At 41.0% G+C, this 144,179-nt stretch overlaps 4 protein-coding genes and 2 long non-coding RNA genes across 8 annotated transcripts; 4 read left to right on the top strand and 2 right to left on the bottom strand.

Moving 5' to 3' along the window:
• Positions 1-5,011: 5,011 nt before the first annotated feature.
• On the top strand, positions 5,012-12,272 carry sptssb (serine palmitoyltransferase, small subunit B). Of its 3 annotated transcripts, none has more exons than XR_010906847.1 (3): positions 5,012-5,122; positions 9,997-11,079; positions 11,640-12,272. XR_010906847.1 is itself a non-coding variant. In XM_067451517.1 (2 exons), exon 2 carries the CDS (start codon positions 10,024-10,026, stop codon positions 10,264-10,266), a length of 243 nt encoding a protein of 80 aa, XP_067307618.1. In that variant the 5' UTR covers positions 5,012-5,122; positions 9,997-10,023; the 3' UTR covers positions 10,267-11,271. The 3 variants fall into 3 exon arrangements, 1 of the variants encoding a protein (XP_067307618.1); XR_010906848.1 differs by lacking the exon at positions 11,640-12,272 and adding an exon at positions 11,080-11,271 and having other exon boundaries at positions 9,997-11,020; XM_067451517.1 differs by lacking the exon at positions 11,640-12,272 and having other exon boundaries at positions 9,997-11,271.
• A 14,525-nt stretch (positions 12,273-26,797) lies between these two features.
• nmd3 (NMD3 ribosome export adaptor) lies at positions 26,798-43,169 on the bottom strand. Its single transcript, XM_067451518.1, has 16 exons — positions 43,013-43,169; positions 42,824-42,869; positions 37,926-38,060; positions 36,121-36,217; positions 35,957-36,037; positions 35,707-35,835; positions 34,307-34,397; positions 34,109-34,187; positions 33,939-34,035; positions 33,704-33,821; positions 33,484-33,629; positions 33,226-33,338; positions 33,070-33,142; positions 32,890-32,996; positions 27,086-27,156; positions 26,798-26,983 (listed from the first exon to the last, which is right to left on the bottom strand). Exons 2-16 carry the CDS (start codon positions 42,865-42,867, stop codon positions 26,847-26,849), a joined length of 1,518 nt encoding a protein of 505 aa, XP_067307619.1. The 5' UTR covers positions 42,868-42,869; positions 43,013-43,169; the 3' UTR covers positions 26,798-26,846.
• Positions 43,170-45,505: 2,336 nt separating this feature from the next.
• ppm1lb (protein phosphatase, Mg2+/Mn2+ dependent, 1Lb) lies at positions 45,506-57,745 on the top strand. Its single transcript, XM_067451519.1, has 4 exons — positions 45,506-45,954; positions 48,785-48,944; positions 52,950-53,111; positions 56,586-57,745. The coding sequence occupies exons 1-4, from the start codon at positions 45,619-45,621 to the stop codon at positions 56,930-56,932; spliced, it is 1,005 nt and encodes a 334-aa protein (XP_067307620.1). The 5' UTR covers positions 45,506-45,618; the 3' UTR covers positions 56,933-57,745.
• A 39,827-nt stretch (positions 57,746-97,572) lies between these two features.
• Positions 97,573-105,699, bottom strand: LOC137085308 (uncharacterized). Its single transcript, XM_067451862.1, has 6 exons — positions 105,515-105,699; positions 105,380-105,427; positions 105,056-105,295; positions 104,516-104,943; positions 97,708-97,785; positions 97,573-97,662 (listed from the first exon to the last, which is right to left on the bottom strand). Exons 1-6 carry the CDS (start codon positions 105,624-105,626, stop codon positions 97,573-97,575), a joined length of 996 nt encoding a protein of 331 aa, XP_067307963.1. The 5' UTR covers positions 105,627-105,699.
• Positions 105,700-125,296: 19,597 nt separating this feature from the next.
• Positions 125,297-132,343, top strand: LOC137084952 (uncharacterized). The gene is made up of 4 exons (XR_010906849.1): positions 125,297-125,433; positions 131,558-131,642; positions 131,782-131,953; positions 132,156-132,343. It is a non-coding gene; the product is annotated as an uncharacterized lncRNA (long non-coding RNA).
• A 291-nt stretch (positions 132,344-132,634) lies between these two features.
• On the top strand, positions 132,635-133,512 carry LOC137084953 (uncharacterized). The gene is made up of 3 exons (XR_010906850.1): positions 132,635-132,749; positions 132,856-132,983; positions 133,068-133,512. It is a non-coding gene; the product is annotated as an uncharacterized lncRNA (long non-coding RNA).
• The last annotated feature ends 10,667 nt before the right edge of the window (positions 133,513-144,179 follow it).

Here is a 144,179-nt window from a genome sequence, read left to right on the forward strand (position 1 = left end):
CAGTTCAGTTCTGTCCAGTCCAGTTCTGTCCAGTTCAGTTCTGTCCAGTTCAGTTCTATCCAGTTCTGTACAGTTCAGTTTTACCCAGTTCAGTTCTGTCCAGTCCAGTCCAGTTCAGTTCAGTTCAGTTCTATCCAGTTCTGTACAGTTCAGTTCTATCCAGTTCAGTTCAGTTCTGACCAGCTCAGTTCTGTCCAGTTCAGTTCAGTCCAGTTCTGTCCAGTTCAGTTCTATCCAGTTCAGTTCAGTTCAGTTCTGTCCAGTCCAGTTCTGTTCAGTCCAGTTCAGTTCTGTCCAGTCCAGTTCAGTTCAGTTCAGTTCAGTTCTGTCCAGTTCAGTTCAGTTCTGTCCAGTCCAGTTCTGTCCAGTTCAGTTCTGTCCAGTTCAGTCCAGTTCTGTCCAGTCCAGTTCTGTCCCGTCCACTTCTGTCCAGTTCAGTTCTATCCAGTTCAGTTCTGTCCAGTTCAGTCCAGTTCTGTCCAGTTCAGTTCAGTTCTGTCAAGTCCAGTTCAGTTCTGTCCCGTCCACTTCTGTCCAGTTCAGTCCAGTTCAGTTCTATCCAGTTCAGTTCTGTCCAGTTCAGTCCAGTTCTGTCCAGTTCAGTTCAGTTCTGTCAAGTCCAGTTCAGTTCTGTCCAGTGCAGTCCACTTCTGTCCTGTTCAGTCCAGTTCAGTTCAGTTCAGTTCAGTTCAGTTCTGTCCAGTCCAGTTCAGTTCAGTTCAGTTCAGTTCAGTTCAGTTCAGTTCAGTTCAGTTCAGTTCAGTTCAGTTCTGTCCTGTCCTGTCCTGTCCTGTCCTGTCCTGTCCTGTCCAGTCCAGTTCTGTCCAGTTCAGTTCTGTCCAGTTCAGTCCAGTCCAGTTCTGTCCAGTTCAGTCCAGTCCAGTTCTGTCCAGTCCAGTTCTGTCCAGTTCAGTCCAGTTCAGTTCAGTTCTGTTCTGTCCAGTTCAGTTCTATCCAGTTCAGTTCTATCCAGTTCAGTTCAGTTCTGTCCAGTCCAGTTCTGTCCAGTTCAGTTCTACCCAGTTCAGTTCTGTCCAGTCCAGTTCTGTCCAGTTCAGTTCAGTTCTGACCAGCTCAGTTCTGTCCAGTTCAGTCCAGTTCAGTTCTGACCAGTCCAGTTCTGTACAGTTCAGTTCTACCCAGTTCAGTCCAGTTCAGTTCTGACCAGTCCAGTTCTGTACAGTTCAGTTCTACCCAGTTCAGTTCTGTCCAGTCCAGTTCTGTCCAGTTCAGTTCTATCCAGTTAAGTTCTGTCCAGTCCAGTTCTGTCCAGTTCAGTTCAGTTCTGACCAGTTCAGTTCTACCCAGTTCAGTTCAGTCCAATTAAGTTCAGTTCAGTCCAGTTCAGTCCAGTTCTATACAGTTCAGTTAAGTCCAGTCCAGTTCAGTTCTGTCTAGTTCAGTCCAGTCCAGTCCAGTCCAGTTCTGTCCAGTTCAGTTCTGACCAGCTCAGTTCTGTCCAGTTCAGTCCAGTTCTGTCCAGTTCAGTTCTGTCCAGTCCAGTTCTGTCCAGTTCAGTCCAGTTCAGTTCAGTTCAGTTCTGTCCAGTTCAGTTCTATCCAGTTCAGTTCAGTTCAGTTCTGTCCAGTCCAGTTCTGTCCAGTTCAGTTCTACCCAGTTCAGTTCTGTCCAGTCCAGTTCTGTCCAGTTCAGTTCAGTTCTGACCAGCTCAGTTCTGTCCAGTTCAGTCCAGTTCAGTTCTGACCAGTCCAGTTCTGTACAGTTCAGTTCTACCCAGTTCAGTCCAGTTCAGTTCTGACCAGTCCAGTTCTGTACAGTTCAGTTCTACCCAGTTCAGTTCTGTCCAGTCCAGTTCTGTCCAGTTCAGTTCTATCCAGTTAAGTTCTGTCCAGTCCAGTTCTGTCCAGTTCAGTTCAGTTCTGACCAGTTCAGTTCTACCCAGTTCAGTTCAGTCCAATTAAGTTCAGTTCAGTCCAGTTCAGTCCAGTTCTATACAGTTCAGTTAAGTCCAGTCCAGTTCAGTTCTGTCTAGTTCAGTCCAGTCCAGTCCAGTTCTTTCCAGTTCAGTTCTGACCAGCTCAGTTCTGTCTAGTTCAGTCCAGTTCTGTCCAGTTCAGTTCTGACCAGTCCAGTTCTGTACAGTTCAGTTCTACCCAGTTCAGTTCTGTCCAGTCCAGTTCTGTCCAGTTCAGTTCTGTCCAGTTCAGTTCTATCCAGTTCTGTACAGTTCAGTTTTACCCAGTTCAGTTCTGTCCAGTCCAGTCCAGTTCAGTTCCATTCTGACCAGTCCAGTTCTGTCCAGTTCAGTTCTATCCAGTTCAGTTCAGTTCTGACCAGCTCAGTTCTGTCCAGTTCAGTTCAGTCCAGTTCTGTCAGTTCTGTCTAGTTCAGTCCAGTCCAGTCCAGTTCTGTCCAGTTCAGTTCTGACCAGTCCAGTTCTGTCCAGTTCAGTTCAGTTTTGTCCAGTTCTGTCCAGTTCAGTTCAGTTTTGTCCAGTTCTGTCCAGTTCTGTCCAGTTCAGTTCAGTTCTGTCCAGTTCTGTCCAGTTCAGTTCTATCCAGTCCAGTTCAGTTCTGACCAGCTCAGTTCAGTTCAATTTTATCCAGTTCAGTTCTGTCCAGTCCAGTCCAGTTCAGTTCCATTCTGACCAGTCCAGTTCTGTCCAGTTCAGTTCTATCCAGTTAAGTTCAGTTCTGTCCAGTTCAGTTCTGTCCAGTCCAGTTCTGTCCAGTCCATTTCTGTCCAGTTCAGTTCTGTCCTGTCCAGTTCAGTTCTCTCCAGTCCAGTTCTGTCCAGTCCAGTTCTGTCCAGTCCAGTTCTGTCCAGTTCAGTTCTATCCAGTTCAGTTCAGTTCAGTTCAGTTCAGTTAAGTTCAGTTCTGTCCAGTTCAGTTCTATCCAGTTCAGTTCTGTCCAGTTCAGTTCTGACCAATCAAGTTCTGTCCAGTTCAGTTCTGACCAGTTCTGTCCAGTTCAGTTCTGTCCAGTTTAGTTCAGTTCTGTCCAGTTCTGTCCAGTTCAGTTCTATCCAGTCCAGTTCAGTTCTGACCAGTTCAGTTCTGTCCAGTTCAGTTCTGACCAGTCCAGTTCTGTCCAGTTCAGTTCAGTTTTGTCCAGTTCTGTCCAGTTCAGTTCAATCCAGTTCAGTTCAGTTCTGTCCAGTTTAGTTCAGTTCTGTCCAGTTCTGTCCAGTTCAGTTCCATCCAGTCCAGTTCAGTTCTGACCAGCTCAGTTCTGTCCAGTTCAGTTCAGTTCAATTCTACCCAGTTAAGTTCAGTTCTGTCCAGTCCAGTTCTGTCCAGTTCAGTTATATCCAGTTAAGTTCAGTTCTGTCCAGTCCAGTTCAGTTCAGTTCAGTTTTGTCCAGTTCTGTCCAGTTCAGTTTTGTCCAGTTTAGTTCTGTCCAGTTCAGTTCAGTTCTGTCCAGCCCAGTTTTGTCCAGTTTAGTTCTGTCCAGTTCAGTTCTGTCCAGCCCAGTTTTGTCCAGTTTAGTTCTGTCCAGTTCAGTTCTGTCCAGTCCAGTTCAGTCCAGTCCAGTCCAGTTCAGTTCTGACCAGTTCTGTCCGGCTTGACATACAATCAGTAAAGCATGTAAGCAGCCAAACTGGTTCTGAAGCTATGGGTGCCCAGAAGGCTCATCTAATGGCGCTCCAACATTCCGGTTTTCCCGCTTGGCTTCCTAAAGACTCCAGCACTCCTGCCAGCCGGATCTGAACTCTCTCCGAGGGGCTCTAGGACACACTTCTCTTTCTGCAGCAGATCTTATCTGTGTGAATCAGCAAATATCAGGTGTCCTTTTCTTCCTGAATCTTGTTTGTCTAACCTGGTGTCACATGACACACATCATGATTAATAATAAAAATTAAAAAAAATGTTATGATGATGATAGTCACAACTCAACACTGACATCATATCAATAAAAAATAATAATACTCAATACATTATTAAACTAGCCTAACATGTGGAAGATTATTTTCTGGCTCTAATCTGAAGATGATGACAAAATATTTCGTTTCGGAGGGTAACAGCATTCCCTCAGGTCATTCACGATATCCACGAGTTTGTTTGTTTGCAATCTGTTCATTTGCATAATTATGAGTTATATTCGACATTTTCAGAGATCAGCGCAGCCGATTTAATCAATTCTCAGGTTTAGAAAATGATTTGCAATATTATTAATTGGTAAACACAAAATAACACATTGTTAAAAAACAGATTAAATGGCAGTAATATTCCTCCTTTTTCTGGATTTGAAATGTCATTGATTGATCTTTATCTTACATTCTGCTTTTTATGAAACAGAGACATTAAGTCTTGTCTGGAAATCTGATTTATTCTCATTTTCATATTTCATCAGCTCTGACATCTATAAATCTGCATATTTGTGATATTTACCCCGAGGTGTGCTTCATCTTTCATTCAATATTCTTAAATTTGATCAATAAATGTAACCATAATAATAAGACAGCTGTCACGTGAAATCATTTACACTGAGAAATTGCAACAACATAATGTTATGCGATTGTTGTAAATATATATTTTTTGAGTTGTGGCTGACGCTTTTCCTCAGATTTGTGACTTTAAAAAAAAATTAATTGTGACTTTATAACTTTATAAAAAAAAGTCAAAATTACCTTTTTATTCGTATATTTAGTGGCGGAAACAAGCTTCTATAAAACACAATGCATTAAAAGCAGGGGGTGAACATTTTTCTCATTATTTAAAGACCACTTTTTTTTCATTTAGCCCTGCCCTTCAGAAGGTAATAACTACAGTGGTCAGTGGATAAAACATCCATGCGGCAGGTGACGTCACGGAGGACCTCACTGCGGCTACAGCGTCATCACCGCAGTGTGTGTGTGTGTGTGAGAGAGAGAGAGAGAGAGAGAGAGAGAGAGAGAGAGAGAGAGAGAGAGAGAGAGAGAGAGAGAGAGAGAGAGAGAGAGAGAGAGAGACTGTTAGGAAACAACAAGCTGCTTTACAATACGTTTGATCTTTTATTTTGCCATTGTAGTCCCCCCCCCCCCCCCCCCCCCCCCCCCACACACACACACACACAGGTGGGAGTGGCGCGTGTGTTTATCTGGCAGAGCAGCGTTGCAGAAGACCGTCACATCACACACACACACACACACACTTCTCACTGCAGCTTTCCCGCGGAGGTGAGTGCCTTTACATTACTCTCATCATCACTGAAAGCTTATTTACTGAAGTTTTATATCACTGCTTTATAGACAGCATTTGAAAATTATTATCTACAAATAAAAACACTACTGATATTACTACAACTATGACACAGGGCCATGTGTGAAAGTGAGTGTTTCCCTCGTGCACTTTATTCTGAGGTTTAGTTCAGCAGAAACAACTCGATCTGCCTTCAGTGCGACAAAAGCATGCTGTATAAATGATGTGTGATGTTTCTGCTGTTGCCTGGATATGGCATTAGTGCCTCGAGTTATTGTTCATCATTATGGACTGTCAGTTTTGTTTATGCTTTCCTTTGGCTTCACACTTTATGAAACTTATTATATATTATATAGTCCTGTAAAATTATCTACCTAATGTGCTTCATGGTAACGTCTAACATATTTTACTTAAAATAAGACTGAATATGTTTGAGTAAAAAATAAAATAAAAAGTCCTGGAGCACAAAACCAGTCATAAGAAATTGAGATTTGTTCCTCATCTGAATCTCGGCTAAATAAGTAAGCCAAATATAGGACAATATTTGAAATATTTCGGAAATCTGAGGGTGCAAGAACATCTAATTATTTAGAAAATCTCCTTTAAAGTTGTCCAAATTAAGTCCTTAGCAATGCATATTACTACTAAAATACATTTATGATATATTTACGGTAGGACATTTACAAAATATCTTCATGGAACATGATCTTAATATCCTAATGATTTTTGGCATAAAAGAAAAATGGATAATTGTGACCCAAACAGTGTATTGTTGGCTATTGCCACAGATATACCTTTTTATGCGATTAATAATTGACCATAATAAGCACATTTTGAAACCCTATATGCAAGCAGTTGTTGTATTAGTGTGCATGTAATGAGCACAAGTGTTGCTGTTGACATGCGTTAGAGAGCGAGCGAGTGTGTGCCCAGATGCGGAACATGTTCCACCTGAGATGGTCTCTGCAGGGCCTCACTGCTCCATGTTTCACCTTTACCTGCCCTTGAGCTACACATTATTAATGAGCACATTTAAACACGGCTCGTTTCGTCCACGCACTCTCTTCACGCACGTTTCCATCTCAGAGGTTAGATGACCCAAGGTGTGAATACTGCTGGCCAACAATAAACCACTGATAACTCAATATGGCTTCACAAATATCTGACAGATCTCATTCTCATGACTGTCCAGTTATCATTACTAGACACTTTTCATGAGATTCACCCAGGTAGTTATTACACAGCAAGACCACAGTGTTAAATGTACTCTTCTCAGAAGTTAATGAGATACTTAAGTAATTGAGCATTAGTGATGAACACCTGCTGTTAACAAGCAGAATCACGGAAGGAAGGAGTCACCAACTTTAGGTCACCATTATGGAGATCAGTGTTTCCTTTATTTGGGTTCCTAAACCTTGGCTTAAAAAAAAAAAAAAATCTGTCTGCTGTTTCTATACTGTTTCTATAAGCCAAGTCACACTGCACCGACAAACCCCAACAAACTATTTGGCTGTTGGATTTAGAATTTAATGAAAAATAAAATGTCAGCCCCAACAAACAGGGACAAACTCGAGCACCCATGGACAAACACCAGATATTCTCTATTCATTTTAACCAATAAAAATAAAAGATAGCAGCTTTCAGGCACGCTTATAGTTCATTTGAGGCTGTTTCTATGGCGTTAAATGACGATTATAGTAACACGGTGTGAATCCACATAAATAATCTCTTATCGCAGGTGGAGTTCTTTCACTCTACAGCAGAAAACTTCCTGGATGGGACGTGTGCTTTCAAATATGTCTCGCTCAGATTTTACATGTGTGCTCTCAAACTTTGCCTTGTGTGCTCCCGTAAATATCTCCTTTCTCTAAAATGGTTTTCTGATTTGTCCAGAAACCTGCCATTTTCACTACAAGGTTAATTTACCAAGCATGCCCAGTGCTAAACACAGATTCATCAGAGTTTGTTTTTGTTTGTTGGAAAATCATATCACACTGCTCAGACATTCATGACCTAACAAACGCAGATTGAACATTTTCAGTCGGATGAAAACACACTGATCCCACACACACCAACAGACCTGGACTACGTTTCCCAAAAGCATAGTGTGTAGTATTTATGAGGCTCTATTGACAGAAATGAAATGTACTGTAATATACATAACTATGTTTTCAGTGGAGTATTAAGGCTATGTTTTTATTACCTCAGAATAAGCTGTTTCTATCTACACACACTGCGGTCCCTAACAGTGAAGCCGCCATTTTGCGCTGCCATGTTTCTACGGCAGCCCTAAAGGGACAAACCTCTCTACAGAGTGCTAGTTACTCTCTGCTGTCTCAGACGACCACATTTTTGTCCTGTGTCGGCAGTGTTGCCACAGTTACTTTGAAAAAGTAATCTGATTACTGATTACTGATTACTCCTTTAAAAAGTAACTTAGTTACTTTACAGATTACTTGATTTTAAAAGTAACTAAGTTAGATTACAAGTTACTTTATTAGTTACATTCAGGAGTTGCCGACAACACCCCTGCCGCCTCAAAATAGAAATGACAACCGTTTTTGGCAACACACTTTATTGCATTTATGCCAGAGCCTGACGGCCCCGACTTTTTTACGCCCCTTTTTTAGGCTTCTCCTTCGTTTTATATTTATTTTAATAATTAAAATGAACAATGAGATGTGCTGGTGGAAACAACATGAGACCATGATAGCTTGCGCCACTGTCGAGAAATGGCTCGCGCAGGGTTAAAGAGTCCGTTTCTTCAGTGCAGCTGCTAGAGTTATGGCCTTTTTACAACCGGTTCCTTCATTCGTTTTCTTTGAGCAGGTATCTATCGGATTGCTAAATGACCAGGAGTAACGTTAGGCCTAAATGCCTTCCGAGAGTCTTTCGAGACGTATTTAATTCTGATCACTCAAACAAACCGATTCAGAAGGTGCATGAAAGCATTTCAAACTAAACCGGACAAATGTAAATGTATCTGGTTGTTTAAACCACATGTGTAAATTTTACTCCTGGCAAATAATTAAGAAATAAATGTGTGAGAGCGTGTTATGGTGTAGTCAGATAGATATGACGGTGCTACTGCTACATCGCTGCAAATGAGTAAAGCAAGCCAACGCAAATGGCCGTTAATGAAACTTTAAAATAAGTCACACAAAACACAATCATCTTCAATATAAATTAATGAGACTAATGATCTTACCAGTGCTTAGGTCGCTCTCTCTCATATTGCGATCTTTGAATTTGAAATGGGCTGCTGAATAAAATGCTTGAATCTTTTGCTTTGATGTGAACTCCGTTAAATGAGCATATACCGCTGGAATTGAAGATCGGATTTATATTAATTTAGCTAAAGTCTAAGGTAGGCTATAAGACAACCTGCATGTCCTTTTTTTTTTTTTTTAGATTGTGTAGCCCGTTTCGTTTTTTTGTGCGCCGTTGCGAGCAGTAGGCTAATCTATCAGCCTGCCTCTGCTCGTCAGAAATGCCTTTGTGGTGGTATAATAACTAGCCTACTTTGTTTTTAATGTCAAAGTGGTTATATTTCGTTTCATTTCTTTATTGAGTTCATTTAGAAACATGTTTAGAGCAATTTTTGTTTGTTAAATTAAAGTTTTAATTTTTTTATGTGACGACCCAGTGAGTTAACCGCATGAGTCTCTCAAACCAACTCTTGAATTGTCTTGCCTATATAAACTTTAATTTAACAAACAAAAAATTGCTCTGAACATTGTTCTAAATTAGGATAAAAAAGAAACGAAACGAAAAATAACTACTTTGACATTAAAAACAAAACTGAACTATTTTAATGGCTGCAACAATGTAAAAAGTAAAATAAATAAATAAAAAACACGGGCTCCAGCCGGACTCGGGCTGAGAATTTTGATAAGCTGTTGGTTTTTACAAAGGAAAATGACTAAAATAGTAACTCACAGTGACTTGGATAAGTAACTTTAATCTGATTACTGGTTTGGAAATAGTAACGCGTTAGATTACTCGTTACTGGAAAAAAGTAGTCAGATTAGAGTAACGCGTTACTATGTAACGCGTTACTGGCATCACTGTGTGTCGGCCACCGTAGCTTCTCTATGTGCTTCCAAAGGGAGGGATGAGCAGTGGGGGATACAATTCACAACCTCACCACCAGATGCCACTAAAAGTTACACACTGCACCTTTAAGAATCCATCTGATTATGTTGGAAATGCCAGATCTCGCTTCTATAATCAATAAAGTAAATCTAACTAAGAGATTATGCATTAATGAATGATTGAGGCCATGGTGATTATGTCAGAACATAACTAACAACACCGATCATATTTCCTCTTGGTTTTTCTGGCGGCAATACCTTAGTTACAGCAGCCACACAAAATCTAATATTAAATATCAAGGGTCAAGAGCCCAACTAAAGCAAACACTGATCTCCATAATGGTGACCTAAATATGTTTTTTTTCCTTCAGTGATTCTGCTTGTTAACAGCAGGTGTTCATCACCGATTCTCAATCACTTAATTATGTTACTAACTTTAACACTCTTGAGTGTGGACTCTAAGGAGGGTTCATTTAACACTGTTTTTTTTTTTTTTTGCAGTGTAGAGCGCCAGTGTTGTGTGTGTTTCACGTGATGAAATTGTTATCAATAGTATCCGATTACAGTCCCAACAATAAATAATGGACTTAACACGTCTCCAAATATAACTGTGAGCCGCCTGAGCAGCACGGCGCCAATAATTCCTGTGGCGTTATTTGATAGGCCCTTTAAAGACATATATTAGCACTCCTCACGCATCATTTGATCTGTTGTTGTGTGTCCATTGTTCACCGCGCCATGTTGTCTTCCCCCAACAGCTCATAGGAAGCTGTGTGGCCCTCCACATGGACATGAAGAACATGAGAGAGTATATGGGCTGGTTGTACTACCAGTACCTCCTCATCACGGGCATCTATGTGCTGGAGCCGTGGGAGCAGTCTGTCTTCAACACCGTCCTCTTTACTATGGTGGCCATGGTCATTTACACCTCCTATGTGTTTGTGCCCATTCACGTGCGGCTGGCACTGGAGTTCTTCTCCGAGCTGACCCGAGGGCGTCCGGAGAGCACGGTGGCCCTCATGAACTGAAGATGAAGAGCGGCGGTGTCACTCTTGTTTATTTTTCTACTCAGGAACTAACCAGCCAAATTCAGCCATCTCAACCCCTATACGTCTTCTGCGTGTGCCTAGATTCCTGCCCTGTCATGAGAATTGTGTATGCAAACGTGCTGGATTATGATTGCCAGTACTGAGCGTGATAGCACGTGCCACATACGGACGCTTTGGCCTCGTCATCACTGGTTGATGCTCATCGTTTTGACTCATAGTCCCTGATGTGATCGGACTGATATGTTTATTTTCCCCAGTGCAAACCCCAACAAACATCTATTACTGCATATTTTATATTCTGAAAGTTTTGTAATCACTTATGCAATGTGACTGCTCTTTAAATGGAGGACATTTTTGCACTTGATCGTTGTTCTGGTGGTGGTGGGACTGTCTTCTGCTGTCTCAAATGGAGGAATGTTTGCATGTGCCCTGCATTCACACACTTACAGGCACTTGAACATTCACTTATTTAATACTTTTGGTTAATAGGTTACAGTTTATATTAGGTGTCTTTAGCTATGTAAAATATTGTGTTGATGTTGCCTTGCAAAACACGAGCTGCTATTGAGGTGGAGGGGGGTAAAGTTATAGGACAGGTTTGGTGTGTTAAGGTATAAAGGAAGGACAACAGTGTAATTATAGATATGACATGCATTATTCATATCTGTAATTATGGTTGCACTTTATTTTACACAACGTGTACTTACAATGTACGTACCTAAGAAAGTATAAGGTATAACGACACTGGGTTACACTTTACAGTATAAGGTATAACGTATAAGAAAGTGTAAGGTATAACGACACTGGGTTACACTTTAAAGTATAAGGTATAACAACACTGGGTTACACTTTAAAGTATAAGGTATAACGACACTGGGTTACACTTTAAAGTATAAGGTATAACCACACTGGGTTACACTTTAAAGTATAAGGTATAACAACACTGGGTTACACTTTAAAGTATAAGGTATAACAACACTGGGTTACACTTTAAAGTATAAGGTATAACCACACTGGGTTACACTTTAAAGTATAAGGTATAACCACACTGGGTTACACTTTAAAGTGTAAGGTATAACCACACTGGGTTACACTTTAAAGTATAAGGTATAACCACACTGGGTTACACTTTAAAGTATAAGGTATAACCACACTGGGTTACACTTTAAAGTATAAGGTATAACCACACTGGGTTACACTTTAAAGTATAAGGTATAACCACACTGGGTTACACTTTAAAGTATAAGGTATAACCACACTGGGTTACACTTTAAAGTATAAGGTATAACCACACTGGGTTACACTTTAAAGTATAAGGTATAACCACACTGGGTTACACTTTAAAGTGTAAGGTATAACCACACTGGGTTACACTTTTAAGGTGTCATTGTACTGAGTAATATGAATGAACTACATGTACTTACTATAGGGTTAGATTTAGTTGCATGTAATTCTGCATAATTTACTGTTATTACTATGGTAAGTACATGTAACATATGTAACAAAGACACTAAAATAAAGTGTTACCCTACTTTGCTTAAGGTTGGGTGTATGTTCTGTACCTAGTTATGATCCAGCTACTGCAATTACTTTAATGAGTACAGGACTGAAATAAAGTGCTACCGTAATTATATGCAGGTATTTTAAAAATAGGTGCAATGCAAAATGTGCATGTACACAATAAGTGCATTGTATCAAATGATTAATGTTAGTGAAAGACACTTAATATAATGTTTTCAGCTACACATAAGAATGTGGATCTGTTGGCTCTGTTGAACACATTTGAGTCATTTACCCCAAATCTAGCACAGAAGAATCATATTACGCCTGGAGTTACCAAAATTAATTTTTACTTACTTCCTTTGTGTCTTGTTATTTTGATACCATATGTGCACTTTTGTTACCTTTAAATCACAATTTTGTATTTTTAGCAGCATTTGTCAATGTGCTGAGCATTATGACACTGTTAATGACATGGTGGACACTTTTTATATCAGTATGTTTTTCCAGAAATAAACAAATTTCACAAAACATCTGTCCCGTTTCCTGTAACACTTTGAGGATGTAAAACCTCATTGGCCTCAGAAGATATTTTGAAAAAGAGGGTATTTGTTTCTCTATATTTATTATAGAACCAGCCAAACTGGTTCCCCAGGTGTGAAGCTATGGGTGCCCAGAAGGCTCATCTAATGGCGCTCCGACAATCCGGTTTCCCCGCCTGCCAGCCGGATCTGAACTCTCTCCGAGGCGCTCTAGGACACACTTCTCACATCAGAAACATGATTAATTACAAAACAATAACCAAAGTTAAAATGCATAATTATATTTGCAGATTCCTTGTTACGAATGAAATTGGTTGTTTGTCATGTGAGTTGATCCATTATACTCTCTAAAGTATTATTACTGTGGTTAGAATTATTCATGAGCTCATACACTAAAATACTTCTATAATGCGTTATATACACCGATCAGGCATAACATCATGACCACTGACAGGTGAAGTGATTAACACGAGATACTCGTCTTATGTCGTGGCATCACATCATCAACATGAGAACATGACGTGGGGTGGACTGGAACACATTACATATAAATAATAATCCTCAGTGCTTATTGCCGTTAATGGTTACTGTGTTACATGCTTCTATTTTATTAAAAGTTCTACATGATCCTTTGTTCGTGTACTTGTCTTCTTCGGAGTTAAACTACACTATGTTGTAGAACACATCTGAAGAGGACAATGAAAAATGGCAGAATAGTGATTCAAATATTTAATATACATAAAGGTTGGTATATCATCAGGACACTTCAAAGTCACGGTCACTAGTTAAGACAAGCTTTGTGAAATAATGCTGTATGTTTAGTAATGAAACAAGAGATTTGTTCAAAAACACTGATTCATCCAGTAACGGAACAAGTGAAGTCTTTATGAGTGAGTCACTGAATCATTCATTCAAAAACACTGATTCATCCAGTAATGAAACAAGTGAAGTCTTTATGAGTGAGTCATTGAATCATTCACTCAAGAGATTCATTCAAAAACAGATTCATCCAGTAATGAAACAAGTGAAGTCTTTATGAGTGAGTCATTGAATCATTCACTCAAGAGATTCATTCAAAAACACTGATTCATCCAGTAATGAAACAAGTGAAGTCTTTATAAGTGAGTCATTGAATCATTCACTCAAGAGATTCATTCAAAAACACTGATTCATCCAGTAATGAAACAAGCGAAGTCTTTATGAGTGAGTCATTGAATCATTCACTCAAGAGATTCATTCAAAAACACTGATTCATCCATTAATGAAACAAGTGAAGTCTTTATGAGTGAGTCATTGAATCATTCACTCAAGAGATTCATTCAAAAACCCTGATTCATCCAGTAATGAAACAAGTGAAGTCTTTATGAGTGAGTCATTGAATCATTCACTCAAGAGATTCATTCAAAAACACTGATTCATCCAGTAATAAAACAAGTGAAGTCTTTATGAGTGAGTCATTGAATCATTCACTCAAGAGATTCATTCAAAAACCCTGATTCATCCAGTAATGAAACAAGTGAAGTCTTTATGAGTGAGTCATTGAATCATTCACTCAAGAGATTCATTCAAAAACCCTGATTCATCCATTAATGAAACAAGTGAAGTCTTTATAAGTGAGTCATTGAATCATTCACTCAAGAGATTCGTTCAAAAACACTGATTCATCCATTAATGAAACAAGTGAAGTCTTTATGAGTGAGTCATTGAATCATTCACTCAAGAGATTCATTCAAAAACACTGATTCATCCAGTAATAAAACAAGTGAAGTCTTTATGAGAGAGTCATTGAATCATTCACTCAAAAGATTCATTCAAAAACACTGATTCATCCAGTAACGGAACAAGTGAAGTCTTTATGAGTGAGTCACTGAATCATTCATTCAAGAGATTCATTCAAAAACACTGATTCATCCAGTAATGAAAGAAGTGAATTCTTTATGAGTGAGTCACTGAATCATTAATTCGAGATTTGTTCAAAAACACTGATTCATCCAGTAATGAAACAAGTGAAGTCTTTATGAGTGAGTCACTGAATCATTCATTCAAGAGATTTGTTCAAAAACACTGATTTATCCAGTAATGAAAAAATTGAGGTCTGTATGAGTGATTCATTGATTCATTCACTCAAGAGATTCGTTCAAAAACACTGATTCATCCAGTAATGAAACAAATGAAGTCTTTATGAGTGAGTCATTGAATCATTCACTCAAGAGATTCATTCAAAAACACTGATTCATCCAGTAATGAAACAAGTGAAGTCTTTATAAGTGAGTCATTGAATCATTCACTCTAGAGATTCATTCAAAAACCCTGATTCATCCATTAATGAAACAAGTGAAGTCTTTATAAGTGAGTCATTGAATCATTCACTCAAGAGATTCGTTCAAAAACACTGATTCATCCAGTAATGAAACAAGTGAAGTCTTTATGAGTGAGTCATTGAATCATTCACTCAAGAGATTCGTTCAAAAACACTGATTCATCCAGTAATGAAACAAGTGAAGTCTTTATGAGTGAGTCATTGAATCATTCACTCAAGAGATTCATTCAAAAACACTGATTCATCCAGTAATGAAACAAGTGAAGTCTTTATAAGTGAGTCATTGAATCATTCACTCAAGAGATTCATTCAAAAATAAAACATCATGTTCCGTTGAGTTTGGAAAAGTCTGTACACAGTAATTATCATAATCCCTCTTCTCCTGTCTCTGAAAATGTCCAGATTTGTAAATCTTCTTGCAGAACCTAATTTTAGGGGGCGTTTAGTCAACTCGATGACTGCATTACACCGTAAATAAGTGAGATGTACTAGTCAAGTGCGTAATGAAGCTCAGTGCAAGTATTCGTTTGTCCACCGACACGCTTAAGTTCTCCAAAAGGTGGTTCACAGATGGGAAAACCAGTTCCAGTCCGACCCTAAAGCTCGCTGGTCTGGAAACAGGGAACGTTGCAGAGAAATGTCTATGACAATGAATAATGTCCTGTTTATGTCTGAATATGTGAAAGAGCGAGTCATCGTGAGAGAGTTCATCTGTTTATGGACATTCAGCGTCAATCTCTCTCTCGATCAATGACAGAACTGAGGGTTTATGTGCGGTCAGTTTTCAGCCAAGAACAGGCCATGTCATATTCATCTGAAAAATGAGGTGCAGCTGCAGTGAGCCGCTCTAAACACACACACACACAAGCCCTACCTGGGCAAACACACATGCTGTAATATACTGTTCTTTCAGAGACGTGCCCTGAACTCTTTTCATCTGACCGCTGTCTGCAGGGAATAAAACACTGCATTCACACCCTGTGTCCGTCATCAGTGTTGACTCAAGGCAAACCTCTGAAGGAATGCGTTTAACGAGTCAAACACTGACCACAATAACACAACGGGGCTTTAAGGCCATCAGGTAGATTCATCTGAATTCCATTTTCTTTCTGATTTATTACATTTTAGACTCGTTTGTGGTACTTCATCATTCATACATTCATCCATCCAGATGTTAAAAAATGACAATAACATGTAGAACCAAACCTTATTACATTAAGGGTGCGCTCACACTTGTCATGTTTGGTTCGATTAAAACGAACCCTGGTGCGGTTGCTCGGTTAGTGCGGCTCATTTGAACATATGTGAACGCTGCCATCCGAACCCTGGTGCGCACCAAACAAGCGGACCGAGACCGCTAAAAAGATGGGTCTCGGTCCGCTCCCAAACGAACTCTGGTGTGGTACGACTAATATATGAACGCCACACGGACCAAAGACATGTAAACGGACCAAAAACCGGATGTATAATGTCACAAGATGAGACGCATGCAGCTGATTTGACGATGTGGAAAGATCGGTGTATCCAAAATGAGTAACGTTAACGTTAGAGGGCAAACGTGGAGCAACGAGGAAGAGCCTCATCAATATTTGGTCAGACGAGCATGTGTAGAAAATGCTAGAAAAAACGCACAAAAAGCAAACCTGGCTCTTCTCATCAAAGTTCCTGTGTTGCCCATTATTATCTGGTACAGACGACAGAACGGCCGTCTCTGTTCTGCACAACGGAGGAAATCCTGCTGCTGTTTTGAATGTTGTGAACATTTCATGAGCTCTTCATGAGTTCTCTGGTAAAAAATAATGCCATGTGCACAGCATTGTTTTGAATGTTCGGTAAGCAGCTCCAACGTCATATAAACCGACCAATCAGGTTGTTACCGTCTCCCTATGCCTTTGGTTCGGTAACTTTAGGTTCGCTGTTAAAAATGCCCGTGTGAACGCTAAGCGGACCAGGACTATATGTTTTGTTTTTGTTTTTTGGTCCGGACCAAACGAACCAAACGAACCGAACTACACAGCAAAAACTCCAGTGTTAAATTAACTCTCCTGAGAGTACATGTGAGACCACACTCAAGAGTGTTAAAGTGTTAAAATAAGAGTGTTAAAGTAACACTGAAGCAGTGTTAAAGTTAATAAGATAATTAACTGATTATTGGCAATTATTGAAGATACCTGATGATAACAAGCAGAATCACCAAATGAGAACATCACAATTCACAAGTGGACATATTTTCCATTTGTAATTGCAAAGCAACTCAGACAGTGTGTGTTTGTCCGAAAATCATAAAAATAAAAGAAACTTCACTCACACCTTTAGACACTTTAGACAACTTATCATCTGTAATTCACACATTTTTGGATCATGAGAGAAACCAGACCTGAAGGAAAGACTCTCTGGCTCAGGATTCAATCCAGGATCTTCTTGCTGTGAGGAGCCAGTGTTTCCCACTGAGACACTGTGCTGCCCTATCACAGATATAAGACACACTTTGACTATTTCTGTCAGAGTCAGACGTCTACAGAAGCTCTTACTGAGAATTAACAGAGGTTTAGATGTTGAGGATTTATGGTTCATTTGAAGTCACCATTGTGGAGGGAAGCGTTTGCTTTAGTTGGGCTCTTGGTCCCCATACGTGTGTTAGTGTTTCTTAGGCTGCTGTAACTGTGTGTGTGTGTGTGTGTGAAACACAAGAGTTGTGGCTGAGAAAGCAAAGCTAATGTGACATCAGATGTTGTCAGCTCCTTGTTGATGATAACTAAATCATCAGAAAGTGAGCATCTGATGTTGTTTTTTGTGTTCTTGTTTGGTACAATAGTTATTTGTTTATAGCCTCTATAATCTTGTGAATCTGCATTATTTGGCACCAATAGCAATAAAAGGACCACCTATCCTGACGGGTGAGAAAAAATGTATGTGTACCCAATGTTTTGAGAAAATATTTCCCATGGTCACACACAGATATCAAGATTTGGCCTATGATTCACAACAACGGTGACAATCAAGCATCAGTTTTGTACTACGAAGCCACCCATCATGCATTGCAGCAGGAAGCGTTTTTGTGTCACCGTTGTTGTGAATCATAGGCCAAACCTTGATGTCTGTGTGTGATCATGGGAAATATTTTCTCAAAACATTGGGTGTATGTACTTTATCATCCTTCAGGATAAGGCTATTGGTGCCAATACTGCAGAGGCTATTAAACAAATTACTATTGTACCAAATAAAAACATAATATCAGATGCACACTTTCTGATGATTTAGTTATCACCAACAAGGAGCTGACAACACCTGATGTCACTTTAGCTTTGCTTTCTCAGCCACAACTCTTGTGTTTCACACACACACAGTTACAGCAGCCTCAGAAACGCTAACACACGTACGGGGACCAAGAGCCCAACTAAAGCAAACGCTTCCCTCCACAATGGTGACTTCAAATGAACCATAAATCATCAACATCTAATTATCTGTTAATTTTGTTTTTATGATTTTTGGATAAACACACTTTGTCTGTGAGTTGCTTTGCAATTACAGATAAAACATATGTCCACAATGAGCAGATTTGAACTAGTGTTTAACCTTGAGGTCCATGAGGGTCTATATCAGACGTGCAGATCACGTCCAAAACAGACGTCATAAAAACTTTCATTCTGGCTCCTCAGTGGACGTCTTCTCAACGTCTGCCTCTAGTGGCAAAGAAATCATTAGAATTATATTGAAAATGCTGGATCTCATGTTATAATCAACCAGATAAACCCAACTAAGAGACTCTAAATTAGTTGAGTGATTCAGATCAAGTAATGACAACATCAAAACATAACCAACACCAAACAATCAGCTTTTCTCATGGCTTGTCTGACTGTTGGTTACGGCATCAAACAAAATATAATCTTACAAAGTCAAGGGTCAAGAGCCCAAGTTAAACAAACACTGATCACCAAAACGGCTTCATTTGGTAATTCTGTTATCATCAGGTATCTTCAATAATTGCCAATCATCACTCCATTAATCAGTTAATTATCTTATTAACTTTAACACTGCTTCAGTGTTACTTTAACACTCTTACTTTAACACTTTAACACTCTTGAGTGTGGTCTCACATGTACACTCAGGGGAGTTCATTTAACACTGGAATTTTTGCTGTGTACAAGTGTGAACGCACCCTAAGTATTAAATGACCCTGTAAAAACCCTCAAACAAAGGTGTTGCCGAAGGTGAACGACGGCATTCATGAGGTAGGGAGTGGCTTATCAAAATAACCTGGGGTGTGGTCAGTGATGTCACACAGGGGGAGGAGCAATGACTTCCTTTAATGAATCAGTTTGAGATCGAAGACATGCCAGATTTTTTGCTATAAATTACGGACATGGCATTGAGGAGCTGATCTTTATTTTGTTCTTTAGATTTCCAGATTCAATCATAGCTTGCTCTTATGTACTACACAGGGCTGGGTAAAATTTCTTTGACTTTTCTATTGTAGTCTCATTTTTCCGAACAGATAACGATTCTTAAATCTCAAGAATGGACGAGTCATCCCGTTTTCAGCTGCTGAATGAGTGGGACATTGAAGCATTGCCTCCCATCCATAAATCACAATAATGGTGCTGCGTTACCTTTGATATGACACAAAGTCTCAGATTATGTCCATTTTATTACGAAATTCAAAAACATAAATAGCGTGACAGATCATGTATGAACGGACCTTCTCTTCCACTTTAACACCAGTAACAGTGAAATACACACGAATGAGCATCTGCAGGTGTGTTAAAAGATCTCATATAATCAGTGTTTCAACCGCATCACATTTACCTCAGAAAAACCAAATCCAGTGTCCATAAACTCGTCAGTCAGATAGAAACATTAACTCTAATATACAGTGGGTACGGAAAGTATTCAGACCGCCTTAAAATATTCACTCTTTGTTATATTGTAGCCATTTGCTAAAATCATCTAAGTTCATTTTTTCTCATTAATGTACACACAGCACCCCATTTTGACAGAAAAACAGAATTGTTGACATTTTTGAAGATTCATTAAAAAATAAAAACTGAGATATCACATGGTCCTAAGTATTCTAAGGGTCACTGGTTGGAAGGTGAACCTTCGGCCCAGTCTGAGGTCTTGAGCACTCTGGAGAAAGTTTTCGTCCAGGATTTCCCTGTACTTGGCCGCATTCATCTTTCCCTCTGCAAACAGTCATCTTGTCCCTGCAGCTGAAAAACACCCCACAGCATGATGCTGCCACCACCATGCTTCACTGTTGGAACTGTATTGGACAGGTGATATTTTTCTCCACACATACCGCTTAGAATTAAGACCAAAAAGTTCTATATTGGTCTCATCAGACCAGAGAATCTTATTTCTCACCATCTTGGAGTTCTTCGGTTGTTGTTTTTTAGCAACTGCACTGAGGAGAGGCTTCCTTCGGGCCACTGCAGTGATGGCTGACTTTCTACAACTTTCTTCCATTTCTGCATCTCTGGAGCTCTTTCACAGTGATCTTTGGGTGCTTCTTTACCTCTCTCACCAAGGCTCTTCTCCCCGATAGCTCAGTGTGGCCGGATGGCCAGCTCTAGGAAAGGTTCTGGTTGTCCCAAACGTCTTCCATTTAAGGATTATGGTGCTCTTAAACTGTACTCTTAGGAACCTTAAAGGGGCGGTGAAATGCTGTTTCATGCATACTGAGCTTTACACTGTTAAAGACTTGGATTCCCATCCTAAACATAGACAAAGTTTCAAAAACTAATGTTGGGCGTTTGATGGAGTATTTCTGTGTTAAAAATACTCCTTCCGGTTTCTCACAAGTTTCGGAGAGTTTTTTTCGAGTATGGGTCTACTTGACGTTAATAGAGCGGAAGGTCCTTGTATGGGCCGTACGGGCTCTTCTCCCGGTAGGGTGCGGGCGTGCGTGACTAGAGGGAGAGAGAGGAAACGCACGTCCGTAAACACTCCCTGCAAACAGGTGTAGATCCAGTCGTCCGTAAACACTGTTTCTGCACTGTTTGAACGCAGAAATGACGGGAAGCTTCACAACATCGCTTCAGTCGCGTCGCAAAGGGGATTTCCACTGTTCACTGCTGTCAGGACTTCACCAAATCATACCAAAGAAGTGTGTTTTTGACGGAGCGGTCCCAGCGATAAAGGTTCGGTCCTGCTTTGGAAGCAGCCGGTGAGTTAAACTGCTTCAAATGTCTGTGCTGTCGGCTATCGTCGCGTGAGTAAACATCAGTAAACGACACGATCACGTGCTTCGTCATTCAAATGCGCTAACGGTTACTCCATTGCTGTTCTCTGTATAATGTTACACTAGTCTGACGTGCAAAACCGTTTTGCTTGCTACTGCTAAGGTTTAGTCGCATACAATAGTCCATAAACCGAATCATGTCCTCATAAACTGCGAGTAAAGACACACAAATGTTGACGGGCCACTAAATACAGTCCATACCACAGAGACGGACGTCCTGCTGTTGCTGTTTCTCCTGTTCAGTTTATTTCAGCCTCCGAATGATTCTGGATCATTATCTGTATTAGCTGAGATAGCGATGGGTTTCTCCACGCTTGAGGACGTCACCGCTTTGTTCGCGCTCGTCATTCTTTAGCTCCGCCCACTCGATACGCCTCCAGCCGCTCGTTTTTTTCCGGAAAGACTCGGTACAGCCCATATTTCTTTTATAAATATAATAAAACTAAAGACTTTTCAGAGATATTAAGGATGCAATACTACTCTATAGGTACTCAAGATTGACATTAGATTGACTGAAACTGAGTGTTTCACCCCCCCTTAAATGCAGCAGAATGGCTTTTTTTGTAACCTTGTCCAGATCTGTGCCTTGCCACAGTTCTGTCTCTGAGCTCTTCAGGCAGCTCCATTTGACCTCATTCAAATGGTCAAATGACCTCAAATGGACAAATTGACCTCATGAGTCTTATTTGCTCTGACATGCACTGTGAGCTAGGGTTGTGCCGATAGACGATAGTATCGTGTATCGACGATAGGCAGAGAGATCGCCGAAAGCTGAAGCTGTTGGCGATTTCAAGGCGATATTTGGCTCACTCGCCATGAATATAATACATTAAAAAAAATCATTATTAAATGAAAATATTATGATCATAGTTATTATTATCATCATCATTACATTAATTGTACTTATTCTGCTTAGCCTTACTATTCACATCAACATCAGAGCGCGTGGTGTTGCCCTGAGGCTATGTGCCGCATATATACTGCGAGTGCAACACCACACGCTTTTAAAATGTCAAAATGAGTTACTCTTCAGTGAAAAAAAATGTTTTTTTAAAGACTAAAAAACTACGTAGTTTCAGAATTTAATTGCAAGGTGATCAACCTAGCCCTATATTCACAAATTCACGTAAGCCACGGCGAAAACGGCATCATCATCATCAGGCTAAAGCATCTTTTTTTTCATAAATGTACAATTATTTTATACTTATAATAATACAATAACAAATGGCTATATTATAATTATAGGCTATATACATTTGAACAGAGCAATCAGTCAAAAAGTAAAAGCAGCTTTATTTCAAACGACTTAACGACGGAACAACAATGAACAAAAAATATTGCACTGGCCGTTAATTAAGCTACGATTTCGTGTTAAAGTGCAGTGAAATACTTAAATGTCAGCAGACAATGTATTTTCTAATAATGTGTTTTAGCCCTTGCCCGCTGTATGGGCTACAGAAATAAATAGTCCATTAAAATAGACAGGCTGCGACACCAGGTTGACGGTAACCTAAAAATAATAAATAACAAAATAGGCTTTATTAAATAAAAAACACAATGAAAGAACTCGGCAAAACAATTAAATCACCTCAAATGTATAGGCTACTCGAATGAACTTATTGCTAAAACAAACACAAGGCCACAAACAATTAAGACAACAATAATTGTTATGCAATTCAGGAATCTATTTCCAGAAATGTCTTGTATAAGGAAACCAGCTGGTTTACTCTCTCGGGTTTGAGAAGGTTGCGGTGGGGAGTATGTTGCCCGCTGCACTGAACACGTGTTCCGATGGAGCCCGTTTCACACACACTCCGTCTGCAGTGCGTGTGCGGCGCGTATTTTTTTCAGTACCAATGTTAACGGATGACAGCTTTCACACTGATGCTGTCCGTCAGTCCGTTCCAGGAGCGTTGCGTCTGCAGCAGTGCACGGATCGTTTTCCGTACCCATGTTAACGGATGACAGCTTTCACACTGATGCGCTCCGTCAGTCCGTTCCAGGAGCGGTGCGTCTGCAGCAGTGCACGGATCGTTTTCCGTACCCATGTTAACGGATGACAGCTTTCACACTGATGCGGTCCGTCAGTCCGTTCCAGGAGCGTTGCGTCTGCAGCAGTGCACGGATCGTTTTCCGTACCCATGTTAACGGATGACAGCTTTCACACTGATGCGGTCCGTCAGTCCGTTCCAGGAGCGTTGCGTCTGCAGCAGTGCACGGATCGTTTTCGTACCGAGTCTATTCTTTGCTGCGCTGCGTTGCTGCATTAAAGTGACAGAACATTGTTCGCATTAAAATAAACATGTACTGACGCGAAAATCTAGTAATTTAACCACAGATGCATATAATTTAAAATATAGGCCTACTCGTTTCAAAGTCAACACATGGCTTTTTTTCTCAAGTTAAGCAAGGAAACGAGACTGCAGGATTTCCTTTAAAAGGTGTAAAAACGAAAGAAAAGACGAGAGTCGGCTGTTTTTGAATAGACTATTGTAAGTTTCTAATTTATAATGTTTGTGATTTAGGCTATAACCTATGTTAAAATGTTTTGCCACTTGTGTGAGCTAAATCTAAATATGAATAAATGAATTGAATAAAATGCTGTTTATGTAGGCTAATAGCCTATTAACCTGACTTAGAAGAGTAAACAAAGAGAATTGCAATTCTGAGGAGCCATGTTCAGTAAAAACTTTTGGATTTTAAATAAAAAATAATGAATAAATGCTGTTTGTGGAACAGCGGATTAGTTGCACACGGATTGCTTCACGGATGAACCTAACTAATACAAACACAACACATCTGGTTAACTAGAAGAGCATCATTTCGTTTGTTCAATAAGAGGCGATCTGGCGCTCGTTGCCGCCGTTTTCAGTGGTGCAGATTTCTCTCGTGGCTCGTGCATGTGCAGAGCACTTTAATCTAACTTTTTTATTCGTTCCGGTAAAATCACGAAACAGAATGCACAAAAACTGTCCCTGCTCTTGATGTACAATCACTGATGATATTCGGTTTTAATGAGAGAAAAATACGAGGATTTAAAGTGTGCAAATCTATGCCTTTATTCACGTGAAAAATCTGGACACTAACGCTATATTGTGTTTAAATGCATCCCCTTATAATACGCCATAAAGTGTGTATCATATGCACACAAAAAACTGCGTAGCCTACCATTTGTAAACCAAAGCTGATTTTGACATATACATTCCACGAGATTGCACACTCGTACGCATTTTCGTGAGACTGTCCCACCCACTTTTTAAAACAAAGTTATGCCACTGAATGCTCCGCCCCGACGCGATAAGATCGTGTATCGGTGATAGGCTGACGATATGACGATTGGAAAATTAGGCATATCGCAAGGTCTGATATAGACAGGTGTGTGGCTGTAAGGTCTGATATAGACAGGTGTGTGGCTTTCCTAATCAAGTCCAATCAGTGTAATCAAACACAGCTGGACTCAAATGAAGGAGCAGAACCATCTCAAGGATGATCAGAAGAAATGGACAGCACCTGAGTTAAATATAGGAGTGTCACAGCAAAGGGGCTGAATACTGAGGACCACGTGATACTTCAGTTAATCTTTTTCAATAAATCTGAGTTTTTCTGTCAATATGGGGTGCTGTGTGTACACTAATGAGAAAAAAATTAACTTAAATGATTTTAGCAAATGGCTGAAATATAACAGAGTGGAAAATTTAAGGGGGTCTGAATACTTTCTGTACCCACTGTACATGCACGATATCACACATTTATGTTAATTCTTCAATATGTAATGCATGTCTGTATAAATCCGGCAAGTTTTAAAGACATTTTAATGTTTAATATCAATAGTTGGAGTAGAAATATGATTATGTAACTGTACAATTAATGTAGTATAACGTTATTATAAAAAACATTGTATGTAATTTGAGTGTTTGTTCACATCAGCTGATTTATCCTTCAGTATTACAGCACTCGGACTAACTCCGCAGTTTACAGCATTAGTTCAGAGATCTGTGTTGTGTCTGATATGTCCACAGTAATCGACACTGAACCGAACGGTGAGATGTGTCAACACCCAGCCTCAGTGTTACAGCACACACACACACACGCTCACACTGCAAACAAACTCACAGCTTTATATCTTTACATGACATTTGTATATTTTCCAAATAAAGATCTAGATTGTACTGAATGTCAGCTCGAGATAAGGATTTATTAACAAACACTATAAACTCTGCTTCTGACCACACAAGTCTTTGATGCTGTGTGTGTGTGTGTGTGTGTGTGTGTGTGTGAAACACAGATTGTTGAATTATGCTGATAATGACTGAATTCTGACCACAGTTGCCAACAATGCTTTTGGGAAACACACACACACACACACACCCCTGGTTAATAAACATCCGTCACATGAGGACATGTTACTGCATGTCAACAGGTGAGCAAACACACGTCACAGATTTCACACACATCACTGTCACACACATTACATTACAAAGACGCACATCAAAACGTCATTTAGAGATAAATGTAGCAATTTGCTCAAAGGAAAATGTATATAATTATTTACAATGATTTATAAAACCTGTAAGATGTAAGCAGAATTATTATTACAATCATCTGTTCATCCAGAGAACAGTCAGTGTAATCGTCTATCAGTCTTTCCATTAGTGTAATGGATTTGACACTGTACATTTTTACCCCTACACTGCCCCTGCTCCTAAACTTACCTTTGTTAGACGCACACCCAGTGATTAACGTGTAAAATGTCAATCTCAGAGCCTCCATCCAAATATTTTGATGCACATTTTGAGAATGTCCCTCAGAAAACGGCTGACATGCTAAATGAATGCTCTTGATGCAGATGATCTTGAGTTTTGTGTTAATTCAAATGTACATTATAGTGATGGTTTTATTTGCATATTAATAGTGTGTGTGTGAAGTTTCAGCTCAAAATACCCCACAGATCATGTTTTATAGCATGTGTCACTTTTTGTGTCCCTTTAAATGCAAATGAGCTGCTGCTCCCCGCCCCCTTTCAGGACGAGGGCGGAGCTTCAAGAGCTCATGTTAGCAGCTCTGATGACCTCACACAAACTGAACATGATAGAAACTGTTCAGCCTTTTATGATCAAACCGGAGTCAGACAATGATGGAGAGACTCCAGAAGAAGAGATGACATCTAGAATGAGACGGGACATTTCTGAAGTGATGAGTTAACGATCTTCAAGTTGTCAATTAGCATTAAACCTAAATAACGAGATATAATGATGGGCCGATTTCAAAACAAAGCTTCGATCCGTTATGAATCAGTGAATCAATTCGGATCGCGTGTCAAACTGCTGAAATCACGTGACTTTGGCGATTCAAATCATGAATCGATTCACTGATTCATAACCTTCGAAGCTTTGTTCTGAAATCGGCCATCACTATATAAGTCGTTATCCTTTTTTTTGCGCACTAACTCTATTCTGGCCTCTTCATCAATGATTGTAGAGCCGCTGTAGTGAGATGGGCTTTGTAACGACGTCTTTAGTGCCTTTATGGGTCTTGAGAGAGGAAATGACATTGGTGTCAATGAAGGCCATCGGATTTCAACACTAATATCTTCATCTGTGTGTGAAGATGAGCAGAGGTCTGACGGCTGGCCAACCACAGGAGGAATTAATCACACAGTTTACATTTCTGGCTGAACTAACACGTTAAGTTGTCGTGTTTTTTTTTAGTTTTTTTTTGCCATGGTGATGTCACTGACTCACTGTAGTCCTTTAAGAGAGACTTCTGTAGAAGAAAAGATCTCCCTTTGCTTTGAGTTGAGCGCTGTAATTTTGCAGATGTTGCTCCTGCCCACACAGCAACACTACACACACACACACACACACACACACACACACACACACACATTAGTTTTGAGAAGACACAGGCCACGAGTTGAACTCTTTTATTGAGCTGTTGGTTCATTGGGTCATGATGCTCATGAATCGGTCATCATGGCGGCTCCTTCTCCGCCGGTGGCGTCACTCAGGCTCAGATCCTCCATCATCTCAGCCAGAGAGATCCGGGGCGCGCCGTCATCCTCAGTGTCACTCTCCACAGGGACCTTAGAGACGTCTGTGCGGGACACGAGTGTGTGAACATCATTAACTCAGACACACGAGTGTGTGAACAGCATGATCTCAGACATGAGCTTTAGGGCTGTGTGTGTTTGCTCACCTCTGAAGATGTTGACGTTCTTCCTCAGCAGCTCGTCTTCCTCCAGGTCCTCCAGGAACTCCGTGTATTGCCTGAGGGAAACCGACATCATCATCATCATCAGAGTTGAATCCGCTGATGGACCGGTTGAGGAGCAGACACGAGCTCAGGTTCTACGAGTGTGTGTGTGTCTGATGGAGAAACACGCCAGTCCACCAGCGCCACCTGCTGTCACACACTCAATATGCACTCTGTGTGACTTGCAGTCATTTCTTTATCCTCAACTCTTTTTCTTTTACTCATTTCAATTTTATTAAAACTTGTTATATGAATCAGCGAATCGATTCATGATTCGGATCGCGTGTCAAACTGCTGAAATCACGAGACATTGGCGATCCGAATCATGAATCGATTCACTGATTCATAACCGTTTGAATCTTTATTTGAGGATTGAACACAAACCCAGAAGAGAAGCCAATGCTGAATAAAGTCGTAGTTTTTGTTATTTCTGGACCCAAATGTATTTTGGATGCTTCAAGAGACTCTAATTAACCCACTGATGTCTCATATGGACTACTGTGATGATGTTTTTATTCCCTTTCTGGACATGGACAGTATAGTGTGCATACACTTGCATACGCTCTGGGACTAAATATAAAATATCTTAAACTGTGTGTGAAGATGAGCGGAGGTCTTGCGGGTGTGGAGCGACATTAGGAGAGGAGTTAATGACAGACATTTCATTATGGGCTGAACTAACACTTTAACATTTTCCAGGGGGTAATCTAGCTCCCGAAAAGCGTACCACCCATAGGGGCGGCCATTGCTAACCCAGCCATCACCTGCTGTTAGCATCCCAATGACAGTGAATAACTTTACATCTGAGGCGTTTAAAGACTCCATTTGTCCATTGTTTATTTCTAAAGAAACACGACAATGTATAAAAGGCTCCATTACCTTGTATCTTACACTATCGCCCCGCAGAAGCTGTTTTTGTAAAAATAGGCTAACGATTGCGTCATAACCAACGCGACTCTGTCGCACAGTTGAGAAATTACCGTATAGACAGTTGGAGACGCTCGCAGGCAATCTTTACTGTCTATGAGGCAGTCGGGGGGACGCTCAGACAAAGTCAAAGGAGAAGCCCATAGAGAGCCAAAAGCAACAGGACAAAACCTCTCATCTCCGCACGATTTGGTGATTCAGATTTCTCTTTCCACATCTACTAGAAGACCTACAGCTGTCAGACAGGAGGCTCACGTCACAGCTCCGTCCTCAAGCTCAGTCTGAGGCTGCAGTTCGCTCAGCCATCAGGGAGTGATGCTTCTAACAGACATCACTTAACGCCGTTGAAGTCTACGGGGTCGCTGTGTCCATTACTTTTACTGTGACATTTTGCTAGCATGACTACCACATTTTGACTAGTTTATCATCATGATCTAACCCGAAGCTAATTGCTATTAGCATGTAGCTATTCACTGCTAGCATGCGTAGCATGTTGAAAGTCCAGTTTGCTAACATGAGTCAAAAGATTCAAGCGAGTCGTGGGTACACAAAAATATTTTAAAAACTAAGTTACCTGGTTGCCTTAATTTTTAGTTCATTGAAATTAAAAATTTGAGTTAACACAATGAACATTTTTGAGAATTGACAACCTTTATTCAAATATTTGTTTAAGCATACTGAGTAATTGTGTGTGTTTTATTTGTGATGATGCAGTGAAACATGCCTATGTGGTGACGGCCAAATTGTGCTATTTTCATGTTTTATCACATTTTTTATGTGGTTCATTTTGAGTTTCCTATTTATTAAACCAATTTCCTTCATTGTATCAACTCAAATTTTTTATTTCAATGAATTCAACATTGTAAGGCAACCAGGTTACTTAATTTATTAAGTAACCTGGACATGGTTTATTTAAGTTAAACCAACAATATTTTTGTACAGTGTAACATGGTTTAATAGCTTCAGGATGATCCGAGATGGTGATTGGCTGCCTGAGTAAATTGAGCACCCTTGTCTCTATGACCCTGAGACCCAGAGTTACAGTTCTAACCCGAAGCTAATTGCTGTTAGCTATTGACCCAGAGTTACGGTTCTAACCCGAAGCTAATTGCTGTTAGCTATTGACCCAGAGTTACGGTTCTAACCCGAAGCTAATTGCTGTTAGCTATTGACCCAGAGTTACGGTTCTAACCCGAAGCTAATTGCTGTTAGCTATTGACCCAGAGTTACGGTTCCAACCCGAAGCTAATTGCTGTTAGCTATTGACCCAGAGTTACGGTTCTAACCCGAAGCTAATTGCTGTTAGCTATTGACCCAGAGTTATGGTTCCAACCCGAAGCTAATTGCTGTTAGCTATTGACCCAGAGTTACGGTTCTAACCCGAAGCTAATTGCTGTTAGCTATTGACCCAGAGTTACGGTTCTAACCCGAAGCTAATTGCTGTTAGCTATTGACCCAGAGTTATGGTTCCAACCCGAAGCTAATTGCTGTTAGCCATTGACCCAGAGTTACAGTTCTAACCCGAAGCTAATTGCTGTTAGCTATTGACCCAGAGTTACAGTTCTAACCCGAAGCTAATTGCTGTTAGCTATTGACCCAGAGTTACAGTTCTAACCCGAAGCTAATTGCTGTTAGCTATTGACCCAGAGTTATGGTTCTAACCTGAAGCTAATTGCTGTTAGCTATTGACCCAGAGTTACGGTTCTAACCCGAAGCTAATTGCTGTTAGCTATTGACCCAGAGTTATGGTTCCAACCCGAAGCTAATTGCTGTTAGCCATTGACCCAGAGTTACGGTTCTAACCCGAAGCTAATTGCTGTTAGCTATTGACCCAGAGTTACAGTTCTAACCCGAAGCTAATTGCTGTTAGCTATTGACCCAGAGTTACGGTTCAAACCCGAAGCTAATTGCTGTTAGCCATTGACCCAGAGTTACGGTTCTAACCCGAAGCTAATTGCTGTTAGCTATTGACCCAGAGTTACGGTTCTAACCCGAAGCTAATTGCTGTTAGCTATTGACCCAGAGTTATGGTTCTAACCCGAAGCTAATTGCTGTTAGCTATTGACCCAGAGTTATGGTTCCAACCCGAAGCTAGTTGCTGTTAGCCATTGACCCAGAGTTATGGTTCCAACCCGAAGCTAGTTGCTGTTAGCTATTGACCCAGAGTTATGGTTCCAACCCGAAGCTAATTGCTGTTAGCTATTGACCCAGAGTTACGGTTCTAACCCGAAGCTAATTGCTGTTAGCTATTGATCCAGAGTTATGGTTCCAACCCGAAGCTAATTGCTGTTAGCTATTGACCCAGAGTTATGGTTCTAACCTGAAGCTAATTGCTGTTAGCTATTGACCCAGAGTTATGGTTCTAACCTGAAGCTAATTGCTGTTAGCTATTGACCCAGAGTTATGGTTCTAACCCGAAGCTAATTGCTGTTAGCCATTGACCCAGATGTTACGGTTCCAACCTGAAGCTAGTTGCTGTTAGCCATTGACCCAGAGTTACGGTTCCAACCCGAAGCTAATTGCTGTTAGCTATTGACCCAGAGTTATGGTTCCAAACCGAAGCTAGTTGCTGTTAGCCATTGACCCAGAGTTATGGTTCCAACCCGAAGCTAATTGCTGTTAGCTATTGACCCAGAGTTATGGTTCCAACCCGAAGCTAGTTGCTGTTAGCCATTGACCCAGAGTTACGGTTCCAACCCGAAGCTAATTGCTGTTAGCTATTGACCCAGAGTTACGGTTCCAACCCGAAGCTAATTGCTGTTAGCTATTGACCCAGAGTTATGGTTCCAACCCGAAGCTAATTGCTGTTAGCTATTGACCCAGAGTTATGGTTCTAACCTGAAGCTAATTGCTGTTAGCTATTGACCCAGAGTTATGGTTCTAACCCGAAGCTAATTGCTGTTAGCCATTGACCCAGAGTTACGGTTCCAACCTGAAGCTAGTTGCTGTTAGCCATTGACCCAGAGTTACGGTTCCAACCCGAAGCTAATTGCTGTTAGCTATTGACCCAGAGTTATGGTTCCAACCCGAAGCTAGTTGCTGTTAGCCATTGACCCAGAGTTATGGTTCCAACCCGAAGCTAATTGCTGTTAGCTATTGACCCAGAGTTATGGTTCCAACCCGAAGCTAGTTGCTGTTAGCCATTGACCCAGAGTTATGGTTCCAACCCGAAGCTAGTTGCTGTTAGCCATTGACCCAGAGTTACGGTTCCAACCCGAAGCTAATTGCTGTTAGCTATTGACCCAGAGTTACGGTTCCAACCCGAAGCTAGTTGCTGTTAGCCATTGACCCAGAGTTATGGTTCCAACCCGAAGCTAATTGCTGTTAGCTATTGACCCAGAGTTATGGTTCCAACCCGAAGCTAATGGCTGTTAGCTATGGACCCAGAGTTATGGTTCTAACCTGAAGCTAATTGCTGTTAGCTATTGACCCAGAGTTATGGTTCTAACCTGAAGCTAATTGCTGTTAGCCATTGACCCAGAGTTATGGTTCCAACCCGAAGCTAATTGCTGTTAGCTATTGACCCAGAGTTATGGTTCCAACCCGAAGCTAGTTGCTGTTAGCCATTGACCCAGAGTTATGGTTCCAACCCGAAGCTAATTGCTGTTAGCTATTGACCCAGAGTTATGGTTCCAACCCGAAGCTAATTGCTGTTAGCTATTGACCCAGAGTTATGGTTCCAACCCGAAGCTAATTGCTGTTAGCCATTGACCCAGAGTTATGGTTCCAATCCGAAGCTAATTGCTGTTAGCCATTGACCCAGAGTTATGGTTCCAACCCGAAGCTAATTGCTGTTAGCTATTGACCCAGAGTTATGGTTCCAACCCGAAGCTAATTGCTGTTAGCTATTGACCCAGAGTTACGGTTCTAACCTGAAGCTAATTGCTGTTAGCTATTGACCCAGAGTTATGGTTCCAACCGAAGCTAATTGCTGTTAGCTATTGACCCAGAGTTATGGTTCTAACCTGAAGCTAATTGCTGTTAGCTATTGACCCAGAGTTATGGTTCCAACCCGAAGCTAATTGCTGTTAGCTATTGACCCAGAGTTATGGTTCCAACCCGAAGCTAGTTGCTGTTAGCCATTGACCCAGAGTTATGGTTCCAACCCGAAGCTAATTGCTGTTAGCCATTGACCCAGAGTTATGGTTCCAACCCGAAGCTAATTGCTGTTAGCCATTGACCCAGAGTTATGGTTCCAACCCGAAGCTAATTGCTGTTAGCTATTGACCCAGAGTTACGGTTCCAACCCGAAGCTAGTTGCTGTTAGCCATTGACCCAGAGTTATGGTTCCAACCCGAAGCTAATTGCTGTTAGCTATTGACCCAGAGTTATGGTTCCAACCCGAAGCTAGTTGCTGTTAGCCATTGACCCAGAGTTATGGTTCTAACCTGAAGCTAATTGCTGTTAGCTATTGACCCAGAGTTATGGTTCTAACCTGAAGCTAATTGCTGTTAGCCATTGACCCAGAGTTATGGTTCCAACCCGAAGCTAATTGCTGTTAGCTATTGACCCAGAGTTATGGTTCCAACCCGAAGCTAGTTGCTGTTAGCCATTGACCCAGAGTTATGGTTCCAACCCGAAGCTAATTGCTGTTAGCTATTGACCCAGAGTTATGGTTCCAACCCGAAGCTAATTGCTGTTAGCTATTGACCCAGAGTTATGGTTCTAACCTGAAGCTAATTGCTGTTAGCCATTGACCCAGAGTTATGGTTCCAATCCGAAGCTAATTGCTGTTAGCTATTGACCCAGAGTTATGGTTCTAACCCGAAGCTAATTGCTGTTAGCTATTGACCCAGAGTTATGTTGATTGTAAAGCTGACCTCTCGTCGTCAGTGTCCGCCGCGTCCCTCTCGCGCTCCAGCTCCCTCAGCTTCCACACTCGGTTCGTCGCTCTCCTCATGCGGTCGTAGCTCTTCTTTATCAGCACCTGCACACACACACACGCGCTCAGGACACACACCATCTTCTAATGCCCTTCTGACCCCAGGACGGTGCCCTACCACATCGGGAATATGGTGCGGGTTCATCTTGTTGAGGAACTCGTCGTTGATGTTGGCGTTGGCGAAGTCGAAGCTGCGGTGGAGGAGAGAGCGAGTGAGTATCAGTGTGTGTGCCACGAGTGGAGTATGAAGCAGCCTGAGGAAAACCAGACTCACCCCAAAACCAGATCTCCGATGTTCAGCAGGTGGCCCAGGAACGTCCTGCAGTGATACTGCTGACCCGAGTCCATCTCAGACGTCTTCTGGACCCACACCTCGGCCAGAGTGTGCTGCACACACACGTTTGTTTTTGTGAAATGTGGGGACATTCCATAGGAATTTTTATACTGTACATTCTATCCCCCTACACTGCTTCTGCCCCTAAACCTACCCATCTCTCACACACACACACACACACACACACACACGTCTTACCCTGTTGGAGGTGAGTCCAGCTCCCGCTCCTAGCCTCTGGTCTCGGATGAGCTCCATGTCCATGATGATGAACTGCTCGAGCTGACGCGGGCTACACAGACTGTTGAACGGGTGCCGCCAGTATGTGCTCCCATCCACCTCAGCGACTAACACACACACACACACATTAATAAAGCACTGGCGTTATGATGGTCAGGAGAGGGAGTGGGCGGTCACTCACCCTGTAGGGTGTTGGGGTCTATAAGGTGTATGGAGCTGGTGACCCGGACGCAGACACACACCTGACCCATGTTCCCCAGACTCTGGGCGAGCCGTGGAGACAGACACACCACGTTGTCCTGCAACACACACACACACACATACATAAAGTCACGGGGCGAACAGACATACACACACACACACCGAGTCACAGGGCGAAACACACACACGGGGAACCACCGGGTCGTCCCACTCACCTTACATACGGGGACGATCTCCACAGAGAAGGTGCTCTTGTAGTTGTAGGTGTTGGAGTGGACATCATGAGAGATCAGCCGCTGAGACGCCTTTGACCTTCACACACACACATACACACAGTTAAACACTAACTCCCATGATGCTTCACTTCTATTCTCCATGTGCTCACCTGCAGGGGACGGTGCACTGCAGGAAGTCCACCATCTTCTGCCCGTGCTGCTTAGAGCCGTAGTAGAAGTCAATGCCCTCTGGACAGATGGAGAAGGGTTAGACACCGCTCACTCATACACACACAGACACACAGACACACACACACACACACACACACACACACACACACACAGGAGGAGGACGCTGTGAAACGCACCGTGGATCTCTTTGATGCGTACAGTGTTCTGGTGCAGCTTGTGCTTCAGGATCAGCTGCTCCAGGTAGTAGAAGGTCTTCTTGTGGACCGTCTGGACAAACACAACAAGATCAACAACACACAGTTATATTGTAGCCTTTTGCTAAAATTATTTACGTTCATTTTTTCTCTCATTAATGTACACACAGCACCCCATATTGACAGAAAAACTCAGAAATGTTGACCTTTGTGCAGATTTATTGAAAACGACAAACTGAAGTATCACGTGGTCCTCAGTATTCAGCCCCTTTGCTGTGACACTCATATATTTAACTCAGGTGCTGTCCATTTCTTCTGATCATCCTTGAGATGGTTCTGCTCCTTCATTTGAGTCCAGCTGTGTTTGATTACACTGATTGGACTTGATTAGGAAAGCCACACACCTGTTTATATCAGACCTTACAGCTCACAATGCATGTCAGAGCAAATGAGAATCATGAGGTCAAGGGAACTGCCTGAAGAGCTCAGAGACAGAACTGTGGCAAGGCACAGATCTGGACAAGGTTACAAAACAATTCTGCTGCATTTAAGGTTCCTAAGAGCACAGTGGCCTCCATAATCCTTAAATGGAAGACGTTTGGGACAACCAGAACCCTTCCTAGAGCTGGCCATCCGGCCACACTGAGCTATCGGGGAGAAGAGCCTTGGTGAGAGAGGTAAAGAAGAACCCAAAGATCACTGTGGCTGAGCTCCAGAAATGGGAGAAAGTTGGAGAAAGTCAACCATCACTGCACCCTCTCCTCAGTGCAAGAAACATGAAAGTTTGCTAAAAAACACCTGAAGGACTCCAAGATGGTGAGAAATAAGATTCTCTGGTCTGATGAGACCAATATAGAACTTTTTGGCCCTAATTCTAAGCGGTATGTGTGGAGAAAACCAGACACTGCTCATCACTTGTCCAATACAGTCCCAACAGTGAAGCATGGTGGTGGCAGCAGCATAATGCTGTGGGGTGTTTTTCAGCTGCAGGGACTGGACGACTGGTTGGAATCGAGGGAAAGATGAATGTGGCCAAGTACAGGGATATCCTGGACGAAAACCTTCTCCAGAGTGCTCAAGACCTCAGACTGGGCCGAAGGTTCACCTTCCAACAAGACAAGGGCTCCAAACAGCTAAAATAACAAAGGAGTGTCTTCACAACATCTCCGCCCAGCCAGAGCCCTGACTTAAGCCCAACTGAGCATCTCTGGAGAGACCTGAAAATGGCTGACCACCAACGTTTACCATCCAACCTGACAGAACTGGAGAGGATCTGCAGGAGGAATGGCAGAGGATCCCCAAATCCAGCTGTGAATAACTTGTTGCATCTTTCCCAGAAGACTCATGGCTGAGTTAGACACACACGACACACACACACTCACCTTCTGCCTGACTTGCACCACTGCTTTCCAGAAGTCTTTGGCCTCCACCCGATGGCAGTCGTCACACATCTGGTGCAGAATGACGAACTCCACCACGAACACCTGCTGCAGTATGGCTCCATTCAGCACCTGTGGACACACACACACCGCTGAAACACCGCTCTGACCGCTGCTCTGAGTCCCCTCACACACACACACCGCTGAAACACTGCTCTGACCGCTGCTCTGAGTCCACACACACACACACTACCTCTTTCTGCACGGTCAGCTTCATCTTGATTCTTTTAGAGTGGGGTTCTGTCCACAGGAAGCCGGCGTCGATCAGCCTCACCTGGACGAAAACACAAGGTGAGCTCAGCATCAGCTGCGGCGGTGACATCTGACCTGATGTGTGTGTGTGTGTGTGTGACCCACCTTAGCCATGGAGGCCTTCAGCTTCTTCAGGCACAGCGCCAGAAGCTCCCGGGACTCCAGAGCACACTGAAGCCACGTGCCCGGAGGCTGCAGGTACCTGACCAACACAGACAACACTACTTACACACACACACACACACACACTGCATGCACAGGGCCTGAGTCACACTAAAGGCTGATTTATACTTCTGCGTCGGACCTACGCCGTGTCCTCTACGCCACAAGTTACGCGCTGGTTTCATTTACACTTCTGCGCTGTTGTCCGTGTCAGTATGCGATTACACATGCAGACCGCTAGTGTCCACAGGCACGCTGATGCTAACCCCAGTCTCAAGGCAAACGCTGAAGAAGACGTGTCATTGCGTGCACCTGAAGTATCAGCAGCTTTTCCTGCAGCTTGAGTTGTTGTATGTAATAAAAATGAAGCATCTCTAGTTGATGAGTAGAGGAACATAAGAGGCGATCTGGCACTGAATGCGTTTGTGAAATCCTGCAGAGAGCTCATGGTTGCCGTTTTCAGATCGGTGGCTCGTGCACTGACTAGCGCTTCAGTCGATCGCTGTTGCGGAGACTACTCATTCTGATTGAAATCACTAAACGAAATGCACCCATTGTGATGTGTCCCTGTGCTCGATATACAATCCCTGATTACATGGGCGTCGGAAGCTAATTAAAAGTGGGTGGGTCCTCTCTCGGAATTATTTTTTTTCCTGGAGTAACGCTAGATGCCATATTTACATTAAATACAAATATAATGTCTTTTACAAAACGATTGATTAGGCCAGACAAAATAAGGTATATCACAGACCGTGGCTATAGTGTAGGGGTAACACAGGTCATCAAGTTCTGACGCTAATCCATCAGAGGTTCGAATCCACCGAACTCGCTCTACTCCCTTTCCCATCACATATCAGATCGGAAAGGCATTCATTTTCAATAGTGTTTGAGGAAAATATTAGAAAAGTGGAAATAAACCCTCTAACGTGTTTAAGAATAAGTGTTTCTCGGTTAAGGGTAGGTAACAGACATGTGCTGAATTAGAGACGATAAAAGTCAGTGGGTCCAACATCATTGGTCTTGGGGGTGGGTCTTACCCCACACACACAATGGTTCTGACGCCCATGAGTGATCAACATCTTTGGTTTTAGTGAGGTAATAAATAAACTATATAGGGCTGCACGATAAATGGCACGTGATTTGGCAGAGGCTGCGATTATTGCATGCGCAGCTTCTCAGAGCCGCAGGTCTGTGATCAGAAGTAAACGCTGCTCCGCAAGCCACAGGGCGCTCTCTCTCACGCAGGGAACTCCACATATATCCCGCAGAAGAACCATACGGTCAGTGAGCTGAATAAACATTAAAACGTCAAACGTCTTGATTAAACATGACTAAATGCTTCTCATGTTTGGAACGGTGTGTGACGCGTGTTTCTTTTTCAAACGTATGTTATCAGCAACTCAAACTCGCAGTGCTTTCAGCATTTACTGCTGATCACAGAGCCGTCCTACACTGACAAACTGCGCATAAAAGACCATCGCAGCCCTTGCGATTGTATTTATTCACTAACATAAAGAATCTCTGCACTACAATGTTGTGTTATATAGCAGATATAGGATGAAATTATCATTTCTGGACCCACACATTTATTCATTTATAGACCTGAGGCGCTGCGGTCTGTGTAGAATTGACACGTAGTTACATTTTTGAAGAGGTGCGCGTCAGGGTACGGCGAAGGGTACACGCGTCACACACAGTCTACGGCGTACACTCGACGCAGAGGTATATCGGGCTTTACACACACGTACCGCTCACACTGCCTGCAGAAGTGGATGGACACCTGCTTGGGAATGCCTTCAGAGATGTCCACTTGAGTCCTCAGGCAGGACACACACATGTTGGCGGGGTTCGGCGGGATGGGAACGCCACACGTGCAGCAGAGACTGCGGAGACACACACACAGACACAGATCATCCAACAGCTCACACTGGCAGAAGTTAAACTCACACACACACACACACACACACCAGAGATCATTCAACACGGGCCTGTACCGTGAAGCCGGTTTAGCAGGCTAAACAGATATGTTTAAGCTTAGTTTGTGCCAATCCTGTGTTTTAGGCACCTGGGTTTAAAGTGGTTTTGCTTTAGCTGTGCTCATCCCCATAGTAACTTGCGCTCCACGGATGACCTGCTCCAGGTTATGTTCTGGATAAAGTAAATGAAAACATTCTGCCTAGATATTCAATTTGTGCATGTCCGCTTATTTTAGGTATGTGTTTATATGTCTCTATTTATTCCATACATCAAGATTTTCACATCCAGTCTTATGTAGTAGTTAAATCAACTTCCTGACTACAAACATGTCATGTCAAAGCTCTCAGAGCGTGTGTGATGGATCTGCACTACTTTATATGCCTTAACTCCCATACGGACAGGCTATATTTTAGTCCTTTTTTGGTTGTGGGATGTATAACAATATCTGTTAACTTAATCTTAGCATTAAAATATTGTTAGCCAAGAATCCATTTCATATGTGGGACACCTTAGAGATGAGGAAAACAGTGCTGGGTTTAGTTCTACCTCCGGTAGGGGTATCTCAGAAGCTAAAGCCCTTTTTGACTCTTTATGTCACTAGCCTATTAACTAAATGATATTGTATGCACACTACAGCGCAGTGATTGGATTGAATGAGCCTCATGTCACAAGCCGACGTCAGATTTCGTGACGTTGCTCCGACTTTAAACCGAACCGGAAGACAGAAATCGCTCAGAATTTCTCACATATGAATACCATTAATGAGTACCTTTAGTGTTTTCAATGATGTGCAGCCTATACATATCTGTTTACATCTCAAAAAAAGTGTTTCGGGGTTTCATGACCCTTTGACTTCTTAACCCGCACCGGATCGTGGGCGGGGCGTCTGACGCAAGTGGGCGTGTCTCTACTTATAATTACTTTTGTTTTATACAAACTGTTCAATCAACTATCACAAACTATGCATCACTTGAAAGCTAAAACACTCAAGATTCATGTTCTGAACTCGTTTTTGCAATAAATACACCAGAGAGGAAAGGGTTAAATGAAATGCTAAAGCAGTGGCTATTTAAACATTAGCATAATGAACGCGGTACTCATCTTTCATCTCCTGACGTTCAGATCAGATCGGACGAATCCACGAAACAACAGCATACATGTCTGTGTAAGAGTCCACTCTTCAAAATGCATCCCACTTTTAATCCAAAACAACGAAAAAATAAGGGGAAAAAACTAAAAATCCTCCGTTGTTTGCATAAGCGCTTTGCGTTAAGAGTAATCAATCATGTCCATTTTCAATGAAATAGCGATTATAATCATTATTTTGACAATCTCCCCTGTACTGTGGACTGTCCCGGTCTGTACTGTGGAAAGCGGTGTTTCAGCGGTGTGTGTGAGGGGACTCAGAGCAGCGGTCAGAGCGGTGTGTGTGTGTCCACAGGTGCTGAATGGAGCCATACTGCAGCAGGTGTTCGTGGTGGAGTTCGTCATTCTGCACCAGATGTGTGACGACTGCCATCGGGTGGAGGCCAAAGACTTCTGAGTATTAAACCCTCCCAGGTCTCTCTCCTTCAATCACAAGCTCGGTTAGGATCCATGCTAGAAAGGGAGCGCGTCACTGGGTGATACATCTGTCAGTCAAACTCGCCGGTCTTTTCAGTTGGATAAGCCAGTCAATGCCTAGCCAATCCATAGCCAGCATAGATTTGATTGATGGATGTAGTAACGAATCAAAAGACAATATTTTGCGTAGTTTTTGTAAGAGATGTCGTAAGAAGCATTGGTGAATACAGCTGTTCTAGCGTCTCAAGGGATCCAGCGCCTGCCAGTGTAAGCACACACACTTACCACACAACGCGCAGACTAAATTAGAGACTGTTTTTATCAACTAAATGAGTTTTTTTACACTGGTAAATTCTGTAAATAGTTGTTTTAGTTATCAGGGACTGCAAATGCATTATAATTAGCAGTTTATTGCAGATTTATTTGAATAAAAACTACTCTTTACTATTACACAAATGTTCTAATATAATTGGCCTTTATTGAAAGCACGCCCAGTGCTTTAATTTTTTGACATAAAAGCTTACAGAAGCTACATTTTTGAGAGAATCGTCCTCAAATTTGAATCAAAGCATGATCAGACATTCAGTTTTATATTTAGGTTATTTTCAGCGCCTTTAAATTAAAATCTCTTTTTTTTTCCATAAGGGAATAATAAAAAAATAAAAACGTGAGTCACTTACATGCATATTTCCCCTTGTTTTAATCTGTCCCTATTAGGGCTCTGGGACAACGCGTCGACGTCATCGATGACGTCGATGCAAAAAATACGTCGACGCAAAATATGCGCGTCGATTCGTCAGACTCAAAATAAAGATGGCGGCGCCGGAGAGTAGTAGCAACCATAGATGTACATAATAAAGTATATTATGTAATTAAGTATATTATTTATTATGTATATCTATGGTAGCAACACGAGTGGCTCCTCAGACTTTCAGAAGTGCAAGGCTTGCGGGATTTTAATCACAAAAACAAACGTTTGCATCAAGTGAAAGCATCGGACACATTGGCTACGTTACCTACATAATAAGCTGTTTTAAATTTAAAATGTTCAATGTCTAACCGCGCTGATGTGACCGAGGGTATCCATCCTCTAAGTGAGCAGTTTCATCCCAGGACTATTCCGGTTTTAAACGGAGTATTGGCGCCCGTAATGCACTCCACATGTAACTGTTTTCACTGTCATGCCGCCGATGCGCGTGGCGTTTCTGTTGCGGGTCAGCCACGGGGCTGCGTGGCGTTTTCTCTGCCTTTGCACACTAGAAGCGTGTCTGACGCGGCGCTGCTGCTGCTATTGATGCGGAGGGAAGCCCTATTCCTAATGTTAAACATAAATAGCCTACTGATACAGCAAAGAAAACGTCGGGAGTAGCCACATATCCATGGTATTGACGGCAAAATAGGCTACAGAATATTTCGTTCTGTATTGACAGTTGCAACATTTCAAAATCGATCATTGACGTTTTTTATTATTACAATTAGGCCTATATCTGCATTTATGTAAACCTACAGACTTTCAAACATGAAAATGTAATTTAATAATATGTATTCGTGTCAAAATGATATATAAACATCTTTTCCTATTCTATTTGGCCCGGAGACGCTCCCAACACACGTGAAAAATAGGCGCTCTTCTATTTCCAGCATGCACGCGTTTTCCGCGTGTCACAGTCAGTGTGCAGAACCTGTTAACATGGGAGCCGAAACAAAAACGGACACGCCACGCAGCCGAGACGCTCACGCTTGCAGTGTGTCCCTGGATTTGATTAACCAACTTGTTGATATTTAATCGATGGGCATAGCCTGTAGGCTGAGCTGCATACATAGAAAAATCGTATAATATGTTTCTTTGTTGTAGGTTTATACTTATTTATTTGTGTGTGTGTGTGTGTGTGTGTGTGTGTGTGTGTGTGTGTGTGTGTGTGTGTGTGTGTGTGTGTGTGTGTGTGTGTGTGTGTGTGTGTAGCCTACTTTATGTTTTCAAGGTTTTATTGAATGCATTGCTCTTGTATAGTCTTACTTTGGAATTTTAAGAGCAATAAACATATATTGCAATGTTAAGGAATTCGTTTTTTCATTCAGATAATTAAATCAACATGTATAAATTGCTATTAGGCAATTAATGGGGAGATAATCGGTAATCGAATCGAATCGTAACCGAATCGGACAGGAAAAATTAATCGTTAGATTAATCGATGCATCGAAAAAATAATCACTAGATTAATCGTTTAAAAAATAATCGTTTATCCCAGCCCTAGTCCCTATACTACTTTGAGTTATTATGACTTTTGGGTAACATAATTTGAAGTGTCTAGTTTAAAATAAGATCACATTTATGAATATAGACCAAAGGGTTTAAGAGCTGCAGACATTTTTATTTGGGGTATGTCGTTTATTTTTTATTTAAAAAAAGGGCGAGGGTTAAATGTCCAATTTTCTCTATGTATCAACTAAACTAACTTCATAACTTTTACTTGCATTAACGCATCATATTTTTTCTAAGTTGTCCTCTGGCTCTTTCATAGAAAGCTTGTTTCTTCTTACGGTGTAAATGTGTTTAAATTCTTCATATTTTTCCATCATGTAATATTCTGCAGAAGAGAGAAATGAATCTCAGATCCACTGCCTGTGATTGGCTGTTCACAACTGATCCACAGCCTGTGATTGGCTGTTCACTGCTGATGTCACAGCTAAACTCAGAGCCTGGTTGACAGAAAGCTGATGAGTTTTGTCAACTTAAAACTAATCCTGTAACCCTTCGTTTGTTAAACTACCATCACGGTACAGGCCCCTGCTCACACTGGCCAAAGTTACACACACTCACATACACACCTGTGAAGTGTCACACACAAGGCACACCTTTAGGATGACAAGTCATATGTAAATAATGTTATTGAGTTTTAAACTGTGATATTATGACTTGACAGCTACATGAACACTTCACAGCTGGTCTTGAGACTGTTATTGAAGTTATAACGTGTGTAACTTTACGCCTGAGCATTACTACTACTACTACCACCCACCACACACACACACACACACACACACACACACACACACACACACACACACACACACACACACACACACACACACACACAGTACTCACATGTTGCCGTGGCTGCTGGATGGTGGAGCCTGCATGTACTCCATCTCTACAGAGCAAAACAGAGGAGGAGATACTGCCATAAACAACACACACGACAATAATATGACCTCATCCCGCCACCGTAGCGCTGTTCAGAAGGGCTGTCAGTATAACACACACACACACACACACACACACACACACACACACCTGGTCAATGTTCACTGTGTCGGAGAATCCGCGCTAAACTCCCCAATAACACCCAAATCGCCCCGCGTGTCCGAGCCTGGCCGGCGACTGCTGATGATGGCGCCGCCGCACGTGTCAGAGAGACAGGACCCTGAGCTGCCCCGACACTCGCCTGAATGTAAACACGCAATTGGTTTACTCACCCCCATCTCATTCAAGATGTGTTTCTTGCTTCAGTTGAAGAGAAATTAAAGAGTTAGTTCAGCCAAAAATGAAATGTCTGTCATTAACTCGTCTCCCTAATGTCGCTCCACACCCATAAGACCTCCGTTCATCTTCACACACAGTTTAGGATATTTTATATTACGTCAGAGCCCAGCTAACAATTTTAGGTTATAAGAACGTTTCCCTAACGTTCCCATTAAGTTCTAAAAACGTTTTTGAATGTTCTAGGAACGTTGAAAGGTCCAGTTTGTGGAACGTTGTATTAACGTTCTCATTTATAAGAACGTTAACTAATGTTCTTATAAGGGTGTGGAGTTTGATCAAATAAAATATTCCTGTTTTCTCCTTTAAAGTACTTGCTTTTGTTTATTGACATCTTATTCTTTCTTTAAAAAAAAGCTAAAACCACTTTTATAATTGAATTTTATATTTATTTTACATTAGGCCTATATTTAATACATAATTAGTTTACTAGATTTTTCTTCTGATTGTAAAAAATAAATACACGAAAATAGCATTAAAGTGTCATTAAGTTGTCTCTGGATATACAAATTATGTATCTGAAGTTTGAGAAAAAAGATTTATCACTAATTTGTAATGACTAATACTTTTTTTAATGTAGTAACGTTTTTAAAACGTTCCACTAACAATGTAAGAATAACGTTTCTCAATGGCAAATAACGTTGACACAACGTTCTAATAACGTTACTGCAAGAACGTTTTTTGATAACTTTGAGAGAACTTTCAGAGAACGTTAGCCAACGTTCTGAGAAAGTTCCCTGTTAGCTGGGAGAGCGTATGCAAGTGTATGCACACTATACTGTCCATGTCCAGAAAGGGAATAAAAACATCATCACAGTAGTCCATATGAGACATCAGTGGGTTAATTAGAGTCTCTTGAAGCATCCAAAATACATTTGGGTCCAAAAATAACAAAAACTACGACTTTATTCAGCATTGGCTTCTCTTCCGCGTTTGTGTTCAATCCTCAAATAAAGATTCAAACGGTTATGAATCAGCGAATTAATTTATCATTCGGATGTCAAACTGCTGAAATCACGAGACACTGGCGATCCGAATCATGAATCGATTGCACTACAAATACGTTTTTTATTATTATTATCATTATTATTATTTCATATTTTATGTATATGTGCGTTAAATGTGCCATTCCGGCAGTGAGAACAATGCCTAAAGGCCTAAATGCTAAGTGTGTGTGTGCATGAGTTAATCAGAGCTGCTAACAAAAGCTCTTGAAGCTCCGCCCTCTTGCTGAAAGGGGCGGGGAGCAGCAGCTCATTTGCATTTAAAGAGACACAAAAACCCTCAAAAAGTGACAATTTTAACATGCTATGAAACATGATCTGTGGGGTATTTTGAGTGAAACAAAACACACACACACACACACACACACACACACACACACACACACACACACACACACACACACACACACACACACACACACACACACACAGTGTTTTCACTTAAATAATTCCAAATCAAATTAATATTTTGTTCATTTATTCATTTGTAGGTAGCTGAATAATAACAGAGATGATTTAATGTGCAAGCCATTATTTTTTCTCCCGCTGCAAATTCACCATCAGGCAAACTTTGATTTACAATTGTGTGTGTGTGTGTTCCTTGTTTGGTAATACTTGTGAGGACACAAATGTCCTCACTTATATAGTAAAACATGAAAATGACCCACTAGTGAGGACATTGGACTGGTCCTCACTAGTTAAAAAGGCTTATAAATCAGCCAAAACATGTTTTTATATAAATCTATTGATCTGCACATGTTTCTGTGCTGGGTAGGTTTAGGGATAGGGGTTGGGTTAGGGGATAGAAAATACCATTATAAAATCAATGGAAGTCTATGTAATGTCCTCACTAATATAGTGAAACAAACCTGTGTGTGTGTGTGTGTGTGTTATTCTAGCACAAAGTTCAGACTTTTATTTTGACAGGCAGTTCTGAGTAACCCTAACGTGTGAAAGTGAAACTGGTCACCACTAGCGTCCTGACTCCTGTGTGTGTGTGTGTCACTAAACACATCTGTATCTCTCTGTGTGTGTGTTTTACTGGCCACAAGTCGTCGCCCCCCCCCCCACCCCCCCTCTAAGGGAACCACTGCATCTGCTGATAAATTCTACTGCAGCCGCGAGTGCCGGAGGAGAGGATGAGTGTGTTCTTATTCCTCCTCTGATGTGTGTGTGTGTGTGTGTGTGTGAGAGAGAGAGAGAGAGAGAGAGAGAGAGAGAGAGAGAGAGAGAGAGAGAGAGAGAGAGAGAGAGAGAGAGAGAGAGAGAGAGAGAGAGAGCATGAGTGTGTTATTCTTCCTCCTCTGATGTGTGTGTGTGTTCTTGTTCGTCCTCCTCTGATGTGTGTGTGTGAGCATGACTCGCACCATGCGCGGTCTGCTGCTGCGGCCGGACTCTCTGCTGCTGCTGACGCTGCTGTGTGTCAGTCTGGCTCTCTGGAGCTTCTTCTTCCACACGGAGGAGATGAAGAGCATCGCACAGTCCAGCCTGATGAAGGGCCGGATGGCGGAGGCGGTGAAGCCGCAGGGCGAGCGGGTATCCGGGGCATGGCAGTACCGGAGCAGCGCGGCGGCCGTGTACTCCATCCAGGGCCGCAGAGAGCACATGGAGGACAGGTTCCACATCCCCACGGACGCCATCAACCACAGCCATCCGTCCATCTTCGGCGTCTTCGATGGGCATGGTGGGGAGGTAAACATCTGTGTGTGTGTGTGTGTGTGTGTGTGTATGTGCGCGCTCATCCATCTGTCTGTCTGTGCGCATCAGTGTGTGTGCGCATCCACCTGTCTGTCTGTGCATGCATCTGTGTGTGTGTGTGTGTGTGTGTGTATGTGCGCGCTCATCCATCTGTCTGTCTGTGCGCATCTGTGTGTGTGTGTGTGTGTGTGTGTGTGTGTGTGCGCGCGCGCGCGCATCCACCTGTCTGTCATGCATCTGTGTGTGTGTGTGGGCGTGCGCATGCATGCATCTGTCTATCTATCTGTCTCTCTGTGCATGCATCTCTCTCTCTCTCTCTCTCTCTCTCTCTCTCTCTCTCTCTCTCTCTCTCTCTCTCTCTCTCTCTCTCTCTCTCTCTCTCTCTGTGTGTGTTTGTGTGTGCGTGTATGTGTGCATCCATCTGTCTGTGCATGCAGATGTAAGTATTTCTAGTGAGATTTGTATTTTGTAAGTGATAACTAACACCAACTCCACACTTCTATAGTATGGTTGTGGACATCAGGGTCTGTTAAAGCAGCTCGTAACATGTCTCGGTCTGAAGCGCGGTCTTATAATATAATTATTCTGTTTCCATCACTTTGCCACATTGGCCCCACTTTATATTAGGTGGCATTTAAGGCAAGGCAAGGCAAGTTTATTTGTATAGCACATGTCATACACAATGGCAATTCAAAGTGCTTTACATAGAAAGGAATTAAAATAGGGATAAAAAATGCATAAGAAAAAGAATACAATGTAAAGAGAATTAAAAATAATAAAATGATGATAACCATCATAATCTCCTCCATATCGCTTTGTAATGCAGCATTCTGTGCAGAATTCAAATGGGTCTGTATGTTTGTTGTCTGCGCCGACTCGCGCATATGATCCGCGCTGCGCTCTCGTGTCTGTAGTCTAGATTTAGACCAGAGCCGTTGGGGTGTGTGCGCTGCTGCGGAGTGAGAAACTAACGTGAAAACAGACTTTATTCACCTCAACTAAAAGCTTATTTACACTGAATGGTTTCCTATCACATATATAGTGTGCTGTGTGCCTTTCACCATATAGAAATGAGTAAATGTGTGTAAACAACTGACCGATTTCAGCCTTAGCCTCGGCAGTGGTGGGGGCGGGCTTTAGATTCTAGAGAGCATTTTGATTGGACAAAAGATTTAATGAGAAAGTGAAGTCTGCGATGATGTCACCAAAATCTGAAATTCGTTTTAGCGGACGTGGAAGACTGTAAATTTTGAATGCTTATATCTCCTAAATGCAAATTTTGTCATAGTTTTGGAACATACCAGCTTATTCATAACTTTAAAGGTCCCGTTCTTCGCGTGTTTTCGAAGCTTTGATTATGTTTACAGTGTGCAATATAACATGAGTTCATGTTTTGCGTGTAAAAACACAGTATTTTTCACACAATTGCCTTATCTGTACAGCGCTGTTTCCTCGGTCCTAAAAACGGCCTGATGATTTCCTTGTTCTATGAAGTCCCTCCTTCAGAAACACGTAACGAGTTCTGATTGGGCCAGCGCTTCCCGTGTTGTGATTGGACAGCAGCTTAGCGCACTTTGCCCAGAAAGGTCCCGCCTCTTACCATAACGGGGCGATGCAAGTGCTGAATGCGCGCTCTTCTCCACGCGGGAGAGCAGCGAGACCACGCCCCCTATTTTGCGTGTTCTTGTGGGCGGAGCTTTAGTCAACAAACGGTTCTAGTGACGTCATCACAGCAGGAAGTGCAGCGGTGTAGTCCAAACCGGCCGCTCGCTGTCGGCTTCGAAAGGGAACTTCTGTTAAATAAAATATCTCGCTTGGCATTGAACTTTGAGCTTTATAATTTTACAGGTATTATTTATGCTCTAACAGCAACATTACTGTAGCTCAAATGATAGAGCATGGCGCTAGAGACGCCAAGGTCATGGGTTCGATTCCCAGGGAAAGCAAGAACTGACAAAATGTAAAATGTGTACCTTGAATTCAATGTAAGTCGCTTTGGATAAAAGTGTCTGCCAAATGCGTAAATGTAAACATTACACACTAACTAAAGTTTGAAAGATGGGATCGCGAAGAACAGAACCTTTAAGACTAACACAGTCATACTAAAAGCTAAAAAACTTAAATTCTGATTTCAGTGGACCTTTAACTGGAAACAGGCCTCGCAACAGAAGCATTTTTGAATGAATCTCGAGTGAATGATTCAATGACTCACTCATAAACACTTCACTTGTTTTATTACTGAATGAATCAGTGTTTTTGAATTAATTATTCAATGACTCACTCATAAAAGGCTTGTTCGTGATCCATTGGCGCTGCGCAGACTGATCAGCATATGACATCAAAGTACCGCAAGAACGATTGTAGAGCAAACTACTCCTTATGCTTTTGAATCTCTCTCGCGGTACTTTGATGTCATACACCGATCGGTCTGCGCAGCGCCAATGGATCACGAACAAGCCTAAAGACTTCATTTGTTTCATTACTGGATGAATCAGTGTTTTTGAACGAATCTCTTGAGTGAATGATTCAATGACTCACTAATAAAGACTTCACTTGTTTTATTACTGGATGAATCGGTCTTTATTTTGCATTTCATACAGTGATGATGATATACCTGTCAAGCGTTAAAAAAATTCTACCGTACAGCAGTTCCAATGACTTTAACATAACTAGTATTGTTATGACAGGACTTTAAATATTAAGAGATATGTCAGCAGTAAGTAAAATGCATGCGCTGAAGAGTCAGTTCATAAACTGTCCTGTGGAGTATGAAAGTGTTGCTCCAGAATGAGAAATGTGTGTGCTATCTGTGTCCGTCTCTCAGGCAGCTGCAGAGTACGCCAAGTCTCGTCTTCCCATCATGTTGCGCCAGCAGCTTCAGAAAGAAAACGGCGCTCGTCCTCATCAGTCCATCCTCAAGCAGCAGATACTCAACATAGACAAAGAGATCCTGGAGAAACTGTCGGCCTCCTACGATGAAGCAGGTGAGAGATCACCATCATGGATGGCTCACAATCACCTCTTCAACCAATAGACCTGAGAATCAAACCTTAGATGTGCGGTTCAAGTACCTGACAGCATTCAGTAGAGCTGCATCATTCTCGATACACTGACATAAAAGTCTGGATTAAAAATGCAGGAAAAAGATTTTTCATCCCTGGATGAATTAAAATTTTGAATGAATCTATTGAACGAATGATTCAATGACATTATAAATTTAATGACAAACACATTTTTAACAGTCATTTATCTATTGGCGTTACATTTTAATGGATGCAATCATTATTGTGTCAAATTACTTTCAAAAGGTGATTTACTCAGTGTTTATATCTGAATTGTAAACTTTTATCCAGTGCTTCTGTGATAATCTGAATGATTATAAGGCAGAAATAATGATACTGTGTGGTTGGCATGGTTTAAAGGGTTAGTTCACCCCAAAATAAAAAATATTTCATTGATTACTCACCCTCATGTCGTTGGACACCCGTAACACCTTCGTTCATCTCACTACAGTGGCTGTACAGTAATTTTACAATGCAACGAAAATAGTTATTGTGCGCACTAAAATCAAAATAACGACTTTATTCACCAAGTTATTGACGTGAACTCGACGCATGCGCGAGAATGTGACGCAGCTCCGCCGTTCATGTCCCAGAAGAGGATCGCCTGAGCTCACGGCCGAGACCTACACGGAAGACGATAACTTGGCGGATAAAGTCATTATTTTTATTTTTGGGCACAAAAACTATTCTCATCGCTTCTTAAAAGGATTGTAGAGCCGCTGTAGTGAGATGGGCTGTGTGTCGATGTGTTTAGGGCCTTTATGGGTCTTGTGAGTGGGAATGGACTGAATGCCAATGGAGGCCTATCTGAAGCCTTTCTCAGCTTTACACTAAAATATCTTCATTTGTGTTCTGAAGATCCTTCCCAACGACATGAGGGGGAGTAATTAATGATATATTTTTCATTTTTGGGTGACCCTAACCCTTTAAATCGTACTTATCTGACCGTTATCAGTTTGTAGCAGTAAATGAAGAGATGTCACACCGATCACAAGTTCAGTATGGGGTACCGCAAGGCTCAGTGTTAGGACCGTTGCTCTTCACCCTGTATCTGCTCCACTGGGAGATATCATTAGGAAGCATGGCATTAGTTTTCATTGTTATGCTGACGATACTCAGCTCTATATTTCCTCACGCCCTGACGAAACCTACCAATTCACAAGATTAACGGAATGCATAGCTGATATAAAAAATTGGATGAATAGTAATTTCCTGCAACTTAATTCAGATAAAACTGAATTTTTAATCATTGGACAGAAAAGCTCCACAAGTAGTAACCGAGAATACTGTCTAACACTTGATGACTGCTCTGTCAAGCCCTCATCTCTCTCTCTCACACACACACACACACACACACACACACACACACACACACACACACACACACACACTCGTCGTCAGTGAGGAACCTGGGTGTGATTTTTGATACCAATCTTTCATTTGAAAGCCACGTTTCTAGCATCTGTAAAACCGCATTCTATCATCTTAAAAATATATCTAAATTACGGCACATGCTTTCAGTGCCAAATGCTGAACAGTTAGTACATGCGTTCATGAGCTCAAGGCTAGATTATTGTAATGCTCTACTGGGTGGTCGCCCTGCTCGCTTAATAAACAAACTCCAGCTGGTCCATGATAGATAGATAGATAGATAGATAGATAGATAGATAGATAGATAGATAGATAGATAGATAGATAGATAGATAGATAGATAGATAGATAGATAGATAGATAGATAGATAGATAGATAGATAGATAGATAGATAGATAGACAGACAGACAGACAGACAGACAGATAGATAGATTATTGTAATGCTCTACTGGGTGGTTGCCCTGCTCGCTTATTAAACAAACTCCATCTGGTCCATGATAGATAGATAGATAGATAGATAGATAGATAGATAGATAGATAGATAGATAGATAGATAGATAGACAGACAGACAGACAGACAGACAGACAGACAGACAGATAGACAGACAGACAGACAGACAGACAGACAGACAGATAGATAGATAGATAGATAGATAGATAGATAGATAGATAGATAGATAGATAGATAGATAGATAGATAGATAGATAGATAGATAGATAGATAGATAGATAGATAGATAGATAGATTATTGTAATGCTCTACTGGGTGGTTGCCCTGCTCGCTTAATAAACAAACTCCAGCTGGTCCATGATAGATAGATAGATAGATAGACAGACAGACAGACAGACAGACAGACAGACAGACAGACAGACAGACAGACAGACAGACAGACAGACAGATAGATAGACAGATAGATAGACAGATAGATTATTGTAATGCTCTACTGGGTGGTTGCCCTGCTCGCTTAATAAACAAACTCCAGCTGGTCCATGATAGATAGATAGATAGATAGATAGACAGACAGACAGACAGACAGACAGACAGACAGACAGACAGATAGATAGATAGATAGATAGATAGATAGATAGATAGATAGATAGATAGATAGATAGATAGATAGATAGATAGATAGATAGATAGATAGATAGATAGATAGATTATTGTAATGCTCTACTGGGTGGTTGCCCTGCTCGCTTAATAAACAAACTCCAGCTGGTCCATGATAGATAGATAGATAGATAGATAGATAGACAGACAGACAGACAGACAGACAGACAGACAGACAGACAGACAGACAGACAGACAGACAGACAGACAGACAGATAGATAGATAGATAGATAGATAGATAGATAGATAGATAGATAGATAGATAGATAGATAGATAGATAGATAGATAGATAGATAGATAGATAGATAGATAGATAGATAGATAGATAGATAGATAGATAGATTATTGTAATGCTCTACTGGGTGGTTGCCCTGCTCGCTTAATAAACAAACTCCATCTGGTCCATGATAGATAGATAGATAGATAGATAGATAGATAGATAGATAGATAGATAGATAGATAGATAGATAGATAGATAGATAGATAGATAGATAGATAGATAGATAGATAGATAGATAGACAGACAGACAGACAGACAGACAGACCGATAGATAGATAGATAGATAGATAGATAGATAGATAGATAGATAGATAGATAGATAGATAGATAGATAGATAGATAGATAGATAGATAGATAGATAGATAGATAGATAGATAGATAGATAGATAGATTATTGTAATGCTCTACTGGGTGGTTGCTCTGCTCGCTTAATAAACAAGCTCCAGCTGGTCCAAAGCGCAGCAGCTCGAGTTCTTACTAGAACCAGGAAGTATGATCATATTAGTCCAGTTCTGTCAACACTGCACTGGCTCCCTATTAAACATCGCAGACATTTTAAAATCTTGCTTATTACTTACAAAGCACTAAATGGTTTAGCTCCCCAGTACTTAAGCGAGCTCTTAACACATTATACTCAGGTCTATTGGTCCTGTGCTGCCTATTGACTCAAAGATCATAATGCAAGGCAAACACGTCGCATGTATCTGATCTATTTTTAACAGCATTCAGTATGGGATTTGATATACATAGATTTTGTGTTCTTAAAAATAGACCGATATCATATACAGACTGTCTCCGGGAGTCGGGGTTAGACTAGTCGACTAGCCTGTGAAACAGTTTCTGTTTAAGCGGTTCTGAAATTAGATGTTTAGCACATCCCTAATCCAGACTGACTGGCTTCACGCGCTTCTTACACTGTTCTCACGAATAACGGCATCGTGGTTTTTCAGGGCTTGCGTTCTCTAGCCGCCGGGCGCTGTTGCTGTTCCTACAGACTGAAATAAGTACATGACCCACGGGTCTTTGTGTATATACGTGCAGACACTGAGAAAAATCATAGCAGACACACATGAAACCAACCTGGGTTTCCATTGATAGCTGGCTTCACTGTTCCCTCTCAGGAGGCTGTTCTTCATTCTCGTGAACGCTTTGTGTCTGGCTCAGGTACCACGTGTCTGGTGGCTCTGCTGTCTGAGAAGGACTTGACTGTAGCTAACGTTGGCGACTCCAGGGCAGTGCTGTGTGATAAAGACGGTAATGCTGTCCCGCTGTCACATGACCACAAACCCTACCAGTTAAAAGAGCGAAAGAGAATCAAGAAATCAGGTGAGTAGTAGTCCACTGCAGTCAAGCTGGTCTCTCTCTCTCTCTCTCTCTCTCTCTCTCTCTCTCTCTCTCTCTATGTATATATATATATATATTTACTGTAATGTGATAATTGTAAAGTATTTATACATCACGGTAGTATTTGTTGTACTGACTTTACACTGTTTTAAAGGGGATAAATAATGCAAAATTCACATTTGTATTGTTTTTGAACATAATTATGTGTTAGCAGTGTGTGTACACCAACACCCTATTGAGGTCAAAATCTACACTCTCCGTTTGTTATTTTCCCTATAAATCTAAAACAGTGCCTCGGGTATTAAGGATTGTGCTCAAATGTGACATCGCATTGCAACAGGCCCCGCCCATGACTGCCCTATTAGCATAGCTCCGCCCCCCAGTGGGCTGTACACGGTCCGCCATGTTTTTCTCCTCGCCAGAGCGTTTAACAGCAGCATTCATGTGAGGAATGTATTCTTTTGAAAGCAACTAAAGTTATTCAGTCAAGAGCAGTGTGTGATTTTCTGTTTTTTCTTCTGTTGTTTCATTCATATTAACAGCATACACCGATCTGGCATAACATTATGACCACCTAATATTGTATTGGTCCCCCTGACCCATTGAGGCATGGACTCCACTAGACCCCTGAAGGTGTGCTGTGGTATCTGGCACCAAGATGTTAGCAGCAGATCCTTTAAGTCCTGCAAGTTGCGAGGTGGATCCTCCATGGATCGGACTTGTTTGTTCAGCTCATCCCACAGATGCTCGATTGGATTGAGATCTGGGGAATCTGGAGGCCGAGTCGACGCCTCAAACTGGTTGTTGTGCTCCTCAAACCATTCCTGAAGCGTTTGTGCTTTGTGTCAGGAGCATTATCCTGCTGGAAGAGCCACAGCCACCAGAATACCGTTTCCATCAAAGGCTGAACATGGTCTCAGCAATGCTTAGGTAGGTGGAGCGTGTCAAAGTAACATCCACATGGATGGAGGACCCAAGGTTTCCCAGCAGAACATTGGCCAAAGCATCACACTGCCTCCACCGGCTCGCCTTCTTCCCATAGTGCATCCTGGGGCCATGTGTTCCCCAGGTAAGCCACACACACACACACACACCCGGCCATCCACGTGATGTAGAAGAACACGTGATTCCTCAGACTAGGCCACCTTCTTCCATTGCTCCGTGGTCCAGTTCTGATGCTCACGTGCCACTGTTGATGCTTTCGGCGGGGTCAGGGGTCAGGGGTCACCCTGACTGGTCAGCGGCTATGCCGCCCCATACGCAACAAACTGAGATTCTCTGTGTATTCTGACAGCTTTCTATCAAAACCAGTTAACTTCCATTAAAGGGGGGGTGAAATGCTGTTTCATGCATACTGATCTTTTTACACTGTTAAAGACTTGGAATCCCATACTAAACATAGACAAAGTTTCAAAAGTTAAGGTGGACGTTTGATGGGAGTATTTCTTTGTCAAAAATACTACTTCCGGTTAGTCTTAAGTTTCGGCAAGTTTTTTGAGATCATGCGTCCCCATTGACGTTAGTGGGGGCGGAATTTCCTTGTATGGGCCTTACGGACAATTCTACCGGAAGCGCGTGAGAGAGAGCGAGGGAGAGAGCGAAAGCAACAGCCTACGCCCATCAAAGCGCTGGTTTGTAGGATGCTAAACAGGTGATATAACCAGTAGCTACTGACTTACCCACTGATAGGCCGGCGGTCGATCTGTATTAGCACTTTCCTCACGCGACGGGCGAATCACTTTCCTCACAGAGCGACTCACTTTCCTCACGCGGCAGGCGAATCACTTTCCTCACTGAGCGAATCACTTTCCTCACAGAGCGACTCACTTTCCTCACGCGGCGGGCGAATCACTTTCCTCACTGAGCGAATCACTTTCCTCACAGAGCGAATCACTTTCCTCACAGAGCGACTCACTTTCCTCACGCGGCGGGCGAATCACTTTCCTCACTGAGCGAATCACTTTCCTCACAGAGCGAATCACTTTCCTCACGCGGCGGGCGAATCACTTTCCTCACTGAGCGAATCACTTTCCTCACAGAGCGAATCACTTTCCTCACAGAGCGACTCACTTTCCTCACGCGGCGGGCGAATCACTTTCCTCACTGAGCGAATCACTTTCCTCACGCGGCGGGCGAATCACTTTCCTCACTGAGCGAATCACTTTCCTCACAGAGCGAATCACTTTCCTCACTGCAGCGCGCTCCTGCACACGTCATTATTTAGCTCCGCTCACACGACACGCCCCCACCCGCTCGGCTTTTTTCGGAAAGACTCGGAACAGCGCATCTTTCTTATATAATTATAAAAAAAATAAAGACTTTTCGGAGATATGCAGGATGCAATGCTACTCTATAGGTACTCAAGATTGACATGACACTGACTGAAACTGAGTGTTTCACCCCCCCTTTAACTTCTTAATATGCCTTTTAAATAGATGCTTTTCACTAATTGAATGAGAACAGCTGTGGACGCTTTAATAATTAGCCCAAAGAATCAAGGCAAACGCCTGTCAATGGCTCGAATCGAAACAAAACTATGACTCAATAACAGTTCTTAAAGCCAGCCATAATAATTGAGTGCAGCACAACACGGCCGTTCTTTAAATAGCCGTGGTTATAATTCAAATACAGTTTACTAAGTCAGTAAAATTATACTTCTTCACTTCTTCGCTTCTTCACTGTCCAGACGCTTCTCCTGGCTTGTTCTGAGACACTGCTTATGATTTATGGGGATTAATAAAAAAGCACTGGGTGGATTTTTACCATTATAGGGTGGTTGTGTCAAAGTGTATTTTGCATGATAGGTGCCCTTCAAAAGGCAGATGAACTCTTTCCCCGCCAGCATTTTTGAACATTTTCACACAAAACTTTCATGGCCCCCAGGATGTTTTGTTGTATGAGCATGGAATCTATCAAAAGAAAGATCAGATCCTCTGTTGTATTTTCAATTAATTTGAGAATTAAAACCTTTATCAACACTTCAATGAGGGTAAGTTTCATAAAAAAGCAACATTGGGCAAATAGCTGAGAAAATCACATTTTTGTGAAAGACTCCATCCAGATGCGATTCAGATGATCAAACACAGATGGAGACCGTCAAAGCTTCTCAGTCCTAGAGCTCGTCCTGGGTCATCTCTTTCAGTAACATTAGGCCGTTTTGGTTTATATGATGTTTAATGTTTGATATTGTGTTATTTTACATATGCATCTGATTATGAGATCGCTAGTTTCTGCTTCTACTTCACCTGTGTTTTAATCTGGAGATTCTGTACTCTTCCCCTACCGAAAACACGGAAAGATTGCGGGGAAAGAGTTAAAAATGTTCTGCAGCTCTTTTAGATTTTTTAGAAGAACTGTCATTGTGTGTGTGTCTGAAATTCAAGGTCTGGTGACATCCTAATAGTTAAACGCCTTAACTTCTTTAATTGACTGGCCTGCTTTAATTCTCTGATTTAGGTGGCTTTATCAGTTTCAACGGCTCCTGGCGTGTGCAAGGCGTTCTTGCCATGTCCCGGTCACTTGGTGACTATCCGCTGAAGAAGCTGAAGGTGCTGATCCCTGACCCTGATGTGCTGACCTTCGACCTGGACCAACTACGGCCTGAGTTCATGATTCTGGCCTCAGATGGACTCTGGGACGCCTTCAGCAGCGAGGAAGCCGTGCACTTCATTAAAGAGCGTCTGCATGAGCCGCACTTCGGTGCCAAGAGCATCGTCCTGCAGTCCTTCTACCGCGGCTGTCCCGACAACATCACCGTGATGGTGGTCAAGTTCAGAAAGAGAGGCTCCGGAGCTGCGGTCTAGAAAACCATCATGTAATGCAAACCAGTGTTTGACTGGATGAGCGGTTATCATTATGCATAACTTTAACGTTAGATAAAAATGTTAAACGACTATTTTTTTGGAGAAGCAACCATTTATCTTTAAATCGATTGGTACATATTTAAGCAATCACTTCTTCATTAAAGGTATAGCTCCCCCATGGAACTGCAACATTGCATTTTTGAAGAAATCTTTTTTTAAAGCGTTAGTTCAGCCAGAAATGTAAATTGTGTGATTAATTCCTCCTGTGGTTGGCCAGCCGTCAGTCCTCCGCTCATCTTCACACACAGATGAAGATATTAGTGTTGAAATCCGATGGCTCAGAAAGGCCTTCATTGACACCAATGTCATTTCCTCTCTCAAGACCCATAAAGGCACTAAAGACGTCGCTACAAAGCCCATCTCACTACAGCGGCTCGACAATCCACAGTGATTTTAATCCAAAGTGTTGCCTTATTTTAATGAACAAACTTATCTCTCTCTCTCTCTCTCTCTCTCTCTCTCTCTCTCTCTCTCTCTCTCTCTCTCTCTCTCTCTCTCATGAATTTATTTGCCAGAAGTGTTATGTTGTCTACAGTTGACATTTTTTGGAGGTTCATGTTAATTGTCAATGTATTATTTTACACATTGATGTCTCGCTGAGATGAAGAATAACAAAATGAATGTTTATTTTAAATATTAACACAAGTCGAATCATCAAATAATGTCACAAAGCTCCTGATATTATTCATGTTCATGTGTTTATCACTTAGGAGAATTGGTCAGACATGCATATTTAATAAAAATAACAAATTACTCTGCATTTTACTTATTGTATTGAACCGTATGATAAAAGTTGTGAAATTTGGCACGCTCATAGAGGCCTGGCCCTACATTAACTATCCCTCTAGCGCCACCACTTGTACAAAATTTGACTCATGTTTTAGCTAATATCTTTTGAACCCTGAGGGCTCTGATTCCTTGGCTCATGATGATTTGAGTAACTTTTTTTTGTCTCCTGAATCCTTGCTGAGTCCAACGATGCCAAACATGCCAGGTTTCGCCTTATGGTTTGTGCAGCGTTGTAATTTAGCGCTTAAAAACATTTGCAAATATTCAAAACTGTTAGTCCGATCTAGAAGAAACCAGCATAAGAAACACGGAATCCAAGTTGATTAACTAGAAGTCAGAGCCCAATTGTCAAAATCTTTATAGGAAGTGGCAAAACAAATCTAAACAAAGTTGTCCATGGGTCATTTTGTATGTAGTTATTGATATAAATGTCTGAAACAAAATTAGAGTCACCAAACTCGACACATATATGTGTGGGCTCATTCTGAGGACACATACAAAAAATGATGGGATTGTGCCTCTTGGTGGCGCTATAATAGAACAAACATGAAATTCCCATTGACTTCAAAGCAGTATATGGTATAAGATGCTAGGCCTTTGTTTTACAAATGCTTTGACCTCACATTACGAAACCTGGTGTGTGTCTTCCACACCAAGCCCTGAAGGTACTCATAGAGTTTCGGGGCAGTATCACCATGTGGTCAATGGTTATGACCAAATTTACAAAAATGCTAATAACTTTTGATTAAATTAGCCTATTGTAATGAAACTGGTCATAATACATTCATTGGATTCTGCCGAGAACATAGACACCAATTTGACCATATTTGACAAACCTTCCTGTCCTCCATCAAGTTTTCAAACTCGTCCTAGACCGTTCGTCCGATTTCTTCAGACCGTGCCGACAAAATAATTTTGCGTCGATAGTCAAAACAATTTTTGTATAGCCCTGCGACGAATATGAGGCATGATGCCAAAATTACTCTTGAGGCTTTATCTCTGCAATGCTTGGACAAATTGATACCAAACTTTGCATGGGTCATTATTCCCTTACTCCGACCACATCACATCAATTTCATAACTGTGCCTCCAATAGGTCAAAAGCCATAAACCATTAAATCATATCATTATTGACTGCCTTTAAAATTTTACAGCTATTCCACCTAACATGATCTTAATAGATCTTTAATGGCTAATTTTTGTTCTGACACTCCCAGCCATACTGTCATCTCTTATTGTTTTCTTTGCGCTTGGCCCAGGTAATGGCTGCTTACAGATATATTTTACAGTGTAACGGTTATTTTAAATATAATAAATAAATCCATGGATAATAAATATTTTATTAAAAATGTTGTATTTTGTCATTTGTAGAGACACAGAGAAACAGAACTCGGGCCGTTTGCAACTTCAGGACGTTCAGAAAAACATCAGTGTGTGAATCTTTGGCTCTTCTCAGTTCCTGACGGACTGGACATCAGAGCTTTAGTTATGGAGCCCAAGACTAAACGTCTCGCCGTCTCCATTTGCAGCGCTTATTTTAAGCGTTTACGTGGAAGGATTATGTATTTTATTGGATATTGGATTAAAGCCAGAAAATTAAATCATCAGAGACTCATCTGCAAAATGTTAGAGTTAGATGGGCTAAATGAAGTTCACCAAACCCAGTTCTGGAGACACAGCGTCTGAAACTACAAACCAAAGTCATCAAGGCAGAGTTTCTGCTATAAAGAACAAGAGCGACCCACTGTGAGCACGGAGACAGAGCTAGCCGTCTTTTAGCTTCTCAGCTCAGACATCATAAACCCAGCTAGAATTTTTTTGTTATCAGAATGTTCTGAGAACATTACCATGTATTGTTCTATAAATGTTTTCAGCGGGTAGTTTTATTTTTGTTCCCAGAATGTTCTTTTCAGAGTTAGGAGAACATTCTTCGAAAAACATTGTAAAAATGTTTAGTGGTAACATTCTTATAACATTATTGCCTAACGTTTTTATAAAGTTTTCAGCGGGTAGTTTTATTTTTGTTCCCAGAATGTTCTTTTCAAAGTTAGGATAACATTCTATAAAAACATTATAAATGTTTTGTGATATTCCTTAAATGTTTACAAATAAAAATTTTAGAACATTATCCTCTAACATTTTATAAAGTGGTAAATGTTATTGTACTTCACACAATGTTCTCCTAAGAGGTGTGATAATGTTCTATAAAATGGTTTGGGAATATCCTTGTTAAAATGTTAAGTGATAATATTTTTAGAACATTGTCTACCCCAAAGTCTTAAAACGTTTCTAGAATGTTCTCCTAAAAGATACAATAATGTACTTTACAAACAAATTTTTAGTGATAACATTGTTGGAACATTATGCCCTAACATTGTTATAAAGTTTTTTTTTTTCTAGTTTGTTAAATGTTACCAGACAAAAGGGGATTTTATTTAGAGTCGAACTTCATGCTTCAATAACATGCAAATGTTCTGTAACATTTTAAACTTTATTATCTTTAAAGGAACACTCCCACCGTTTTTAGAAATAGGGCTTATTGAACTTCTTTCCTACATTTAGATATGTGGGCAAATGCATTTGTCTCAGTGCATGCATTGTTTTCGTTTGGCAGGGTTGCCGCTAGCTTAGCTTAGCATAATGAATGGAATCCTATGTTAACAGCTAGCAAGTGTTTAAGCTGTGTTCTCTTTACAGATTAATGTGTACTGTACATCATGAAATACAACTATGAATAATTTTTTTTTTAAACATTTGTATTGTACCATGATACAAATAATAATAATAATTTACAAAAACTGCTCAAGAAACAACTATGATTAAACAAATTTTTTTTTAAATTTTTTATACATTTTGTATTTGTAAACAGTTCTTCTAGTCAGCAGATTCAATCAGGCCGCTCCCCTCTGCTGCTGCAGCATGTTCTTGACTCATTAATTGGCTTTCATCCATGGAGGGTCCTCCATTATCCCGCTGCATAGACAATTTTATTAATTAAAATCATAATAATTTATGATATCTTAAAGTAGATGCTGTTGTCTTTCATGCATGTACAAATACATAGGGAAATAAATACAAATTAATGCATTACAATTAAGTAAATATAGAAATAAAAAATAAAGTAAAATAAAATAGTTAGCAACAACTTTTTTTAACAAATCATTTATCATTTGTTTATTTATATTCATATATTTTCCTATTATGAAATTAATTGATTTATAAAACAAAGATAGATAAATGAACCAAACTAATAAAAACAGGTAACAACATTCAAGTAAATGTCAATTCTATGCCATTAATTATGTACATTTTTCTGACAAAGGTGTATTTTCTTTGGTTTTGTCAAATGAAAAAACTCGATTTGAAAATTTGCATTTCCATCTTCAACTACCCTGTCACTAAAATCACATTTATATCATGTAAATTTGCAGCTACATGTCAGCTACAATGACACTGTAAACTATGCAGTGGGTCAGTTACTTTTTTCAAGTTCACCAAACATGGCTTTCTTGCTTAGCCAGAAAATTTTGCTAAGCTAATACATTTTCATCTTTGAGCTAATCAAGTTATTGTTGTCACGATAGTGGAATTACTAATTTCTATATAATATTTATAAAAAATAAAGTCACCTAAATTTATCTGGAAAAACAGCATAATTCGTTGAATAGCGAATACTTTACATCCTTGTGTTTTGAACAAATGCTTAACACTGACCTGAGTCACTCTGTGAGGAGCATATCTCAGTGTATCAGCTATACAATTTTCTATTGTTTTTTGCAGAGTTGTCGGGTGGATCTTGTGGCAGGCCTCTAAATATAAAGAAAGGAAAAGAGGGAAAAACAAGAATGAGAAAAGTATAAGTACTTTAATGTAGCTGAATCAGTAATTGACAAAGTAGTTGTAGCCTTGTAGTTTCAATATTTCAAGATCAACCCTTTTATTTATTAACATCCTGTAGTAAGCACCCAATTTAAGCTGAAATTTCAACAAACCCTTTACAGTAATTTTTTGGATTTATTAGGTTTGATGGCAGATTTTGTCGCAAAACCCACAAGTAGCTTGTGAAGAAATAGACTACTGTATGACATAATCATTAAAGCAGAATATCTCAATGGAGATTACTATACTCCTATTTACTGTACATGTCTGCCAGTGTTTTATGATAATCAGTGCTTCTTTTACAGTGTAGTGTATGTGCACATGGTTGCCAGATTGCAAAGATTAAATAAAACAGAGCAAAAAATTTATAATTGGGTGGATTTAAAGTCTTCACATCTAACAACAGCGAGAACGAACGCTTGTGGAGTGGAGGATTATGAAAAAAACGTCTCCTCTTTTCTCTTTTGAAACTTACAGATTATGATGGGATATATAGCCAAATCCTGAAAATTTCTTTTCCCCTTTCGACCCTTCAAACTGTAATTTGCCCAAAGGCCATTTGTTCCAATTTCTCTCATCATTCGTCTCACGGAGTCACCAGGAGTTTTACCTCCCAGCAGTGACAGATAATCAACCTGTAAAGAGAAACAATGCAGAAAAACAATTTTCTGATAGGACAAGGCATATCTCCTAGTGAATTCCTTTCCTCTCAGTGTTCCTTTCATTAGGTTAAAAAAGTTGTCAAATTCATCTGTAGTTTTTTTAAACACCTTGTCCAAACAAATAGAATGAGCTTGTTAACTGATCATGACTGAGTGTCGATTGCCCTTTCCAATGAACACAAAAACACACAATCTCAGACTGTTCCGATCAAATCTGACCTGTACAGCTGCCTGAATCAAAATAACGCCCTGCCAGAGGAGAACTGCCACCCAATGCAATGTCCTATTTTCACATACCACTTTCTTTCTGTGAGCGAGGTCCTTTAGCTTGTCAGAAGCTTCTTCAAGTTGAGCTGGAGTCTGTAGTGACCTGGTCAGCTCTTCAATTTTAGGGTCATCAGAACTCATGGTTTTGGTTAAAATGGACTGAATGGTCTGTAGAGAGAGTTCGATCTTGTCCAGTCTCATAAAGATGGCCCTCACATATGCTGGTGTGCAAGAATCATCTGAAATATAAAAATACATCTGAGAAATGGTCCTTTTTGACCACAAGAACTTAGGTACAGCTGAGCCCAGTGGTTACCTTCACCACAAGAGTGAAATTAAAAACATGATTAACATAACATTCCATTTGGCTGCCATCTCACATTTACTCATGAGAAATTACATAGGTAGTGTAATTGTACCTACTTCATCATTGTTGATTGTTCATTAAGTAGTAATGGAAACAAAAATCTGTCCCAGAATTTACTAAGCTCTGAAAAGTCCCAGATTACTGAAAGTACCAGTGCCTTTGGTAGCTGACAATGGCAAGTAGTTTGTGTAATTCTTTGAGTACTTGCATGGCAATGATCAAGAATCCAACTTACTCTGAGTGTTTGGAGTTGTATTCGGAGTGCTTGTGATAGAGGGACCTAAATTTGTGCAAAATAACACGTTTAAATGATGTACAATTACATGATGTCACCATAACAAAGTTGTCTAGTGATGACAGGCATACCTTGGTCATTGCTCTGTAACATAGTCCTTGTTGGGGTCACATCCAAATTTGTGTGAAAAGCTGGCAAAAATAGAAAAAAAGAAAAGCTGGTTACATCTGTGTTTCTGCAGGTTTCATCGTGTCTAATTTAAGACTTTTTAAGACCATTATAAATAAATCTTAGGAGACCATTTATAAACTTTATGGCCACAATGAAAAATTAGCAAATGTGTTTTTCCTTGATAAAGGGATACAATGATACATTTATAGGCAAAATTATTTAATTTATTAAAATCAGACACATATGGCATATCAGCTCAGCTGTAATTCGGCCATAAGTAATCACAGCTTGCTGATATACAGCCATATCGCACAGCTACATGTGTGATATTGTGTTCATACAACAGTTTGACGGCATAAGTGAGTTAATAAATAAGAAACAATGACGGAGTGTCTTTCCTATTGTGTGCAGAACTCTTCCTTCCACTATGGATTCAAATCTCAAGTTGACAGTTGGGAACATTTCAATAGACTTACAGTATATCAGTCAATATGACGAATTCTATATTTTCTGTCTTGCATTAAGTATGAGAGCCTTTTCTAAACAAAAAACACACACCATGAGGTCCTTTCCAGGCTTCTAAACCGTAATCAATATGATTCATCATACTCTCGTGTGTATGTTTTGTTTTTATAACATAATCCTTGCTTTTAGAAAGCATAAAATCTGCTGTAGGTTTTACAAATGTTTAAAGTAGGCTTGCTGAGATTGTTGGTGTTCAGCCACAACACTGGTTACATCACTTGTCCACAACTGCACTGCCCCCACCGTTGTTTTGATTTCTTATAGTACTTAAAAATCATTCAGTTCAGTTAGAGAAAATACAGAACAATTAAAAAAGCAGATTTGGTTTCAAAGCGAAATGTAAAAGAGCCTACTTAAACGTTTGTCATTACACTGTTTTGTTGTGTTTTCTTTAAGAATAATAATGAACCCGCCATTTTACACCCCTCCAGTGATATCTGTGTTTGTGAGAAAATTCCTAAATGCACAGCCAGACAGGGGTAAAAACGAAATGGATTAATGTTAAAATGGAAATTTACTTGGGCTGTCCTCGTTGTGTCTGGCTGAAAAGAAATCCATTGATGGGGTGACTAAAAACACAAGGTAGCAAGTTAGAAAGTCAAAGCAGTTCACTGAAAGTATATATAAAAAATTTCTGAGGAAAACAAGACAAAGATTATTCACAGACATCAAACACTTTGTGGTTGTTTGGACACATTACTATTTGTAATGTTTTTGAAAGAAGTTTCTTCTGCTCATCAAGCCTGCATTTATTTGATCAAAAATACAGAAAAAAAATTAATTGTGATATATTATTACAATTTAAAATAATTGGTTTTCAATTTATTATACTTGCTCTATGATCATTTATTTCTGTGATCAAAGCTGAATTTTCAGTTTCATTCCTCCAGTCTTCAGTGTCACATGATCCTTCAGAAATCAGAAATCATAATCTAATATGATGATTCATTTTCAAAGTTGGAAACAGTTCTGCTGCTTAATATTTTTTCATAACCTGTGATACTTTTTTATAATACCTTGATGAATAAAAAAAAGAAAAAAAAGAAAAAAGAAGCAAATGTTTTAAAAATAGAAATCTTTATATAGATTTTTTTTTTTAATAAATCAATACTTTTATTCAGCAAGGATGTGTTAAATTGATAAGAATTGATAGTAAAGGAGATTTATATTATTTGAAAATATGTTTTTATTATGAATAAATGCAGTTCTTTTGAACCTTTTATTCATCAAATATATTAGGCAGCAGAACTGTTTCCAACACTCATAATAAATCAGAATATTAGAATGATTTCTGAAGGATAATCTGATAGACTGGATGTCACGTGACACTAAAGACTGGAGTAACGATCCTGAAAATTCAGCTTTGCATCACAGAAATAAATGAGAATTTAAAGTATAATAAATTGAAAACCATATATTTTAAATTGTAATAATATATCACAATATTACATTTTGTTCTGTATTTTTGATCAAATAAATGCAGGCTTGATGAGCAAAACAAACTTCTTTCAAAAACATTACAAATAGTAATGTGACCAAACTTTTGGCCTGTACTGTACATACTATATATATATATATATATATATATACACACATACACCATAACATTATAACATTAGATATTCTTTTGAAAAATGGAAACAAATACAAAGAGCCAACAAGCAGTCTTTTACCTGAGTCGAGGTAGCGAGCAGGAGTGACAATCTTTCTTCCTGTTTCTACTTCCTGGTCACTGTCCAAATTTGAGGTCATTGTTGCTTGATTGACCTTGTCTCTGGCCTTATTGTAGGTGTCTACAAAATATCGGTAGAGATCAGAGCAGAGATATTCTATACAATGTGTGTGTGTGTATACAGTATATCTGTATTGAAAAAAATTAAGATACCTCAAGTTCAGAAATCAATGTTAAGTGGTCTCTTTATTCATATTCAAGTCATTTTCATTCTTGGGTGAATTATCCATTTAAAGGATTCACCACAAAAATAATATTTTCTGAAAATGTATCAGAAAATGTTATTACATGTATTAAATGTTATTAAAAAAAAATTTAATATAAATTTTATGAAATTTATTAAAATCCAAGATGTTTACATCATTCTTTCTTCAATTGCAACCAGAATGTTGAAGTCCAAATCAATGCAGTTTCAAAGGGCTTTAAAGTGCTTCAAATGGCTCTCCTCGATCCCAGCAGAGGAATAGTGTCATCTAGCGCAACAATCGGTCATTTAATAATAATAATAATAATAATAATAATAATAATTTATATACTTTTTAACCACAATTGTTGGTCTTATGCTGGACTGTGACGCGCCGGGAATGACGTCATCACGTTCAGGGCTGCAACAACGAATTAATAAAATTCAATTATTAGAAGTGTTGGCAACGAATTTGATTATCGATTCTTTGTGTCATGTGATTTGCTTTTGTAGAAATATCGTAGTATCGTGCATTCTATCAGTTGCAGTTCTGGTGGCTCCGTCTCAACATAGACCAACTGTACAACGCGACACATCAAATGTTAAATCAGAGGAACAGGACACTGCAGTTCACAAAATGTTCATTATTTTCATGTGCTTTAAAACCCTTCCGGTTAAACATGTCATTCGCATGCTGATGCGCTGTTCTAACATGCGCTTTTCTGAGCGCAAAAACCCGACGCGCACAGGCACTAAAAGCCTGTCAAACAGCGCTTGGTTACTGGCTACTTGGTTACTGGACTAAGTTATATATCGCGTCTTATTGCGCTAATACTGTTAAATACACACAAGGTTTACATAAACACAGCTGGTTATGTCTAAAGTGAAAGCAAACAGAGAAAATTGAGAGAAATGCGTGTATATTACACTCCTCGCATGCAGGTCTTAAAGAGACAGTAGCCCTAATAGTAAACATGCTGCCTTTCTTGTGCTGAACACAAAAGAAGATATTTTGAAGAATGTGGCTAACCAGACAGTTGTTGGTCCCCATTGACTGCCAAAGGAAAAGAATATACCATAGAAGTCACTGAGGTACATCAACTGTTTGGTTACCCACATTCTTCAAAATAACTTATTTTTAACAGAAGAAAGAAACTTATTTGGGTTTAAAACAACTTCAGAGAGTAAATTATGACAATTAAACATTTTGGGAGATCTATCCATTTAATGTTAATAAAACAACAAAACACAAAGAAGAAATCACTCACTGCTCTTGACTAAGAACTTTAATATTAGCTTACATGTGCATGTTTCTTGTGTTAGTCAATAAAAAAAAATAAATTATATATACAGCTTTAACAGCTCAGGGATGTTCAATGAGCAACCTGTTTGTGCGCTTTGTAAAGTTTTTTTGCACTGTGAATTTGTACTATCTGTACTGGTTTTGAATAAAGGGTTAGAATGTTTTGTTTTTTTATTTAATTTTTTTTATCTGATTAACCGAAAAATAATCACCAGATTAATCGATTATTAAAATAATCGTTAGTTGCAGCCCTAATCACATTGGAAAGGTCAAGTGTTCATACTGCCCCATTTTTACTAGCATGGAGAAGGAGGATAGATCACATTTTATTGTATGTTGAATGACATTTATGTCTGTGTCAGATTATTGTTTAAAATGGTCCTTTCATGTGCGTATCCTGGATGTATAATGAATGTTTAATGTCGTGACCTTTCCGTGATGACGTCATGCCCCACGTGTCGCAATCCAGCAACAACAATATTGGTTAATAAGTACATTATATATATATATATATATATATATATATATATATATATATACATTTTTATGACCGATGCATTTGCTAGATAAGGCCATATTCTTCAGTTGGGATCGAGGTGAGTCATTTGAAGCATTTTAAAGCCCTTTGGAAATGCATTGATTTGGATTCTGGTTGCGATTGAAGTCCATTGTGTGGAGAAAATCTGTCCTTTTTTAGTAGATGTCTGTGGGCTAAGTTCTCAAGATACCTTGTGAAACAATACAATACCTGTGTATGTTAAAACTGAGACTTTACATTTGGCCCAAAGTGTTTTGTCTGGTATCTCTCTCCTTTTGACTTTGGCAGTAACATTCTTCTGTGGCCAGTAGCAAAACACAGTCTACAAAAAATACAAAATAAATGCGCATCTTTGTATAATAAACACTAGATCAGAGGTGTGACCAAGCCCACTTTAAGTCAAATACAACATAAAGGATTTATTTAATCTGCAGGATATATTCTTCAGTATTATGTTGCTGCAAAGAGGCTAACTGACCACCTTCCAGCATTATTTGCAGAATGTTTAGTCATACTTGCCATTTCCAGGAATGACTGACAACAGCATTTGATAGTTCATCTGTGCCAGTTTAAATATTTCCCTAGCTTAGAATCCCTTTTTTAAAGACAGTACAAGCTTACATCATTATCTATTACATGAACTTATCTATTATTAGGAAATACCTTTTCAGTTGTCTCTAGCCAGTTAGTTGGCACAGCATCCACTGTGTTGGATTTCACAAATTTCACAACTGCAAACTGTTTGACTGTGTTCTGGGGGGAAAATTAAAATGTTGTTACATTGTGATCTTTGGCCAAGCAAATTTATATTCATAAACACTTACAAGTTTGTACCACTTGGATGTATGAATCTGGATGTGTTGGATTTCCACACAATGAAAAAAAAAAATAAAAATAAAAAATCTGGGGTGGCTTACAACACAAAAAAATGGCAACTAGCAGTTATATGCCACACAGCTAAATGTGTCCTCTGTGAGCAATATTAATTATAAAGCTATTACTAAATATTTTTGCTACATAATACATGAACAACTATGTTACTGTGTATTAAAGGACTAGTTCACTTCAGAATTAAAATGTCCTGATAATTGACTCACCCCCATGTCATCCAATATGTCAATGTCTTTCTTTCTTCAGTCCAACAGAAATTAAGGATTTTGAGGAAAACATTCCAGGATTGTTCTCTATATAATGGAATTGCAACCAGCAAGTTGGCACTACACCATCCCAACTGAGGAATAGGGTCTCATCTAGTGAAACAATCTGTCATGTTGTAAATATTTTTATTTATTTATTTGATTTATATATTTATTTACTTTTTACCAAAAATGCTTGCTCTGCGATGCGCCACACATTACGATATCATAATGGAAAGGTAATGCGCGACGTGAAATCCGACTGTGGGGTGAAAAACTCCATCTCATCTTCTCCAACTTCAAAATCATCCAACATCGCACTTTACAAAAAAAAAAGGTAAAACACTGGGTCGGTACTCACGCCTTCGTCATGTGTGACCTTTCCAACATGATGACGTAATGTGTGGTACATCACAGAGCTAGAGCAAGATGAGCATTTGTGGTTAAAATGTATATACGGTCAGATTTGTTTTTAGAAAATGACCAATCGTTTCGCTGGATGAGACTCTTATTCCTTGGCAGGGATTGTGTAGAGCCTTTGAAGCTGAAACTGAAATTTGGACCTTCAAACATTTTGACCCCGGTGAAACCCATGGAGAAAAATCCTGGAATGTTTTCCTCAAAAACCTTAACTGTTATTTTAACTGGAGAAAGCAAGACATAAACATCTTGGATGATATGCGGGTGAGTAAATTATCAGGACATTTCATTCTAAAAAAGTGATTTAATCCTTTAAGTCTGAGAACTTCTCAGAATGAATGGAGCAAGGTAAGTACAATCCTCAAACCACTGTCTGCCTCAGTCATAAATGCCTGCCTGCCCAAATGCTTCTCAGAAAATGTTTTCATCCGAGTGTGACTGTCTCTGGCTGTGTAGACTCCAATCAACCTTGAGTCACAGGGCTGCATGAAGAATGGCTCAAGTTGATCATAGACACGACAGAGCAACATCTTCTCCCCATGCTCTGTCTCACCAGACACTTCAACAACTTCACAGCACTCTAGATCAGCCTTTCTCAAACTTTTTTCAGTCAGGGCACCTTTCAAAAGTACATAAAATTTCAAGGCACCCCAGTTTAAAATATATTTTAAAAACACTGCATAACCCAAATTTAAATGCAAATGTCCTGTTTATTTAGACCGGACTGTAATGAACAGAGCATAATACTCCATTTCAAAGTAAAAACTGTCCGGTTCTTGTGGGGCTTTTCTTTTTAAAAAACGATCAATGCTGCTGTTGCTTGTTTCTTGCTCTTTGTGAAATCAAATGTATTTTCGCGGTTAAATTATAAAACAATGTAGCCAACTGCACAGTCACGTGACCCCGGTGAGGACGTCATGACAGTTACTGATGTGAGACGGATTTTTATGGTTAATTTTATATATATATATATATTTATCTAAAATTAATTTACATTAAGAAGTAAAACATTCTGGCTGACCCCCCAGCGTGGTTTTTTCAAAGGGACCGTTATTAATGTGTCACTTTATGGTTTCCATGGTGACGCGTCATCGCTTGTCACGTGACACACCGCAGCAACAACAGAGCTGAATGAATGATGATCTGCTTTTATGTCATTTTTCCTTTTTTATTCAAAATGTTCACAAATTTGTTAGATAAGGCATGAAATATCTGATATTCCGATTGTCAAATATATTCAAGTGGAAGTGTTTTGTTGTTTAAACACCTTTATAACGATCGCGTTAGTTGAGCTGTAACTTTATGCACGATGGCCGCCGCCATCACCGCCGCAGGTGCAGTTCAGAAAATCGGATCTGTTGGATTTACAAGACGTGAATTCATCCACTTCTCCCAAAATACATAAAAGTAAGTGGCAGGTGAACTGGGAGAAGAATAGAGTAAACTTTAAAGTTACTGACACAATGTGTAGCTGGTATGAATACAACTAATTATAATGGAAAGGATTATTATTGCCTCTTCATTTTTCATCATTGTGTATTTTACAAACTCTAAATGTATTGTTTTTTAGTACGTATATGTATGAAACCCAAAATAAACATTATGTGGCTGAAAACACTGAAAAGTTGTGATATATGACAGCTCTGAGCGCCTGTCTCTGGCTCAGTGCAAGCCAACGCGAAAGCACATTTGAATTTACATTTGAATGAAAGTGATGCACTGACCGTTCTAATCACGTGTGAATGTGTGATCGTACGTGCGAAAGGGATACAAAGAAGAAGAATGTATTTATATAAATTCAAATATATTTTATATATGAAATTTCTGATTTTTTTTTTTTTTTTTAGCCTACGTAATTTTTTGGCGGCACCCCTGACACAGTCAGGGGGCACCCCAGTGTGCCGCGGCACCCACTTTGAGAAAGGCTGGTTTAGAGGTGCAAACTGCCCCATTCAGTTTGTCTCCCCGGCACACATTCACACTTCTGCGGACTGGTTATGGCTCTAATTATTATTCTTTTGTCTGCATTATAATTACTAACGATTCTCTATTCAAACTGTTCTATTCAAGCCTCATTTCTAAATCAAACCTCTCACTTTACCCTCACTGAGACTCTATCGAATGCATTTCGTCCAAATAAGCATTTCAGTAGTTTTACATTTAGAAAATGTTCATAAAAATAAAGTATTTACTCAGTGGCAGGTGCATCTCTAGGGCACGCTAGCATGTTAGCTTAGCACACCAGCAAAACAACAATTTATACGATTAAAATCATGTTTTATTCAAAACTTGCTTCATGTCACTTTATAATTTATAATTCGAGTGTTTTATATAACAATATGTGATCTCCTGTAGCTTGGGGTCAAAAAATCTGACAGAAAATATACAATGCTAAAAGCTATGTGGAATAGCATTGCATTATAAATATCATCTATTATGAAAGCACCCAACATGGCATAAAGAACACAGACCAACCATATATTGCCGCGATTGTGTGTTTATTGTCTTAAAACGTGTCTATCTGCATAAAATAGCGATCTGACGATCCCAGGGAGCTGTGTGGATCATGAGCTGTGTCCCAAAGTGAAGTGCGCGCACTTCGAAGGCCGCATTTGAAGTGCGATTACGTCATACCTGCACTACGAAGACTGTCCCAATGTGAAGGCTGCACCCTCTGAAGGCCGCATTTGAAGTGCGATTACGTCACAGCGACACTACGTAGGCTGTCCCAAAGGGAGAGTTGCACCTCTGAAGGCCGCATTTGAAGTGCGATTGCGTCACAGCGGTGCGACGAAGGCTGCCGCAATTCATGAGCGACTTCAAAATGCGCCCTTCGGTTCTCAGGCAAAGGAAGGGTACAGCAGATGGGACCTTCACATAACTTCGCAGCCTTCCCTATCCCAGAATTCATAGCACAGTGGTGACTACAGGATTTGACTGGTCCATATTCCCGCGGCACTCGATCAGATTCCAGTTAAAGACGGTAGCGGTCGGTAACTCAAGTGTAGCCTGGATACTATTGAACACAACAGCGCAAGCGCTAGAAGTAAATAAAACGTCCAACGTTAGTGCATTCACACAGTTCCCAGTTCCCTGCCCTGAGCAAGATAAACTTTAATTTCCCAATTTTTAAATGCTATTTATTTCTCAACCATTATCTCAAGAAGAGGAATCAGTCCATTATCACCCTTTTCGCTGTTTCTTTTTTTCCCATACAAAATTTCTTTAAATAGCCTTCAAAATATAATCTGCGCGGGGCTGTATTTTCGTCCTGCTCCCGCTATTCCGCACCGCACCATTCCGCTCGCGCAAAATTCACTCCGTGCTCACCCGCTATAAATTATTTTATTCCCGACCCAGCTAAATTTAGATTTTGTTTCCAGAATCTATCTTTTAAATTTCCCTTACAGAAAGAGAGACACTGGATAGGAATTGTCCGTGCAATCATTTATTTTTCTTACAGCCTAGGCTGTAGCCTATGTCAACACCGTAACTAAAACAAATATCACAGAAAAATAGGCTAAATCAAATGTGACATCTGTCACTCAGAATAACTGCTGTCTACGTAGGCTAAATTAAAGAGAAGTGGTTTTTCTAGCTATTGTTTATTTTTGTAATGCACGTTATAATTTGTAGCTACATTAAACACATTTATGTTTATATATTTTCTTGTCATGTAATTTAAAATGTGTAAATGAAAATAAATTGGTCTATTAGCCTACGTAGGCTTTTTACAACTATAGCCTATTTATAGACCAATAAAATAACTTAAGTTTAACATTAGAAACAACAAATTTTTATTATCAGCCAAGCCAGAAGAAAACCCTTTTCTACACTTTCATTGCGCTGAGCGGGAGAAGCTGGAGCTGGACCGGGATGGGGAATAATGCACAATAGAGACTCTGGTAAGGCCTGAGCGGGACATCATCTTCTGGGATGAGCAGGGCATATTTCCACTGTCCGCAGCTTTGCGGGGCCGAATCGGTCGACGGCTGCATGGCATGCCATAAAAAATGCATCTGAGATGATGAGTTGAATAAAAATAAGTAGGCCTACTTAAAAAAAAAAAAACTTGGACGTATATAGGCTAAATGTTTAAAATATAGGCTATTGTAACAGTTACATTTAACATAAGAAATAAACTGTTAACTAATATTTGCAATTTGACCATATTTAACCGGACATATTTACATGCTTATGGTCCAGCCCATCGTCGCAGGCTTTGAAGTGTAACAACAACGACTCATGAGTTTAATGTCTCGGGGAATAATTAACTCAAAAGGGATTTAATATTCAATATTCATGAATTTATGAATATGATTTGCCAGTTGTTCATTACGTATTAAAATTTTCCGATAGGGAAAATTGTTTAATTAAATACAAGTAACCCTTTATGAAATTGCTTGAAATTATCCTACTAAGTTTGTCCTGCAAATTAGTTATAGACTTTTCAAATCAATTCTCAATAAGGGATTACTGCTTTACGAGCGCATAAGAAACATTAACTTTACTGATCAGGACAAGTTCAATATTTCAAATGGTCATACAGTTTACTTTACTAACATAGTAGCATAAGCAGTTAGGTAACGTTAGATCGCAAGTTTCATTGACTTCGTGTATGTGGCAGAATAACAGATTCAACTCATTAAATGTCTTTTGGAGGTTTAATAAACACAGACTAAAAATAACACTACAATTCACACAGAAAGTACATACTAAATATGCATCAAGATAGTAGAAATATAGATATTAACGAAAGAATACATAAAAGAGAATAATGAATAGACTGAAATTAGAGAGAGATAAAAGAGAGAGAGAGAGAGACAAAGAGAGAGAGAGAGAGAGAGAGAGAGAGAGAGAGAGAGAGAGAGAGACAAAGAGAGTGGGGGGGGGGGTAAGCAGCAGCTTTCCTTCAGTTCATCAAATACGACCTTCACGGAGTTAACTTGTCCCAACGGGAAAATAACACACCCTCTTTACAGCAGTAAGAATAAGAATACTTGCATTCTTTTTGGTTTCGTTTTGGCTTCTCGCTTGTGTGCTGCGTGTTCCTGCGTGTTCGGTGGGTTTTTCCAAGGTCGGGAGGAAAGCAGCTTTTCTCTAGCGGCGCTTCGTGTTGTTGAAGATCGAATTGTAGAAGAGAAGATTTTTGGAAGAGATGAGGCCTGTTGGCCCCATAGTGTGGTGGGCCTCGGTTTCTGGTCCCACACAGCACATGGCTCTGTGTCTGGAGCCCCTCCCTGCTTGGGGGGGGGGGGGAACCTGGTGGTTCAGCCAGGGAGAGAAGACGAGAGCATTTTTGGAAGAGACTTTCAGAAGAAGAGCGAGGGTAAGAGAGAGGAGATTGTCTCCACTGGTCTTTTAAGGTCTGGGGTGGTAGTCCCACCCTCCAGGGTTAGACTTAACCAATGAGAGTGTTGGGATTTCCCGGCGGGAAATTCCTCAGCAGATTTTATGGCTCTTTGTTCAAAGGCTCGAATCAGTGGGTCTCATTCATACTCTAATTAATGCAACAAACACACACTGCATTTTCTGACTAAGTGATATACATGGAAGTGTAAGTCGTGAAGTGAGCATTAATTTGATAGGAGACATGACATATATGAGGTTATCTGAACTAGTAATTTGTTAAGACAAAGATAAAAAGATGCAAAATACCATACAGAAGAAACATTTTACAAAACAGTTATGTGTTTACATATAATGTCCTGGGGTGCATGTTCATTTATAGATGGTTTGTCTATAATTTGAGGCAAAAGCTCTGTGTCTTAAACTCTTTGTGTATAAGACACTCTTCCTGCACTTTTCTGTGGCCGAATTCTTTTGGGTCGTAAAACTTCTTATCAGCTGGTTTCCAGGGTAACGGAGAATCTTTCTCTGTTGTGTTGGGGGAAGGTCTGTTCCAAAGCACAACGCATTCAAAACATATTTGTTGAATGTAACTGGCGATTGTGTGTTTGATTCGCCTGAGTCGCTACATAATCCCCCCTTTCGCTAGTTGTTGTCCCTCCTATGGACAACAACGAGCGATATCAAAGGTTCAGGAAGATCAGACACCATAGCCATGTTAGGCTCCAGTTGTTTGTGTCTCCTGAAGTGATGGTCGTTCCACGGCAGATAAGGCAGACAGTAGCCCAGTTCAGGTCTCTGTGCTTGTGCAGTAGGTGTCGAGGCAGCAGGTGCCCTGACGGTGCGTCGCCTGTCATCCAGAAGTCCGTTTGTGTGGTGCAGGTGTGCTGTGGGCTTTCTGCAGCCCTGGGTGGAACCATGTTCCTCGCAATGGCCAGTCAGTCCTTTAGGTCTCCTGCCTAGGAAGATGGACTGTGCATCTTGACACTTTTATGTCCTATGCTGACTAGGAACTTTTCCAGAGGGTGCCTCGCATTGTGGCCAGGCTGGGTGCCTTCTGGTGATCCACTTTGGTTTCTCTGTTTCAAAGTTCAAAGTCATTGGGGTTTTGAGAATCCCTTCAGAGGCGGCCTTGTGTTCGTTTAAGGCCTTCTTTCTCAAATCACATGCATGACATAGTGTGGGGCTTGGCAGTATTGCCTACAAGGTGACTAACTGGTGTTGGAGGAGAAGGTTCTTGAAGCTGGTGTAAGGTTAGGCAGAGGGCTTGGGCTCCTCCCCCCCTTTGCGTTTGTGTGCAGGGCTGGAGGAGCTTGCGCTGCTGATGTGAAGTTCAGGAGAGTACGTCTTTCTTTTGAGGATTCATTTGCAGTTGGTGATCAGCAGTCCAGGTTGCTCTCTCAGTACGATGCCCGAGGCTGGACCCGGTGTGATGATGTCTGGTGGTGGCTGGCCTCTGATTGTCTGGAGGCACAGGAGCATGATCACGGCCGCGTTTCTTAGGCATTTCCAGATCTGTTGCATGGCCTCAGTAGTGAAGTGGATGCCTCTGTCTGAGTTGATTCTCAGTGGCAATCTTGGCAGGAAAAAGATGCGATTCATCAGGGGGTATGCCGTGGTCTGGGCGGTGTCGTTGGGTGCTGGTAGACACTCCACCCACTTGGTAAACTGGCACACCGCTGTGAGAGAGTACTTTTTGCCTTTTGTGGACCTGGGCAGGGGTTCTACCCGGTCGATTTGTAGGTTTGACCATGGGAACGTGGTCCCTCTGTGTTGCAGTGGGGCTCTGTGGTTCGGGTTTGCTGGTTGGAACTGGCAGCGAACTAGCCATTCTCTAACATTCTCTGCCGCATCTTGATGCATCCCAGGCCCATATGCCACCTGTTTCAGTGTGTCATACGTGGCTCTGGTGCCGTGGTGTCCAGCACATGGTGTGTTGTGGGCGTACATTAGCATCACCCCCCTTTGCGACCGTGGCATCACAAGCCGTGGCGCTGTGTTGCCATCGGGTGCAAACCAGAGAATGGTGTCCAGAATACGCATCATGTGTCTGGAGTTATGTAGATGTCTGTGGCTAGAGTAATCAATGAGCTCAGAGTCAGTGATAGGGTGGTTGGAGGGGTCTGAGAGGTGGTCAAGAATTGTCTCTATTGCAGTGTCAGAGGCTTGCGTATCCGCAATATCGTTGTGTGAAAACTGCGGCGTTAGCGATAGCAGCTGCAAGGGAGGCATTGTAGCCGGTGTCGATCGCTTGCTGTGGGTTAGCACTGCAACAATGGGGCTGGATGTGGGGTTTGGGGGTGCCCACATGTCGCCGTGTGGTGTGTTTCTACTGATTGCATTGCACAGTGGTAGACTTTTGGTTGAGTTGTCTGCCCACAGTGCAGGGATACTGTTCGTTGTGATAATGTCATTCAGCTGTAGGTCATTCATGACCTGGGGGCAGAAGGCATCAGAGTCTTTGGATAGCTGAAATGTGCAGAGTAGCGAACTTGAACTTGGCTTCGGGGCTGAGGCTGGGTTGTCACAGTGTGCTGCAGGGGGTCCCGTGGCCTTTGTGAGCTGGCAGTCTGGCTCTGTGGGAGTTCCCGTGACCTCTGTGACTTGACAGTCTTGCTCAGACGATGTGTGTGTCTGAAGGGGCAGAGGGTCACGTACTTGAGCCCAGACTTTCAGCTGTTTGAAGTCCAGTACGGGTTCGAAGCGGTCCAGCAGGTCTTTTCCGATGAGAAATGGATAAGTGTTTATAGGGGAGACATAGACGGGGTGTATGAGGCTCATAGGTCCAATTGTCAGGTGGATGGAAGCTACGTGCTTGAGCTGGATGTTGTTTTGGCTATACGACTGCACATTTAGCTTACAAGTGTGAGGGTTAAGGGTGCGATTTTGCCTCTGTGCTTCAAATCTGAGTCTTTCAAACAGTTGGGCGGATATAAGCGTGAGGTCGGAGCCAGTGTCCACTAGGGCTTCGAGCTTAAATTCCCTTTCCATAGTGATAGTCAGATAGAGTTTTCGAGCCATCCCCTTCTCGATTAGGTTTCCCAGGAGTCTTGGTGTGGGGACCTGTGTGTTGCTTGATAAGCCGTCTGGATATGTGTCAAGTGTCTCATTATGCGTGCAAATAATCAAAACAGCGCTTTCTGGTACGCTGGGCTGCCCCATGATACTGTCTTGATTAGAGGCTGTTGCTGTCAGCTGTCGTGTGGGTGTGCTGCTGACGTGTGGGGGTGCAACAGTTAGTACACTAGTCCGTGGTTGGGGAACAGTGTTCAGGGTGGATGATTCAGTTGCAGGAAGGGCGGGAAGGTTGATTTCAGGTATCATGTCTAGTCGTGCTGTACCTGGTCCGTCCTTCTTGTCTTCCTTGTGAGGTTTCTGTCAGAGGAACTCTTTCAGGATCTTTATGAGCTCTGTAACTTCAGAAGCAGCTACACTTTCTTTGCCAGACGTGGGTTCAGGTCTGGGCCTACCATTGTCCCGTCGAGAGTGGCCTCTTTGCTGGCTTTCTGGGCGAGGCGGGTTCCAGGATCCTTCAGAGCGATCGCTCTGGTACCGTGGACGGTCGCCATTATGACCACGCTGCCCTCTGCTGGCTTGGAGTGGTTTGGACTCTCTGTTGACGGGTCGGTAACTGTGGTTCTGTTGGGCGCCCTCTAGGGTTAGCTCTGGGTGGTGCTCAGAGACAGGGCAGATGGTGGGCTGTTTTACAGTCTTTTCAGAAATGGTTTTCTGTTTGACATAAGCTTTGTGAGCCAAGTCTCTTAACTGTTGCGTGCCCATGCTGCGCGGGCACGCCAGCACCCCCAGGTGGTAACTGATGGTAGGGTGCAGGTTTCGGAGGAAAAGAGTTTTGAAGTTGATGTCCTCCTCCATGCCTGGGTCGTTACGTGCCCCGAAGTAGGCACGTCGCAGTCTGTTATAAAAGTTCTGTGAGGTCTCACGTCGAGCTTGCTTGAGGTCCATGGCAGTGATGAACCCCTGGTCTGACTCGGGGTCGGAGTACTCACGAATTAGAGCTTGTCGTAGATGCCAGTAGTCCGCTTTGATGGCCTCTGGTTGTCGATCCAGAAAGCTGCGTACGTCACGATTAGACGTGGCCCTGAGCAGGTACAGTCTGTCCCAGTTGTTCGCGTGAGCGACAGTTTGCAAGTAAAAGTCTATGTCTTTTAAGTATGCGTGGACATCGTGTCCTCCTGCCGGGTCTGGGCTGAAGGTAGGAATATTTCTGGCCAGCTTGTCAAGGTTCTTTGAAGCTTCGTGGCTGTTGACCTTGACTTCCTGGAAGGGCGTCCTTTCCTCTGCTGCTGACGGGGATTCGTGGAGACTGGCGGGTGCTCTTTTAAACAGGGGGCTGTCATTCCCCTTCGTAGCTCTTGCTTCGTGGCTAAAATGTGCGGAGTAACTGGTCAGGGGAAACTCTGTGTTGTGTGTTTCCCCCTTCCGGTAACGTTGCACTATATATGATTGTCTCAGTTCTCTTTGCACCATGTCAAGTTCATTTTTGAGCTCATGTCTTTGCTGGATGAGCTCGTCGATCTCGGCTTGTGCCGACTGCAAATGTTTTGCATAGACTTTAGCTTTAATGTCTCTGTCTTTAAGTTCATCAGTGGCTCTCTCCAGGAGGGATTCGCCACGCCGAAGCTTTTCGTCGAGGTGTTTCCTGGCGTCTTTCTCTGACTGTACTCGTCGGTCGGTGTCACGACGGAGCTCCTCCAGGGTCTTTTGAAGTCTTTCTATTTCTTTTCTTTGTTCTTTGTCTGTTTTGTCGTCTTTCTCTGTGTCTAGAAGCTGATCTAGACGAAGCTGGGTGAGGGCTTGGTCTCTCCGGGCCTCCTTGGCTTGAAGCTTTAGCGTTGCTGCCTCCTGTTCCAGGTTGTCGTAGCTCCCTTCGCTTAGACGTGCCTGTGCGATGAGGACGTGGGCGAGGCTTCCGAGGATCTTGGTCACTTCCTTTGTTGGAGTAGCTGTGCGTGGGGTCGTGTGTCATCAGCTGGTCTAGCTCGGTGTCCAGTTGCTCCTGGCTCGGCTGCCCCAGACTTCCTTGACTGGTGGCCGTTAGCGCTCCCAGTCATGTTGTTAGGCGATCCCACAGGACGGCGGAACTGGGTGCACGGAACATTACTGCGGACGAGAGAAACACAGCACACACACACACACAGAGAGAGAGCCAATGCAAGCTTGTTCTAAGCTGACGAGCTATCGTACGGATAGCTGGGAATTTTGGCTAACTGATGTAGACAGTTAGATAATTAGACAATTTAGACAATTAGGTGGGCGGTAGCCCTGGGGGGTCACTTGGTGAACTGCTGCTCGGTCGTCCCGGGACTATCTAATTCTCCTTGGGGTCTCTTGGTGAACTGAAAGAAACACAATCGTGATAGTCCAACAGTGAGGATAGGAAAGAGCACAGTGGAAACAAACACAAGATGAATTGGTCTGTAATGAAAGGAATGTCAGCGTGCGCGCCGGGAGTGTTAGGGAAAACTAATAGGCTTAATGCTCAAGATATACTAAAATTTGGCTTGTACTATGGGTTATCCCATTTAGCTCATCCGGGGTGAATTGAGGTCGCTTAAGTGGAAGATTAAATATCAAGAGCAATTTAGAAAAAGGCAAAAGTTTCTGTCAAGTAATGATAAAACAAAAGCACTTTTGATACCGTTTGTAATTACCAGACTGAGCTTTATTCCCAATGGTAGGGGAAAAGAAAAACTTTTGCAGAGAGAAAAAAAAAATAATAATAATAAAAAAAAAAAATTAATAATAATAACCTTTAATTAAAAAAAATAATTAAAATTAAAAATTAAAATTAAAAATTGAAAATTAAAAATTAAAATAAAATTATAAATAAAATAAAAAAATAAAATAAAAATAAAAAATAAAAAAAATTAGAAGCTCAACTTAATTCAAATTAAATTCAAAGCAAGTTTAAATGAAATTTAAATAAGCCTGTAAGGAAAATCAAATAAAAGAAAGCCAATCAAAAATCCTACCCTATAACGATTAATCTCTTAGTGGGAGTTATCCTAATAAAAGAATTAATCAGGAAGGGCGTAGGGATTTAGTGTTGCGCTGACTTAACAGGGTATAGCCACGCGGTGGCGTCCTTCCTTCCAATTTGACTGTCTGTGACTTAAACCTAATTTCACTTTGAGTTAGAGGAAGTTATGTTTCTTTTTAAACTTCAAATTCGAATAAGGGTGTTTAATCAGCGAGAAAGGAGACTTGGTTGTTGCTAGAAAAATTGTATAAATGAAACTGTGTACAACAGTAAGCAATAAACAATTTATAGGCTCAAACTTATTTTGTTAAGGCAGAATCAAATAACGGAGAGTGAAACTATCCGAATTTATCCACACGATGGCGCTGTTGCGCCCGCCCTAGACTAGAGTTAGTATAGGCGGAAATGCTCACCAGATGGCTTTGTCTGGTTTTAGAGTGGCCCTCCGGCGTTCTGCAAGCGGCGTTTCCTACACTTTACTGGCTTTTGCAATCATTTAAAAATGACTGGTGCACAAGCACGAAACGGGTGAAAAACAGGAATTTATCGTCTGCCTATTCACGCATTTTACATGGACTCCAATAGACATTTATCAATATGGCTGACGGTTTTCAGCATCTCTGATTCAAATGTTTTAGGTCTCAGGTCTTTGGTTAGCTAAGCCAGACTTAAACCAGGAGTTGTCGTTTATCTTAACGATATAATAATTATTCTGAGGCCCCTTATATTGTACAGGAGAGTCTCGCCCTGTCCCAATCTTCTGCAATGATAGAACTTTCCGTAGTTCAGATCAAGCGGGATACCGCAACGTACGTGTGTACAGACTACATCAAAATCTCATTATTTTGATGGAACACATAATATATTGCTCGAGTCAAATGTATGGGTTTTCTACAATACATTTGTTTGGAAATCACGCGGATAAACCCTATTGCGCCTACGGCCGCAGAGTTTTTCGTTTCAAAATTGGATTTTCGTACCGTTCATATTTTCATTAACACAATCCGGCTACTTCAACATTTCTCAGCATCTGTTTATGCTTGGGTTCGCTTTGCGCGTACCCCACAATTCACAAAACAACACCAAAACAAAACGAAACAAAAACGCGTGTGCAGGTTATTAATACCTCAAAAATACACAATGAATAGAATATGAATATCATTCACACATACACAAACGTTTGAAACTTGCCCGCATCCTCCACCAAATATGTAACAACAACGACTCATGAGTTTAATGTCTCGGGGAATAATTAACTCAAAAGGGATTTAATATTCAATATTCATGAATTTATGAATATGATTTGCCAGTTGTTCATTACGTATTAAAATTTTCCGATAGGGAAAATTGTTTAATTAAATACAAGTAACCCTTTATGAAATTGCTTGAAATTATCCTACTAAGTTTGTCCTGCAAATTAGTTATAGACTTTTCAAATCAATTCTCAATAAGGGATTACTGCTTTACGAGCGCATAAGAAACATTAACTTTACTGATCAGGACAAGTTCAATATTTCAAATGGTCATACAGTTTACTACATAGTAGCATAAACAGTTAGGTAACGTTAGATCGCAAGTTTAATTGACTTCGTGTATGTGGCAGAATAACAGATTCAACTCATTAAATGTCTTTTGGAGGTTTAATAAACACAGACTAAAAATAACACTACAATTCACACAGAAAGTACATACTAAATATGCATCAAGATAGTAGAAATATAGATATTAACGAAAGAATACATAAAAGAGAATAATGAATAGACTGAAATTAGAGAGAGATAAAAGAGAGAGAGAGAGACAAAGAGAGAGAGAGAGAGAGAGAGAGAGAGAGAGAGAGACAAAGAGAGTGGGGGGGGGGGGGGGTAAGCAGCAACTTTCCTTCAGTTCATCAAATACGACCTTCACGGAGTTAACTTGTCCCAACGGGAAAATAACACACCCTCTTTACAGCAGTAAGAATAAGAATACTTGCATTCTTTTTGGTTTCGTTTTGGCTTCTCGCTTGTGTGCTGCGTGTTCCTGCGTGTTCGGTGGGTTTTTCCGAGGTCGGGAGGAAAGCAGCTTTTCTCTAGCGGCGCTTCGTGTTGTTGAAGATCGAATTGTAGAAGAGAAGATTTTTGGAAGAGATGAGGCCTGTTGGCCCCATAGTGTGGTGGGCCTCGGTTTCTGGTCCCACACAGCACATGGCTCTGTGTCTGGAGCACCTCCCTGCTTGGGGGGGGGGGGGGGGGGGGTGACCTGGTGGTTCAGCCAGGGAGAGAAGACGAGAGCATTTCGGAAGAGACTTTCAGAAGAAGAGCGAGGGTAAGAGAGAGGAGATTGTCTCCACTGGTCTTTTAAGGTCTGGGGTGGTAGTCCCACCCTCCAGGGTTAGACTTAACCAATGAGAGTGTTGGGATTTCCCGGCGGGAAATTCCTCAGCAGATTTTATGGCTCTTTGTTCAAAGGCTCGAATCAGTGGGTCTCATTCATACTCTAATTAATGCAACAAACACACACTGCATTTTCTGACTAAGTGATATACATGGAAGTGTAAGTCGTGAAGTGAGCATTAATTTGATAGGAGACATGACATATATGAGGTTATCTGAACTAGTATTTTGTTAAGACAAAGATAAAAAGATGCAAAATACCATACAGAAGAAACATTTTACAAAACAGTTATGTGTTTACATATAATGTCCTGGGGTGCATGTTCATTTATAGATGGTTTGTCTATAATTTGAGGCAAAAGCTCTGTGTCTTAAACTCTTTGTGTATAAGACACTCTTCCTGCACTTTTCTGTGGCCGAATTCTTTTGGGTCGTAAAACTTCTTATCAGCTGGTTTCCAGGGTAACGGAGAATCTTTCTCTGTTGTGTTGGGGGAAGGTCTGTTCCAAAGCACAACTCATTCAAAACATATTTGTTGAATGTAACTGGCGATTGTGTGTTTGATTCGCCTGAGTCGCTACAGAAGCATGTCAAAACCCAATAAAAGCTCAAAAAAGTATATATATATATATATATATATATATATATATGCTCCATTTCTCTTTTTAAAATCTCCTCACGAACGTCCGCTGTCAGTTGTCATAACCTGCTAGTCCATTAACGGCGCTTTGGTTCATTGTTGCCAAGTCTGGAATGGGGCTGCATTTAGGCTACTGTTGCTTTGGGGTGTTTGTAGCCTATAGTCCACAGGTTAAGTTGTCTTTACTTAAGCAATATTTCTAATGCCCATATATTGCCAATATTTCTTTTGGCCCATTCTGGCTGTGATTCCGATACTTTTGAATAACAATTGGAGGGGTTTTATTATTCAGACCTGGAAACCCTGTCCCTCGGTTCGCCCTTTGTGCACTTCATGCACTTTGAAGGCGTGGCCTGGTCTGGCCTTCGAAGTGCGCACCCTTCACTTTGGGACACAGCTATGGTGTGGATATGTCAGATACTTCCTGAATGTCACATGGTGTGTCTGTTCTTCGTGAGCTAAATATGGGGTGAATTTTCAGTAGTACAGCTTTCCAGCGCCCTCCGGCTGCCAGAATGAATTGAAAACACAGCATATCACAGTCTACTGCTCTCATAATCATACATCCGCGGATTTTGGATAAAGATTGAATAAATAATACTTCTCTGTATAGAAATTTGACTCAAACATGTGAGAATCTATCAATATTTCTCCACATCTGCACACTTTTGAAGTAAAAGCCCTGAGGGAAGTTGTTTTGTCGAGCGTCTTCATGACGACCACAGAGGAGTATTTTATGAATGGGAGCAAATGACGCGCATATTACAATCAAAAGGTAGCGACGCCCATGATCATATTCATAACTCCTGGCACATATTAACACATTACGGTCACTATAAGACTTTGAGAATAAAACAGAGGTAAAAAAAATAAACTTTAGTCTTAGATCTTTTTAATGATGTATAGTTTGTCAAGGTAATTACTTATCTGATAGTAATTTTGAGCTAATTTAAGCAAAGAGAGCTTCAGCACGTCCTCGTCCTCGTGACGGTTATCAGGTCAAACTGTGCATTAAAGGAGATACAATCCTGCCAGATCCTGCTACAACCTCCACATCACGCTCTTCAGAACCAGTGTTGCAGCTTTCTACTCAAGTGGACTCAACCTCAGTTGGCTGTGTTACAGGGTTTATGCATAAAGTCAAAGTGTCAGATTCAGCCATGCCAGTTAGACAGAAACTACGACGCCTGCCCTTTTCTGTGAGAAAAGCCGTGTCCGCTGAGTTGGACAGACTACTTTCTGCTGGAATTGATGCATCTCCATGGGTGTCACCGATTGTGGTTACAATGAAAAAGACTGGTGGCATAAGAATGTGTGTAGATCTCAGGGAACCGAATAAGGCTGTAATAATAGACAGTTACCCCCTGCCTCACATGGAGTAATTATTGACCGCTTTAGCTGGATCTGCCATCTTCTCCACAATCGATCTTGAGAGTGCATATCATCAAGTGCCTTTACATCCTGAGAGCCGTAATTTGACAGCGTTTATCACACATGAAGGACTGTTCCGGTTTTGCAGAGTACCATACGGGTTGGCTTCAGCACTGTCAGTGTTCCAAAAGATGATGGAGTGCATACTCAAAGGGGTACCAAACGTGCAAAATTACCTCGATGACGTCATTTGCTTTGGACGCACAGAAGCGGAACACGAGGTTGCACTGAACACAGTGCTAGAGTCGACTAAAGGTGGCTGGTTTACGGCTGAATGAAAAAAAGTGTCAAATTAGGCAAAAGAGTTTGCGCTTTTTGGGACACTTGGTTACAGCACAAGGAGTTCAGCCAGATACTGAGCACGTACAGGCAATCGTACAAGCTCCAGCTCCTAAGGATGCACCAACCCTACGTTCATTCCTGGGTATGCTCTCATGGTATAATAAATTTATACCTAATTATGCTACCGTAGTGGAACCCTTACGTGCATGTATCCGCCAGGAGGGACCATTTCAGTGGAGTGCGGAAATGGAGAACTGCTTTGTCACTGTTAAGCAATTGTTGGCTGCAAGTTCAGCATTAGCATTGTACGACCCTAATTTACCATCCAGATGCATCAGATTATGGTCTTGGAGCAGTGTTCACCCAGATTCACCCAGACCACACAGAGCGGACAGTCGCTTTTGCCTCCAGATAATTAACTCAGACTGAGAGGAAGTATGCAACAGTGGAGAAAGAGGCCTTGGCATGCGTGTGGGCGGTGGAAAAGTGGAGGACCTATCTTTGGGGGCATAAGTTTACACTACGCACTGACCATCAGGCTTTAACGACACTTCTCTGTACAAAAGGAGCAGACAGAGCAGGAATGCGCATAGCTAGATGGGCTGCGCGCCTGTTATGCTTTAATTATGACGTGGTCTATCATGCAGGTTCGTTGAACTGTACAGCTGATTGTCTTTCAAGATTGCCTTTGCCCTCTACCTCAGACATGGATTCGGACGCAGAACCTGAGCTAGTTGCGTTGCTGTCAATGTCTCTTACACAGCAAAAACTCCAGTGTTAAATTAACTCTCCTCAGAGTTTATTTGACTCCACACTCAAGAGTGTTAAAAGTAACTCTGAAGAAGTGTTAAAGGTAATGAGATAATTAAGAGATTAATTAAGTGATGATTGGCCATTAGTGATGACACCTGATGAAAACAAGCAGAATCACTGAAGGAAAGAGTCACCATTTTTAAGTCACCATTATGGAGATCAGTGTTTGCTTTAGTTGGGCTCTTGACCCTTGGCGTGTTTGCTTTAGTTGGGCTCTTGACCCTTGGCTTTTTAAATTTAGTTTTTTTTTTTCTGGCTGCTTTAACTGTGTGTTTGGAACACACATTTTGGCAAAGAAAGCACAGAGAAACTCTGTTCAGGAGTTAGTGATGTTTTGATTAATAATATTAACATAATCATCATTTAGTGACTGGATCAACTAATATCATACTGAGAAAGATTTCTACCTATATGGGGCATGTGGATTTTACGTTATTAAATACAACAGCTCTGTGAAGTTATTAGGATGAGATTCTGCACACAACATTTTTTTTCAAACTACTTAGTTGCGTTAGACACTCATAGACATCAATAATCAGTGTATGAATCTCAACAATGGTGACAAACAGCATATCAGATACACAGATCAACTCAACATCACAAGACAAGATACTAAAAAGTCACATAAAACAGCAAAAATAAAATGGTGAGAATAGAAAGAAATCAGTAAATCAGTTCATCTTATAATTTATGCATGCTGCAATGCATGCTGGGAGCCATGGGCGAGTTTTGATTGGTGCACCCAGAATGCACTGCAAAAGCTTTTGATGGCCACCATTGTTGAGATTCATACGCTGATTATTGATGTCTGTGTGGCTGAATGACGAGATTCAAACCTTATCTTTTTTTCTTTTTTTTTTAGAACAGAATCATTTTAAAAATCCCTCTGATTATATTGTAAACATTAGCTCTTATACTGTAGAATCACAGAGCTGCTTTAATCAATAAAGTAAACCTAACTCAAAGATTAGGTTCTAAATGACATCAGTGATTCAGCTCATGATGATTATGTCAAAACACAACCATCAACACTTGATCACTTTTTCTCTGGACTTGTATGGCTGATTTAAAGCATCCAGATAAAGACAAATGTTATAAAGTCAAGAGCCCAACTAAAGCAAACACTGATCTCCATAATGGTGACTTAAAAATGGTGACTCTTTCCTTCAGTGGTTCTGCTTGTTATCATCAGGTGTCATCACTAATGGCCAATCATCACTTAATTAATCTCTTAATTATCTCATTAACTTTAACACTTCTTCAGAGTTACTTTTAACACTTTTGAGTGTGGAGCCAAATAAACTCTGAGGAGAGTTAATTTAACACTGGAGTTTTTGCTGTGTACGTCAGTTACTCCAAAGGAGTTTGAGTGTGCTTCTATGGCCTGTTCTGAGCTTTCTGCCCTGCGTGATCAGATTGAAAAGGGTTGGCCAACTTCAGCGAAAGTTCTGTCTTCCCCGCTGCAGCCAAACTTCAAAATGAGGCATGAACTTTGTGTGACAAACAATCTAGTGTTTCGGGGTTCAAGGTTGGTGGTGCCAGTGACATTGCGCAGAACCATGGTCACTTTAGCACATGAGAATCATCAGAGCATAGTAAGGACCAAGCAGCGGTTGCGGGAGCTGTATTGGTTTCCAGGAATAGACGCTATGGTTCAAACTCAGACTGCAGCATGTTCATTGTGCCAGGAGTCAGACAGGACGGCAAAGACTAATGCTTCTCCATTACAGCCGGTGCCTCTTCCTGACGGTCCATGGTTGAAGTTGGGTTTGGACATAGTGGGACCTTTTGAGACAGCTGCTTGTGACTGTAGATATGCTATTACGCTGACCTACTATTACTCAAAATGGCCGGAAGTGGCGTTTACGCCTTCCATTACGACACCTGTAGTCATTGGATTTCTGAATTCTGTTTTCAGTCGGCATGGGAACCCTGAATGGCTGGTAACAGATAATGGGCCACAACTAATATCTTCAGGCTTTACCACTTTCTTGGACGAACGGAATATTGCACACCTCAAAACATCTTTATATCATCCTGCGGCTAATGGGGCTGTGGAAAGATTTAATAAGGTTCTTAAGGACTGTGTGCAAATGGCCATTTTGCAAAAGCAACCATGGAAACAAGCAGTCTTGGACTTTTTGCAAACGTATCGTTCTACTCCACATGCAATGACTGGCGTTTCACCATTTGAAATGTTGTACGGTAGGAAAATGAGAACAAAACTTACTGTGATCACATCTCACTTCAGTTACCCACTGGACCAAGAAGTCAGACAACAAGTGTCAAGTCGTCGAAACAAAATGAAGCAATACTTTGATGCGAAACGAAGAGCTCGGGTGCCTACATTTCAAGTGAATGAATGAATGAGTGAGGCATTTATATAGCGCTTTCAAATGTACTACTGTACACCCAAAGCGCTTCACACTCATGTCAGGGGTCTCTCCTCAACCACCACCAGTGTGCAGCATCCACTTGGATGATGCGACGGCAGCCACAGTACAACGGCGCCAGTGCGCTCACCACACACCAGCGAAAGGTAGAGAGAAGTGGGGATAGAGTGCGTGTACGCAAACCAACGCATGTTCCCAAAGGACATTTAAAGTTCACACAGCCAGTGGAAGTAGAGAAGCAAGTGGGCCCAAGCACGTACAGGTTGGCAGATGGAAAACTGTGGCACTCTTCTCACTTGTCTTTGGTTCCAGAGGTCTTGAAGTCGACCTCAGATCAGCCTGCTGTTGATGCTTCAATTGCAAATGTACCGGACACTGAACAGAGCACAGAAAGACGTTCTGTTCGACAGTGCAAACCACCTTTTTGGTTGAAAGACTATCAGACTAGATAAGAGTATACAGTGGTTTGAATTACTGGCTGCATTAGGTATAGCACAGATGGTGATTGAATATAGTCATGTTATGATTTTCTAATTCTGTTGGAATTATAAATGAAAACAGGAAGTTGAGAGTTTAACGGATACAGTTGTTTAAGTACTGTAAAGGAACTTAGTTGTAATAAGACAAAGCTTATGTTTATTTGTTCTGATTGAAGTCTAGAACTGTTTTGAGTTCATTGGTACTACGTGAAATTTTTTTACGTAATGGGGGAGATGTGGTGTCCTGTTAGACAGTGCAATACTTTCTTAGACCGCTAGGGGGAAGTAGGTAAAAATAGTAAGTACGAATAGGAGAGAGAAGTGAAAGAAAGATGAGCACGAGCTGCTGCATGTGTGTGTAAAGGAGAAATAAATAAAATGTAACCTGTTCATGTGTTGTACCTGGCTTCGTATTAATAACTACACTCTAAAAAACGTTGGGTTATTTTTTTTACCCAATAGCTGGGTTAAAATATTGGGTCATTCTGTTGGGTTATTACGAGCGTTTGTTGGGTTGTTTCTATATCAACTCAGCCAGTTGGGTTAAAATTCAAATTCAACGGCTGCCCGCTGCAACTGTGACAGAGGAGATACACGGGTAAATTTATCCTAATATTACACATAAATGTTTGTTTGTTTTTCCCCGTTATAAAGTGACTTTAAGCTTTTACATTGTACTATTGCAGCTTTTCCCAAAAATATGTTTATATCTCCCCCTGGTGACTGCTTTTTGTACGCTGTCTCGCTGTATCTGCGACTAACGACACCGATGCTTGAATTGTATAGACAGCACAAGGCCATTTCTAAATAGGCCTATGTGTTTGTGAATACATTGTTTTCCTCACTTTCTCTGTTCTTTCCAATAATTTTTGGGAAGTTATTCATATTTTTTAGATATTTTAACCGACGCGCTCGCCTTCAGGATCCAGCGGAAGCCTCCGTCCGATGTCCAGTCATTGTGGAAGAAGGTAACGTTAACATTATGCAGCGTTGTACACACGTAGCTCAAATGTCTATAAATCTCAACTACAGTGTAACATTAAATACGACAAAAAATATTAAATATTTTATCCAGAAAACTCTAAAGATAAAAAATGTGAAGATATACAGACAGTATTGCACTATTCAGTCATTGTCATACGCCCCTTGAATGACGGTTGTGACTTTATCCCTTTATAATAACTTATGACTTATGTCAATTTATAATTTTTTAAATGCCAAATAGCAGCAAAATAAATATTAATGGACTTCATTTGCTGCAATACATGGCTATTGCTTGAGCTCACGCTGTAAAATCCTAGTAGATAGTGACAATAGCTTTGTTGTGCATTCACTTTATATTAATTGAACATTTTTAAACAGGATGCTATGGATTCTTATGTAAGAGAAACACTTCAGAAGTGGAACCTTGAAACATTAATCAGCAGATTTGCAGGTGAGCAAAAATGGCAATTTATATATTGTGAGTGTATGAGAGTGAGAACAGAGGTGAGTAGGGTGTGTGTATTAGGGTGACCACCCGTCCCGCGTAGCGCGTGCGCGCACAGCGTTTGAAGCAAAATTCATGCCTCCCGCAAATTGAGACCGTGCCACGCATAATTAATGCTTGCTCAACAAGAAGTTGGTCGCTCTATATCCTCGTGCCTCAGGCAGCAAAACCAACATTACTTGACAGTTCCCTTTCGAGGGAACTTCACACTGCGTCCACTAGGGACAGCTTTGGGAACGCTCCCAGCGTGATAGCGTCTGATGCCTGTATGTCAACTCAGCCAATGGCAAACGTGCACGTCACGGGCGGGTGACGTCACGACCAGGAAAGGATAAATACACCTCTGATCCGATCAGACCTCAGCTTTTCTGCCTGTCTATTTATTGTTGTCTGTCCAAAACACAATATTATATCAGTTGAAAAATGGCGAATGCATCAGTATTCAAACAGTGTACTCCTCCGTGTCCCCGTTTCCTTACGGGTGGAGATACACATGATTTGTGTGTGATGTGTTTGGGAGTGGAGCATGCACTGTCAGCCTTCGAGGGGTCTGACTGCGAGCACTGTGAGAGGCTGCCGCTTCGCACGCTCCGCTCCCGCCTGTCACTCTTCGAGAAGGGTGATCAGGTTCGCGTTCCCTCTGGTTCTGGACCCGCTGCTGCCGAGGCACAGCGGAGAAGGACATCATGGGGATCGCAGATGGATCTCACGGAGGGGTTTGAGACGGGCGTGAGCGCTCTTTCTCTGCCTTCACCCGCGAGATCTGTCGCTCAATCTCTGGTGTCGGGAGCCCGCGCTGCGGCTTCTTTCGCCCAGAGTGAGAGCCCGTCAGAGAGAATAGAGGCGACTATGTGTCAAATTTGATTGATTGATGGGGTCATAAAAATTCCATAACCCCCCCTCCTTCCCCCCCTCCCTCCCACCGGACTGGACACCTGTTCCTGGACACAATTTCCGGACACCTGTTTTATGACTATCAGTTTGACCATCTGTTTTCTTACCACCCTCCTCCTCCTATACACCCCCCTTTCAAAGGAATTTATGACTGTTTTGGTAACTTTGTGTGTGTGTGTGTTTTCGTAACTGTTTGAAAACAATCAAAGAATGTTTCAAATGTACTCTTGAGTGGGGTTTTGGCATAGGTATAGCAGTGACAAGTATAAGATCATGGAAATCAGTTTTTATTAAACAAAGATTGTATTTCACATACATTTTAGATGTTTTTTAGATGTTTTTAAAAACGTCTCTGTTAAATACAAGGGTATGGTATGTTTAAAGATAAAGACAAGTTAAAGTTGTTTTTCTCTTTGACATACATACAGCTTGTTAAAAAGTCAATGTTCAATCATTTAAAAAAGTTTTTTTCAGAAATATAAAGTTATAGAGTAGGTTTAAAAAGGTATATGTATTAAACATATCAAAGAAAGAAAGTACGAATAATGTTATTTCACTTACACGAGTTTTCTTTAGGAAAAAAACAATGTTTTCTTATGGAGCTTGGTGTAAAAGCGTCCTCTCTCTCCGATGACAGAAGCGGAATGAGCTGTGGGAGCGTGTGTAAAGACACACCCTCAGTCTCCGCCCCCAACACGCCCATCGGCGCTGGAGAATGCATCTGCTCCCCCCACACTCCTTGCGGTGTGTGTTTAAAAGCCCGAGCAATTCAGCAGTCTATCTAAACACAGAAAGCAGCTTGTGTTTTTATTTTTGTTTTCAAATAGAAAACTATTCTGTAACAATGGCTGAAGCATCTGCACCTAAAACTCCAGAGAGAACCGTTGTCGAGTCTATGGATCATCTATCTTTAGCCCCGAGAAAGAAACACGGGCCTTGCCTATCCAGGTTTCTCCATGAACCGCTGGATAATGTCAAATACGATTTTCATTTGACGGGCACTCGTGTGTGTAGTTACAATTTTAACAAAAACCCACGAGAGGTTAGGTTGATCAATATCGACAACGATGATAGATACACGGCGAATACACCGGATGACCCAAAACTGGTTTTCACAGAAAAGGAATGGATTCTATTTTATACACAAGTGTGGCGCGATTTGAAAGACGGAGGAGACGAGCCCCTGTTTATAGCCGAGTGGAACGGGTTGACGGGGACGAGATTCAGACTGCTCGGAGATCATGTTAACAAACACCCCGAAGATTATGTGTACATACTCGGAAGCGATTTTGGAAAGGAACTGCCGGAGCGTACGTGGCCCATATCTGAGGCGGATCATTTGAAATACTATCGCATTAAATTTATGTTTCAGTGGAAAGACGTACCTGTGCTGGAAGATGTATTTTTTAAAATAGACAGGATGTTTAAGTGGTGTGAAGCGTTTGATCGCTACAACAACGTCAAAGTGAAGCTATTTCACCCTGAATGGTGCGTTCCTAGTAGGCGTGGTGTTCATGTAGCCCCACCCACATTCTACAAACATTAAATATCTGCCGCAGAAGAAGCCTCTACAGCATTCAAGCATCATGTCTCAAGAAAACGAAGCTACACCTCTCAACACCGAACAACTTTCATTGTCTACAGATGGATGTCATCACCAAAAATGCAACACCTGGCTGACTACGCTCTGCACAGAACTGGGCTTTAATAATCTGGCATTCCTCGCAAACTATTCTCCCCCAGGACCCCTCGCTGGGATTCCCGATGATGATAGTGTGGACGGCTGCATTGGTGTAACGTGGCACAGAATCATTAAGGCCGTCGTTACAGTCCTTCTGGAACACCTGATCGATAAACGAATGAAAAAGGAATGTGCAGGCTGCGAAGTGGATCACCCGTCGCAAACAAGACACTCATGTCTGTTTGAACCTGCTCCCTATTATTTTTACGGCTGTTACGACGAGATCAGTCAAAAACTGCTTAAGCCCGAGCTAAAAAACATTTTAGCAAATACGCTGAAGCCGTTCGGTCTAACACCTCATCTGCAAAGAATCCAAGGTACTGTTGAATCTGTCTTGTGCGATCTAAGAGATGAGATCTACATTGTGGAAGAACTGGCCTCTATGAGGCAGAAGCTTGTGGATGAAAGCTGCGAGGAAGTGATTTACAACGCCGTTGACAACTGGAAGTTAGCCGCGAGGCTGCTGCTGCCGTTGTTGATTCTACCTGCTGATCCTGCAATGGGAAACCTTCTCTGCTCTAACTGCCTGTCTGAATATTTCTTTAAACAACGGGTCAGGTGTGAAATATCAAATTTGCTGTACAAGATTGTTAATGTAACAGACAGTGATGTGTGTAGACGATTAGTGAAATTAAAGATTCAAATGAATGTCGTGAGGAGATTGTCAAACGAATGGGGCGATATGATAAACATGGCTATTGGCTGCAATGGTATACCATGTACAACTATAACAAATATTCTCGAAATGATGCCTGAATGTAAAGAATCCTTTAAAATAGGCAACATATTATGTCTTTGTACTTATGTGACTGATGTATGTGTAATACTGATGACAAGAAACGAACCTGACGATGTATGTAAAATTATAGATACATTGGTTGATTACATGTTAGTGAAAAATTATGCAACGTGTGTGAATTTTCTTTTTTATTTGGACGAGATATAATTTGTCCTTGTAAAACATGTACTTTTTATATATTCTGAAATAAAAATTTGTATGTCACCGTTCATCTGATCATTATTTTGTGAAACGCAGAGAGAGATAGACGACATGTCTGAGCTCATGAAAAAAATATATTACAATCCATCAAGCCCAGGCGCTTTTGGTGGTAAACAAAGATTAAAGCAAACAATATTACAAGAATATGGTATACGTCTGAAAGATAAGGATGTGACCGACTGGCTGTCCAGTCAAGATACCTATACATTACATCGGACGGCCCCTATAAAATATAAGCGAAACAGAGTTGTAGTGTACGGAAAAGATGTACAGTTTCAAGCGGATCTGGTCGATATGTCTGCTTATTCAAAGGATAACGATAACATTAAATTCTTACTAACGTGTATAGATGTATTTAGCAAATATGCATGGGTGCGACCGTTGAAGAATAAGACGGGACAGGAGGTGACTAAAGCGTTTGAATCGATATTAAAAGAGCAGCGGGTGCCAGAAAAGCTCCAAACGGATCAGGGAAAGGAATTCCTCAATAAACATTTTCAGCAATTAACAAAAAAGTATAACATACATCATTTTACCACAGCCAGTGATTTAAAAGCTTGTGTGGTCGAGAGGTTTAACAGGACTCTAAAAGGCCGCATGTGGAGATATTTAACGGCCGTCAACTCTACACGCTACTGCGACATCTTACAAGATCTAGCCGACGGGTATAACTGCAGTTATCATAAATCCATACGAATGAGACCAATTGATGTTCATAAAGAAAATGAAACAACCGTATTCAACAACTTGTACGGAAAGCTCCGTAAAGAGACACCTGTCTTTGCTTATAAGATAGGCGATGTTGTTAGAGTGTCTAAAGTCAGAAATATATTCTCTAAAGGATATGAACAGAATTACACAGAGGAGTACTTTACTATAGTAGCGTGTATACCCCGACAGCCACCGGTATACAAGATACAAGACTACGATGGAGAGGTTATTGATGGGTGTTTTTATGCAGAGGAACTACAGAAAATTATTGTGAGTGATGATAAATCATTCAAAATAGAAAAGATTTTAGATAGACGTCATAGGGGTAAAACTATGCAGGTTCTTGTAAAGTGGTATGGCTGGGGCCCGAAATTTAACTCCTGGGTATCTGAAAAGGAGGTGGTGAACTTACAGAAGCCCTTAAAGGCTTAGGGTTTGTAAGACACCTGTCATTTAAGGAGAAAAAAATTATTCATCATGATCGAAGAGGGTTTCTACATTACATTACCGTGCAATGCATCGAGGGTCGTCTACCCAGAAAACAGAATATCTAATTACAGAACCCGACTGGGAAAAACTATAAATCTGAAGGGGCCGTGGGAAGTGGCTCTAGCTGAATTTGAATATCCCATATCATGGCATACGTTTAATGAAGAGGACGCTTCCTTTATTATCAACTGTGACCAAAAGCTGCTACAGCCTGTTGCCGGTGAACATTTTAACGTTAGTGACGGTATTAATATACATATCGATAATAAGGCTCAAACTATACCCGTGCTGCGTAATAGTTTAAAGTCCGGATATTATGAGGATGTACCATTTTTGCTCCGGGAGATAAATGCGTCGCTACCTCCACAAACACATCTCGGGTACGATCATATAAGGAATAAGGTTTTTCTAAAATCCTCTCAAAGGATCTCATTAACATTTTATGGAAAACTGGCGGTTATCCTGGGGGTCCAGCCAGGGGTTTCTATAGAAACGACCCCTCACATCCATGAAGGTCAAGAACCCAGAGCTGTGACTATAGTATATGCACCGTACCAATCAGACATAAGGGGTGGATTTTACACGTTATATCTGTACACAGACATTATAGATTATCAATCGGTCGGTGACGTATTCGTTCCTTTATTAACAACCGTACATATAGACGGCGAGCCAAACAAGATAGTCAGTGTTAGATACGACAAGCCTCATTACGTACGTGTTAATAAAAGCACTATTACAGAGATTACAATTGAAGTGAAAGACGACCAAAATCAAGACGTGCGGTTCACTTACGGAAAAGTAGTCGCCAAGCTTCACTTCAGACCTGTGAAACATCACCTGTTTTAAAATGGCTCATCTCACTCCATACAGATCCGATCCCGATCGATATGTTGAATATTATCGGAACCAGGCCGGTAGCGGTTTGCCGGGTTTTATTGGGTCGAACGCAATGTATGGTTCTGGAATCGGTGGAATTTTTAAAAGTTTTTTTCGTGCGGCCCTACCGTTCTTAAAAAGGGGATTCAGTATAGCTAAACCTCATTTAAAAACGGCTGCGAAAAATATATTCGGCGATGTTGTTACCACAGCTCTAACAAAGCCTTATAATAATAATAATTATAATAATGGACAGGACGGCAGTGGGTTGATGGTCATGACCCGTAAAAGCTATAGGCCCCTGGGGGTTTGGGTGAGAAGGGGGAGTGGCCGTCACGTGAAGAAGAAGACTAGAAGCACGAGCAGAAAACTCTCAGTTGCAAAGAGACCTCGGAGTCGTCGTGTGAAAAAATCTACAAGAACTAAAAGACGCACAAACACTATTTTCTAAAAGTATGGCGCTGTTACATTGCATGTCGGATGAATGTATTAAATCGGAATTAGACCTTTTTACAGTGCCTTTGACGCAAACGGCAATTGAAAAAAATACCTATGTGGAGGTTCCGCCCATTACGGCTATAACAGACAACTCTCCACTAGAGTTTTTCATAGCAGGTACTGGCGAGGATTACACAGATTTGAATAATACCCTGTTATATACACGAGTCAAAATCACAGGACCGGATGGCTCTAACATACCCGACGGTGCACCTGTCGGTCTGATAAATTATCCTGGAGCGTGTATATTTTCACAGGTTGACGTCTCTTTGGGGGACCGTCTGGTTTCACCAAGCTCCAATACATACCCTTACAGGTGTATCGTGGAAGCGCTTATGAACTATGGAAAAGATACCCTGGAGAGCAACTTTTCACCCGGTCTTTTTTACAAAGATACGGCTGGTTATATGGACATCGCAGATCCTGCAGGTGCAAACGCCGGTTTAACGAAGAGGGCCGCTTTCACAAACGCGAGCAACATCGTAGAATTATTAGCCCCAATCCATAGTGATATTTTCTTTCAGGAGAAATTACTGCTAAACGGTGTCGATATAAAGATTCGTATGACCAGGGCAAAAGATGAATTTTGTCTGATGAGGAGTGACGCTGTTGCTTATAAACTCAATATTTTATCAGCATCTCTTTTTGTGAAAAAAGTGACGGTTTCACCGGCAGTGCGTCTGGGCCACGCCCAAGCCCTTCTATCTACCACTGCAAAGTACCCCATAGAACGAGTGTGTGTAAAGAATTTTTCCATACCTGCTGGCTCACGAGTGTCTAATCAGGAAAATCTCTTTCTCGGGACACTACCGAAATCTATCATCGTGGCGATGACAGATAACTCTGCTTTTACAGGTGCATATGATAAAAACCCCTTTGCCTTTAAACATTTTTTTCTTGAATTTATGGTCCTATCGGTCGACGGAGTGAGCATCCCTTCTCGTCCGCTCCAGCCGCAGTACGATAACGGGTCTGCTGTTAGAGAATTTTATCAGCTGGTCCTAGCGACAGGAAAACATCTCAAGAATCAATCAATGTCTATAGACCGTGAAGATTTCCTCAACGGCTACACACTCTATGCCTTTAACCTTAGCCCCGATGAAGGCTGTGGTCAGCATGTGTCTCTAATTAAAACAGGTAACATCAGATTAGAAGCACGGTTTCGAGAGCCTCTCAGACAGACCGTTAATATCATCATTTATTCGATCTTTGATTCTATCATCGAAATTTCCAACAGAAGACAGGTACATGCTGAATACTACTGAGTGAAATGAATACGATACAGCTGACAGGTGTCATGGAGAAAATCTCCTGTAACGCTCATTTTTTAGGAGTATTCCCATGTGATCACCTCCCCAAAGAGCCATTAATGGACTTACCATGCTATTTTATAGCAAACACCGACCCCGCAAACATGGCTGGCGAGCACTGGATTTGTGTATATCTAAACAAAGATGGAGTGGGATGCTTTTTTGACAGTTTCGGCAACAAACCAGACGCGGAGTGCTTTCCATTATCCTTTCAAGACTTTCTAAAAAACAACTCTCGGCACGTTCAGTACTCTAACAAACAAGTTCAGGATTATGCATCTGATGTTTGTGGACAGCATTGTGTGTTTTTTCTGTATCACATATCAAGAGGTTGCAATTATGAGGATGTTATGAAGTTGTATAATGATGATCTAATTAAAAATGACTTAATGGTATCTCTTTTTGTGAAGAAATTGAAGCCTGGGTCATGCTGTGGTAAAACATTTAAGTGTGTCCAGTGTGTACAAACTGGAAAAATGTTTCAGATGATGTGTTAATCACTGCTGTGTGTGTGTGTGTGTGTGTGTGTATACCCATGTTTAACAAATAAAAAAGGATTCATAAAAACTTTTACATTTTCTTTTTCCTTTATTTATTGTCAGCATAAAAATATACATACATAAATGAGTGATCACAATCACATAATTATGGTATACATCATTTAAACAAAAGAACTAATAAATTAATAAATGACCATACACAGGCCTACAGACTTAAAAAGTCAACCACTGACTAGAGTCCAATAGAGGTGAATTAAATACATTTCCATCTGAAATATTACCTCGGAGGGGTGATGATGGAGGGGGGTACGGTTGTTTTCCAGACTTGTGTCTTTTCTTTTTAGACCTTATAGGTGAAGCAACTTCAATACCATCTATAGACGACTTGCTTTTAAAAGATTCAATCATACGTTTAACATGATGATTACTTATCGTCGAGAATGGTATGTTTAAACCAGCAAATGCCTCCAGAAATTCATGCCAGCCTACTGGTCTGCGATCATCACGTATCATATGAGGCCTTGTTATGCTTTTCAACAGATCAAGCATGTGTGATCCTGCAATGGGTTTTCCTTTAAACACAAATTCTCCAGAGTCTGTCCATGAGCACACATCCTTAGCTTTACCCATTTTATCTAGAATGTATTTGATATTTTTTAAACTCCTCTGAGGGACATTGTTTAACACTTCGTTCACAATTTCATCCTCTGCATTCACACTGTCACTGTTAGTGTCAGGCCTATTATGGCCCTCAGCCCCTGCTGTGTGCGTGTCACCGTAGCGTGAATCGGGTTGAGGTAATGTAAGGGTTAATGAGTTACTCTCAGCGTCGCCTTGTTTAACCAATGCCAGAAATCTTTGCAAAGCTTTAGTGTAAAGCTTAGCTTTTCCGTGTGCGTCCAGATCATTCCTCTGTAATATGTCTCTTATTGTTACGTCCAAGTTGTCCTCAACAACTTTATGAATTGTTTCACGGGGATGCCCCGTTCGCAACTTATCCAGCTGATGTTTCGGTACGAGATACATTTTCTCGGCATACTCCATACTTTTTCACTATCTAGGCGTTATCAGACTGGTAATAAATGGTATGGCAACGCTCAAGAGTGGCAGTAGAAATCCCCCTCTTTGATTAATCATGCGTCTTTTTCTCTTAATGTTAATTTTCTTATTAGCTACGTATTTTATCTCAGTTTTCCTCTTTCTTAATCTTCTGTGTTGATTCGCTGTAAGAGGTATTATACCGTGAAGGACGTTAAGAGCAGCTTCGCATAGGGCCAATATGAATTCATCAGAGGCCGATTGTAAAATAAGTCGTCTTTGCTTGGGCGTACCTTTGTATAATAACTTTAAAAGAGGTAAATTTCTGGAAAGCCTCGAACTCATGGTGATATCTGCTTTGCTACTTTCTGCCCCTCTGTATGTATACCACTGGGTTGGATGAGAGCAAATCTGTTCTGAGCCTAAATCTTTCAGGCGTTTTTGCTTTATAATCTATTAGTAAATAACCATATGGCAATTTTGTAGCATCTTGATATGCCTCTATAAAGAATTTTGCTTCCCCGGGATACATCTGTCTCCCCAAAACACCGATTTTCTGTTTATCTCTAGGATTTTTAAAAATAATTAAATAATTTGCATTAAGACTTATAGTCCGGCTAGATCTCCCCTGAAAAAACAAGTTTTGAATTATTAATATTGTACTTATTGAATTGTGATGGGTATATTGCGTGAACGCTCGCTGAACTTCTGTATTAGAAGATGCATTATCCATAATATCATCAAGGATTAGCAATGATTTCTTATGGGGAGGGAATAAAAATTCATCATTCAGTGATTTTGGTATACCTTCAATAAATTTAATATCAAACACTTGCATCAATTCATCATATAGTGGCTGCCAACAGCTGTAAATGTATATAAAATTGTCAAATTTTACAGAACACATCTTTTCTGAATTATACATCAAAGTTTTTACAAAATAGGTTTTCCCGCTGTTACTCGGCCCTGACACCAGGGCTGAGAAGGGATGTTGCAGTCTAAAGTCAAAATCATCGGTTTCACACATGTTACAATGATTCAAAATATTACTAGAATCCATAAGGTATGGTTGTATAATCAGACAGGAGCACACGTTTGTTGTACACGACTCTGAAGCTTTTTACAATTGTTCTATTGTGAAGTGTGAATCTCCTCTTATCACGAACAATGGCATCTGTCTGCGCCAGCAGGTGCGATGTGTCACGTGATTCTACAAAACCACGGACCAGACCAATCAGACTCTGTAGGGACACTATTTGGGAATTCTCAGCAGTAAGCGTAATGCCTTTAGCTTTAAGACAAACATGCCCTTTCGCGGTTCGATACCCGTATGATTTTGGTCCTGAAGAGCAGAACTCCTGGATTAGATCATTTGGCTCTAATTCACTCGTAAGATCACCTAGGTATGGACCACATTCCGGAACCCAGTCCCCGTTTTTGGATATGAAAATGACAGAGTCTGTATCTGTATAAACAACACGCTCCCCTAATTTATCCAACAGCTCGTAAAGCTCCAAACGCGCGTACGCAGTTGTAAATGCTCCAATAAATACATTAACGTCACGTGTCAGGCACTCATCCTGCCCCGCATACGACCACTGTATCAAAGCAACCTTGTCAGATACGAAAGAAAAATGGTTTATCACACGCCCCGTACCAAAAATGTACTGCGCAAACTCTTCGGGCTCTGTCAAAAGCTCCGTAGACGGCTGATTTGGGCGTAATGCGAATCTTCCCCACAAAGAATTCAACATATATTTGGTTATAGTTCTTTTTGCCGGATTGTGTGCTATTTTTTCAATGTCAAGCGTAATCCCCTCTTTATCAAGATAATTCTTGATGTATGTCTGTTTGTCGTCGTCTGTGACTACGTGCGAGGGAAATCCTGATGCTTCCTGTTTGACTTTGAGAAATGTCTTCACGTAGCCACTGAATAAGCTGTCTGACGTCTGAGAAAAATGCCAGACTTCGTCTATTTTCACAACTACATAGCCGTGTTTAATAGCTCGCGCCAATTCAACACTGACCCAACAGCCGCGCAAAATTCTTTGCTCATCAGTGTGGTTACAGGGGATTGTCTGAATCTCGCCCTCAGCACACGTCCTACAGAGTGGAAACATTAATTTTTTCGCGCATCTGTAAGGCAACACAGGGTGAAAGAGTTTTCGTGGAGGCAGCACTTCGGCCTTAATGAGTCCAAAATAATTCTCCACCGGCTCAAAATCCTTAAAAATAATTCTCGGGTGGCCGGTCGGATATGTTTTATGGGACTGTACGTAGGGGTAAAGTGAACAGAAGTCAAAATAATCAATGCGCTCTTCCTCTGTAATTTTGTGATAAAGTTTTATGGCATTCGTACGCCCACCAAATAACGCGTCCCGTGGCCTCAAGCGCTCGGGAGTGGTGTAAGTGGCCATAAAGGCCATAACACCCGGGTCACGTTGCTTTAAACGTTCCCATTCGCACTCCCATAAAGAGATCACACGTAAGGAGTACACGTCACGCAAAACCTGCAGTTTATTATCAGACTGTCTCCTGAGAACACCGAAAGGCACGTTTGATAGTGGATTTAAATCGTTTGGATTAAATCTACAATCATGCCCGTGATAAAAACACCCGAGGAATTCTAATGCTATTTTCTCACCACTAGATTTTTCGTAATATCCATCCACATGATAAGGTCCAAATTTAACTTCACCGTAATTTAATGCGTGATGCACATCCACGTTTTTCGTTTCTTTAATGTACTCCAACCACTGGATTGACGTGTTGGAGTATGTCTTGAACTGATTGACGTATGCATTATTATGCGTCAATGCCAGAGTGTCTCGACTCAGAAAATTGGCTTTGAATACCTTCATACAGGTACCGGCCAGCGTTATGCATTTAAACGGATCAATTTTTGAACACTCCACAAATTCTGCCCGATAGCTAATACACGCCTCCCGCAGAATGATTACATCATTGCGACAGTAAAATGCCAACTCCTTTTTAAGGTCAAACACGCCACCCTGTACGCAGGTGTACCACGCATCAAATTTGGAACGATCAGCAGTGCTCATTTTGTCATACCCGTAAAGTTCTTTAGACGGGTACGGACCTACGTAATCAGCGTTCTCTATTCTGTTAAATAAATGAGGGAAAAAACCTTTATCTCTTACGGGAAGATTAAGCGCGGCGGGTATCTTACTCAGAGACATAGCCATATAACTCAGTGTATCTATATATCTCGCTTGGGGGCGCACTTGTGCTTTTTTTTATTTTTATTTCCGCCACCTGTCATTCTGTAATTCACACAGCACTTGTCACAATATTTCACCACATCGCACTGTGGCCTCTCACCGGGTACTCGAGACTGTTTATGCTTTGCGTAACAGTATGCGGATCTGCAAATTCTGTTGCAATCATTGCATCGTGAGGTTTTTTTAGTGTGCGTGTGACATTCAGAGTCAAGGCAAATATCGCATGCGTACTTGCATTTGTGTAGTCTGATGTCGTTAAACCCTTTGTAACAGAATTCACACACAAAGTTATTGCCTATGAATGCTTTGAGATTTTTGATCAGATAGTAGTGTGATTCATGAATGAATAAATGGACCGTCTTTGGGTGCAATTCATCACTATTTTTGTACAGTAACAATTTCCCTGAGCAGTCTCTATGAAACACAACTATTTTCAAGTCAAGAAATCTCTCGAAGATACTGATGTCATGAAACCCTATTTTGGTTTGTGTTGTATAACCAGCCCTAGTGTGTATCTCTTCGGCTATTTTCTTAAGCTCATCGTCGGGAGCTTTCGGATTCAAGAAATGTGCTAGGCAGTAGCTAAAACACATGTTGTCTTCGACATTTATGGGGCAGAATAAATTCATTTTATTCTTTCGGATTGTTTCGGTGATTGCCAAATCTGTTATTTTCCGGCGGACGCCACCAGATCTATCCATCGCGATCGATATCCTAAAATTCATTTGAGTATCATTTGAAACCTCTTTATTACTTTGAGCAGCCCGTTCTATCTGATCTATGAATAAATCTGCATTGTGATTATTTTCAGGCGTTAAAACCGCATTAATAGCCGTAGGTAGATTGGCCCCTGTTAGTGAAATATTGATATACCCCGTATCCCCAGCCATTAACCTGGAGAATGTAACGATTTCATCTAAAATCGTATTGAGAAGAATGTTATAGGCAGCTAGGTCCGTAGTAGCTATATCGCCCGGGTTTAAACTTCTGTGAATTTCTAGACCATTGAATCTTGGTCGTGCTACTACAGTGAACTCTCCAAAAGTGCCCCCTTCTGTGGCAAGTCTACGAATTTCGTCTTGGTTTAAATTAATATTAGGCATTAAGGATTCTCTAGCTGATGGGATCACGCCCCCGACCTGTTCGTTATTACTATTATTATTTTGTGTAGTCAATTGCAGCCATTCATGTTGGTTGCTTATGAGATTTTGTAACGTTTCAGTTCTGTTAAGGATATTGGGGTTTATCATGGTTAGTTGGTGATTTATCAGATTACGCAGTTCACCGCTTCTAGATCGGTTAGACTCTGGTTCCCCATCAGTTTCCCCGTCTTGTAAATTATAACATATTTTAGAAGCCATTGTTTTTGCTTTTTGTTTTAGTTTTTATTGTAAAGAGACAAAATTTATATTATAGCAAAACGTGTGCCCCCGTTGCCATACACATACATGAATGTCAAGTGTTTTACAAATAACAAGTACACATGTAATACATAGAAATACCCAATAATGACGGTACAAAATATTGTAAACGAATCAATAATGCATAAATGAAATACAGATGAATCAAACGGTTACATCAACAAAAATGAACCAAATCAGTTACTGCTACTACATCAAGCGAAATAGCAGAACTACAAAAATATTATCATCTTCTATCCCTCATAATTATATCATACAAATCAGTCAACACTCTTTGAATAATGTTTAATCTCTCGCTAAATAATGACAGTGTTATTACTGAAAGCTGTTGCTCGTCTCTTACTTCGTGTAATGCACCGGCCAGTTCCATGCGTAGTCCACGATTTTCCTGAATAATCTGCTCGTGGCTATTCATCCAGAATTCAATCGCCCGGTCTAGCGTTTGTTGGTGTTGAATCTGACCGTCGATTATGATCTGTAGATTAGCGGCGATGGTGCTTTGAGAAGCACGCACGATCTCCTCGGTCTCTTGATACGACAAGGGTCTCCCCACAAGATCTAATATACGTTCGAAATTACGATTCGTACGACGCAGGGTGTCATAAGACAACCTGTGTAGATCTCTTTCGTTGAACAGCGGTTGTATTTCCGCGTGGCCCGAATCGCTCTCATCAGAACTTGACTCGGCTGAGTCTGAGAATTCAGCGCCGTTCCACGCGTCCAGCTGGGAACTCGTAAATAACTCCAGTCCTCTATCTTCGTAGTCTTGTCCTGTAAAAAATATATATATACATATAATTTATTATTATTATTATTATTATTATTATTAAATATATATATATTAGGCTAGGTAAAAAATTATGATTGCACATTGATAACTTACCGTTATTTTCTGATGTTCTTAAACGCTGTGTACCGTGAGGGTACACGCGATCGCCATAAACTTCCCTGAGTCGCTTTTCCCCACGGGTTGATGTTGTCGGTATAGCACTATCATCGGGTAATGCGGACGAATTGCTTGGTCCCGCTGACACCTGCTGTGGAGCGATGACGTCTTCAGTGACGCTGCTCGAGCTGGAATCTGGTACGTCACCTTGTATCTCTGATGGAGCATCTCCAGCCACTGAAATATAGCAAATATATTATTATAACAATAAATAACCCTTTACAATATAACGACAACAATCGCTGGCCTACGGACTCTCACCATTAATAATATCTTGAACGACATCCCCGACCAACAACGCTTCGTCAACTATAAAAGACATACACGTTATTAAAAAGTATCGTTATTAGATTCTGCAATGGTTGTTCTTTTAATAGATAGTGGAAGAACACTTACATATTTCGTCCAGAATTATTTCAAGGCCTTCATCAAAATATAGACCAGATTCGGACACATCTGTAATGTTGAAAAGTAAAAATGTTAGGTCTAATACACACACATGATTCATCGAATATCTAAAATATGTATAACAGACACAAACGATATAAATATGTAAATAAAAATGTTTATACCTGCGTTAGAATTTGATGCCATGATGTCGGAGTTTTGAGTAGACGACTGCACCCACGGAGACCGAGATCGAATTTGTTGTAATGTCTATAGGTCATTATCTTACATTTTAAAGGTTTTCAGCTTGTCATAAAGTTTTTTTTTTTTCTTTCTCCAGAACTCTAACACCCCTACTATCACCTGGCACCCCATTCCTCCCCCTTCGTAGTTAGTTTATTGTTTAAAAGGCTCACGATGCTCTCTTTTTCCCACGCAAAAACGCACTAGACCAGCAACAGATATTTTTAAATTACAGCTTATCGTGATTGCAGCTATACCCTTTAAATTTTAACACATGCCAGATCTGCAGTCGTAAAATGACAACGTTTTTCCCCGCGCAAAAACCCACCACGGGATTTTACACGTGTGTGTGTGTGTGTGTGTGTGTGCTGCGGATGTTTTGCTACGATAAACTCGGATGACTGGTTTTATGGACCCGAACCCTTGTCAAAGTTCACCGGCCACTGACCGACCAGTCACCCCAATCACTATGTCACAAACCATCTCTAGAATATCTAAGAGAAAATAATTATACGCAGGCCTGCTAAGGTGTGATAACCCGTCACAGCATGTGTCCCCCTCTTCCTCTGCGCGCGTGTGTGTGTGTGTGTGTGTGTGTGTGTGTGTGTGTGTGTGTGTGTGTGTGTGTGTGAGAGAGAGAGAGACTTGAAAACAATTAGAGTTGAAAGAGTTAAGAGTGAATAACTAAAGATAAACTATGATGAACTAAACAAAAATGTTAACTAAAAACAACCATTATTTTAAGTGTTATTTGTTTTTAATTATTTTACCATTATTTAGATCTTCACCTCTGTATAGACTGGGTGTTTTCTTCTGCTCTGAGGGGAGTGTTAGGGGCGGAGACTGGGGGGGATTTTACACGTACCCCTGGCTCTCACTGACGATTTAGCCATCGAAGGGAGAGGATGCTTTTGCACTGAACTCTGTAAGAAAACATTGTTTTGTCTAAACTAAATTAAAATGTAACTTTAAAATGTAATGTGAAAATAACTTAATATTATTTTCTTTTAATGAAAAGTGTGTGTGTGTGTGTGTGTGTGTGTGTGTGTGTGTGTGTGTGTGTGTGTGTGTGTGTGTGTGTGTGTGTGTGAGACTTGAAACAATTAGAGTTGAAAGAGTTAAGAGCGAATAACTAAAGATAAAACAAAATTGTAACTAAAAACGACCATTATTTTAAGTGTTATTTGTTTTTAATTATTTTACCATTATTTAGATCTTCACCTCTGTATAGACTGGGTGTTTTCTTCTGCTCTGAGGGGAGTGTTAAGGGGCGGAGACTGGGGGGGATTTTGCATGTACCCCCGGCTCTCACTGACGATTTAGCCATCGAAGGGAAAGGATGCTTTTGCACTGAACTCCATAGGAAAACATTGTTTTGTCTAACTAAATTAAAATGTAACTTTAAAATGTAATGTGAAAAATAACTTAATATTATTTGTTTTGCTTTTATTGTTTTATTCATTTTGAATCGCTGTGTGTGTGTGTGTGTGTGTGTGTGTGTGTGTGTGTGTGTGTGTGTGTGTGTGTGTTGAAACAATTAGTCTTGAGAGAGCCAAGAACAAATAAATAAACTACATTGAACTAAACAACACATGTTAAAACAAAAATAAGTATTATTAACTTTTATTTACCATTATTGAACTCTAACTAATGCATTCTCTAGCATTGAGGGGGAGTGTTAGGGGCGGAGTCTGGGTGGGAAACTTTACGCATCCTCAAGCAGCTCATTCCGCTTCTGTCATCGGAGAGAGAGGATGCTTTTGCACTGAACTCCATAAGAAAACATTGTTTTGTCTAAACTAAATAAAAATGTAACATTACAATCTAATGTGAAACAACTTAATATTATTTGTTTAGCTTTTATTTTTTATTTTACTTTTATTCGTTGTACCAGATCAATGGGAGTGTTAGGGGCGGAGACTGGGGGTGTGTCTTTACACACGCTCCCACAGCTCATTCCGCTTCTGCCATCGGAGAGAGAGGACGCTTTTACACCAAGCTCCATAAGAAAACATTGTTTTTTTCCTAAAGAAAACTCGTGTAAGTGAAATAACATTATTCGTACTTTCTTTCTTTGATATGTTTAATACATATACCTTTTTTGAACCTACTCTATAACTTTATATTTCTGAAAAAAACTTTTTTAAATGATTGAACATTGACTTTTTAACAAGCTGTATGTATGTCAAAGAGAAAAACAACTTTAACTTGTCTTTATCTTTAAACATACCATACCCTTGTATTTAACAGAGACGTTTTTAAAAACATCTAAAAAACATCTAAAATGTATGTGAAATACAATCTTTGTTCAATAAAAACTGATTTCCATGATCTTATACTTGTCACTGCTATACCTATGCCAAAACCCCACTCAAGAGTACATTTGAAACATTCTTTGATTGTTTTCAAACAGTTACGAAAACACACACACACACAAAGTTACCAAAACAGTCATAAATTCCTTTGAAAGGGGGGTGTATAGGAGGAGGAGGGTGGTAAGAAAACAGATGGTCAAACTGATAGTCATAAAACAGGTGTCCGGAAATTGTGTCCAGGAACAGGTGTCCAGTCCGGCTGGAGGGAGGGGGGGAAGGAGGGGGGGTTATGGAATTTTTATGACCCCATCAATCAATCAAATTTGACACATAGTCGCCTCTATTCTGTCTCCCGTCGTTTCAACACTCCAGCTCTGAGGAGGTGGATGTGTTGAGCGTCGGATTAGGGGAAGATGATTCGCCATCTCTTTCCCCAGCACACGAAGAGCTGGTGGAGGTGATTACTCGCGCTGTGGCGAAATTAAATATTGATTGGCCGGCCGAGAAAAAAGGCGCTCGTCCGAAAAGCTAAAAGTTAGACGAGCGCTTTTTGTCATCAAATGTGTCACCTTCACCACGGGGTCTTCCTTTCTTTCCTGATTTACACAGTGAGCTGTGTAGATCATGGAATAAACCATATTCAGCACGTCTTTTCAGCCCTCAAGTAAAAACATATAGTGATATAAGGGGGCTGAAAGAATATGGTTATGGGGCAATGCTTAAAGTGGATCAGACGCTTGCGAGTTATCTGTCCCCTGCTTCAGCATCGTCCCTGAAGGCCCCCACGCTCCCCACTAAACCATTAAAAACAACATCAGGGCTAGTGGGGAAAGCGTACACGGCAGCAGGACAGGCTGGTGCGTGTTTGCATACAATGAGTATTTTGCAAGCGTACCAGGCTGAACTGCTGGGGGATTTGGATGGCGGTGAAACTATGAGCCCTGAGGCGGTTTGCGAACTGCGTTGGGCCACAGATTTATCTCTGAGAGCCACCAAGGAGACCGCCAGAGCTATTGGGCGGTCTATGGCAGCCTTGGTGGCAACAGAGAGACATCTGTGACTCAATTTATCTGATATTAAAGAGAAAGACAGTGCTTTTCTCCTTGATGCACCAGTGGAACCCACTGGTCTGTTCGGCGACGCTGTAAATGAAGTCGTCGACAGATTTCAAGAGAGTAAAAAACAAGCGGAGGCTTTTAAAAAATATCTCCCGCGCCGCCACCAACCCTCTGGGGCAGCTGGGCGTGAGCAGCCCCAGCCGTCTAGCTCTTCATACAGGCAGCAGCAAAAAGAGAGTGTTGCATCTCGTGCTCCACCTCAGAGATATGGTGGGCCAGGTCGGCACTCTCAGCCGAAGCCTTCTAAGCCGAAGACCGACCTCAGGGGCCTGCTTCAGGCGAGGAAGGCTTCAGGCCAAAAGAGGTCCTGACGCCAACAGCGTCAGGTCTCCAAGGGCGCCCCCCCCGCGGGGTGGATTGGTGTTCACCTCAGTATACGGTGCCCACTCCACTCCATTGCCCTCAGGGGACCCTTCTGCCAACCCCGCCACCCTTGCTGCTTCGGGGCGCAGCGGTTTCCAGCGAGCTCGTGACTCGTCGACCACAGGACGAGGTGTCACACTCGCGGACTTCAGGGAAGTTAGAAACGCAGCCAGATCGGTTAGGTGCTGCCATTATGCTTCAGGCCACCGAGATGGTTGCAGTGGAAATATCAGAGACCAGCTTTGAGAGGCTGGTTCCCTTAGTAGATTTTCTGGCAGAGTGGAAACTTCTACCAAATATATCGCTATGGGTCCTGCAGACAGTAGAAAAGGGGTACAGAATTCAGTTTGGATTCCAACCACCTCATTTCAACGGAGTGCTGGTAACGTCAGTGCGTCCCGAGCAGGCTCTGATAATGGAACAGGAAGTAGAAACCTTGTTAAAAAAGGAGGCTATAGAACAGGTCCCTGTACAAAACAGAGAGTCGGGTTTTTACAGCCGGTACTTCCTAGTTCCAAAAAAGGATGGAGGGTTGCGCCCCATATTAGATCTTCGTCGTCTGAATTGTACAGTCATGAAACTAAAATTCAAGATACTGACGCTAAGTCAGATTGTGACCCAAATCAGATCCGAGGATTGGTTTGTCACAATAGATCTGAAGGACGCATACTTCCATGTCTCCATCCTTCCACAACACAGGAAGTTCCTGAGGTTCGCTTTCGGGGGCAAAGTGTACCAGTATCGGGTTCTTCCATTTGGTCTAGCTCTCTCACCCCGCACGTTCACGAAATGCATAGATGCAGCTCTGGCCCTGCTCAGGCTGCAGTGCATACGCATTCTGAACTATATAGACGACTGGCTAATTCTGGCACAGTCGCAGGAGATGGCAGTTCGGCATCGAGATGTCGTCCTCGCACATATTCAAAAGTTGGGGTTGAGGCTGAACGCGAAGAAGAGTGTGCTTTCTCCAGTACAGAGGACCACTTATCTAGGCGTGGTTTGGGATTCTGTAGCAATGCGAGCAGTGCTTTCACCCACGCGCATCGCTGCGATTCTGTCAGCTGTAAAGAGAGTAAAACTAGGCCAGACATTCACTGTCAAGCAGTTTCAAAAGTTGCTGGGGTTAATGGCAGCGGCGTCCAACGTGATTCCTTTTGGCCTGCTGTACATGAGGCCCTTACAGTGGTGGCTCAGGACCAGAGGGTTTTCCCCGAGGGGGAACCCTTTTCGTATGATCAAGATCACGCGGCGGTGTCTCCGCACCTTGGTCATATGGAAGGAAGCCTGGTTCCTGTCCCAGGGTCCGGTGTTGGGGGCACAATGTCGTCGAGTCACCCTGACGACAGATGCCCCTCTCACGGGCTGGGGAGCGGTAATGAAAGGCCGCTCAGCCCAGGGTCTGTGGAGGGACCATCATCTTTCGTGGCACATCAACTGCCTGGAGATGATGGCAGTCTTCAGTGTGTTGAAGTTCTTCCTCCCGGACCTGAGGGGCCATCATGTGTTGGTCCGTACGGACAACACATCGGTGGTTTCCTATGTAAATCGTCAGGGGGGTCTGCGTTCACACCCCACTGTGCAAGCTGGCGCACCAGATCCTCCTGTGGTCTCTGGGGAAGTTACTCTCCTTGAGAGCAATCTTTATCCCGGGGGCCCAGAATATAGGAGCAGACATCCTGTCAAGACAGGGGCTGAGGCCAGGGGAATGGAGACTTCACCCCGAGGTGGTGAAGCTCATTTGGGAAATTTATGGCCAGGCGGAGGTGGATCTGTTTGCGTCTCAGAATACGACGCACTGTCCACTCTGGTTCTCTTTGACACATCCAGCTCCTCTGGGACTGGATGCCATAGTGCAGACGTGGCCGAGGTGGCGTCTGTACGCTTTTCCCCCAGTTGTTCTGCTCCAGGGAGTTCTGGAGAAAGTTTGCCGGGAAGGGATAAGTCTACTGCTAGTAGCTCCTTACTGGCCGAGCCGGATTTGGTTCTCGAACCTCGTAACACTACTCGATGGCTCACCTTGGAAGATTCCCATCAGGAGGGATCTTCTATCTCAGGCGGAGGGCTCAATTTTTCACCCCCACCCAGAAATGTGGAACCTGTGGGTTTGGCCACTGAGGGGGCCGAGCTCATAGAGTCTGGTCTCTCTACCGAGGTAGTGGAGACCATTCTTAGCTCCAGAGCTCCCTCCACGAGGAGACTATATGCCCTGAAGTGGAGGTTGTTCACTTCTTGGTGTCAAGAACGACAGTTAGATCCAGTCAACTGCCCTGTTGGTTCAGTGCTAGATTTTCTACAAGATCATTTCTCTTCCGGGTTAACCCCTTCTACACTAAATGTGTATATGTTAGCTATTTCTGCTTACCATGCCCTTGTGGATTGTATCACTGTGGGGAGGAACCCGTTGGTAACTCGTTTCCTTCGTGGCACTAAGTGGCTGAGGCCTGCGGTGCGCACTAGAGTTCCTACTTGGGATTTGGCTATAGTGTTGGAAGGTTTATCTGCGGCTCCGTTCGAGCCACTTGACATTATCTCAGAGAAGTTTCTACTCTGAAAACCATCTTCCTTCTTGCCATCTCTTCTATTAAGAGAGTAGGAGACCTTCAGGCCTTATCAATATCCCCTTCGTGCCTGGAGTTTGCACCAGGGATGGTTAAAGCTTTCCTTTACCCTAGATTAGGGTATGTTCCGAAGGTATTAACCAATGTTCCACGGCCTATAGTGCTGCAAGCTCTCTGTCCTCCTCCATTTGTTAATCCAGACCAGGAAAGATTGAACCTTGTATGTCCAGTGCGAGCACTGGATGCTTATGTCCACAGAGCTGCCCTGTGGAGGAAAGCAGATCAATTGTTTGTTTGTTTTGGATCTCATAACAGGGGTCTCCCTGTGTCCAAACATACAATGAGCAAGTGGATAGTCGAGGCTGCTTATGGGTCTTCTGATCAGCAGTGTCCACTAGCTGTCAGAGCCCACTCTACTAGGAGTATGGCGGCCTCTAAGGCCTTGGTATCACGGGTTTCCCTCAAAGAAGTCTGCGACGCGGCCGGTTGGTCCTCGCCTCTCACGTTTGTGAGATACTATGATCTTGACCTGGAGTGTGCTCCAGGTTCTTTAGTGCTCCTTTCTTGAATGTGCCACAGTTTCACACGACAGGCATTTGGTATTATGGCGTTTTGGTATTTCGTTCCCAAAGCTGTCCCTAGTGGACGCAGTGTGAAGTTCCCTCGAAAGGGAACGTCTCAGGTTATAACTATAACCATAGTTCCCTGAGAAGGGAACAAAACACTGCATCCCTTTGCCATACTCCCTGCATCCCTGTGATCCCTTGCTTCGGCAGTTTTGCTGAGGTCTGATCGGATCAGAGGTGTATTTATCCTTTCCTGGTCGTGACGTCACCCGCCCGTGACGTGCACGTTTGTCATTGGCTGAGTTGACATATGGGCATCAGACGCTATCACGCTGGGAGCGTTCTCAAAGCTGTCCCTAGTGGACGCAGTGTTTCGTTCCCTTCTCAGGGAACTATGGTTATAGTTATAACCTGAGACGTTCAGCGCGCTACTGTTGCCCCACCCACCCCTCAGTTGAACTGCTGTTGTCAACTTTTTCATTGTTGTCATGACAGCGCATGCACGTGCATACCAGACACACTTAGAACTTTTTAGATGCGCACTTTCCTATTCGAAAAATGGAGTCTTTAGGCTCCGCAATCATCAATTAAAAAGAGAAGGAGAGGGTACAAGAAAGAATGGAAAAATGTATATTTGTGACTGAAAGGTGTTCAAAAAAGAGAGCTTTTTGTGACCTTTGCAAAACGTCTTTCTCAATCGGACATGGAGAGTAAAATACGATGTCAAACGACACAGACTCACACTGCAAAACATGTTTTTCTTTCTTAGTATGTTTGTCTTGTTTCTTGCCAAAATATAAAAAAAAATATATAAAAAAAAAGTAATTTTCTTGTTTTGGGAACAAATAACTCAAAACTAAGGGAGTTTTTTTGCTTAAAATAAGACAAATAATCAGCCAATGGGGTAAGAAAAATAATCTTAATTCAAAAAGAAAACAAGAATAATTTTCTTACCACATTGGCATATTGTTTGGCTTAATTTTGAGCTATTTTTTCCCCAAAACAAGACAATAATTTTTACATGTCTATTAAATGTTTCTTAATGTAAGAATTTTTAGATATTTAGACTTGAAACAAGACAAAAATACTAAGTAAGCATGGTTTTTTTTTTTTTTTTTTTTGCAGTGCAGACTTTACTAACATGGAAGTTCACCATCCTTCCTCCCCTTCTCGTTCCGTGAACTGGAGTTAACTTTACTTTTAGTTTAACTTAACACATTTTTTTTTTTTTTACTGTTCCTGTGGTGTTGAGCGACTACAATTTCTGTTAATCCCATAATTGTATATTGATTTAAAATGAATAAATTGTAATGAAAAATAAGTAAAGTAAATTAGCTAAAGTAAATCGTAAGTGGAAGTGCATCTGTCAGTTCATTGAATGTTCAAAATATTATGTTAAAAATACACATTGGTTGGCCTATATTCATGAGCATACATCAGCAATTAGCCTACACATGTTTAGGGGAATAGGGCATTATTAATATACCATGTAAGGTGCTATGTGCTAGAAATGGGTAAACCACTATCTGCCCGTGAGGTGGGGCACCACCGCGCCAGGCAGTGTCCCACATTGTCCCTCAGAAACATACCCTTTGTCCCCCCTTGGGCTTATTAGCAGGTGGTCACCCTAGTGTGTATGCGTGTGAGAGTGAGTATGAAGTGTGTATGTTTTACATTGTGCATGTGTATGTGAGTAAGTGTGACAGTGAGAATGGAGTGTGAGTGAGTATGGAGTGTGTATGAGAGTGAGTATGGCGTGCATGTGAGACTGAGTACGAAGTGTGAGTGTGTGTGAGAGTGAGCATGGAATGTACTCTCACACACACCCACACGCCGTTCTCACTCTCACACACTCACATGCTGTACTCTCTCTCTCTCTCTATCACACACACATTGTGTTTTTGTGAATTGTGGGGACTTTCTATAGGTGTAATGGATTTTACACTATACAAACTGTACATTCTATCCCCCTACACTGCCCCTGCCCCTAAACCTACCCATCACACACACACACACACACACACACACACACACACACACACACACACACACACACTCACACTCCATACTCACTCTAAAACACATACACACTCACTCCGTTCTCACTATAACACACATGCACTTGTGTGCATAATGGATGGTTAAGGGAGATGGACAATATTATAAGAAAACAATGATGTTCTACTCAATATTGTCAAATAAATAAGTGTCTGTCATTTATTTGTCTTTTTATTTTCCCTCTTCCAGAGGAAGAAATTGACCAGCAAAGCTTTCTACTTCTTGACGACACCACCATAGCAGCACTTATACCAAGAATTGGCCAAAGAATAAAATTTACCAATTATTTCAAGCAGTTACATACTGTAAGTAACTAATCATGCCTTTCACATGCTTCAAATGTAAAAAATCCACTCCAAACCACAAAGAGTATTTCTTACATCTTAATGCCATTCATGCCATTAACAGTTTGTCTAATTTTTTCTGTTGCTGTGAGAACAACTGTGGTAGAACATTTGCATACATGTGGTCATTCAAAAGACATCTGTTGGGAGATTACATGCAAGCAGATGACGGGCCAACAAGAGAAATCATTCCATCTACCTCTTCTGAAGTTTCACATCAACATGATTCTCCATCTACTAATGTGCATACAACAGACACTGAATATGAGGGGACAGAAGAAGCGTGGGATGACTTTGACAAAGAAGAAATAACTAACCGTTTAGCAATGTTTCTGGCAAAGTTGAGAGCGAATTCATCCCAAACATATTCTGCTGTCAACTTTGTCGTCAAACAAACTGCAAGTTTAATTACAGATATAGTAGGCAGTCTACAGGAGAAGACCATGTCCTTGTTTCAACGATTTGGACACCAAGATGACGAAGCAGTGAAAAATTTGAAAGCTCAATTTGAGATGGCTTCGGAGCCATTAAAACACCTTGAATCTGAGTACCAGCAAATGAAATACTTCACAAAAACAGGGTGTTTCATTGAGCCTTTCCAGAGGTATCCTATTGTCAGCGGCATGACTCTACATCTGGCATGGTTAAACAAACAGCAGTACCTGATACATTTCAGTATGTTCCATTGCGTCCACTTCTGAGAAAAATTCTTGAAACACCTGGAACAATGCAAATCATCATTGACTATCAAAACACAGATCGTGATGCTGGAGTATTACAAGACTTTCATGATGGAGAGCTTTACAAAAGCCACTCCTTGTTTTCCAAAGAGCTTTCCATCCCACTTCTTTTGTACAATGATGATTGTGAGATGGTTAACCCCTTGGGATCCAAAACTGTTGTACACAAATTAGGACTGATATACTTCCAGATCAAATGTTTGCCCCCCATGCTGTTGTCTTCTCTGTCTTCATGCTTTTTGTTAGCTGTGTATAAATCAGATGATGCTAAAACATATGGCATTGATTCTGTTCTGCAGTGTATAACTGGAGATATTAAGGACTTAGAAGAAAGGGGAATCCTTATTGACACTCCCAGATTTTCTGGTACTATTAAGATCAGTGTGGCTCAAATCTGTGGAGACAACTTAGGACTGAATTCACTCCTTGGCTACTCAGAAAGTTTTGCTGCTAACCACTGCTGTCGCTGGTGTAAGGTGGACAAAGTAGATATGTGGAGTCAGACTGTGGAAGACCCAGAGATGGTTCGCAATGCTCAGAATTATGTAGAGGACTTGTCATCCAACAACCATTCCGCAACAGGACTCAAACGAAAAAGTGTGTTGGATGAGTTGAAGTACTTCAGTGTTGTGGACAATGTAGCTCCAGACATCATGCATGACATTCTTGAGGGAATTGGACCTTTTGAAGTCAAATTGGTTCTGGCATCCTTATTGGCTGAAGGGCTTGTGAGTTTAGAAACACTAAACTACAGATTGACAAGCTTTGATAATGGATTTCCTGACAGTTGCAATAAACCTAGTGTACTGAGACAACATGAACTTAAGAATAGTAGGGAGGTTAAGCCCAAAAAATAGGCCTTTGACTTCAAGTCATGATGCAAAGGTCCCCTTTGGTATGGAAGTACCTTAGGGTCATACAAATAAATTGATCCTAAGACACAAATGAGATCACACTTTTTATCCGAAATAAACAGGTTTTTTCAAAAATGGCCGCCAATGTGCCGAAAATACTCTAGAGCCCATATCTTTGCTTCTGTTATCGCTATAATGACAAATTTGGTGTCAAAGTATACATTTTTGGGGTCAGGGAATCCTTTAGTAATAATCTAATAATAATAATAATAATAATAATAATAATAATAATAATCCTTTAGGTGAGTGTATATATAAAATAACAATAACCAAAGATAAGAACAAAGGTAAACTAAAACAGTTATAAAAGAATAAAAAGATGATGCATAGATGAGGTGCGATCAGTTGGATGTACAGTGGTTCAGTGCTCATTCAGTAAATGCACAGCTGAACAGATGTGTTTTGAGTCTGGATTTGAATGTGGCTACTGTTGGAGCACATCTGATCTGTTCAGGAAGCTGGTTCAGCTGCGGCTGGCATTATAGCTAAAAGCAGACTCTCCTTGCTTTGAGTGAACTCTTGGTATTTCTAACTGACTCGATCCTGCTGATCTGAGTGATCTGTTGGGTTTGTATTTAATCAGCATATCTGCGATGTATTGAGGTCCTAGCTCATTGAGTGATTTATAAACAAGTAATAGTACTTTAAAATCTATCCTAGATGTAACTGGAAGCCAGTGTAAAAACCTGAGGACTGGTGTGATATGGTCATATGTTCTGGTTCTGCTCACAATCCTGGCAGCAGCGTTCTGTATGATTATATCTATATATTTTGCTGATTTAGTTATTGCTTTGACATGACTACTGAAACTCAGGTCTGACTCCAAAAATCACTCCAAGATTCCTGACTTGATTTTTTGTTATCAGGCCTTTAGCCTCAAGATATGCGTTCACCTTGAGAATTTAATCTTTGTTTCCAAATGTAGTGATTTCAGTTTTGTCTTTGTTTAACTGAAGATAGTTTTGGCACATCCAGTTGTTAACTTCATCAATGTATGTATGTATTTATTTATTTGACAGGGACAATGCAGAAAAAAACATTGCTACAATTTCATGCTGCCGATGCTCCACATATAGGCTTATAGCCAAAGGCTAATTTGCAGCCCCAGTCCCTGGTTAGGCTTTTAAAACAACAAGAAAACATCACACACACACACACACACACACACACACACACACACACACACACACACACACACACACACACACACACACACACACACACAAAAGAAAATGAAAAAGAAAAAAAAGAAGAAAAAAAGAAAGAAAAAAAGAAAAGAAAACTAAGACTGTGTATGACCATCAATGTTCACAAACCTGCTTTTGTTTGAACCACTTTTTTAGATTTATTTGAAAGAGTTTTAACTCTGTTTGCATTTTTAGTTCAACTGGCAGGCTGTTCCAAAGCAGTGTACCTTGAACTGAAAATGTGGATTGTGCAAATGTAGTTTTCCTTTTCGGTACTGTGCAATTCTGATTAGTTGTACCTCTTGTAGTCATTCCCTTACTGCGTTGTTTTGTTATTAATTGGCATATGATAGCTGGAGCAAGATTGTTTATACATCTAAAAACCATTTTAATAAGAGAAAAATTAATGAAATGTTCAAAGCTAAGCAAATTATACTTTTGTAAAATGTTACAATGATGCCATCTGACTGGTTTCTTGTCCAATATTTTTAATGTTCGTTTATATAATGATCTAACAGGTTTAATAGTCGACTGAGAAACCTGACTCCAGACGGTCACACAATAAGATAAATGGGAGAATACCATTGCATGCATATATAACTTGGCTGCTTTTATGGGTATATACGCCCTAATCATATAAAAACAATTCAGATTTGTTCTGATGGTTCTACACAACCTTTTTACATGCACATCAAATTTTAATTGAGAATCTAAAATAACACCTAAATATTTAAAATCATTAACTCTCTCTATTGCCTTTTGATTGATCTTAACTATAAAACCGTTCATTTCCTTCCTTCTAATTGAAAAACACATTGAGACAGTTTTTGAACAATTCAAGGTCAAACAGTTGTTTTGCAGCCACTGTGACACACCAGTCATTTCATTTGTTAATATATCTGCAGCTAAGCGAGGAGTCTGTGCTGATACATAAATGACTGTGTCATCTGCATATAACTGACATTTAGTTTCTGTACAACAATTTGGAAAATCATTAACATACAAGGAAAACAACAGCGGACTTAAATTGACCCTTGAGGGAGACCCATCTCATTGTTTTGTAAAGATGATTTTAAATTATTTATCGTAACACACTGATCTCGAGATTCGAAATATGATCTAAACCAACTAATTGCCTGCTCAGAGAAACTAAACATATTTAATTTATGAATGAGTATTTCATGATTCACAGTATCAAATGCCTTTTTAAGGTCTAAAAATACTGCGCCAACCACATTACCAGTATCTAAAGCTCCCTTAATGAATTCTGTGAGATGGCAATTTGCCATTTCCGTTGAATATTTAGGCCTAAAACCAAACTGATTAGAGTGAAGTAGACCATTTTTTTCTAGATAGTTTGTAAGTTGTTCAGCTACCAACTTTTCCAGAATTTTAGAAATTACCGGGAGTATAGAAATTGGTCTATAATTCTTTTGACAGGGAGTCAATGGGGCTGTAGTCATTAGGTGACAGTGCTAAGTAGAGCTGGGTGTCATCAGCATAGCTTTGGTAAGGAATTGTTATTTTTCATTATTTGGCTCAGTGGCAGCATATACAGGTTAAACAGGAGTGGTGCAAGAATGGACCCTTGTGGGACTCCGCATGTCATGGACGTCCACTCAGACTTATGGTCTCCTATACTCACATATAACCTCTCCCTTCTAAGACCTGAACCATTTGAGGACCATCCCAGAAAGCCCGACCCAGTTTTCCAGCCTGTCTAGAAGTATGTTGTGGTCAACAGTGTCGAATGCAGCACTGAGGTCCAGTTGTACCAGAATTGATGTTTTGCCTGTATCAGTGTTTAAGCGAATATCATTTATAATCTTTCACTCTAAAAACTAATTCAGAGGACCTTTAGTCATTACTTAAATATATATATTGTTGTGAAATAAAAAATCAAGTTCTGAGAAACTATTAGACTTTTTAATTGTAATTGTTATTTTATTGAGTTGGGATGACACAAATTATGCCTATCGATGAAATATACTATCATGACTTGTCAGAGTTTAACATTTTCAGTTAATCAAGAAACAATTTAATTTTAAGTTCTGTTAATGTAAAAAACAATTTGATGACGTGCAAACAGCTAGCCCACAGTTTCCGCGCGCAAGGCCATGCAACAAGACGAGTGAAGCATGTGGTCAATGGTAAGTAGTTTTATGCTTAATTACACATATTCGCATTCGCTCAGTTGGTGACAGCCTTCAGTGGTCGGCAACTAGTGGCCCGCCAGCGATAATATCTGGCCCGCGGCGTGCCCGCATCTGCCGAATCTGGCAGATTGTTTTGATAGCGGCTGGTTCTGAAATATATCTGTCAGTGTAACGGAGGCGAGTTAATGAGAACTGTGCAGGTAAACTCCCGTTATTTCAAGAGACGATCACTTCGTCTAGTGGCCAGTGGAAAGTTATGTAGCATTTAGTCTCATCGTTAGAGCGTCAGACTCCCGTGCAGAAAAAACCCGAGTTCGAGCCCCGCTCAGAGCGGGCAGTGCGAATTTATATCAACATTCAATCAATTTTGTCTTTAGTGATTTTGCCTTTTAAAAAAATACAGCAACGTTTCAGCAGTAATGTTTTATTTTAGGATAAATTCAGAGCTTTCAATTTGAAAAGTTCTGAAAGACATTCAAGAGTCTGTGGAATAGATCGCTAGACACGCCTCTAAAATAGCCGTCATGAAATGTCTGGTATGATGACAAAACGAACAGTGAAATATTGAAACGTTTGATTATATCGCGGGGCCTCAGCACCAACACGTGAACAATAACAACTCAAATTCAGCTTCCTTTTTATCAAAAAATATTGACAAGAACCAGCAAAAAGGTGCCATGCTTCAACTTCGTTGCAGATTAGACACACCAGCTTTGCATTCACAAAACCAGGTAGGATGCATGCACAGATGTCTTCCCATTCTTATTGTATGCCCTGTTTTCGCTGTTAACTTTCCTCTTTAGACTCTTTGATAGTGCTATCTTAAATGTTAACAGCACTCTGTACTTGGAGAGTTTAGCCTGCCTCCAAAACGCAAACGACTGCAAAAAAATGCAGTTTACTACGTGAGGATGCCAAGGAATAATTCTGAGCTAAAAGTATGCTACATGACGTCAAATAAGTATTACAATAGGTTCCATGTATAACAAGCAAATTAAAAATACATTTATAATTCACAATATGGAAAGTGGAAATAATTAAACATAGTTTGTTAAGAGCAATCAAACATGCCAATAATGGGCTTATTCAAATCCTCTTTTATGTTTTGACTTATTTTTATTTATTTATTTATTTATTAAATTATCCCTTGACTATATTCTGGCCCGCCATCTAGTGGCAATTTTTTTGGCCCGTGGCCAAATATACTTGTAACCAAATACTGAAATCTGTAAGTCCTTACTCTGAAATCTGCGCAGTGTTGATAGTAACGTTATAACTACTCTGTGTACAGAGGAGGTAAAGTTAGCTAACGTTATAGCTGTAGCCTGTCACTAATTGAGCTAACTTAGCTACACTATTTTTTCAGATACTTGCTCAAAACCAGTCGGAATTATGTAGGGCCCAATGAATTACGTTTTATTTTTTCCTAAATTTCGTTTTATTTATTTCTCCAAATTTCGTTTTTTTTTTTTACCTTCTGCTCGTATTTTACCACAAAAAAGTGTGTTTTACAGCCTGCTCTCGTCTGTTAAGAATTTATTTTGGAGAACCATATTTCATAAGGTTTAATATTCACGTTAAGACCGTGAATGTGATAATTAGTTAAACACATGGGTTACAGTGGGGCTGGGCGATAAAACGACATGTCTCGAGATAGACATGTAATCAATAGGCTATTAATAAAAATGCGTTCGATAAAACGTTCGATATATATTTTTTATTTATTACATATACGTTATATTTTTCTTCGTCGGAACAAACGGGAGGCTGAGTGTGGCTAAAGATTTTTTCTCACGGTCATGACAGAAGAGCAAAAACATGGTAAGCCTGAATATCATTAGGAAAAAAAAAAGATCATTAATGGTGTCTGTTTATATCTAAAAAATTGCCTCCTGGAAAACACAGGAAAAATTATTTTCTATAGGACAGGGCTCAACTTAATTATTAAGCTCATGTTACTTAGAAATGTGTTTTATTGTGGCCAAAAAACTTTTTCACCTAACTTAAAACATTATGTTGGATCAACTTAATTACTTGCATTCATGTAGAAAATTATTAAGTTCATGTTACTTAAAAATGCATTTTTATTGTGGCCTAAACTTCTTCACCTAACTTAAAACATTATGTTGGATCAACTTAATTACTTGCATTCATGTAGAAAATTATTAAGTTCATGTTACTTAAAAATGTGTTTTATTGTTTCATAAAAGGTAATTCACCATACTCAAAATATCGTTTAGAATTAATGTAATTCTGCCAGTAGTCTTAACATTAAAATTCTAGTGGAAAACGTTAACATATTTTTTTTTGTTGACCCAATGTTTTATTTTTTAGAGTGTTATGAGCGCTATCTCTGTACTGTGATGCGGATGGAAAACAGATTAAAAAAAGTCAAAGTATCTGTTTGAGTTTAAGAATTTGTTCAGTTGATTGAAAACAATTTTTTCAATGATCGTTCCTATGAAGGGGAGATTTGAGATAGGTCTGTAGTTGCTCAGTATGGAGTTATCCAGATATCTCTTTTTCAGAAGAGGCTTAACTATTGCAGTTTTAAGGGAGTTTGGAAAAGTCCCATAGAGAAGTGAAGAGTTTATCACTTCTAGGAGATCTGCTTCTTAACAGTTAAACACACTTTTGAAAAAAGAAGTGGGGAGTGTGTCAAGGGCACAATTGATTTTTTAAGGTGCTGTACCATTTCTTCTCAAATTGTACCGTCAATTGCTTTGAAATTAGACATAGTAACTTTCTGATGTTGTGGTCTGATCTGTCTGATCCCAGAGCAACTAGAGGATGTGCTAATAAGATTATGCACTGTTTGTCCATGTTAACAAACAATTTAAAAAAAAATGTTAATACATTTTTTGTTTGTCATGATATAAGTAATCAATTCAGTAATTTTCATGGTGATATCTAAAGGTTAAACGTTTTACCCTGTTCATGTGAGAAAAATAATGAATAGGCGTATAAATAGGATATATTTGGGTCTTTTTCAGAAATTTCCCCTAATGGGATTCTTCTGGGCTTTTTTTTTCTTACTCAGGACATTTTGAGGATACAAAATCAGTTGAGTTTGATTCTGTTGCAATTTGTTCACCTTTTTTCCTTAAACGCCTGGACTAGTATGCTATGTGCTTGCTTCAATAAAAATTAATACAGTTATGATGAAGCTAACTAGTTACTAGCTAGCTAGTTATTAGTGATCTAACATTAAAAACATGTTTCTATTTAATAAGAAAGTCATTCGAACCTCAAAGTGTTAACCTGTCACCTCTGACCTTTAACAGCTGTCACAGCTCCTGGTGCAGATGGGATGTGTTGTTGCAGGAACTGATTTGCTATAGGCTACTGCTGACTGGTCGAAATCTCATGCTACTTAGGACAAATGTAATGTACAGAAGTAGCTGCACTGCTTAAATACAAAATTAAAGTTTTTGAAGGAAAATATAATTAAAAAGTCACTCTGATGACATCGTTTTTATGTGAAATGTGCATATTTACCCCCAGTTGTCATAGTATGGGGAAATATTTTGTTTTTTTAAACCTGAAACCAATTTTATTGGATTCCCTGACCCCAAAAATGTATACTTTGACACCAAATTTGTCATTATAGCAATAACAGAAGCACAGATATGGGCTCTAGAGTATTTTTGGCACATTGGCGGCCATTTTTGAAAAAACCTGTTTATTTCGGATAAAAAGTGTGATCTCACTTGTGTCTTAGGATAAATTTATTTGTATGACCCTAAGGTACTTCCATACCAAAGGGGACCTTTGCATCATGACTTGAAGTCAAAAGTCACTTAACCTCCCTACTAGAACCCTAATGGACCAATGAGACAAACTGCTGCTCAAATGTGGTGCTTCTTAAGGTTTTTGCCCATCATCATTGGAGACAAAATACCAAAAGGGAACAAACACTGGGAACTGTTGCTGCTTCTCCTGTCTTGCATGGAGTTCATTTTCTCCCCCTCCATCACAACAGAGGCCACCATATACCTGAAACCTCTAATTGCAGAACACCACACTGTATTCTTGCAGCTTTACCCACATCTGCACCTGAAACCCAAACACCACTTTCTCCTCCACTACCCAAGAGCCATTCGGAAGATTGGTCCATTAAAACAATTTTGGACAATGCGATTTGAGGCAAGACATAATTTCTTTAAACAGCTGAGCCATGTAGTTTGTAATTTTAAAAACAAAACTTTGCAAAACTATGGCATTCAGGAATCAGATGATGTTGTGCTACCGCTTACTGACAGAAAGTGTTTTCTCCAAAAACACAGAGTTTGGACCAGGGCATGGCTCATTTCTTGCTGCAATTCAGGGAGAATTCGTAAAGGGTCTTGAAGAACCCCCGTTTGCTGAGGTTTTTGTTCCTTATTGGGTAGTTGTCAATGGCACAGAGTACAGACCAGGCATGACCATCACAACAGGATGCACAGAGGATGGAGTACCTCATTTTGGGTTGATAAAAGCTATAGTAACTAATGGCCTCAATGTTGATGTGAAACTTGTTGTAAAAAAATGGCACTGTGGGTTTTGATCTCCATTACTTTGCATATGCAGTCTCCTCTGATGAAGCTCTCGAGGCTGTCTCTGTGAATTCACTGCACGATTTTCAGCCTTTGCATGCAGTGAAATCATATATTTCACTGTAGAGGATGACTTGTACTACGTTCCCTTGCGCTACAGACGGTTTTAAGGCTGTTTATTTATTTTTTACATGAAATTACCCCCCCCCCCCCTCCTTAATAGTGCATCTTTATTAAATACATGTTATAAATATAAGCTTCTTGTACATATACACGTACACACTTTACTATGGGTTAGATGTAGATATTACAATTTTAAGGTTTGTTATTAGAATTTTAAAAGGCCAATTCTTTGTGTGGTGCATTAATCAACTGCAAGGCATATGTTAGGTTGGCAATCTAAAGGAGTTGTGTTGTCCAATTATTAAAAGTTTTTTTTATTCAGTTGGTTATACTGAAACTGTAAATAAATGCAAAAATGTCTTCTCTTTGCATATAGACAGAAGAACCCTCTGAAAGCAATGCTAGTAAAACCGTGGTACCTTCCATAACGGAGCTTCCTACTGTGACAATGAGTGTTGTGGAAAATTCAACCTCATTTGTATGTATTTCTTTTCCCCTCGATTTTAAATACCTCACATATACATACTTTTTTGGCAGACCTTCTAAATATTTTTTCTCCATTAAGGATATACGACAGATTTTAGAGGGAAGCACACATGGGTCTTCTATTCTCACCAATTTGGAACAAAACCAGAAATTATGTCTTGAAGACCGAAGGAAAATTGTTCGCATTTTAGTGTCCTATTTAATGGAGTAGTTTGGGGAATAGTAAGTGATGTTTTAGTCATTGTTGCACTTTACATAAAGTCATTCAATCATAAATTGTCAATTCAATTAACCTGTTAAGCTGACTTCCAAATTTTGAAAAAATCCTAAGAAATGTATACTCAGACTAAAACAAATACAGTTTGTGAATCCTTTGCACTAAAAGCATAATTATGGTCTCATTTGAAAGCAGACACCTGGCAGTTTACTGTAAAGTCAAAATGATAATATTTTCTATAATCAAAAAATGCTATAATAAGCTTCAAAGTTTTGTAAAGTTATTAGAAATGTATTTGTATGAAATATCTATATGAAAATAAAATTGAAGTGGGCCTTGGAGAAATCGTCTCGGTTACGTATGTAACCCTCGTTCCCTTTCAGTCGGTCACGTTCGACGTACGTCAGAACTGAACCGACGAATTGGGATCTGACCTCAGAGACCTATCCACTTCGAGTGTATAAAAACGAGCCAATCGGAGATTGGCATGTGATCCACACATTCCACGCTCCGCCCCTCAGCGCGGGTATAAATAGGAAGTGGAATGGTAGATCAAATGCTTTTTTTCAACTGAGGAGCCGAATACGTGACTGGGCTCCAAGCTGAAGCACAGCTCCTGGCGACGGGACGTACGTCTCCGTTCCCTCCTTCAGGGAATGAGGGTTACATACGTAACCGAGACGTTCCCTTTCAGTCGGTCACGTTCGACGTACGTCAGAACTGAACCGACGAATTGGGATCCCTTTGGAAAACGCCAGGATGCTGGCCCTTCCAGCGTCCTGCTTGAGCGCACTGGACCGTCTAGTATGGTACGGAAGTCAGGGCTCCAAGCAGGGAGGTCAGTCACTGCTGTTCTGCAAGACCCACTTAGAGTGACCATAGACCGCTGGGAAGCGTGTTCTTCTCGGGAGAAGGTACGCTGCGGGGCCACGTCCTTCAGGGAAGGAATGGTGGCGGAATACACATAAGGACTAACCTGGCAGGGTAGTGCAACATATGGCAGTCTCTGGGGTGGTTCCAACCTAATTGTAGGGGGGAAAGAACACGCCCAGAGACGACAGAGCGGGCTCTGTCAAGGGAAAGACACGGGGCTAGCCCGAAGGGTAGCTGATACCGTGGACGAATACACATATGGGGTTGCCGTGAGGGAACCGCTACATATGGAACCCAGCCTACAACCACGTTCCACAAGCATACGGGTGCAGGCCTAGCGTCAGACGGTCCGCAACGTCTGACACCGCATGGGGTGAGCCAGTCATCGAGATAGTTGAGAATGCGAACGCCGCGTTCTCGGAGTGGAACAATGGCTGCCTCCGCGACCTTCGTAAAGATGCGAGGCGACAGGGACAGCCCGAAGGGCAGGACCTTGTACTGGTATGCCCGTGCCTCGGACGTAGAACGTAGGAACGGTCTGTGTCGAGGAAAATCGAGACATGAAGTACGCGTCCTTCAGGTTGATCGCTGCGAACCAATCCTGGGGACGGATGCATTGAAAGTGCGTTCCTGCGTAACATCCAGAACGGGAGCTTGAGCAGGGCCCGTTTCAGGATGCACAGGTCCAGGATTGGCCGTAGCCCACCCCCTTTCTTGGGCACGATGAAGTAGGGACTGTAGAACCCTGTCTTCATCTCGGCTGGAGGAACCGGCTCGATCGCGTCCTTCGCCAGTAGGACCTCGATCTCTGACACGCAAGACTCGAGCGTCACTGCTTCGCACTGAGGTGAAGAGGACGCCTTTGTACTTGGGTGGCCGGCGAGCGAACTGAATCGCGTAGCCGAGTCTGATGGTACTGATGAGTCAACGGGATGGTCGAGGGAGATGTAGCCACACTCCCAGGGACCACCCGCGCGGGACCAACAGCACCACAGACATGCCCGGGGTGGGGCAGTGCACTGAAGTGCTCTGGCTCGACTCAGGAGGCCCGGAGGCGGCCCGGAGTGTCGTGCGAGCACTCCTAGTGCGGGCAGGGAGTGGGTGAGAAGGCCCGGAGGCGTCCTCGAGCTCACTCGGCTGCTCGCTGCCCGGAGGCAGAGAGGTGGGAGAATCAGACCCGACTCGGGAGGCCCGTGGGTGGCCCAGAGTGTTATCTGAGTGTTCCCGGGAAGGGCAGAGAGTGGGTGAGATGGCCAGAGGCGTCCTAAAGCCCACCCTGCTGCCTACTGCCCGAAGGCAGGGAGGTGGGGCACTCAGACCCTACTCGGGAGGCCCGAAGGCGGCCCGGAGTATTGTCCGAGTACTCCAGGTTGGGGCAGAGTGTGGGTGAGAAGGCCCAGGGGCGGTCTCGATGCCCACACTACTGCCCCCTGGCGAGGGAGGGGAGGAAAGAAGTAGAAAGGCCCGGGGGCGTCGCACACTTCCAACCTGGCCCTCTGAGGCCCAGAGAGAGAGGAACTGCTCTGAATATGTGGGTACCGCTGGACTCCGGAGAGCCAGTGGCAGAACGTTAACCAGTCAGGGCCCCCCGGTCCTCCTCCGGGGGGGTGGGGGAGGGATACGAATATCACCTCCCCCCGAGCAGCTCCTGTTCTCCCCAGCCTGTCCGTCTCAGGGCCACGTCCCCTTGCGCTTGCCTGCCGGTTAGCGGGGCCCTGGACGGGTTGGGCGCCTCCCTCGCGCCCGGCACCCTGCTCCTCCAGTGGAGGCTGCTGCTCTAGCAGGGTGGAGGCGGACGCAGGAGGGGATGCCCTCGGCGACAAGCCGGCAGAGGCGCCGCGACCGACGACCGAGCAGCTCGTCGTCGGCACCCTGGTGCAACGCCTCTGTCTGCTTCTGGGCCACCAAGAACTGCTGGGCAAAGTTCTCGATGGCGTCGCCGAGGAGGCCAGCCCGACAGACAGGCCTTCCTTACGCATATCTGCCGGGTTAGCCCCCTGTTCCTGGACCACTAGTGTGGACATCGCCTGACCCAGGGAGCGTGCAGTGATTTTCATCGCCCCTAGGGCGAGGTCCAACACCGCACGCAGTTCCTGCACAACCCCTGGGCTGGGACTACCCTCGTGCGTGCAGGGCAGAGGGCAGTGAGAGAGGGAAAACAATGATACTTTTTTTTTTTTTTTTTTTGTCTCATTTTTGGCCCTCTTGACCCTCCATATTTCCCTCTCTCCGATGCAGCAATTGACATCTGTCCTCTGCCAGAGCAAAAAATGAAACGCTAAGACCTTTTCTCTTCCAGGACCAGCGATTCCATCTCTCACTACAAGCAGGCATGTGAGACAGTGAACGTGGCCGTCAGAACGGCACACAGCGCACTGAACGCTCAAGCCTCTATGAAGAAGGCAAGGCGAACAATGCCCTGACGTGGTCATGTTCTCATGAGAGAATCTGTACCACCCACGAACAGAGTCTCAGCATGCTTTTGATGTGATAGAGGAGTGGGGGCCCGAAGGGGTTTACCCGGCGGGGAATTCCCACTGTAATCCTCAGGCTACCAGCGCTTATCAGCCAAAGTAGTCCTTTTTCCAGTAACACCAGAATATGAACTAGATCGGGGGATAGGCGAAGGGACTCGATCCCATCTGAGGTTTCATAGTCTCGGCCGCGCATCTAGAGCACCGACTGACGCGCGTCGGTTGCTGTGACAACCACCGCTGTCAGCCGGCCGCTCGACGGCACACGGCGCGCTGAACACTCAAGCCTTTTATGAGAAAGGGTGAGACGAACAACGCGCCGACGTGACCATGTTCTTCTGCGAGAACATGAATCACCCACGATCGCAATTTCACATGCGATCGTGGCCGTCAATGAGGACAGGAAACAGTTGCATTCCAGGAATGCACGGTTTGAATGACATCTTGAAAAAGACGCAGGGTCAAACCGTGTTGCTCTTTTAGAATGGAAAAACTGCTCTTTTAGATGTGCTGAAGCACTCAGGGAGATGACCGCGGTCAGCACGCAGTCCACAGCGCAAGCCTGCGTGTGACACTCAAAGGAAACGCCCAGCGAACCAACAACAAAAAGCTCTTTTTTGTTTGAATGCAAACGATTGCAACAAGGGATCGGTCTCTCGCTGAGAAGCGCTATAACACCCGCACTGGCAGTTCCTTCCCTTCTCCAAGACTCAATTCTTAGACACTCTTCGTGGCAACAGCAATGTACTGTTCGGCTCCGAAGTTGAAAGCATTTGATCTACCATTCCACTTCCTATTTATACCCGCGCTGCGGGGCGGAGCGTGGAATGTGTGGATCACATGCCAATCTCCGATTGGCTCGTTTTTATACACTCGAAGTGGATAGGTCTCTGAGGTCAGATCCCAATTCGTCGGTTCAGTTCTGACGTACGTCGAACGTGACCGACTGAAAGGGAACTAGAAATGCACTACAGCTAAAGCCACAAGTCTGACCATGTTATATTTCAGATCTGAAGATGATCAGTCTAAAACTCTGAATTTTATTAAACGTTTTACAAGATCGTTTCATGTGATTTTATTTTGAGATATCGCTGAAATATCAACTGATGTTTATTGCCACATCTTCTCAGCTTTTATTCTCTATTTTGCCTCTATTGTTTAGAGGTGCAAACTGCCCCATTCAGTTTGTCTCCCCGGCACACATTCACACTTCTGCAGACTGGTTATGGCTCTAATTATTATTCTTTTGTCTGCATTATAATTACTAACGATTCTCTATTCAAACTGTTCTATTCAAACCTCATTTCTAAATCAAACCTCTCACTTTACCCTCACTGAGACTCTATTGAATGCATTTCGTCCAAATAAGCATTTCAGTAGTTTTACATTTAGAAAATGTTCATAAAAATAAAGTATTTACTCAGTGGCAGGTGCATCTAGGGCAAGCTAACATGTTAGCTTAGCACACCAGCAAAAATGAAAGCTTTAGCATAAATTCTGCTGGGAAGACTCAATTACTACGTCACTTAATGCCTTCACTCTAATCCAATGATATTCTCATGCTCACGGTATAAAGGCTCTGTACTTACACATGTTTGAGTTCGCAGATACTGAAGTGACGATTACCCCCATCCTCCCCACCACCACCAGGATGGCCCTGTCCATACCCTACCGGGGGGTCGGCTGCGCCCCTGCCCTCGTCTTCAGGCAGGAATTGCAGATCCGAGACCCTCGGATTATGCTCTTCGGACGGGGCCTACGCCAAAATGACTCTGTACACTATCAGCTTGCTGAGCTGTTAATAAATGCACTATTGTTAATATATTTCTCCCCGAGTCTTTCTGGTAGAACAACAATTTATACGATTAAAATCATGTTTTATTCAAAACTTGCTTCATATCACTTTATAATTTATAAGTCGAGTGTTTTATATAACAATATGTGATCTCATATAGCTTCGGTTCAAAAAATCTGACAGAAAATATACAATGCTAAAAGCTATGTGGAATAGCATTGCATTATAAATATCATCTATTATGAAACCACCCAACATGGCATAAAGAACACAGACCAACCATATATTGCCGCGATTGTGTGTTTATGGTCTTAAAACGTGTCTATCTGCATAAAATAGCGATTTAACGATCTCTGGAAGCAGTTTTGGAAATGTCAGATACTTCCTGAATGTCACATGGTGTGTCTGTTCTTCATGTGTTCCACATGGGAGTGAATTTTCAGTAGTACAGCTTTCCAGCGCCCTCCGGCTGCCAGAATGAATTGAAAACACAGCATATCACAGTATACTGCGCTCATAATCATACATCCGCGGATTTTGGATAAAGATTGAATAAATAATACTTCTCTGTATAGAAATTTGACTCAAACATGTGAGAATCTATCAATATTTCTCCACATCTGCACACTTTTGAAGTAAAAGCCCTGAGGGAAGTTGTTTTGTCGAGTGTCTTCATGACGACCACAGAGGAGTTTTTTATGAATGGGAGCAAATGACGCGCATATTACAATCAAAAGGTAGCGACGCCCAAGATCATATTCATAACTCCTGGCACATATTAACACATTACGGTCACTATAAGACTTTGAGAATAAAACAGAGGTAAAAAAATTAAACTTTAGTCTTAGATCTTTTTAATGATGTATAGTTTGTCAAGGTAATTACTTACACCTGATAGTAATTTTGAGCTAATTTAAGCAAAGAGAGCTTCAGCACGTCCTCGTCCTCGTGACGGTTATAATATCTGTTAATCCTTTTACCACTAAGTCCATCAGCAGACCAAAAGAAAGAGCTAGCTTTGGCCCTGGTCACACAATTCCCATGCCTTAAAGATTCAGAGGGCAGTGGATATGTGAGTATCCTAATACCTAGTTGTCAGAACTACGGCCACTTTTACACAGCAGTCCAATTTTTGAAAAACACAAAAGATGTTTTGAAGACACTTTTAGGAAAGCTATCCTTTATTTAACATATTTGTGTTGATGTTTTAGGAGGTATGGTATACACCAGGGCGATACCGCCATCCTGCCACAGGGTTTTTGGAGGAGCGACTCCGTAATATCAGGAAGCGCCTTCACAGGCACGGTTCAAAATCTAGACAGAGGTTGCAGAGCACATATGAGTGCCGAGCTACTGTGACTGATCGGATCACTTTATTGCCAGGTAGGAAAAATGTAACCAAAGTTGCTGAAACCTTATTGCCATTTTTCTTTCTATTTTCTTACCTTTTTCTTTTTTTATTCCTTTAATTCATATTGTGCTTTGATCAAAGGAGGTCAATATTATTTTGGAAATTTCAGTAGTAACTGTTACAAAGGTTGCTTTAGGTTGCTGTGATCATTCTGGTGCTCTTTGATTAATGCAGATTCACAAGTGAGTGAGGCAGACAATAACAAAATGACAGAGTGGCTGAAGAAGAATAAGCAACCAGTTAGTCAAGTTGAGGAATTAATGAGAGGAACGGCTATCTACCGAGCACAGTGGATAAGAGAGAACGGATCCAAATCTTTAATGGAGATCAACCAAGAGTATCCAAGACTTCTAGACACACCTGGAATGGTAAAGAAATGTTACATTTACAATAATAAAATGAAGCCCTAACCTTACTGAAGCTGAAATTCTGTATTTGTGATTCTCTGATTCAAATAGCTTACATTTTAATATAGAAAAACAAATGTCTACCTTATGAGGTGTTGGTATGATTGTAACTATTCTTTCTTTCTTTCTTTCTTTCTTTCTTTCTTTCTTTCTTTCTTTCTTTCTTTCTTTCTTTCTTTCTTTCTTTCTTTCTTTCTTTCTTTCTTTCATTCTTTCTAGATTGCTCAGGACTTTGGTATTTTATATGCCAAAGATAAACTTTTTGAACTTTGGGGACATGCATCTCAACGAATCATTTCATATTGCCAGGGCGAGAAGAGAGCTTTGGATCTTCTTCCAGTACAGACTAACATTTCTTCTGGTGAGAAAATCCTGCATAGCAGCTCTGTACTTTCACATAATATTTTAACTATAATGTAATGCACTTGTTTAGAGATTAATCCTTGTTCTTTCTATTTAATGTAAAGACACTCTTGGAGATGTTGCTTTAAAAACCCTGCCAGCTATCCTTCCTCCATTGCCATACAAGACGGGCAGCAAGATGGTTCGGCCCTCTTACCAGGAGGCGAAACAAGCATTTGTTGATTTACAGCCTGTAGGTACATCATTGATGACAACACATTTTGAGTAATATTTGATCTATGTGTGCATTTTTATCATTTCAAAATTGTATTTAAAGGTTGGAACAAACATCATTCTGTATTTAGAGGAGGAGGAGCAACGGAGGCAATTCCCTCATGTCCTGCAGCTTGGGGATAAAGCCAACTGCTCACAAGCATTCGTCATTGTGGGTGGAATGGCACTAGAGCAAGACAGCCTTTTACAAGCTGTAGATACATGTTTTAAATTATTTTATGTTTTAGACATTGAGTATCCCAAGCCTGCTGCTGCTGTTTGGCAGTTTCTACAACACTTAATATATTCTGTGCCAGGAGGTGTTCCATCCACCCATTGTCGCCTACTTAGGCAGTTTATAATTGGATAAGCTGGACTAGCTTCAGTTTGTTTTGTTTGTTTATTGTGCTCTTATAAGTTAAAACATGTGAATTTTCTTTTTTTTTACAATAATATTCTATGCCTGGAGGTGTTCCCTCAACACACTGTCGCCCAACAATGAGGCGGTTATTTATGTTTGTTTGTTTATTCATTTATTAAAACATTTGCAACCATAACTACAGAAAATGTTTACAATTTTTCAATTTCATGTAAATAAAGCATTGTCAATATATTGAAGTTGTGGGTTATTTATTTACATGGCAATAATAATAATAATAAATTATAATACTAGGTGAGTTAACTACTAACTAGCAACATTTTGGCCAAATGACCCAACAAATTAGTTATTTTGTAACCCAATTTATTGGGTACAACTTACTACCCAATGTATTGGGTTAAAATAACCCAACAATAGGTCGGTGCTATATTAACTCACCATTGGGTTATATGTTGGGTCATTTTTAACCCAACTTTTTTAAGTGAGTAGAACATCACAGCAACTAAGAAGAACGATGACTGCAGAAGTGGAGGAAATGAGTGAAAAGTTTTGTTTTGCACTCTTGATAGTTTAGAGTGTCACCCCTACATTGCTATGCACTTTTTTCTGGTTAATGGCTGTGTAATGGCAAAATAATTAACTCCGTCGATTCACTGATCAAGAGTCAAACATTTGCCAATTATAATTACAAAGGTTTATTTTATTAAAAAAAATGTCTTGCATGAAAGAGGTACGGTTGATACAACCACAAGGCAACACCAAGCGTACACTGAAGTCATAACAGAAGTTGCTATCTCTTTATACTGTTGGCAGCATCCTCCCCAGGGCCGGCCCTGACCAATTTGCTGCCCTAGGCAAGATTTTACTTGGTGCCCATTGTATTAAGGTTTTTATAGGTTGGTTGTGTTTTTATAATTTAAACACACACACACACACACACACACACACACACACACACACACACACACACACACACACACACACACAGTTAGGCCGTGTGTCCACCAAAGCGTTTTTAGCCAGCTGAAAACGCTAGGCGCTCTGCTGAAAACGCCCCGCTGTGAGCGCTTTTTTTTTTTTTTTTCTTCAGTTGAGACTCTTTGCTTGTTATGATACGGAAAATCCGCGGAAGTCTTACTAATTTCACAGGTAGTTTGTTTCTGTATTGATTCTATATAAAGCTGCAGATCCAATGTAAAGTATTTGCTCTGGCTTTTGTTTTAAATCATTTTGTTCCGTTATTATTGCTTGTTTTCATCTGATGACAACACGCAGAATGTGGCGGCTGGTCTGTGTAGTATTAGTCCCGCCCCTTCTCCACTGTGATTGGACGGCTGAGTGAAGAGTGACAGTGATGAGCGCTGCGTTTTACTCAAAGTTGAACATTCATCAACTCTCGGCGACCAGTAAAAAACGCTGAGCGCTCAGCGCTTGAGCGTGAAATACTCGCTCAGCGCCTCGTTGCACTCCAGGCGTTCTAAAAACGCGACGCTCTCATTGAAAACAATTGAAAACGCCGGCCAGCAGCGTGAAAAAACGCTTTGGTGGACACACGGCCTTAATGAAGTAGAAGTAAAAATTATCCAGACTAACACTGGCCTTTTTTACTGTGCCAATCATATCTGTTGCAGGGGCAGGTTCCCGCGATTGAAAATTATTAAGACTTTAAACAAATTTACACTGTAAGAAGAAAAAAAAAGTGCTGTTTATTAAAGAGGACAACTAAAAGAAAAGAAACAATGCTTGCTATACTATCAGTGCAAGTAAAAGTTGTGAAGTTAGTTTATTTAGTTGATATAGGAATAGAGATAATTAAAGGACAACTCCGGTGAGAAATGAACCTAGGGGTAATTAACAGATGGTTACCGAGTAGATCGTTCTCTGGGATGCGTTTTCTTGAAAATCGAATGTAAAGAGTTTTATCTCTAAAAACAGATTAGCTTATAACACTAGTCTATGGGGCACAGGGTAGACACAGGGTGGTAAAATTAAATCGCTAGTTAATACCACTAACAAGGCTCAAAATAGCCTCACACTAACACGGTAGCATAATGAGGGTCCCTACATGCAAACCGAAGCATTGAGAACTTTGTAAGAGTACAAACAGTTTAATAAGAAGATACGTTGTAAACATAGTGCCTTACGCGTTTACGAACAGGCACCATCTCGAAAAACAGTCTCAATGAATCGATCTACGAGCGCTGTTCTAAGTGAGCTGGTCGATAGGAATTAAGTTTGTGAAATGTAATAACATGGACATTTTTATTTTTATTTATTTATTTTCTCTGTTGTGTTCAGTGTTTTCTTCCGGAAACAACGGACCATATGAGATTCCAAGTCACAGTTCATCACTTAGCAGAGCTTTCGTCGCTCGATGAGTCGAGACTGTTTTCCAAGATGGCGCCTGTTCGTGAACGCGAAATGTGCTCTGTTTATAAAGTGTCTTCTTATTAAACTGTTTGTACTCTTACAAAGTTATCAATGCTTCGGTTTGCATGTTGGGACCCTCATTATGCTACTGTGTTAGTGTGAGGCTATTTTTAGCCTTGTTAGTGGTATTAACTAGCGATTTAATTTCACTACTCTGTGCCCCATAGACTAGTGTTATAAGCTAATCTGTGTTTAGAGATAAAACTCTTTACATTCGATTTCATGAAAACGCATCCCAGAGAACGATCTACTCTGTAACCATCTGTTAATTACCCCTAGGTTCATTTCTCACCGGAGTTGTCCTTTAAAAAAAGCTATTCTTTTTTATAACTTTATCTATATTGATTCTAAAGCTTGTTTATGTTACCCTTATCTTTTTATATTCATGTTTACCCTGCTGAAAATCCAGCACTGCAGGTTACATGTTCAAACTATAAAATGCTCACTGTTAACCCTCTTGTCCTCTTCAGTCAAAAATGACCGAAATATTTTACGTTTTGAAATGATTATTATTTTTGGTTCAGATGAATGGGATGACACTTGGTGACTTTTGTTGCATTATGTGAACACAAAAAAAATCCTAGAGATGTTTAGGTCATGTAAATGGTCATAAAAAAAATAAAATAACACTTGTCTCCTTCGTAGTCAAAAATGACCGCCATAGGAAATTAATGGGAAATATGCAAAAACTCAAAAACTCAGGGAATCTTTTGGTGATACAGACCACAAATCAGCCTGTTATGGTAAATCTTGTTATGACCATATGTTTACCTTCCCATGGTGTGAGGCAATGCAGTATATGACATATGTGTACCTATGAGCTATACATTGCCTACGTGGCATCCTGACTTAAACAGAGGGTCCTGTATGGAAATGTACTGAGGGGGGAGGATCAGGGCCAGCCCGTGGCATAGGCGAAATAGGCAAATGCTAGGGGCCCACTCATCTATAGCGCCAACATGAGTGATTTTTCCGGTTTTATTACTGCTACTTTCTATTAATATTAATTTGAAATATTACCAAAAAAAAAAAAACTTAAATATATCCCCAGACTCTTCCTAGACCGCCGCATCAATCTCCCCCTGCCCAGTGAGTGCTTTAGTGTGTCCGATATTGAATGCGCAATCAGTTTAACATTGGGAATTGAACAGTTTATCTAATTGCATTATCAAAGTAAATATGAATGTTTGCTAACTAATTCCAGTTATTTTTACCTTAAACTTTATATAAGCAGCTGTTCTGGGTGATCAGAATCTGTAAAAATCATGTCTATTGTTTCTAAATATATATAATTTGTTTTAATAGCCTAATGTTTTTACAATTTTAAGGGGATATATGGCGTTTAAAATGTATTTTCTGAAATTAGTAATTATATTTATATAGGCTACAGGTTTATCTAAAATAGCTAAAAAAAATTAAATAAAATGCACACTACATATCAGAATTTCTTAAAAAGTTTAATACATGGTGAAAACATGAGCATGCATAGTTTAGTGGAGGATATATACATACATACTTGTGTCCCTTGTCAAAATGGTCCAGGATTCCATTTAAAATTTCTATCATATTTTGGAACCGTTCCTATAGGATTCTGTTAGAAATAATCTTATAGGATAATATATGTCTTGTCCTTTAAGATTCTTATCTGATTCCTATAGGATTCTTTGGGAATTGTCTTATAAGATAATACATAAATATCCCGTAGGATAAATCCTAAAGGATTCCAATAAGATTCTAAATGTAATCTGATTCCTATTGGATTCTGTGAGAATTGTCTTATAAGACAATTACATATTCTGTAGGATAATTTCAACAGGATTTTATTGGATCCAAATGGGTCTTTCTCTCTCTCTCTCTCTCTCTCTCTCTCTCTCTCTCTCTCTCTCTCTCTCTCTCTCTCTCTCTCTCTCTCTCTCTCTCTCTCTCTCGCTCACACACACGCACGCATGCACACACATGGTAGGGAAGGCATATTCGGACACAGCAAAGATAGCAAAGTGTACCAAGGCTACTATGTCTGAATACTTAGTACACAGTAAGAAAGAAAAAATAGACCCTTTTCACATTTCCGGGTTTCTTAGAATCCAATAAGATCCTATAGGACAAAGTGAAATTCCAATAGGATTTTTTTGACAAGGGGTGTGTGTGTGTGTGTGTGTGTGTGTGTGTGTGTGTGTGTGTGTGTGTGTGTGTGTGTGTGTGTGTGTGTGTGTCCTTGTTTATATTACATTGTGGGGAAAAAATGTCCCCATAAGGATAGTAAAACCTGATTTTATTACCAGACAGTGGTCCCCACTTTTCAAAAGGCTTATAAATCATACAGGATGAGTTTTTTTGACAAAGTAAAAATGCAGAATGTGTCCTGTGATGTGTGTGTGTGTGTGTGTGTGTGTGTGTGTGTGTGTGTGTGTGTGTGTGTGTGTGTGTGTGTGTGTGTGTGTGTGTGTGAGCCTGTTTATGTGGTTTATGAGGACACAAATTTGTAAAACTACTTGGGTATTACACTGGTATTACACTATAAATGTGGTTTATGAGGACATATCAATTGTCCTCAAAATTCAAATGGCCTTAAAAACATACTAAATGATGTTTTTTTGAGAAAGTAAAAATGCAGAATGTTTCCTGTGATGGGTAGGTTTAGGGGCAGGGGCAGTGTAAGGGGATAGAAAATACGGTTTGTACGGTATAAAAACCATTACGCCTATGGAGAGTCCCTGTAAACCACATAGACCAACGTGTGTGTGTGTGTGTGTGTGTGTGTGTGTGTGTGTGTGTGTGTGTGTGTGTGTGTGTGTGTGTGTGTGTGTGTGTGTGTGTGTGTGTGTGTGTGTGTGTGTGTTTAACAAATTCAGCTTTATATATTTTATGGACAACCAATTTAATACTGTTTACTGGAATTATTTTTGTTGAAGAAAATGCACTAGCCTTTGACAACCTTTGACAATCTTCAAGGCTTTATTAATTTTATGGACTTTTTAAAGATTCCTGAACTGATCCAGAAAACGTCTGAACAACTACAATGCCAACAAATAAGATTTTAGCTGACTATGCTGCCCCTTACTAGGGCAATTGCTATAAATGGATACATTTAAGTAGGTCTACTGAAGCTTGTGGTTAGGTATAAATACAATGTACTCTCTGCAAGCATTTAGCCTCATTTGCATTTTCCGGTGAAGAGCAGTGCATGGACGTTCAAAGCAGAGAATTATATGTTGAGGAAGTAGCACGCAGCTGGACACCACAATATTAATATGATCCACCTTCACAGTAAAGGTAATTAAAGCGTTTACATACTTTGAATGAATGAATGAATGAATGATTGAATGAACGAGGCATTTGTTGAATGAGCGAATTTTATGTAACGTAGTAAAACGGTTAAAGGCACACCTTAAATATGCTTTTCATTACTTTCATAGTGTACGATTGTAGAACAAATATGCGTTTTTATTGAACATTGATGGAGAAACAGATTTAGAATGACAATAAATTATAAAAGTGGTTTGTTTGCTTGAAAATGTTATATTTACTATCTGAATCTAAAGCCCCGTTTAGGGTGATGTAGGTGATGCTCCTCCCAGTCAGTGATGGACGGTAATTTTTGTGCGACACTAGCCACGTTTACATGCACACTTTTTTGTCATTCCAATTGAAAGATTCAGTGGACTGTTTATGTGAGACGTTATCTTAACCGACCTGGTGTTTACATGTGCTGACTTTCAATCGCAATCATTTTGTGACATGAAGTTTGTCTGCCACATAAAAAATGTTGACACTGTTTTCTCCACCAGCTGAAGTGTTAACTGTAGCCATTGGAACTCTTAACGGCCACCAGGACTAATATGATATTATATAAGCTATTTATTTGTTGTAAAGTGTAATAATCATCTCAGAAAAAAATGTATTATTCTGTAAGACGTAGTTAAACTAAAAACTGTCTTGGGGCAATATACACTGTCAAGATCAGAGGGTGTAGCCAGGCTATGTCTGTGTCATTATTCCAACATTATCTTCATAACTTCTTACGAAATAAAGTTTACCCCTCAGAAAAACACTCTCTTGCAATGGGGAGATCACAGAGAGTTGACATCATCTCTGTCTGGCCTGTGCTTGCCTCGCTTTGAGATTGTATTGTTGTCGGCATTTGGCATTTTGTAAACCCCTAGATTGTTTAATAAATTTCATTTCTTATATTAAATCCGTGATGTGGTGATCCCATCTTTGTTGCGGTCACGAGCGGGCCGTAACAAATTGGGGATCACCACAACACGTATTTAATATAAGAAACTACATTTATTAAACAATCTAGGGGTTTACAAAATGCCAAATGCCGACAACATCCCGGACGAGCCCCCAATTTGTTACAGCCCGCTCGTGACCACAACAAAGATGGGATCACCACAATACAGATTTAATATAAGAAATTACATTTATTAAACAATCTAGGGGTTTACAAAATGCCAAATGCCGACAACAATACAATCTCAAAGCGAGGCAAGCAGAGGCCAGACGGAGATGATGTCAACTCTCCGGGATCTTTCGCAATGCATGAAACCGCGACATATATCTCTGCCTCCTAATTGGAGTCAGGTGTCTTCCATCTCTGCGGCCACCTACAAAACAAGAAAAGACAGAACCAACAAAAGAAAAACACCCATACCCATAACACCTCCCCTCTTAAGAGAGAGGATCCTTACAAAGGACCTCTAAAACATGAGAAAATTATTATTTAACTATTGAATTAATTAATTAAAATTACAAAAAACAAAAACATAACCACTTAACCCAAAATCATTAACCCACAACAAACCCAATATGGTCTTTCTTAATCTGATCCCCCTCTGCAACTCGAACCAGCAACTCCCGGTGCCCAGGAAAAGCCACGGTCACAATAAGAGAAGACAGAAAAAAGAAACAAAACAACCAAAACAAAAAAACAATAACACAAGATAAGGCATCAGCAAGCACATTCTCCACACCCCTTATGTGTCGAATGTCCCAAGGATAGGGTTGTAAAAAGAGGGACCATCGAATAAGACGCTGGTTTGGGCTCTGCAAAGAATGTAAAAAGGTAAGTGGATTGTGGTCTGAGTATACCACAATTGGAAAAGTACCACTTGTTAGGTAAACTTAAAAAAACTGCAGAGCCCAAATCAACGCCAATACCTCCTTTTCAATGATGGAGTAATGCAACTGGTGAGACTTAAACTTTCGAGAAAAATAACAAATAACAAACTGGTCTATCCGTTTGCAACAGTACCGCTCCAGCCCCAACTTGACTAGCGTCAACCTTAATCTGGAAAGGCTGTCCAATATGTGGGGCAACCAGCACAGGGGCAGTGCTAAGCAACAATTTTACATTATCAAAAGCCTGTTCGCACTGCAAGGACCACTCAAATTTAGCGTTTTTCCTCAATAAATCAGTCAGGGGATCGAGCGACCACTGATGAAAAATTTGGGCAGAAGTTCCTGTAATAGCCCACCATGCCCAGAAATCGCATAAGCTCTCGCTTCGTGTTAGGTGGAGGAAAACCATTTATTGCCAAAACCTTAGCACGTACCGGACACACATGACCCTGCCCAACTACCTTCCCCAAATAGGTCACAGTCGCCTTAGCAAACTCACACTTTGCCAAGTTGACTGTAAGCCTAGCCTCTGCCAAACGCTCAAACAGTGCTCGGATACGTAACAGATGCTGCTCCCATGTGTCACTTTATACCACGACATTGTCTAAATAAACAGCACAACTATTTAAACCGGAGGTTACGCAGTTCATCAAACGTTGAAGGTAGCGGGTGCATTTCTAAGGCCAAAGCTGATTACAGAATACGAATATAACCCAGAAGGGGTAATGAATAAGGCAATCTCCTGTGCACGGGCGGTTAAAGGCACTTGCCAATAACCTTTCAATAAATCAAATTTACTGACATACCTTGCTGCACCGACCGAATCTACACAATCTTCCATTCGGGGTAATGGAAACAAATCTGGTTTAGTCACATTATTCACCTTTCGGTATGTAACGATGGCTATTGGTCCAGTTGGGCGCCAGACAGTTTACATAAACTGAAAAAGAATGTGGACTTTCCGTTAAACCCATACAACAAAAAAGGAACACAATAAATGTTGTATGATTTTAGAATTTCTTTAAGGCGTTTCACTTTCACAAAATAAATATCAGAAAAAACAAACAACAATAGTAATAACAGTGAGTTCAACCACTCATGCGCAGACTTAAGATATCAAACATTAGAAAAGAAATACATTCGTTAGGTCTGCAAATGGTTTAGTTATTTTCCTCGTGCGTCTTTGCACAGGCCAACAAGATTCAACAGGAATAATCCCTTTTAAATCAACAAAAAAATTGTCCAACAATAGTCCATAATATAAGTAAATAATTAATGAAAATGAAAGTTCATCGAACACTAGGTTTGGTGTCCAAATAAAAGAAAAATAATCGTTTTCAGAAACGGATAACTCCGACGGCGTAGATGCAGGTTGTTATGGGTTAATTGTTAAGTCTGGGAGAGCGCGGGGAAGATAAATGTATCCTTTTACCTTTCGTGGTTTGGACCAGTTGAAAGCTCGTAGAAGGAGGAATTAATGCTTGCCTGGCAGGTTCGCTTTGTGAATCCTTATTCAACTTTACCACCTTTGTAGCAATAATGCAATGTTACCGGTGTCCCGGTTCCAGCTCGATCAGTCGCTCTACTTCGTTCCAGCAAGACCATCCGCATTGATCGCTTCCCAATGCAGCTTTCGGACATTTACCCACACGATAGTAATCCAAAGAGCGTCTTCACGAGATGCTGAATACAACACCTCACTTCCCTTAATTTTTCCACGCCACTTCCAAAAACGTCCCCACCAGGCCCTCTCTTCCCTTTTTCTGCTTCCTACTTCCTCTTTGCTATTTCCACTTTCCCTAACGAAATCAACAAAACCCCACCTCTTTTCGTTTTCCCATTTAGATTTTCGTTTGCATTAATTTTAATAATGTAAAAACTGGAAATATATTTAGACTATTTGAACAGTATGATTATTAGTTACTTTTGTTTCTTTTGTGCACTGCTACATCCTCCCCCCATTGGAAAATCAACCCATGGTTGGTCTACTCCTGAAATCCTAAGAATTCCTCTTCATCGGATGAGTCCTGAAATATTTCCAGAATTTTTGGTTTTTCCCATCTTTCTACTTCTTTAGCTGTAGGATAGCAAGGTTTCAGATTACAAACATGTATAGTTCTAACATCTTCACCAGTGCTCTCCAGGACAACTTGATAATTTACCGGACCCAGCTGACGGACAACCCGGTAAGGTCCCTTCCATTTCTTACCAAGCTTGGCTGTAAACTGATGTGGAGCACTGGATCTTGGAAAATTCCTTATCCACACTCTGTCTTGAGACTGGTAAGCCACATCTCTTCAGTTTTTATTGTAGTTTCTTAATTGCCTGAAACATGCTTTTTTCGAACTAGCATCGGCCTTAGCATGAAGCTGATTGAGTCTATCAATAGTTTCATAAAGTGGCGTATCTGGCAGAACCGGGATTGATGACTTGAGGATTCGATCCATAGGACTCTGGAGCTTCCTGCCTATTTGAAGTTCGGCCGGTGTCAGTCCTGTAGTTTCCTGTACTGCGGTGTTCAATGCAAATCTGAACTCAGGAAGGTATGCATCCCACTTTTTGTGATTGTCTTCAACGTAGGATGCAATCATACACTTTAAGGTACGATTAACACGCTCAGTCATGTTAGTTTGGGGATGATACGCTGTGGTAAGCTTTGGCATGACTTTCCATTGTTCACACAGCTCCTGGAAAATGGATGATACAAACTGGGAACCCCGATCCGATAGAATGTACGTTGGAACTCCCCATCGAGTAAGAATTTCAGTTCTAAAGACTCAAGTAATCGAGGAAGCGTTCGCGGTTCGAAGGGGGAAAATTTCCACCCAACGTGTATAGTAGTCTACCACCACCATGATGTATTCATGTTGTTGTAAACTGCGGGGAAACGGCCCCATCAGGTCTACTCCCAGTAGCTCATTTGGTCTGCCCACAATAGTCTGTTGCAGTTTTCCCGAAGGTTTTTTATTGTCTCCTTTTAGGACTTGGCACTTCTGGCAGCATTTAATGAAGTGTTTTACTTCGGACCACATCTTAGGCCAGAATGCAACATTGTGAAGCCTTTTGTAGGTTTTGAAGATGCCGAGATGACCAGACAGAGGATTTTCATGATAAGCCTGTAATATTCGGGATTTTAGCGAGGCAGGGACATAAATCCGGTAATGTGTTTGGTGCTCATCAACCTGGGTTTTCCTATACACTTTGTCTTCCAGGACTATATATTTTTCCATCAGGACTGGATCA

The sequence above is a fragment of the Pseudorasbora parva genome, chromosome 8, assembly GCF_024679245.1.
Source record: "Pseudorasbora parva isolate DD20220531a chromosome 8, ASM2467924v1, whole genome shotgun sequence".
NCBI classification, from domain to species: domain Eukaryota; kingdom Metazoa; phylum Chordata; class Actinopteri; order Cypriniformes; family Gobionidae; genus Pseudorasbora; species Pseudorasbora parva.

Excerpts from the sequence above, each read along its gene's own strand:
- sptssb (XM_067451517.1), top strand. The coding sequence starts at position 10,024 with ATGGACATGAAGAACATGAGAGAGTATATGGGCTGGTTGTACTACCAG.
- nmd3 (XM_067451518.1), bottom strand. The coding sequence starts at position 42,867 with ATGGAGTACATGCAGGCTCCACCATCCAGCAGCCACGGCAACAT. Across the intron at positions 38,061-42,823 it reads TCCAGCAGCCACGGCAACAT|TCTCTGCTGCACGTGTGGCG; the intron begins GTGAGTACTGTG and ends GTGTCTCCGCAG. Across the intron at positions 35,836-35,956 it reads AGCTGACCGTGCAGAAAGAG|GTGCTGAATGGAGCCATACT; the intron begins GTAGTGTGTGTG and ends GTGTGTCCACAG.
- LOC137085308 (XM_067451862.1), bottom strand. The coding sequence starts at position 105,626 with ATGAATCATGTGTGTGTATTAGACCTAACATTTTTACTTTTCAACATT. Across the intron at positions 105,296-105,379 it reads CGTTCAAGATATTATTAATG|TGGCTGGAGATGCTCCATCA; the intron begins GTGAGAGTCCGT and ends GCTATATTTCAG. Across the intron at positions 97,786-104,515 it reads TGGCCGGTGCATTACACGAA|AGACACATGCTGACCACAGC; the intron begins GTAAGAGACGAG and ends TGTTTTAATTAG.
- ppm1lb (XM_067451519.1), top strand. The coding sequence starts at position 45,619 with ATGACTCGCACCATGCGCGGTCTGCTGCTGCGGCCGGACTCTCTGCTG. Across the intron at positions 48,945-52,949 it reads GGCCTCCTACGATGAAGCAG|GTACCACGTGTCTGGTGGCT; the intron begins GTGAGAGATCAC and ends TGTCTGGCTCAG. Across the intron at positions 53,112-56,585 it reads AAAGAGAATCAAGAAATCAG|GTGGCTTTATCAGTTTCAAC; the intron begins GTGAGTAGTAGT and ends TCTCTGATTTAG.